The sequence below is a fragment of the Nymphaea colorata genome, chromosome 11, assembly GCF_008831285.2.
Source record: "Nymphaea colorata isolate Beijing-Zhang1983 chromosome 11, ASM883128v2, whole genome shotgun sequence".
Classification (NCBI taxonomy): Eukaryota; Viridiplantae; Streptophyta; class Magnoliopsida; order Nymphaeales; family Nymphaeaceae; genus Nymphaea; species Nymphaea colorata.
Window position 1 is genome coordinate 17,836,256 of NC_045148.1, and position 144,179 is coordinate 17,980,434.

General features: G+C 39.0%; 7 protein-coding genes and 3 long non-coding RNA genes across 20 annotated transcripts; 6 read left to right on the forward strand and 4 right to left on the reverse strand.

Moving 5' to 3' along the window:
• Positions 1-128: 128 nt before the first annotated feature.
• LOC116263619 (transcription factor PIF1-like) lies at positions 129-2,984 on the forward strand. The gene is made up of 5 exons (XM_031643353.1): positions 129-479; positions 555-647; positions 811-876; positions 2,339-2,404; positions 2,652-2,984. Exons 1-5 carry the CDS (start codon positions 129-131, stop codon positions 2,982-2,984), a joined length of 909 nt encoding a protein of 302 aa, XP_031499213.1.
• Positions 2,985-3,490: 506 nt separating this feature from the next.
• LOC126410557 (uncharacterized) lies at positions 3,491-5,961 on the reverse strand. The gene is made up of 2 exons (XR_007574774.1): positions 5,705-5,961; positions 3,491-5,584 (listed from the first exon to the last, which is right to left on the reverse strand). It is a non-coding gene; the product is annotated as an uncharacterized LOC126410557 (long non-coding RNA).
• Positions 5,962-12,026: 6,065 nt separating this feature from the next.
• LOC116263620 (transcription factor ALC-like) lies at positions 12,027-14,148 on the forward strand. The gene is made up of 4 exons (XM_031643355.1): positions 12,027-12,215; positions 12,506-12,571; positions 13,898-13,963; positions 14,035-14,148. Exons 1-4 carry the CDS (start codon positions 12,027-12,029, stop codon positions 14,146-14,148), a joined length of 435 nt encoding a protein of 144 aa, XP_031499215.1.
• Positions 14,149-14,522: 374 nt separating this feature from the next.
• On the forward strand, positions 14,523-24,152 carry LOC116264844 (uncharacterized). 2 transcript variants are annotated; one of them, XM_050080630.1, is made up of 2 exons: positions 14,523-14,883; positions 23,609-24,152. In XM_050080630.1, the coding sequence occupies exons 1-2, from the start codon at positions 14,558-14,560 to the stop codon at positions 23,724-23,726; spliced, it is 444 nt and encodes a 147-aa protein (XP_049936587.1). In that variant the 5' UTR covers positions 14,523-14,557; the 3' UTR covers positions 23,727-24,152. The 2 variants fall into 2 exon arrangements, with proteins under 2 accessions (XP_049936587.1, XP_031501126.1); XM_031645266.2 differs by lacking the exon at positions 23,609-24,152 and adding an exon at positions 20,072-20,389.
• Positions 24,153-26,634: 2,482 nt separating this feature from the next.
• LOC116264610 (reticulon-like protein B9) lies at positions 26,635-29,352 on the reverse strand. The gene is made up of 5 exons (XM_031644929.2): positions 29,184-29,352; positions 28,053-28,233; positions 27,561-27,702; positions 27,171-27,240; positions 26,635-27,017 (listed from the first exon to the last, which is right to left on the reverse strand). The coding sequence occupies exons 1-5, from the start codon at positions 29,293-29,295 to the stop codon at positions 26,845-26,847; spliced, it is 678 nt and encodes a 225-aa protein (XP_031500789.1). The 5' UTR covers positions 29,296-29,352; the 3' UTR covers positions 26,635-26,844.
• A 1,810-nt stretch (positions 29,353-31,162) lies between these two features.
• LOC126410550 (uncharacterized) lies at positions 31,163-32,378 on the forward strand. Its single transcript, XR_007574734.1, has 2 exons — positions 31,163-31,905; positions 31,994-32,378. It is a non-coding gene; the product is annotated as an uncharacterized LOC126410550 (long non-coding RNA).
• A 13,219-nt stretch (positions 32,379-45,597) lies between these two features.
• On the forward strand, positions 45,598-117,760 carry LOC116264446 (uncharacterized). Of its 9 annotated transcripts, none has more exons than XR_007574694.1 (3): positions 45,598-47,298; positions 49,707-51,453; positions 108,517-109,282. XR_007574694.1 is itself a non-coding variant. In XM_031644667.2 (2 exons), exon 2 carries the CDS (start codon positions 49,711-49,713, stop codon positions 50,851-50,853), a length of 1,143 nt encoding a protein of 380 aa, XP_031500527.1. In that variant the 5' UTR covers positions 45,598-47,298; positions 49,707-49,710; the 3' UTR covers positions 50,854-53,407. The 9 variants fall into 9 exon arrangements, 1 of the variants encoding a protein (XP_031500527.1); XR_007574693.1 differs by lacking the exon at positions 108,517-109,282 and adding an exon at positions 56,020-56,615; XR_007574692.1 differs by lacking the exon at positions 108,517-109,282 and adding an exon at positions 53,429-53,784.
• Positions 70,518-74,636, reverse strand: LOC116263622 (UDP-glucuronate:xylan alpha-glucuronosyltransferase 2-like). Its single transcript, XM_031643357.2, has 3 exons — positions 73,827-74,636; positions 71,676-72,228; positions 70,518-71,193 (listed from the first exon to the last, which is right to left on the reverse strand). Exons 1-3 carry the CDS (start codon positions 74,557-74,559, stop codon positions 70,767-70,769), a joined length of 1,713 nt encoding a protein of 570 aa, XP_031499217.2. The 5' UTR covers positions 74,560-74,636; the 3' UTR covers positions 70,518-70,766.
• On the reverse strand, positions 100,557-108,509 carry LOC116264198 (uncharacterized). Of its 2 annotated transcripts, none has more exons than XR_007574700.1 (2): positions 106,606-108,509; positions 100,557-102,759 (listed from the first exon to the last, which is right to left on the reverse strand). It is a non-coding gene; the product is annotated as an uncharacterized LOC116264198 (long non-coding RNA). The 2 variants fall into 2 exon arrangements; XR_004174804.2 differs by having other exon boundaries at positions 100,557-102,762.
• Positions 117,761-138,434: 20,674 nt separating the features above from the next.
• LOC116264486 (protein MODIFYING WALL LIGNIN-1-like) lies at positions 138,435-140,199 on the forward strand. The gene is made up of 3 exons (XM_031644753.2): positions 138,435-138,663; positions 139,008-139,213; positions 139,678-140,199. Exons 1-3 carry the CDS (start codon positions 138,562-138,564, stop codon positions 139,955-139,957), a joined length of 588 nt encoding a protein of 195 aa, XP_031500613.1. The 5' UTR covers positions 138,435-138,561; the 3' UTR covers positions 139,958-140,199.
• Positions 140,200-144,179: the final 3,980 nt, after the last annotated feature.

The following is a 144,179-nucleotide window of genomic DNA, read 5'->3' on the forward strand; positions in this document are numbered from 1 at the left end:
CTTGCGTCTTCTCTCTTCCAGCCATGAACTACCATGGCAGCAGCTGGGGTTCTCCAACTGGACGGAATGAGCCCATCCCAGAATGCCCACCGCCATCACCAAGGACAGTTCAGCGACGGTATCCTGCCATGGTCTTCCCCGGTCCAAAACAGTCTTTCTACCATGATGGTGAGCCCTCTTGCTCAAAAGCTACTCCTCGGTTTGGTACTGAAACGAAAACAGCACACCCTGTCGGCCAATCTACTGTATCTGCTCGCAGCCAGATGGTCTCGGAGGTGAATGATCGGTGTACTGAAGATCTATCATGCGAAAGCATCTCTAGCTTTGAGGACTGGGCAAATCTTACCGATTTGTCATGGTCACCAGTCAACAAGTATGACAGTATTGGCAGAACTAACTCTAGTTGCCCGACCAGATACGGTGAAGAAGATGGTTCGTTCAGCGGAAAACAAATCGAAAGTATGGAAACGAAGAGTCAGGTAAGCATTTTTTTCACAGTGTAGTTAATACATAAAATAACAGATAGGTGATAAAGAGTATGTTTCCGATCACAGGCGGCTGCTCATGAAAATCTGAGAGTTGCCAAGAAGCCCACTGATTCTAGGAAAGGTCATTGCACCTCAAACACTCGCTATGAGGTGGAGAGAGTAAGTATGTCAGACAGGACGAATATGTGAGGTCGTTTGATAATAAGTTTTTGACATGATAGTAAGCATGGAGCTCTATATCCCAACAAACTGCTGAAGTAATTGTAGCAACTATGAATGACAATTGTAGAAATCTGTTCACTGAGTTGTCCGCTGTCGGCAGAAACGAAGGCACAGGATCAGTGAGAAGGTTGCAGCTCTCCATGACCTCGTACCCAATGCAAGAAAGGTCAGTTACATATACACACCCATATGGAATCATGAACACAAACATGCATCCACTTCCTCTTCCACCCACCACTGGGTGATCAGTCTCCTTTAGCTAGAGTTTGTGGTCACTGCCTCTTTGAAAAACCACTTAACAGGCTTCATATTTAAGAATGTTTTTCAATTAGATCGGGAGAAAGTCACATAAAAAAAATTCAATCAGTTCATCCCTTCTAATGAACAGCTTGCAGACATGTTAACTAAAGCTCTACTGGAGCTAGGTTCACTTTACTTTGAGACAAGCTTTATCTCCATCCAATGGAGATTCGCTTGTGGGGACGTGTTAGGATAAGAGATCACAATAACATCTCCGACGATGTACTCGGCAAAAATGGTTACATGATAAAGAAAGAGTTAATCGAAGAGATACTCTTGCCAAATCCAAAGGTGAAAATCAGCTACCATATATGGAGGCAAGAATATCTATCCAAATGTAGTCCCACTTAATACATTGGAGAACCCACAACTCTCTAAACAATTAAGAGAAATTGCAGCATTTGTGGAACAAGCCAAAAAGGCTGAACCACGTTAAGACTGGTGTGCATAAAAAATATGGTTATTTTATATTATTATTTTGAAATATTTGATTGTTTGTGTGTACAAATGCCTCTAAAAAAATTGAAGTTATTGAATTAGTGCCCTTTCAACCAAATTTTTTGGCTCCGCCGATGCAATACACCCTTTTCAATTGAAACGAAGACATACCAATTTCTCTTCGCCCCATCTTAACTGGATCTTAAACAAATTTAGATGGAAACGATAAAAATGTATTGAACATACGAGCAAAACTTGGGTCAATCATAGAATTTGAAAGTCAGGATTATAATTGAAAATTGAAATTACGTCCAAAGGAGTAGGATTTTAAGCAAAAAATCTATATATATATATATATATAAGGGTTTAACGACAGGAAGTTGATACTTTAAATTTTTGTTAATTTTTTTTATACAAAATATGAATATTCATAAATGTCAATTTAATATGAAGCACGCTTTCACTAGAGTTGCTTTTATAAGAAATATTGATTCTTCTACTACCAAAAATTTAACGTCATACAACCATTAATTATTCAAAAATGATTAAAACTAATATATTTATCAAATCACACCTAACATCATATCTATAGAGTTAGATTACACAAAAGGGTATTCAATAGTAAATCTTAAGGTGTCTGGTATTTGTCATAAATTAAGTGGTCTGGATTAATATACCAATATATATATATCCCACTCTTTTCTGCCCCTCTCCACCTCCTTCTGCCTTTTGTGTTCTTCCCAGGATGCTAAAATTGGACCATCTGAATCACACACTCTGTTTCTTTCCCCTCTTTATCTTTCCTCCTCTCTTTTTTGTATTTGTATTTTTAACGGACGATGCTACAATTTTTTTTTTGTCAACATTGTTGAAAGCAATCAATTCTGCAGCGTGATATGGCCTCCATGCTGGATGACGCGGTTAAGTACATGAAATCACTGCAGCTGCAACTTCAAGTAAGCCACCTAATTACTTTAAATTTATAGGCTCAGGCTTAAGACTTCTGAATTGAAGGTGTGAAAAGTTCAATACTCGTGGATGCATACATTTGCTTTAACTTATGGGGATTCATGAACAGGACAGTCATACTACAAAAAAGAAAAACTTCAGCCATTTAGCAACATTTCATGGTCTCTCTCTCTCTCTCTCTCTCTCTCTCTCTGTCTCTTAACTTGCAAGTCTTTTCGTATCGATGAATATTAGGCCATGCAGAGGAGCCTAGAATGCAGCGCTTGGATTTCTGCAGGGTTCACCGTCCAAGGGTACCTCCGGCCTCACCTTCAGTCAACACCACCACGCCAATTAGGACCGATCCAAGCATTCAATTTTGGCGGTGGACCGGTGGATCCATTCCTTCCACAGCGCTACCCAATTACTAGTTCAACACCTGCGCATAGCCAGTCTTCATCATCATCACCTTTTCTAATGCTGCCCAATCCTTCACAGCCATATCATGTCACCAACAGCATAAACTATGCACCGCCTTCGCATCATCATCACCGAATGACGCAGACGCAATCCGGCCAGGTGCTTTAATTTGATTTGTTCAATCTTGTTTCCAGCTAATTTTATCTAGGCTAGCTCTTGATTTTCTGTAGTCCTCCGTGTGTTTTATATATCATACAAATCTACGGCGTCTACTTTTCCTAGCAAATATACTGTAGGTTATGGATCCTCAATTTTTTATTGAAATGGAAGAACTTTCGATGGGTTAGTTAAAAGGTGTGAATTCAGAAATTTCTGTTGTCATCCATAATTAATTGATAGTTATTCTAGTTGTCATGATCTCTAACTCTATAAGCATGTAGTACATTATCAGCAAAAAATGCGCTTCTCTGTGTCTGGCATCGGCAGATGAAATTTGGCGTTTCATCCTCATTCTCTCTAGTTGCCCAGGGTTCTCAGTAATGGTGGGTCTTACAAGCAGAGGACACTCCGACATGTCAAGGCTCCACAAGCCCCAAATCCTCATGAGAAGTGGGATTCATCCGCAGCCTATAGCATGTAAAGCAATCAAGGTGTTTATAATTAGACATGAACTCTGAGACTCATAAGCTTTTCCTGTATATTTCATATGCAGTAAAGGGACTTTATGACCAACATCAAGACTATCTCAACTCAATGTTTCAGTCGGGCCTCGCCAGCTTCAACTGTTTTTAAGCAGAAACAGAGCTGGGGGATCACCCCTATTCCATTGAAGCTAAAAGAATGAACAAATGAGTCTATATCGGCAGCACGGACAATCAGCCCACCCATCCCACTTGCCCAGAGAGCAAGGATACAACTTCTACAGAAAAGAAACCATTACAGGGAATGCTGTTCTGAATCCACCTAGAAAAACCAGAGACTACCTCAATGTGAGCAGGCAAATGATGGCCCGTTGCAATTTTCTGGAACCAAGATTTCCATGCCACACCCTTAGATTTCAAGAATATACAAGAACTTTCCTCAGCTATCTCATGAAGCACCCAAGTCAAGTGAACTGTTTCCGGAATGGCCCTGCTATGATTGTCCACCAAGAGTTTCCTCCCTTTCAACAAACCATCTTTAAAAAGAATCTTCTTTGCTTCTTTTTCATGAAGGCCAATTTGAATGATCCAGCCTGACAAATCCTTAACGAGCCAACAAGGAGTAAAAATAGTATTGCGCAGCCACACCTTAATTGATCACTCACCATCCAAAGGCCAATCTTGCTTTAATATCACTTCAACACAAGCATGCCAAACCTCTTTTTGCCTCTCTCGACTTCCTCCACACATTCTGATGTTTGGCCTAATTTCTAAAACACCATATTTTTCACATTACAATATTAAAAAAACCAGACCCCAACATTTCTTCCTCTCTTTGCCAAGCAAGGCTTTTGTTAAAATACCACACCAGCTCTGCACAAATGGCCCTAACCGGCTTCCGACCGATGCCAAACCATCCATCACATAAGCCCAGATATTAGCAGCAAAGGCCAGAGGGGCAATTCAACAGCACATGGTCTTGAGTTTCTACATGTTTTTTACGTTGGAAACAGATCGAGGCCAAGTTTAGGCCAAAACGCTTGTCTTCCGGAAGATTTTTGTTTAAGAAAGAGTGCCACCACAGGGCCCTCGGAGATCACAGTGAATACATCTGCTGCACCCCAACTTTCGTAAGAAGCCTCCAAAACCTACCAATATCGACTACCTAACAGCCAGGCCAGATTTTCTTCCTCCAATTGACTATTGTACTCTTCATCCGAATCCTCTCCCAAATTTGGATCCTGGATTTGATTGGAGAGTTGCTATTTTGCCAACACAAGGTTTCCTGACCCTGGGTCAGATTAACTCTACAACTTTCTCTGATAGGAGCAAAAACATTCCTTCTAGTTCTAGAGTCCCCATTATACTGCAGTACCGCACCTTCGCTAGCTTCACCTGTGGGCGGCAAGAAACTCAACCACAATCCACTGCGCAGGGCAAGGGCGCCTTCCCTCCATAACGCCTCTAAATCTTCTTTTCAAATAAACATTACACAGAGCAAGACCAAACAACCAACAAGTTGTTGGAAGATAAACCAGGTACAAGATCACACCAGAAAAAAGAAAAGAAATAGGAGAAGCCTAGTATTAGTGTAACAATAAATTCAGTTTAGAGGGGCTTTCCCTTCCCCCATAACAAACTCTTGAAAAGCCTGCATTGAAGAGGAGGAGGCCACGGCTTGGTTTGAGCCGGCTGTGAAAAAGCATGCAATTGAAATCACCAGCCAATATATGGGGGTGTGGAAAAGAGAGAAACACCATTGAGAGATCAGACCAAAGGGAGGGATCCCTATACGCGTAGACGGGGCTATGGACTGCAGTAAAGAACCCATCAGCCTGTTGGTTTATAACAGAAATTGGCATTCCTCCAATTACGATTGACGGTGCGGGGGTGAGAGAGAGAGAGAGAGAGAGAGAGACAGACAGACAGAGACAGAGAGGGATTGGACTCTTATGTTTGGATGATCCTTAATCTATGTAATCGTATCTGCCTATCTGGTGGGAGTCTGCCTAATTAACGCCATCTAGCTAATCAACCCAAACGGTAGAGACAGAGGGGGAGCGCTTACCTTTCATGACCAAGATCGCCCATTCACTTTAATAAACTCTTCTCTTGTTGCTTGTTCCCCTGCACGGAAAGTAATCAGCAAGAACAAGAGCAGGAATTAAAATTTGCATTTGTCTAGATGTATAGTTGCCCAGTCTGCAAAAGAACTTAAAGAAGTACTTGCAAAAACATAACACAAACGTTTGGGTGATTTCGCAAGTGACACCACATCATCTAGATCTTGGTTGGGAACCAGAGGTGAGATCATGGGAGGGACATAGGTGTGAAAATGGAAGCGCAGATAGAAGAGGAGGGTGAGTACTTGTAGCTGAAAATCTGGAAGAGATTGCCATCTTCAGTCCCATTTGTTTCTTCAATGAGAAACTGTTTTCTTTTTTTTTTTCCTTTTTGGGAGTCGAACGGGGTACAGGCATGAATAAGAAGTTAATAAAAAGAGATTCTGGTTCTTGGTCTGCATCTGGCAGAATGACTCTGATCATTGGTCTGTCTATGATGATGTTGATTTCAGCATCAGAATTCAACTAGTTTTAACTTTGAGCTAACTAAAGTCAGGTTCAAAATACCGTCACGCAGAAACCGACCACAGATCTTATCCTCTGACGCCTGCGCACCAGTTATAAAGAAAATGTGTGCCTTTTCTGTCATTCTAATCACCACCCACCTGTTCACTTGGTCTTATCGATCAAGGAAATGCCTACATGCAGCGTTGGTGCCAGCGCCTGATTGGAGGGCTCGGAAGGCATCACGAACGAAGAAGCAACTGCTTCCACGTTGAAGCTTATGGCAGAGGCATGAGTTCATCCGGTACTTGGCGTCTGTAATGGTGAGAATTCAAGAGCTGGGGAGCTTGAAGCCAGGGGCTGAGGCTGAGTAACTAGGAAAGGAATTTTGAATATTATTGGAGCTTCGAAGATGCAGGACTCTTCAATGCATTTTGTGTTTATGGGTATTTCAATGCATCAGGGATTGGCACTACAAAACTGCATATTTTTACTGACTTGTGTAACGCATTATCAACGTTACTGAATCCATAACATCCTTTTACAACATCACATATGCAACACTTTCTATTGCTAAAGCATGGGTAAGTGCTTTCAATGTCGCATAAATGTATCTGACATACATTCATTTGTCATCCATAACGCGGTGGTGGTATTTTAATAAAAGTCATCCGTAACGTCGTTTACAGGTTACAAAAAGGTCATTAGTATAACATGACGCCATGAAAGCATTGATGAATTTTTGCGTCGCACTTGCTAAAATGGAAACCGCCTTACCAAAGATTTTTCTTTATGTGTTTTCAACGTTACTAAATGTTGAAATTCTTGCAGCGCACATTGTTAAACTGCGAGGGACGTTTTCAGTTTGTTTAATTTAAGGCCATTTTTTGTTTTGTCTCAAATATCCTTGTTGGGAAATCGCTTTTTTTTCAGTAAGTTTGTTTTCTCTTGTATTAGACGTGAACTATGTTTAGATGATAAAATTATCTATCACTTTTTATTTTTATTTTTTATTTTCAATCATTCATTGTAATTAATTGATTCTTGATTAGATGACTAGTAACTTTTAAAAAACCATTTATTTTTCTATATCAACTAACTATTGTTTGAGACGCCTGTCAAATTTGTTTGTCTATTTCTTAATTAAAAATGAATGGGGTCTGTCCCTGCTCCGCCTCCAACTTCTCTACCTCTACCCAGCCCTATCGGTCTTTTGAAAGACTTAAACTCGAAAGCCGAAGAAAGAGCCCAGCCATTGCAAGCTCTCCTCCAAGCCATTCCTCTTGCGTATTCGGCGTCGGCAGAGGGAGGGAGGCCTGATTACCGAGCGTTAGAAGTCGACCCCAAAGAGAAGCTGTGGAGTGACCGAATTAAGACTTGATCCGAAACTTTCGACTTCTCAGATTCTCAACCCCTTGACATGTAAGCCATGTATTTTCAACTTTCGCCTTAGCCCTTCTATTTTCTGCCTCTTGGAGCGAACTCTGTTTTCTCCCTTTGTAGTTCTTACTCTTTCTCACTTTGTAGATGAACAAATAGCAGAAATATAAGTGTGTGCTCAGAACCAAACTGGTGCTTCTTTGACATCAATTTTGAGAAGTCTATGGCAGATGCAATGGAGGCAATAGCCGACTCCATTCCGCTTCGGTGTTTCTTTCAGTAGTTAGTGGAGATGCATTCTTCGCATTAGCCTTGTCTAACGAGATGTCATTCTATACAGGTTTTGCATTACGACCAAAACGTAGTGTTAGCAAGAAAGACTTCCACATATGAGCACTAAACAACGTGAACTTGGAAAAGATCAGAAAAATATGGGATGTATTAACTGCGCTCTCATGCCTGGACGGTTGAAACCTCCACCACTTTAGCAAAAGTGACATCCCAAACAGTACTGCAGTCTGTTTGAAGGTCTTTCTCCTTCTATTTGGTGTTAATGCAGTTAATTTAGAGGCACGAAACAGAAACAAAGGCAACAATTGAGTGAACTTGGAACTCTGGCTGACCTGCAACTATAAAGAAAATGCACATACAATGCTGAAATTCGAGAACTGTCGACATTTCACCCTTTACTGTAGAAAATTATGATTCATTGACCATCAAGAAGGAGTGAAGATGTCAAAGAAGCTATATCACATGGAGATGGCTGAAGATATGGAGATCAAAAAAGTTCCAACATAATTTCTGTTGGAGAATATGCAACAAGAGTTCAGAGCAACTTTTGATACAGCAAAACAAAAAGTAAGATGCAGAAAAAACACACTGGTGGGACTATTCAACCCATGAAAATTTGGCTTCGCTACGACACCATGAATATACTTTTATCCTATCCTAAACTAATAGAGATGAAATGAATGCATAACGAGTATCCAAGCGCGGTCAAGAAAGGAAATAACTCAGATATATCAAGAACGCAGGATGCCTTCAGTCTTCACGTCTGCATGGCATCAAAGAGGAATTTTCATTTTATTGTTTTTCCACTAAACCAGACAACAGACGCGATCCACAAGTTTAAAAACCCAAGAAAAATTACATCTAATGCATGTTTTATGCCGTATAAATTGGCTTCTTTAGGATCTAAAAACGAATCTTTTAATCTTTCTCTGTTTATAACATAGTCATAGAGAACAACTTTTTGCGGAAAAAACACATTAAGAACGTTCAGCCGAAAAAAGGAAAAAAAAAACCTTTTTTTTTAAAAAAAAGCCAAAACAAAAAAAATATGAAAAAAATCCCATAGTGCTTGTTTCTATTTTTCAATTTTTATTGTTGCTTATCTAATTGTTTTATGTTGTCTTATTAGCTTCTCATCTATTTTATTTTTTCTTAATTTTTAGGATTTTTAAAATTTTATAAAATTTTACGGTTTTCCCCCTTTCTCTAAAACCTGAAAATGATATTTTTGACTATCGTTTACAAGATAAATCTGTATATCATCAGGATATTCTCATAGCAGTTCACAAGAACCAAGAACATGTGGGGTGTGGGTGTGTGTGTGTGTGTATATATATATATATATATATATATATATAGAGAGAGAGAGAGAGAGCATATGAATACATGCCTATGTAAATTTATGGTCTCTGTACATGTACCTTCGCCAGTCGCAGAGCTTGCTGTTTGCTAATTATTGAGCATTTCTTTCATGTCACAATTCAAAACCACTTACTGGTATGCTGGATATTCCATATTGGACTAACGGAGTAGCGACTAATTGAAATCTGAGGAATTAATGCTAGGAGTGTTCAAGCAAAAGGATTTTCCAAACTTGGTTGCATGATTGCAACACTCTGAACAGCAGTCCTCTTTTCATAATAAAGAGTAAAAAATGGGCAAAGCGCCACAAAGATTCAGCAATTGTTCACAAAACTAACTGTTTCAAACGCTAATCTTATTAAGTACACAACATAACATACATGAAATTCTATCGACAGATTCTCTGCTTAGATTTATTAATGACGTGCAAATTTTTGTAACTTCAGATTCAATTCAGGCCTTCTTTTCAAAAATTGTCTTTAACAAAATGAAATATTAATTCCGAAGAGAAATATAATAGTAGCACAAATGCAGATGTTGATGGTGCCCAAAAATGGGTTTGAGGAAGTTGCCTTAAAAATAATTGAAGAACGATGAACCAAAAGGCGAGATGAAAGAGCAAGCAGATGATGTGATACCAAAGGCAGCTGGTTTGGAACCAAATACATCAGTAGAGGTAGTACTGGAAAATGGATTAGGTGTGGTCTGGCCAACCATAGATGTAGAATAGGGATTTCGAACGAGTGAAATGATTGTCCGAGCATTGGTTGGCTAGCAGGAACTTAGGCCCCCAGGAAATGATAAATTATGAAGTTCAAGCAATCAACCGTGCACAGACTATCTCGACATCGCCAAGTCAATGAGCCAAAATTCTCTTTTGATGATGGATGGATTGAGCTTTAGTCATCCTCCACATTAATCCAACTGTCGTTCTTCACTGCTGCTGCAGTTAAACTAACAGTGGTGACTGGAGGCTGCACATATTTGAGAATTGTCCTCAAATATTAAGCGCCTAAATTGTTCACCCTCAAAAGTTGAGTGGTGATTGTTGTTCTACCAAAAGTTAGGTAGTGATTTGAAGTTTTTCCTTATTACTTTGATGATTCTGAATCCTGAGGGACCAGAATCTCTGCTCTTCTTCTGCCAAATTGGTGCTCTTTCCGGTTGCTTGCTAATGTGTCTTGAACTACTTGGATAAGGCTTCAACTTTGAATCGCAGTGCTGAAACACCACGAACACTATAACCTCTGGTGGTCTCCAGCACAAGCAGGATCAGCCTCAGGTTCTCTTTATTCTCGGTGGGCTTTAGTACTGCCCAAAGTTACTACTCTGGCTACTTCGTTTCCTTGCGTGGACTACGGCTCTTCTGTTATAAAGGCAGCTTTCTTCATACGAAGGGACAGTTTCCTCGCCTGATCTTCCCATGCATCAATCTGCCTCGATTTATTCTCTTTCAGATTTGTTTTTTTCCTTGAGAAAGAGAAGCTGTGAAAACACAAAAGATGGACGGGTGCCCTTAATTCTTTTATCTTTTCCATTGTTTTTACACTCTCACTTCGTCAGTATATTACGTACACAGTATAAAATGAGGACAAGGAACTGCCATGCACTCTCTTCTGCAGGATGCATGACTAGTTGAACAGTTGGCCCTATATGACGTCTGTGCATTTTTGTTTGTTCCTCGCTTGCATCTTTAGCTGGTACTAGCATTAAGAACTCTCTGGAAACAAAAGCATAAAGGGGAAACAAAAGCATAAAGGAATCCCAGAGTGCTATGAAGCAGTAGGCCACCGACTTTGAATATAGGCTTCATTGCCTGAGTTTGGGCAGATATATTTGTCATCTTCTTCAGTACCCATCGAAGTACCGATCAAGCAGTGAAATTAGAAATATATCACTTCTTGGCGGACAACTTAGGCGTAGTCAGATCGTTAATGAAGTGACAAATAAATGATGCATGCAGTTGAACCATTCATCATCAAACTATATGAATGTTGGAGTTCTTATAGGTATCTCCTTGAGAATATAAATCTATGTATTTGATCTGCTCATATTAGAGCCGACATGAAAAGCACTTGTAATCCGGCGTTTGGGGGCATATCTGAAAAACAACAACGATGATAAGGAACCCAATTTCTATACGCCACGTTCTGCATATTTATGTTTGGCAAAATATATTTCCATGACAGCTCTAGCTATGCTTTTCTAATGTTAGATCCATTTCATAAGTTTATTATAGTTGGGATCCATCTGCAACGTATATATCTCCAACCATATCCCGAAGAATTTTCTTGCCAAATATTAATTTCTTCGACAACTTGGTATCAATTGACAATAAAAAGGCCATGAACTAAATACTGTCATAGTTTATTTTACATTTGAGAGAATATCAGGACACGTGACAGTCAAATGCTTGAAGGGGTTGTTTGGGAACAGTAATACTGTTTGATGTATCTACCCAAAAATTGGCACAGGACTACTTATCATGTCGTGGTAGCACAAAGATGCTGTAGGCGGTGATCGGACAAACTTAAGTATTTGTAGGGATCGCAGATAGATATATGAAGGCCTTGCCGAAAGTGCCATGCCAACTAAACTTTTTAATATTTGCTGGAGCTGTCCTAGATTTTGTGCCTGCAAGCCACGGAGCCATATAATGACATACTCCTCGCATCCTTCCAGTAGCTGGCACTGGTAATTAAACGGCCATACCAGCATTCTTGCGTCTCCTCTCTTCCAGCCATGAACTACCATGGCAGAAGCTGGGGTTCTCCAATTGGACGGAGTGAGCCGCCATCACCAAGGACAGTTAAACGATGGTATCATGCCATAGTTCTTCCCAGTCCAGAACAGGCTCTCCACCATGAGGGTAAGCCTTCTTGCTCAAAACCTTCTCCTTGGTTTGGCACCGAGGCGAAGCCAGCACACCCTACCGGCCAATCTACTGTATTGTATCTGCTCTCAACCAGATGGGCTCGGAGGTGAATGAAAGGGTCTATAGGTTTGAGGACTGGGCAAATCTCACCGATTTGTCATGGCCACTAGACGGCAAGTATGACAGTACCGGTGGAACTAACTCTAGTTGCCTGGCCAGATTCGGTGAAGAAGATGGTCCGTCCAGCGGAAAACAAATCGAAAGTATGGAAACGAAGAGTAAGGTAAGCACTTTTTTCACAGTGTAGTTAATGAATAAAAAGGTAGGTACGTGATAAAGCAGGTGCTTCCGATCACAGGCGGCTCCTCATGAAAATCTGAGAGTTGCCAAGAAGCCCACTGATTCTAGGAAAGGTCGTTGCACCTCAAACACTCGCTATGAGGTGGAGAGACTAAGTATTTCATACAGGACGAATATGTGATATAGTTTGTATATCTCAAACTGATTAAGTACATGAACGACCATGAATGACAATTGTAGTAATCTGTTCATTGAGTTGTCTGTTGTTGGTAGAATAGAAGGAACAGGATCAGTGAGAAGGTTGCGGTTCTCCATGACCTCATACCTAATGCAAGAAAGGTCAGTTAAACACAGACACGCACACAAGGAATCATGAACATGTACATGCATCCACTTCGTCTTCCACCCACCACTAGGTGATCAGTCTCTTTTAGCTAGATCAGTTTGTGGCCAGTTTCTGTCTGAATAATCATTAAGGAAACAAGAAACGTAGGGAAGGATGAACTATAAGAAGGTTCCCTTTCTTGCCATATACCTCAAATCAGTTTTCAGATTTAGGAATCCACAATACGCCCCCAAGTTTTGCTTATAGCTATCGAATGAGGGCCTGATAATGAAGGTTTGACATCTTAGAACGTGTGTAAACTTGTTATCATGCAATGTACCCTTTTAGGTTGGAAAGAAGAGATACCACTTTCTCTTCTCCCCATATTAACTGGATCTTAAATAAAATTTAGGAGCCAAGGGTAAAAGATGGGCTTCTACTGAATAGTTGCGAGCAAGATTTGGGTCAATCATGGTTTGTAATTCAGCGCTATTTTTCAAAATTACGTCCAAAGGAGTAGGATCTTAAACAAAAATTGTATACATATAAAAGGTCGACAGAAGGCAGATCCCTTAATTTTTTGTTAAATATGAATACTAATACGTTCATAAATAGCAACTTAGTATGAAACATGGATTAACTGAAGTTGCTTTTATAAGAAATATGATTCTTCTGCTGCCAAAAATTTAATGTCGTAAAAGCCATTAATTATTCAAAAAAATGGTTAGATTAATGCATATTTCTTGTCAAATCACATTTAAGATCATAACTACAGAGTTAGATTGCACAAACAATTACTTTCATGGTAGATTTTAAGGTGTGTGGTATTTTGTCACAAATTAAGTGGTCTTGGATTAATGCCCATTCATATATATATATATATATATATATATATATATATATATATATATATATATATATATATATATATATATAATAGGCGATATTCCAATCTATGAGTTGCATGATCTTATTTACATGTGTGTGCGTGTGAGAGAGAGGAAGAACAGTTTTTAACAAATCAAACAACTACTTTGTTTTTCTCTTTGGTTATGAAATGTTCAAGAGATGAGCATTTATAAGAACAGAGTTGTTAGGATTATATATATATACATATATATATGTGTGTGTGTGTGTGTGTGTGTGTGTGTTCCTCCCAGCCTTCTTGTGCTTTTTGTATTTGTACATTTCTCTGCCAATCTATGCTAAAATTGGACCAGCTGACTCTCTCTCTCTCCCCCATCTTTCTCTTTCCTCCTCTCTTTTTTGTATTTCGTACTTTTGTAGACGATTTGCTCCAATTTTGTGGTCAATACTGTTGAAAACATTCAATTCTGCAGCGTGATATGGCCTCCAAGCTGGATGATGCGGTTAAGTACATGAAATCACTGCAGCTGCAACTTCAAGTAAGCCACCTAATTATTTTAAATTACTCAAGACATCAGTTGTATTTTTAAATGTTCGTTTGAATATTCAGTTCGTTTTACTAGCATCAGTCACCATGCGAATATGTGATACGCCAATTAATTTTTCTTACGTTGCTCTTAGGCTTTCTATATTCTGTGGCGGTTTTCATGACAACCTTAATTGATATTAACACGTACAATTCCTTGACAAGATGGAATTAAATTATATTAACAGGCGTTGGAAGACTTTTGAACTACTTATTTCGTCATTTCCTTATCTTCTGGTTCCTTTTCTTTTTCCAACTAACAAATTCGAAATGATCTTTAGGTTCTTGGACTCTTAGATGTCTATATTTTTTTAATCCGTATGCTATTGCTTTACCATCCACCCCCTGAATTGAAGGTGTGAAGAGTTCAATACTCGTGGATGCATACATTTGCAAAAGCTTAATAGTTAGTAGGGATTCATGAACAAGCCATAGTCATACTACCCAAAAAAAAAGCCATTTAGTAACCTTTTCTTGGTCTCTCATTCTCTCTCTCTTTCAACTTGGTAACTTGTAGAAGTCCTTTCGTCTCCAAGAATATTAGGCTATGCGATTGCAGAGGAGCCTAGAATGCTGCGCTTGGATTTCGGCTGGGTTCACCGGTCAAGGGTACCTCTGGCGTTACCTTCAGTTACCGTCACCACTGGGCCAATTAGGAACGCTCCAGGCATTCAATTTTGGCGGTGGACCGGTGGATCCATTCCTTCCACAGCGCGACCCTATTTCTGCTTCAACACCTGCGCATGGCCAGACTTCATCACCATCACTTTTCCTAATGCTGCCCAATCCTTCACAGGCATATCATGTCCCCATCAGCTTAAGCTTTGCACCGTCCACGCATCATCACCAAATGACGAAAACGCAGGCGGCCAGGTACTTCAATTTGATTTGCTCAATCTTGTCTCCGGCCAATTTTATCTAGGCTAGCTCTTGGCTTTCTATAGTCCTCCGAGTGCTTATATATTGAACAAATCTACAGCGTTTGCCTTTCCTAGCAAATATACTGTAGGTAATGGATCCACAAACTTTTTAATCAAATGAAATGGAAAACTTTCAGAAATTTCATAAATTTCTGTTGCCATGCATATTTAGTTGATAGTTATTCCAATTGTCATTCATGATCTGGTTAGTCTGTAAGCGTGTAATACATTATCAGCAGAAATTTTGGCGTTTCATCCGCATTCTCTCCAGTTGTTCAGGGTTCTCACTAATGGCGGGCCAAGCAAGCTGAGGATACTCCGTCATGTCAAAGACTCCACAAGGCCCAAATCCTCATGAGAAGTGGGATTCATCCGCAGCCTATGGCATGTCAAGAAACATAGGACTTTATAGTTAGTCATGAAATCTACGACCCATAAGCTTTCCCTGTATATTTCATGAGCAATAAAGGACTTTATAATAAAGGGCCACCATCACGGCCACTCCTAACTTCATATTTCAGTCGGGCCTCGCCAGCTTCAACTGTTGGCAGCAAGTTGAGGAGTTCAAATCTTGGGAGATGAAACTCAGACCATAATCCACAGAGCAGGGCAAGGACGCTTCCCACCATAACGATTCTAAATCGTCTTTTCCAACCACGGTTATTGGAGATGACACTAAACTTAGAAGGGATGATACTAGCAACATATAGTTTGAGAAATACTAGCATGTCATTTTATTAATTAGCACTTATCTCTTTTAACTTTCTGGTAGGTACTTGTGTGATTTCACTAAAAGAAATGGTTTCTTAATTAGCTGAAAATTTAACCTTAAGTGGGAACTAATTTAAAGCACGTCAAGGAATGGCCAGAGTGAAGGTTCTTGCAGCTGAAGAAAGTTGGATTCAACTGGTAGAAGCCAAGTATTGAGACAACGGCTTGTCGACTTGCGGGTAGAATTGCAGAATGTCATGGACTTGGAAGGGAGTCTTGTGGGCGCGTGGGCGGAGGTGAGTCATTAAAAAGGAAGGGGGGTCTTAGTATACCTGGAACACTAAGCAACAGAAGTGTGAGGACTGGGAGGGGTTATCCAGGTGAGGTGGTAGAGTAAATGGTGAGGTCATATTGACACAGGGGTTTGTTGCAGTCATATATACTCGCCTTGGATCAGACATGTTATAAAATAGATGTCCCTGAGTGAGGAAGAAGACAAACTGGTGTGAGGAGAGTTATAGGTAGTGAAAATGAGGAAAGCGAGGCGATTCCGCATGTGAATATTGTTAATTTTGGGATATCGTTGGCTAGCAGGTGTGTTCTGCAAAGATCAAGAGGAATCTATTCCTCAGATGCAAGGTGGTGGTAAAGGTATTGAAATATCTGGCGAATATATGTAACGTCGGTCGGATTTCATGAGAATGAATGGAGGAGGCAATTGCTTGCGGCAGAGAAGAACCTTTAAAGAGGCTTGGGGAAGGAGAATATAGTAGATGGTTTTTACTTTTTACTATTTGGAATATTTGGAAGAGGATACTGCACTGCAGGTTCATGAGGAGTCAAGGATATGGAAGGATAAGGAGGTCATGAGCATTTGGGAAGATGTTTGGAATGTATATTGCAATGCCACATGGATGGAAAAAAGGAAGAATGATCAGATCCATGGCTATTATTTGGCAGAACAGATTGTATCATTCAGTCTGTGTGCATGATGTGTGCATTTATAGTGAAGTCGAGGAATCAAGGTGTTACATTTGCAGGTTAAGGTGCTCTGCAAACTTCACAGCCGGGATGTAGAGGAGTTCAATTGCTAAAATGGTCGGGAAACTGGCCCTGCAAAGTGTTGTATATGCATGGTATGAGGGTCTTTCAAGTGGAGAAGGAAATTGAACCAATGCATAAGGTCCCATTGCGGTGGTGGTATGGGAAGAAATGTTCTGCAAAATTGAAACTATAAGTTTCTGTTAAGGAACTATAACCCCGTGAGGAGTTGAGGATGTGGTGTAGGGGAACAGAGATTAACACACTGGTGTTTTGGGACTATGTTCCAACGGATAGGGACCCATATGCCTCTTCGGCGTTATGATATTTACAACAAGATTCGACCTAAGGGAGAGACAGATGGTTTGGTGAAAGCCCTGTGGAAGACAGGAGCTATTCTCCGGTTTGAATGGTCCAGTTATCTTGCTTTACTAGAAAGATTACTGACTTTGGACAGGCTTCAAAGGATGGGTGTGAAACTAGCCGATAGATGCCCTATTTGTCGAAGGGAACTGGAAGCTAATAGGCATGTGGCCCTTGGTTGTGAGGGTATAAGACCAATTTGGCATATGCGAGAGGCGAGACTTGACAAGAAAACTCGGTTTAAGTCTTCCATAGGGAAACCTGGGCGTGATGTAGGAAGTAGTGACTCAAATGGAAGCGGTTGGTGATGTGTTGGTTATTAGCTTTTCCCATGGCTATATGGTGTGCATGGAAACACCGTAATGCAATTTGTCATGATAATATAGGGGAAAATAATAGAAATCCTGGTGGGGATGCTAGAAATCCTGGTGGGCGTCTGTGGGGGTATTTGAAGAACTTGTTCTGTAATTCCTCATGGGAGTGAAGTAGTGAAGAGAGATTGGGCTTTGGATGCAGTTCTTGATTAGGCCAGACCCTTGGCCAAATTTGAGGGTGAGGAATTGGCGCATCTCTTCTGCTTGCACTCTCAGGAAGGGAATGCAAAGGCTGGCGGTGATCGTCCCTGGCAATGGGGATTGCTGTGTGTTTGCGACAGTATACTTACTGAAGATGGAGATGGGTTGGGAGACAGACGAGTTCTTAAATGACATGTTGAAAACCTTTTAGCTCTTAAACGCAAACATTCAAATGCTAGGCGCGTTTACTGAAACTGCAAATTTCTCCTTAAGCTTGTGCTAGTAAAAGTAGATAAAGTACAGCTAGAAAAAAGGAAAACTGCTGTGCGGTGAGAAGTCCCACTTATAAGCAGAAAAACTCTAAAATTATAGCAGCAGCTTGAGACTTCAGAGCATAGCACCACATTATAATGGAAACTGCTATGAGGTGAAGAAATCGCGATCCCGAGGATTGTTGAATTGAGCAGAACTGGATCACCGGTAAGTGATTTAAGTGTTATCCAGCAGACTGCTCTGTCACCTTGTTAATGTTTATATCCACATTGAACCCCCTTCAGGCTGCAACCCTGATCTGCGCATATGTCCTTCCTGAAACCCTGCTTTGTCCACAGCAAGCCAATGAGCAAATGACGTGGTTATATGAAGGCTGTTCAGTTTAGCCTGCCAAAAGCCAAAACAAAAGCGCTTCTAAGTTCTAGGCTGAGAGAGAGAGAGTGCGTGCCTGAGCCTCCCATGGTTTCCAAGAGTAACAACTTGTTGGTAGTGCACATAGAAAGACGAGTATGGAAGGACAAGCAGCCAGATTAGACTCCATGTTTGGATGATCCTTAATTTTGTTATCGTTTCTGGTGGGAGTCTGCCTAATAATCGCCATCTAGGTAATCACACACACACATATATATACATATATATATATATATATATAGAGAGAGAGAGAGGGAGAGAGGGAGAGCTTACCGATCGTCCGTTTAAACTCTTCTCTTGTTACCTGTTCCGCCTGCACAGAAAGTAATCAGCTAAGAGTAAGATCAACAGAAGAAGATCTTGGTAAATGCCAAAAAACATGAAAATGTGTTTTTTTATGTCTTTTTTGGCATTTTTTTCATTTTTGGAGTCGTTTCTGAAAAGACGGTTTTTCGGCTGACCTAGTATAAAACGGCTTTCTTTTTCTTTTCTTTTTTTTCCAAAAAACGGGTGAAGTATTTGCAAGAGATAACAGAAATGTTTGGGTGGTTTCGCAAGTGGCACCACATAATCTAGGTTTTGGTTGGGAACCAGAAATGAGATCATGAGAGGGAGATAGGTGTGAAAATGGAGACGTAGATTGAAGAAGATGGTGGAGAACTTCAGGAGGCTGTAGCTGGAAATCTGGAAGAGAGTGCAATCTCCTTTCCGATTGCCCCAACTAATTTCTACTCCTATCTTCCAATTCCGAAGGCCCAACCATGAAAAGCTTGCAACATCCCTCTTCTTCTTGGGTCAGCTCAGATAAAGAGAGCTTTTTCAGCCTCTTGCCACCTATTGGTTAGACTACTTGTGCCAAGTTTGAAGGCAATATTTGGTTAAAACAAAAGTATTTCCTGCCATTAGGTTTGGGATGGTTGAAGATTAATGGATAAACTTCAAAAACTTGTTCTCTTCAATGAGAGACTGTTTTTTGGGGTGAAACAGGATACAAACATGAATAAGAAGTTAATAAAAAAAACTCTGGTTCTTGCTCTGCATTAGGAAGAATGACTCCAACCATTGGCCTGTCTAAGATGACGTTTGATTTCAGCATCAGAATATATTTGTTCAACTAGTTTTGACTAACTGAAGTCAGGTTAATAATTGCACCACCCAGAAACCGACCATAAATCTTATCCTTCGACGCCTGCGCACCAGTTAAAGGACATTTGTGCCTTTTCTGTCATCGTAATCGCCATCCATCTGTTCACTTGGTCTTATCGATCAAGGAAATGCCTACCTGCAGCCTGGGTGCCAGAGTCTGATTGGAAGCCTCAGAAGGAATCACGAATGAAGGAGCAAGTGCTTCCACGTTGAAGTTCATCGCAGAGGCATGAGTTGATCCAGGAATCGGCATCTGTAATGGTGAGAATTCAAGAGCTGGAGCGCTTGAAACCAGGGGCTGAGGCTGAGTAGTTAGGAAAGGAATGCAGCAGTGGCAGCTCATATCATGCAGCCCATGTCCGAAACTACACATTCCTTCGTGGGCAGAGTGCCTGATACCAGACATATGATGAGGAAGCTGCCGAGCGTGTTCACCAGCATCAGGTGAAAACAACTGTGGAGTTTGAACTCTACGCCACTGTGACAGAATCTGCTCGAAAACGGAAACATAATTAAATTACTAAATTATTAACAGCACATATAGAATCCTGGATCAATTTAGAGACCAGGATGAAGGGGCTGTTTGGATTGTCTGCAGCTGCTTTATACTTTTGCATTTTATAGTTTGCTGTACTAGTGATTACCCGTCTAATCTTTTGGTTCTTTATCTTTGACCGACAGACTAAAGTGGATACAGAAATGGAAAGAACTAAAGCACAGCGTAGAAGGTAACAAGCTATGTAGCTGCTACTTCCAAGTTCCAACTGTTCCTTCACGTGGAAGAGTGTTTAGTCAGTAGTAAACAATTAGCTACTTAATTAACATGAGGTTTTCTTTGCATCTTTCAACCGAATCTACCAGATCCTTACAGTAATTTTCCTTGCCAAGGAAGGTTTGAATTGAGTGTGAATCTCAAAAAAGGGAAAGAGGCTTACTTGAGCCTGATGCTGTAGGGACTTTATATGCTCAATCACATCATCCAGCATAGAGACTTTATCACGCTGATGAAAGTGCAACAAACAAACTCATATAAGTACTCCAGAATCTAGATCAACATGTCAATAGAGAAATCTTGACAGGTTCAAACTTGATTTTACTTTTCCATAGTGAAGCCGCTCATTTTAATCTAAATCTGTCCGAGATTGCAAACTGAACAAAAGCTGAGCATGAAAGAGACTGCGACCAAGCCAATAAATTCAAGCGAATAAAAATGAAGAACAAGCTAGCAAGACCCATCCAGATATTAAGAAAACCTTCTGCTTTACATCTTCCTTTTGAAGGATTGAAACTTTCTGACCTGCCATAAGAACTCTTATCTTTTCATGGCATGATAAATTGAAGAGATGCTAGATTTTATGGTGGTTGATTACCTTTATCCTTATTGAAGATTTTCCGTACTTTAGCTGTTATTGAATTTTGTAATTCTCCTTCCTGCATTTTTGGTTTCTGGGAGCAGGTAAGTTATATATTCACAGTTTCTAAAACGAAGATAGCGTTATCTTTTGTTGTTTATATTAGCAAGACATGCATGCAACCTGATCTTTTAAAAGCCGTTTGGCACCAGAAACAAATTATGCTGTCTACTGAAACTGCCCCAAAAATTGATGCAGATTCATGGAACCCTGTAACATTGTGTTCCATGAATCTACCCCAATTTTTGGGGCAAAATCATGGTACAGTAGCAATCTGTTATGGGTGGGGCACCAGCAACAAAATGTTACTTTCATGGAAACATGCCAAAAAATTGAGGTAAATTCATGAAACCCTGTGTCATAGTGTTCCATGAATCTGCCCAACAATTTTGGGGCAGAATCATGGGATAGTAGCAATCTGTTATGGTGAGAAATGACTTTTTAACGCACTACTCTCAGAATACCAGATTTAAATATGTACGCCTCTGCTTCCAGGCTTGTACCAGGTCTTTGGCCGATTTCTGTCCAGGCCCGCTCTATTGGTGGTGGACTTCAATCTAGCAGAACAATGGGGGATAGTTCTAAATTTAATGCGGCCGTCTCATATTTCTAATGACTACACTCTAAAATTAATATGGTTACCTGTTCTTCATTATCCTGATCTAACTAGCAAGGAAATTAAAAAAAAAAAAAAAAAAAAAGTTGCACAAAGATGACCATTAAGACTTGCATGCAACCACAAGCCATGGCGGGCAAAGAGTGTTACGTAACGAGTTTCTACTAGGGCCCATTCATCTCACCTTGTGCGAACTTGGTACAAGATTGTGCAACGTCTTTATCCTCTCACTGATCCTCTCCCGCCGTTTCTATCAGACATCCACAAGCCATGGCAGGCAAAGCCATGAAAAGAAGTGATCAGAAAACTGGCAATTGATTTTTACATATAATACAGGTAAAGAGGCCCTCGATCACAAGGGGCACCCGTCTGGTCAGGTGGTGCCATGGAATTTATGGTTCCAAGAGAGAGTCTGGTCATACGGCAACCACAGACGGGCTCGACCAGCTTCCTAGTCCCTTGTGTAGTTCATTCTCGTAGAAAGAGTAAGTTGAGAATAATTAAAGACCTTTTTTGCTACTAAAACTACTCACCTTCTCTGTCAGATTGTGAACCTCAGTGGCCCTCTGCCGCTTCCTTGGGCCACCTGGTTTCCCATTCTCGGTGGAAAAATCTCCAGAGTCCTATAATTCAACGAACTTAATTTCGAAGCCAGAGAAGATTGAAATGACTTGGTCATTCTCTGCTTCTCTTTGAAAAAAACAAACGAATTATCTAATTGACAACTAAGTTTGCTTTTATACCTTGCTCTGTGAACCTTGGCCGCTTGAGCGCCCTGCCTTAGCATCACTACTCTCGGTTAAAGCCTGAAGACTATTGGCATCAGTTTGTGGCAGAGCAGGCAACGTGTAGAGGTGACTGACCTGTGACTGCACCCACTGAATGGGGAGTCCATCTAATGGCCCCTCTGCTAAGTCCATAGCAGAGAAGAGGAAAGCATGGGAGGGGTCTAAGAATGGGCCGTCGCCAACATAACTGGCACCGGCACTGCCTCGGCCTGCCAAACCCGTCTCATGTGCTGACACTGTGGGTGATGGAAAAAGCTGATCCGTGGAGTCTCCAGTAGCATTGCCACCATCAAATCCCCACATGGCTGCCAAATTGTTCATGCCAACAGAGGAGCGATGTTGGAGGAGAAAGAAATGCCAAGAGAGGAAGCAGATCGAATTGGGAACGTTCGATAAGAACATAGACAGCGCTGGTTAGCATGCATATACATATGTGTCAGTGTGTATAACAGAGCATTAGAGAGAGAGAGAGATCATACAGCATACTGTGGGTGCTTTTCACATTAAGATTGTAATTTTTATAAATCTATAATGCCTACTCACAAAAAAACGTATTTTTTAAAAAATACGATAAATAATATAGCCGCTTAAAACTTAAAAAGAAAACCTCTGTTTTTTTTAAGAAAAAAAAACATTAAAATGAAAACAATGGGAAAAAACCCTAGTTTTTTTCACATTTTTTTTACGTTTTTTCTTTTTTTTCACTTTTTTTTTACTGTCAAACTGTTTTTTCCATTTTCTAATTTTTATTGACAAATCCACTTATTTTTTAATGTTCGTAATATTAGTTTCTCATTTATTTTATTTTTTAAATTTTTTAAAAATTGAGTCATTTTTGTTTGAACTCACCACATTATACTAGAAAAAAAAAAAAAAAACTTTTTGTGACTATGATGTATAGTATAATTGTGATGTTCATTTTTCAAGAGTCAAAAATCAACACAAATCAAAATTTTCATCGTGAATTAGACTTTACGAGCATTTAAAGGTAAATGGTCGAACCTTCAAAGCTAATAAAATCCCATACACATTGAGAAAACATGGATTTTTATGTTCATTTCGGCACGAGATCACTCCTTTACCATTATTTTTGCACACACCTATTTGATTACTACTTATGCCTTAACTGGTGGCTAAGATCCATTTTGGCAGGTACGTTCAGTTATAAAGGACACATAAAAAACCAAAATGTAGATCGATTTTTTAATTCTATGGATAAGCAAGTGTGCTTCATGCCTCAGTTAAAAAAAAAAAAAAAAATAGAAGACCGAGGTGTTCATCAACTTATGAATGTTGAACTGAATCTCTTCAAACTTTGGCTCAAACATTACATTTAAGGAATTTTAGTTTGAATATTATAAACTTAAGTAATCCAGCTGACACATGCCGCCGCAACCTGCAGGGAGAAGGAATCCAGCCAACACTGTGACACATGCAAATATGGTCAAATCTTTAGAGACCGCCAGAATCCAGCAGCAGCTAAGGCGTCAGCTGGCGGCTGGTTAGTGATCGATGTATAAAGATTTTTAATTTTTAACCATCAGTCGAACAAAACACGGCATTGCTGGAGTCAAGTATACTTTCCACTGCTTAACAGTTTCCGAAGATTGGCGTGTGACGCAAACATAAGATAAAAGGGTGTTCAGATTTAGATCAGAAAAGGGAAGGGCGACGCGGTGTTGAGATCAAGAATGGCCCCATGCATAACGAAAGGCATGGAGACTGACAGGCGTTTGCCTGGCGGAGCGGCATCTCATCGGCTGACTTCGCCACCTATCAACCGGCCACTTCCAGCAAGTCATGTCATCGCATGAGGTTGATGCAACTTTCGCTAAAAAGAATCCAAAATTACATCAAGACAGACATCAGACTTAAGGCTGGTGACTCCACTCATCCTCACTCTCTGCTAATGCTCTTCTGTCTTTTGTTTTGAAATGGCGGGCGCATGATTTATGTTAATTTACCAGTGTGGGGCTCCTATATATAGCGATGGTTGTAGAATATTAATGGAGAACCAGACAATAAAGACCGATCGAACTCATAAGAGAGAGTAAAGAGTGGTGTTTGAATCAAAAGACGGCAAAGAATTGTTATTCTAGAGATCGTTTGGCAACCGTAATACATTGTTACTCATAAATGTTAAGAAAGGGTTTTGCAAAGCTATTCTGTTTTTTGGAGCCGATTCATGAGACGGTAAGAGGAGTATTGCGGTAGCCAGACAGCTCCTTAAAGTAACGGAACTTGAAAATAAAAGAAATTAGTTGGTTCTTTACATTATTCCCAATTAAAACATCTGTCTTTCATTTGAATTAGTTCGTATTCGATTTTAAATGTATGATGAAATTTGGCTGGGAACGAGGTGTGGACTTGTGTGGGCAACTGCCCACACGACCCAGATAATTCATTGTAGTTATATGCTAGTTCTTAAACATATTTTAACTTATTGCATATTTGTGGCCATTAAACTTAAATGTTTTTAACATTAGTACCCTACCCTTCCTCTACAGTGGATGATTTTGTGGCCGCGGTTATGCTCTTTCGTAATCTCATAAATTTGGTGACCTCAACGCGGGGTGTTGCCGGGTTTTTCTAGATCGGCCGCCGCTGCTCCAATTGGAGGCTCCTGAGCTGTGACGGAAGCAACCGCCGGAATTTTTGGTATTCCGTTGCAACTTTAGCTTTTTTGCACGCTGGTAGAACCGTAAGTCGGCAGCCTGCAATTAAACTGACCTCTTCACATTACCTCCAAAAGTTTTCTTCACTGAGAAGGCATCCCGCGCAACACAATTTCAGAAATTATTTTTCTTCTAAACAATTTTGCGAAAGCAAGGTGTTTATATATATATATATATATATATATATATATATATATATATATGAAATTTCTTTGAAAATAACTTATATTCCCCCTCCCTCCTGAAGCTTTTACGAAACATGGGGTCCCCCTTGAAAGTTTAGAGAAAATCTTATGGTCCGTACTAATTCTTCTGAAAAGTTTAAAGTAATTAAACGATAATTTAAAAAATAGCGAAAAAATTGTCAGTATTAAGCTGTAAACCCTTAACTCGTAGTATTTTGAATTTTTCAAAAGGCAAGTTGTTAACGGCTCTTTGTAACTGGGAAAGGTCAAATAGCTCTAAAGCTTTACCTCACAAACTTTCGAGTTCTTCTTGACAAAAAGAAAGCAAGATCTACTCTTATGGAACTCTGTATCATTTTCTATTTTTCTTCTCATTCCACGTGCGCCTCCACTTTACCATGATAATATTTTATATGTTTTACGTACATTTTGGCAGGCAAATTCTTATTTTAAGCCTGTAACATATATTGCTATTTTTGCTGCATTAAGTTAGTTCATATATATATATATATATACAAAGTAAACTATGACTCTAAAATATCTTCGTTCGTCAAATGGACAGCTGATCAAAACCATTTGATTTAAAGATTGAACAGATCCAACCTGTTCATATTTCTTTATTTTTTTTTAATTTTTTTCACTTCTCTCTCTCTCCCCCACCCATCCCTCCCTCTCTTTCCCAACTCTTCCATCCCACCCACCCCCCTATCCTCTACAATGGCGGCCGCTGACACCATTCCCCGAATCCAACGGGCCCGCCGGTGTCGGGGAATGGCACCGGCATCTGCCTCTCCTATCTCCAACTTCCTCCCATATTTGAATGGAAGGTGGAAGATCTTCGCCGCTGGTGCCCGGCGCCTCGCCGGCTGGTTGGCGGAGCCTCAGGTAGGCCTGCCGGGCAGTGGCAGCGAAGATAGGTGGAGTTCCACCCATTTTTCGTTAAAACGAAAGAGAGGAAAAAAAACTTGGGAAAGAGAAAGAGGCTGCCGCCGGCGCCATTCCCCTATGTCTGCAGCCTCACCGGGCCTTGTCCATCCCTGTGAGTCCGGTGGGGCAGCGGGCATCGGGGATGGTGCCGGCGGCAGCCCCCCAAGATGCTGGTGGAAGGGAGTGAGCAAAGGAGGAATGACGACCAAACTAAAAATAAAAAATAAAAAAACAGACAGCTTAGGAGCCGTTGATCCGATTCTGATCAACTGTCTATTTGATAAAGATGTATTAGAGTCATGGTTCATTTCCATATAAAGCTAAATACTTTGGCATCTTCCATCGAGGGGATCAAGGTCTCGCTTTACAGCATATGTGACCTCCATTCAAGGTAACTAAGATAAATTGCTAAAGAAGTTGGCACATCGGATTCCTGCTTCCTTCATTTCGATAGAGAAGTAAATATATTCAAATCTCTCTTTCGGGGTGACCGGAGATCTCACCACCGACAAATACCCAGTCGGAGCCGGTGTGCTGTAGGCCAACCAGTGCTCTTTTCCCAAACGATATATATATATATATATATATATATATATGTATATATATATATATATATATACAGAGAGAGAGAGAGAGAGAGAGAGAGAGAGAGAGAGATTCATTTTACTCCTTCATTAAAAAAATATTGCAGTCCAAATTTCAATTTGATAACCAGCATGTCCTTGCTTTAATGGCACAAAGGAATCAACTTATCCAAGGTATTGCTGCCATCAATTTTATTGAAGATTGGTGGTATCAGAATGGTGAAGCGGGCAGAGCACATGGCACTTCACAATCACAACAGATGTGACCTACTTCTTGTGTTTCTTCTCTTTTACTGGCCCTCTTGGAATTTTGTTGAGAACCCTTGAATCAAATCTTTTATACAATTTCTTCACTTGGCGGTTTCCTTTGTGTGCTAAGCCGTCTACTTCCGCTTGGTAGTGCTCGTAGAATACTGGCAGACTGTGAAGACAGAGAAAACCTAGAAATTTGGCGCAAAAGAAGAATGTGAATCTCATAGCAATGCTTTCATCAAAAGAAATCAAACCTAGAATTTTGGCGCAAAAGAAGAATGTGAATCTCATAGCAAGGCTTTCATCAAAATAAATCAAAAGATTTTGGTCAATATACTTACAGACATATATGAGGCTCATTGAATCAGAGGAGGTCCCTAATATCGATAAAATCCAAAGAGAAACCATAGTCTGCATTGGTGTAAAGAAGATGAATGAACAATAAGGAACTTAGCAAATGCATTGAATCATTTTGGTCACCGGAATTCTACAAAGGCCTAGTTAAGCTGTCTCTCCTGTTACTTTTCTGGGCGTGTGAGAGGACAGCCCTGAAATTTTCTTCATCACTTCATTCGGAATAACTCATTAAATGGAGTCCTTAGTATATCAAACTTCAGTTATATATGGCCGAGAAAATTATTCTCAATTGAAGTTAGGAGGGCCTGACAAGCTTATTCTAATAAGATCTTGAACTTATTGTCCCCAAAATTTTACTAAATGCATTCGCTTACCGCAAAGAATAATCTCAAGTTCTTTCCAGAGCCGATATCGTGTAACTTTGAAATGAACCGAGTAAGTTTCTTATGGAATGCTAGAGCAGCTTCCTTGAAGGCCTGCTCTGAAAGAATTACTTCTGGTACCTTTGGAGGATCTCTGCAGCAAAATGGATGTCCGTTAGCTGTTTACCTGAATATGATCAGTAGTGAACATAAAATATCCTCTAATCTTGGCAAAATTAACTAGAGCCAATCCAGTCATGAAGTGCTCCAGAAAGTTGACCGGCCTACTAATTGGCTAGCTGCCCATACAACTTAATTTGCATGAAAAATACTACTAAGTTGGTTGATAAAATTCAGAAGAATTCTTTTAAATGTTCAGAAGATACGACTGTAATTCCATAATTTGTAAATCTGCATCTTGATCAAAGAGACGCTTCTCACGGACAATCTCAACCGATCAGTTTAATTTTACACAGTAAAACCATAAAAAGCATAGGAACTCACCTGTCGAAAAGAGCAGCTAGAACCGACCAAAGGAAGAGAATGCCCAAAACAAGCATGGCAAGATGACACAGGAGGGTCAGGAAGTTGTATTCCATCACCTCAAAGATTGACCATATTGCAGTTCCTGCAGCCAAGACCCCAGCAGATATTCTTTTGTCCTTCCACAACAGCACATCAGCAACTGCAAAAAAGCTTATTTTCTTCTCATAACTTGATTACATAATATTTTATATAGTTCCAAGGCCAGGATGAATCCCCAAGAAAAAGGCAGTATCTAATCTATCTATATATTAAATATAGTCCAGATTTAGGTCAGTGAAGAGGCCGCGCTCGGGCTTGACCGACAGGCATCACCTAGTCTATCAAAATGAGCATGTAGCCTAAGCAGATCTAGTCGCAGACTCGGTGAGATGTGTTTAGGCAGGGATAGCAATCAGAGCTAATACCCATCTCAGATTTCAGATGAAAGCTCGTCACTGCATCCAATCACAAACATTAGTCGATCATCTGACCTGAACTAGGCTCATGTTCATTCTTATCCAGAGCTACAAAGTTGGAATTATCCAAGAGAACAGTGACATGTTAGTGCTGCTGCAGCGAGCGCTTAACCTCGCTCTCCTTTTCTGAAGAGCCATTCAATTGCTCTATTCTTCTGAACTTCACTTGAAAGCAACGAATGACTTGAGACAATCAGCAGCCCACTTTGAGTATACAGGAAGAGATAAGTCACCACATTGAATGGCTGGATTGGCCTAAGCAAGGGATATTGGCTTCTTTGGATTTGAGAAACAGAGGCTAGAGGAACCTTCTGAAAACATGACTTCCAGAAACCTTTTTTCAGGGACGAACGAAAATCAACAACCAATTTTCGTAAATGTTGAAAGGAAACTTGCAAGTGTTGCCACCTTCCTGATTGCCAATTAAAACCTTGAATCCCACCAAGTAATAAACTTTCAACACCATGTGAAGCACACGGTGCTCAACAGGAGGCATGTATTTTATGAGTGTCAAGGGTCGATTATCGCATTTATTTGACTCAAGTTGCATTTCTTTTTTATGAACATTCAGCTTGGAGATATGAAAACAAAGCAAAACATCTGAAAATGCTCAATCGTAGACATAAATATATACCTTTGCCACCGCCGAAAAGTTCATGGAGAGATCGTCGCTTGCCGGCATGCTTAGCCAGAGATGGCGCGTCATCATCGGAATCGGAAGATGAAGCATAAAACCGTGGAGGCATCTCTTTCTCTCCCTCTCTTTTCTTTCGATCTCTTCTATCGGCTTAATGACGAGATTAACTGTTGAAGGGAGAAAGGGACAAGCATGCTTTTATAATGTGAATGATTTCAAACTTGAACACTAAGAAAGCAAAAATCAGGATGTCTAAGGAATAGAGAAAGGTATAGCTTTTCCTTGCTCCACAATCCGACGGGCTTTCTTCATTCCGTCCGATCCAAGTTATTGTGCGCCTTAAATATTGCATAACCTTTTCTACATGCGAAACTAAACCCAGTTTGGAAGACAGTGACCTTATCAGCACGGTGCTTTCTTTTGTGCATCTGCTGTGCCACGTGAACTGGTGGAAATAAGAGATTCTTCTTGCGTTTTTCAAAAATGAATCAAATGGCTAATCAGAAAGTGGTGTTGTAAGGATGTATATCTGCATTAATTTTCAATTTCGTGGCTCTTCGTCAGGAACTTTGCCCCAGTCTTAGTTTAAGAGGCCATAGTAGATGCATCCTACTCGTGAATATGTTTTGAGAACTGCATGGAGTTGTTTGGAACTTTAGAGGTTCCTCATATTCTCATATTCAAAGCTTTGAAAAAAAAATAAAATAAAATAAAAGACATCAACTGTGCTTTGTGAAGAAGGGAAAAAAAACTGCTTTGTGAAGAAGGAAAAAAAAAACTTGATATTGTATTACTAGATCCTCTAACATCCTTAATTACCCTCTCAGCCTTGCTTTTCAATCATAATATATATATATATATATAATGTCTTTAATTTGGTATTGAAGATTGCGAGAAATTTTCAAATGTTTATAAAAGGGGTTATCAATGATATGATTGTCTTGGTTCTTAGCATTTTTGGGGTTGGAGCCGAAACTACTAGGGGGCATGTTGGAATCCGCTAAAGGCCCCAAACCCAAGAGTGGGTCGAGTTGTTATAGTGGTATCAAAGCAGTTTCAACACTCGCATCTAGGGTCTTACACCCACGGACGCGTGTTTCTTAAAGAGGGTAGATTGTAACGGCTTAAGTATTTAGTCCCGTATTAAAGATTGCGATGAATCTTCAAGGGGTTATCACTTATCAATGAGATGATTGTCCTAATTCCTAACTTTTTCGAAGTTTGAATCAAAATTACTAGGAGTCGGGTTGGAATCCGCTAAACCAGGAGCCCGAACCCAAGAATGGGTCGGGTTGTTATATATATATATATTTTCAGAAAGATTTCAGTTCTTATATATATATATATAAAGAAAACATATACCAACCAGACCCTTGTATACAAAACTTTATGAAAATCAATTGGGTCGTTGATTCTAAGCAAATCAAATGGTAGGGTTTAAATTGAAAAGATGAAACAGAGTTTTTTAAAGATCAAAATACCCCTAAAATGATAAGTATTGTTATTTAATGAAAATGATTTGTTTTTTTTTTTTCTCCCTCTCTCTCTCCCCTCATTTGAGGAGCATATGGTTTCTTAAAAAAACAGCTTTCATATTTTTAACTTAATCTCACTATTTAATTTGTTTAGAATCGGTGGGTTAAATGATTTCTATTAAATTTGTATGTAATGGTTTAGTAGCCATTTGTTTTCCCCCTCAAAACAAATGGCTACTAACACCAAATTTAATAGAAATCATCTAATATGTGCTTGTGATTAAAAACACAACCCTCCATGAGAGGCCGGAGGATTTTGTTTTAGTTCAAACCCTAATTAAAAATAAATCTATAAATCTTTCTTAAATTCTTAGTCGAATTTGAAATTATCCAAAAGGTTGACAACTAGGCGGCTTAGCTGGTGAAACATTTGAGTATGCCCATCAAATAACTGTGTCGTGACAAACTCTGAGGCTCTGTTTTCTGTTAGGGGGCGTTTGTTGCGCCGGAAAAGAACTGTTCATTGAGAAAAATAATTCAAAAATTTGAAATTTTTTCAACGTATCAAACATGGAAAAAAATTTTCGACCGTTAAAGTCGATTTCCGAACATTTTTTCCGTGAAAAAATTTCCGTCCGTCTGGAGAGACGGAAATTTTTTCCGGAATTTTATTTTTGCCCGTTAGGGCACGCACGCGAGCGCGTCTTCGTCTTCCTCCTGCACCGTCGTCGTCTTCCTCTCCTCACGCCGAGCTTCCTCTTGCACAGCCTTCTCACACAGCGTCTAGCAGAGAAAGAAAAAGGGAGAACGAAGGGGAAAGAGGAAGAAGGGAAGAAAGGGGAAAGAGGAAGAACAAAGGGGAAAGAGCATCGTCCGTCGCCCAGCACCTCACGCCCAGCACCGTCGTCGTCTTCCTCTCCTCACGCCCAGCATCGTCTTTCGCCCTCTCACTCGCCTCTCCCTCCTGCCGCAAGCCCGCAGCCCGCAGCTGCCTCCTGCCTCTTTCGCCCTCTCACTCTCCTGCTCCCTCATCCTCTCTCTCGTCCTCTGTTCTTGATATCTGGTTGATGGGCATCTGTTTTTCCCTTTGATCGTGACTCTCCGTGAGTTATTTTGAGTGTCTCGGAAGCTTTTGATTTTGTTTGGTGCTCTTGATTTTGTTTGGTGCTCTTTGCTCTGGATTTCCTGAGAGTCGATTCCGTGGGTTTCTTCCGTCTGTTCAATCGGTTTCTTGTTCTAACTTGGTAAAAAGCGGTGTTCCTTAATTTGCCTCTGCAAGACAACTTGTTTGGAAAATCAACCTTGCTTTTTTCTTTCATTCTTGTTCTGCAGGACCGATACTGTTGGTCTGTCTTCTGGAGTTCTGAGTGATGGTTGCTGGCTGAAGCCACCATTTCTACTGCTGCCACCGTTTCTACTGCTGCTGTTGGTGAATCGGATGCGTGGAGTTTACTTGTGTTTATCGTTCGGATGTTAAGTTTCTTGTAAAGAATTTAGTAATCCATATGAGCAGTTCAAGAATAAGTTCTTCGACATCAGTTTGTTGAAGTGGCTTTCTCTTTATTAGTTTCCTGATTGGTTAGTTTCGTCGTATTCATCAAGCTCTTGTGCAATAATAAATTTCAGGGGTGGATAAAATTGTCAACCCCCAACAGCCTTCCTATGAAATTTGGTGCTTGCAAATTTTGTGCAATATCAAAGGAACAACAGTTGAACAGGTCACAGTCTCAGAAGTCCAAAACGTTTCTTTTCTCTCCCCATTTCATTAACCTTGTTAGCAAAGCTTAGCATTCGGAATTTTCATTTTATCACTTCTTTCTGCAACCAGAATACGGATTATGAGATGCCTGTTATTTGCGATTCAACCAGAATGGAATGAAAATTTGACGCTTTTAGTTTCTGATCCCATTTTGCTGGTCAAGATTGTACAATCTCTTCTTTCCCAGCTACTTATTTCTTGTTTTGCATGGAAAATATGCTCGTTAATTGCCTGATAATTTTTTTGGTAAAATGCTATATTTTTTGAAATATAATTCTTTTTCATCAAACATAGAAATATATTTCTAGAAATATATTTCTCAGTCATCACACACACATTAAAATTGGAATCGGAAAGACTTTTTCCATTCATTTTTTCCAGAAAATATATTTCCAATTCCACATTTCCAGGCCATCAAACGGCCCCTTAATGAATGGGCATTGCCTCGTTCAATTCGTCTCCCGACAATCTCGTTTGCGTCTTGCTCTTTCTCACTGTATCGCCACAAGATCTCGCTCGCTGTAGATAACCTGCAGAAGCAAGCAGAAAATGTTCTGAGTTCGAACTTCGAAGGGGTTTGTGCGGCAAACAGAGGAAAACCGGCCAATTTGCCATTAGTCCCCGCCCTTCCAGGGTTATGGAGTGGAGAGGCAACTAGAGTACGTTTAAATAATGAGAGTTGATCGAGGAGAAGCTCCAGTTTTCGCTTTTGTTCGCACTCGACACTGTCAGAGGCGATTTATTTCCTCACTAGGGCTAGCCGAAGGCGGTGGATGCGGTTCTAAATGAGGGTACATATTTGTGTTTTTCGGTTCTGAATGAGTTGAAGCAGTTCAACGTGGATGTACATTTGTGTCCAAGTACTGTAAATTCTTGTATACTCCTCTTGTTCTGTTTTACCAGCTTATCTTTGATCCCCATGTATTCAGATGATGTATCTTTTGGTTGTTCTGTTTTATGCTTGACCGGAATCTTTGAAACCGACGTCTTCCGTTGTATAATTGATGTTGTTGGTATCCTTGTCTGCAGATTGTCTATCGTTTCGTTCTTCTCTTTTATGTTTGAAGCTGTCTCTTTGCTACGCACATCATATCGTGTAGTTTTCCTATAGCTTGGCCGGATATTAGATATTGTTGCCCTCGAGTTCTTAGAAATGGAACTCGGTGAACCTGTGCAGGGTGTGTAGATTCTGCACTTTGTCCGTTACAAAGAGATAAAGGAGGCGATCCACCATATTTGAGAAGGGGATATCTACAGATTTGACCATTTCCTCAATCAGCACAGATTTGGCTGTTTCCTCATTTCAGCTCCATCTTCTTCATTATTGTTGAAATCAATCCCAAGATTTTAGTAACTCTTTGAAATCAATCCCAAGATTTTAGTCCCAAGATTTTAGTAACTCTCTCATAAAGGTGTTTCCATCTAAAGATGGTTCATGAATTCCTAGTGTAAAAGCATGAGAATTCCTAGTGTACAAGCCGAACCACGTAACATGCTCCCTTCCTATTCGCATCCTCTGTTTCCTCATTTTATGCTTTCTAACATGGTATCAGAGCAGGGCTTACCTAAGCTCCTGAATGATTCGTGAGGATCGTCAGAGATAGAGGTTGCCGCTGGAATACAGGAAGCATCAGCGAGAAAAGTTATACCCTTCTTCCTCCTGCGGCGGTACAGGCGACGCACGGGGCAGAGGAAAACAGGTTGTAAAATTCCTGTTTTTCTTTCCTGTTTTTCCCTTTCTATTTGTGTGAATGCTATCGGCAGAAAAGAACCGCTTGTTTCACGGTTGAATCTTGGAATTTTTGGAGACCCAAGAAGGAGCAGTCAGTTTTTTGAAGTGTCGCCGACCTAGTCCTGGTTCATCACCGAACTGCCGCTGGGCGTGAGCAGTTCTGGGTTCAAGGTCGTCCCCCTCGCCCCTTTCTTTGCCCTCTCGCCGGCTCCCTCAGGCCACTGGTACACCAAAGAAGAGACCCTGCTCCAGCAGTCTCTGCCGCTCTCTTGCTGCCACCCCCTTCCGTCCACCGGCATCGCGCTGCCTTGACGTAGAAGGTGCCGGCATGTTAAAAGTGCCGCCGCTGCTGTCCAAAGCGAAGACCATCTGTTCCTTTACCATGGCAGATTCTACCATGGCCAATACTCCCAAAAAGAGGGAACGATCATCACCTCCATTCTCCTCAACGACACCAACTATCTTAGCTGGGCCAAAGCTGCTTGTCTTTTCTTGAGTGGACGATCCAAAGTGGGATATATCAGTGGACAAATCACACCTTCAGCGTGAACAATCCTAACTATGAGGATTGGAAATATGAAAACGATATGGTAATGGCTTGGCTTATGAATTTCATGGAACCTCACATATCCAGTTTATTTCTGTATAAAGAAACAACGAAGGAAATATGGGATACTTTGAAGGAGATATACAACGAGCAAAACAATCTTGCCCGTGTGTACCAACTTTAACTTGATATTGCCAATCTCACCAAAGACGGTAAGCAGACCGGTCTTTATTTAAACAAGCTCCACAGCTTGTATGATGAGCTTGCACAATACCGACCAGCCACTGCCGATGCCAACGTCTATAAAAAAAGATTCGAGGAAGACAAAATATTTAAAGTTCTTGCTGGCCTTGGACCTGAATATGAGAATCTTCGAGCCAAATTCTCATGATTAATCCTTTACCAAGCTTTAATTAAGTTTGTCAAGCAATTCAAAGAAAAGACACTAGAAAAAAAGTCATGAACCCGATATCCAAATCAGAGTTACATGAAGCTGGTCTAGAAAAGATAGCGTGCATAGCTCGGTCTGAACAAAATTCATGGAAACTCAATTCAAAAAATCAAAGCGGTGGGAACAATCTCCAACGGAATCTTAGTAAACTCAAATGTACTTATTGCAAAAAAACCGGACATCTTCATGAAAGATGTTGGGAGCTCATCGACAGACCCGTAAGAGACAAACCGGCTACCCTTCTCAAGCTGATCTTGCTCATTTTGTTACAAAAGGTGATTTAGAGAAAATTTTCCAACAATTCTCTAAAACAAATCTAGTATCTACTCATCCAGTCGGCAATACCAATGAAGGTAACAACCTTGCTCTCTGCACTCATTCTAGTAATTCTATATGGGTTGTTGATACGGGTGCAACTGATCACATGACGAATGATGCATCAAGGTTAACTGCGATTGATTGCATAAACAAAAAGCATGTATTTACAGCCGACGGATCACATATTGCTGTTGATGGAACTGGAAAAATTTCATTCTTTGAAAACAAATCGTCTTCTATCTTTTATGTTCCAAATCTCTCCACTAGTTTGATGTCAGTTAGTAAGTTGACAAAGACTTATAATTGTTTGGTCATTTTTTCTCCCAAGAATGTGATATTTCAGGATCTGGAAACGAAGAAGGAGATTGGTAGAGGACGAGAACAAAACGGGTTGTATGTGATAGAAACTCCCGGAGCTAGCTTTCTCATACATACTAATATGGAAAAGAAGAGGCAAGAATATCAAATGTGGCATGCACGACTTGGGCATATTTCAGACAAAAGCTTGAAGATGTGTGTTCCTAATATCACCACTAACGAACACTCTTGTGATGCTTTCGAATATTCAAAGTCTAATAGACTGCCGTTTCAATCATCTACTGAACGATCCACAAACTTTTTTGATTTAGTACACTCTGACATGTGGGGGCCAGCTCCTGTGGAATCCTATACGGGATACAAGTACTATGTGTCTTTCATTGAAGATAAATCTCGCATGTCATAGATATTTTTTTTTAGAAATAAAAGTGAAGTTTTTAAGACCTTTCAAGACTATTACAATTTTGTTTACACTCAGTATGGTGCAAAAATTAAGAAGTTTCGATCTAATAACAAGGGGGAATATGTGAATCAACAGTTTGAGGAATTCATGAATAAAAAGGGGATTCAACCACAACTTACATGTTCTGGTACTCCCCAACAAAACGGGGTGTCAGAAAGGAAAAATAGACAGCTCCTTACTACCGCTCGCGCTCTCATGATTCACATGAATGTACCTCAAATGTTTTGGGCAGAAGCAATTGGTACTGCCTGTTATCTTGCCAATAGAGTTCCAAGTTCTAGCATTGAAAATCAAGTTCCTCTTGAAGTTTTACTTCAAAGATCGATTTTTATTAAGCATTTAAGAATTTTTGGGTGCAAATGTTTTGTGCATATACAAGAAAAATTTTGAAACAAACTTGAGAAACGAACCTTGAAATGTGTTTTTCTTGGATATTCTAACAAGAAGAAAGGTTATAGATGTTTTGAACCAAGATCAAGAAAGTTTTTTGTGACTCGGGATATGAAATTTTTTGAAAGTGAACCTTTCTATGAGGCACCGAGTCAGGGGGAGACTCACATGCAAGATCAAGGTACCACTCCTACTGCTCCTTCTGCTCCCACTTCCTCTATTGCATCCACTGATCCTGCTGCTTCCTTTCTTCTTCCTCCCACTTCCTCTATTGCATCCACCGATCCTGCTACTTCCTTTCCTCTTCCCCTTGTTGATATTTTTCAAGCTCCTCAGAACCAAAACCAGCAATCTAGTGAACCTACCATCTTAGAAAATCCAAACCAAGATAGCAACTCTTAGCCACTGGTGCTCACACAAAGCCAAACTCTTGAACCAATACTTAGATGATCAACTCGTCCCTCTAGACCACCACCAAAACTAAAAGAGTTCTATACCTATCTATCAACCCAACACGTTCATTCCATAGACAACTACACTACTTTTGATACCTTATCCAAACCGTACCAGTCCTATATTCTCAATACCTACTCCCATCATGAACCAAAAAACTATGAGGAAGCAAGCACAAATCAAAATTGGCAGGTTGCTATGCAAGAATAGTTGTCTGCATTAAAGAAGAACAAAACTTGGGAGTTTGTGCCATTGCCCGAAGGGAAGAGAGTTGTCGGATGTAAGTGGGTATACAAGATAAAATTTCATAGTGATTGTTCTATAGAACGATACAAAGCTCATCTTGTTGCTAAGGGTTTTACTCAAACCGAAGGAGTAGACTACAATGAGACCTTCGCTCTTGTTGCTTAGATGAATATAGTAACGATTCTCCTATCAGTAGCATCAATCAAGCGGTGGAAACTAAAACAACTTGATGTCAAAAATGTATTTTTTCATGGAGAGCTCAATGAAGAAGTTTACGTGCAAGTTCCTCAAGGCATGCAACATGAGAAAGGATATGTGTGCAAACTAAAAAAGACCCTTTATGGCCTTAAGCAGTCCGCCCGAGCTTGGTTTTCACGCCTAAGTGAAGCATTGGTTAAAATTGGGTCTAAGCGTAGCAGTGCTGATTATACAATGTTTGTCGCTATTCAATCTTCAAAAGTAACCATTTGGCTTGTTTATGTAGATGATATCATATTGACAGGTGATGACAGAGATTTCATGGCCCAAGTCAAAACTTATCTAAATCAGCAATTTGAAATCAAAGATCTCGGGATCCTACGATACTTCTTGGGTATAGAAGTGGCGCATTCCGAAAATGGAGCCTTTATATGCCAAAGGAAATACACTCTCGACCTCTTGAAGGAAACCGGTTGCCTGGGTGCCAAGGTTGCAGACACGCCCCTTGAAATGAACTGCAAATTGAAAAAAGAAGAAGGGGAAGACATCGAAAACATTCAAAGTTTTCAAAAGTTGGTTGGAAAGCTCATATACCTAACCGTCACTCAACCAGATATCACCTATGTTGTCAATCTGGTAAGTCAGTTTATGCACAATCCGAGGTCAAGACATGTCGAAGCTGTTCGCAGGATCTTGAGATATTTAAAAGGAACTCCAGGGCAAGTAATCTTGATGAAACGAGATCAGAAAATAGATGTAACTGGATATTATGATGCTAACTGGACAGGGGATCCAAACAACCGAAAGTCTACATCAGGATATTGTACGTTTGTTGGAGGAAACTTGGTAACTTGGAAAAGCAAAAAACAGTCAGTTGTGGCTCGATTGAGCGCAGAGGCTGAATACAGGGCCATGGCTTCATGTACATGTGAGTTGATATGGATAAAAGCATTGCTCAAAGATATGAAGATTGAAATGAGGGAGTTTATGAAGCCTATGTGCGACAACATGGTAGCAATCTATATTAGAGCTAATCCTGTTTTTCATGAACGCACTAAGCACATCGAAGTTGATTGTCACTTTATTAGAGAAAAGATATCGAACTATTAACACACCACACGTCAGAAGCGAATTTCAACTTGCAGATATCTTTACAAAATCTCTTGGAAGGGATCGCCATATATATATCATGCGCAAGTTGGGGCAGATCGACATCTGCTCCCCAACTTGAGGGGGAGATTGTCCGTTACAAAGAGATAAGGAGGCGATCCACCATATTTGGGAAGGAGATATCTACAGATTTGGCCGTTTCCTCAATCAGCCCAAATTTGGGCGTTTCCTCATTTCAGCTCCATCTTCTCCATGATTGTTGAAATCAATCCCAAGATTTTCATAACTCCCTCATAAAGGTGTTTCCATCTAAAGATGGTTGTAACTCTATATAAATCGTGAATTCCTAGTGTAAAAGCATGAGAAATAATATGAAGAAGAACGCCCCTTTTCTCTCGTGGATGTAGGCTACAAGCCGAACCACGTAACATGCTGCCTTGCTCTGCTCCCTTCCGATTCGCATCCTTTGTTTCCTCATTTTATGCTTTCTAACACACTTCTGGTGTTTCATCACATGTGCTCTGCTTATTCAACGGAAAGTTGATTGTTGTGGAACTTTCCTTTTTTGCAGATTTAGTTTCTTCCTCTCCAGAAGTTTAATTTGGTGGTTCACCCGAAAGGCATGGAATGGGTTTGATTTTTTTAATTTTTAGATACAGATGTTCGGTCGCTATTCTGCTTAGCTTTCCATCAGGATACCTTCTTGATGAATGTTGAATTTTTGTCATTTGGTGGTTGAAGCCATGGATGGTGCTTGAGTTTCAAATCTTGAAATAATAGATGGCACTGAAATGTTGAAGTAGTTTCTGTTGCGTGGTTATTAAGAAGAGATTTCATTGCAATTCTGCTCCCACTAGCATCTCGTTCAAAAGTATAGATACATGTGCCTACGTCGCTGAGCTTCAGAAATTATTTGAGGAAATCTTACCTCGGACAGATTGTCGCTAGACACGTTCTTTGTCTCATTAATTTTTTGTGGAGTATGCTAACAAACCTCGCAAAAAAAAAAAACTATTTTCTCTTTAAGATTTCTACTGCATATGAAAGCATACCCAGAGTTGTAGGAGCTCAAAATGTTGCATTAATAACATATCTGCACTGTCTTCTAAACAGCTTCCTTGGTGGAGCATGAAAGGTCGTCTCAGTCATTCTGAAACTAATGTTAAACGTCTGTTTCGTTGATGAGAACTAAAGTTTCATTTACTTTCTCTAGCGTAATTTCCACTAGTTTGGAATTGTCCTACCGAAATTCCATTCAATGCCAACTTATCCAGGTTATGATGGAAAGTCGCACAAATTGAGGAATAGCAAATGTGAACCTGCTCATTCTCAAGGTTTCAGGATAGAAAACCTTCCTTGTTAACCAAACAATTGTAACCTTTTATCTTGCAAAATGATCTTCGTGTATGTCTGGGAGCTATAAAGACTTGGTTTCTTGCTTTACCACTCAAATAGTTGAACAGATGGACAACTTAAATTTCATTTTTTGTTTCTTTCATTTCCTAATCATATGCGGGTTTCTGATTTTTGTAAGCATCATGAAGAAATTTACTTCAATTATTTTACTCGAAATTTCCAACTGTTTGAACTGCAACAGGAGTATGTTCAGAGTCGTAATATCATTGTGGAGTATACTATGTACCCGTACAAGTTGTGTGATAGGAAACTAGGTGTTGTTCAATTTTGTCAGCTGTATCTTGGGCAAACACAGTGGAAAATTGAATCAGGAAGCATGGTACTTGGAGCTAAAATTAAGAAGGAATAGAAGACCACAAAAGCAGATGAGCAGGTTTTCAAGAACTCCAATGCAGAGAAAGGGAAAATCTAGTGAGAAGCTTCATATCCTTCCGTGAGATAAGCTTCTGATTAAAAGTGGTTTTCTTCTTGGCAAGCAAGCTTTGAGTATTGCTTTGTATTGTGTAAGGTGCAGTATTGCAACAAATAGGATCTGAAATGTATATGTGTGTGTGCGAACACAATGCCCAAACCTTGTTCTCTTAAGTACGTATAGTACGATTGCCTGCCCCATGTTCATGTACTTGTATCCACATCCATAAACAATAATATCCGTTGCTTCTTATATTTTCAGACTGTAGATAATTTTGCTTTCCCTTTCTTTGTACTTTTACATCCTTCTTATCCTTGAATTTCCAAATTGAGTCCCCTTGGTCTCTTCACCAGGTTTAATTCAGCATTTGCAGTATTGACTTTATTGAGTTTGTGTCCAAGGATGACATAAAAGAAAGCGGTTTCAGAGTGAAATCCTTCATTCCCTCTTGTTCCAAGTTTTGGAGTGGGTCTGAATATAGACATCGCTGGCAAGGAGCACTTGTTAAAGTGAAGAACACCAAAATGTCCATTTCTGATTGAAAAGACTAAAAGAAACTAGCATTTGTCCAATTGCACAAAGTAGTTGCCCTTCTTGAGGGTTAACTGGAGGGTGGTGTCAAGGGTGCATGACTGATTGTGCCAATCCAATCACTGCCAAAGAAAACAGTTGTTAATGAGAAGGTGGCCAACATGCGCATTTCTGATTGAAGAGACAAAAGGAAGCGAGTGACTGTCCAAATTCACAAAGTAGGCACTTTTCTTGACTAATTAAAGTATTATGGTGTTGCGAAAGGTAAATTTGCAGGACACACTCATTCGGTGGCTATGGCCACGAATTGGTGTCTGTTAGCTCTACTATTCTACCACACAAGTTCCTTTCTTGCTATTTCCTTTCCCATTGTCCTTCTAGTCTTGCAGGAAATGGGGTTCAAGCTTCACAGCTATGGTGTGATGGTATGTTCCTTCTTCTTGCTTCTGCCTCTTGGCAACATGATCCCTGCTTCATCTCTGTCTTGCAGCATCAGATCACTAAGCCCATGTCAGGGCGCATACTGTGGTGCATCTCCCACCTCAGAGTGCTGCAGAGCCCTCATTTCTCAAATATCTTGCTTTTGCTACTATGCGAGAAAAACCTGCTTATGCATTAGTCATCTACCCCAGGACCGGCCGAAGGATTGCAAGGGCCTGCAGGCTTACTTACCCTAGATACTAATTCGTGGCTCTTACTGAAATGCGAAGTAGTAAGGACATGTATATGTATAAAACCAAGCTTCAATCCTCATGGTTTTTGCTGATAATGTGTGCAAGAACACTACACTTTTGACTTTGGTATGGCTTTCTTAGCTACTCGCGATTGGCCATGATGTAAGTTTCAGCAATCATTTATTTATTTTCGATTGAATGATGGATGAAAACCAGAAACTTTTTTCTAATGTAGGGAAGCTGGATTTAGCCAGGGCCTACAATTGTCTGCCAAGAGTTAATATAGCAGGATTAATTATGCCAATCACTGCTATGTAATGATTAAAGAGGAGCACCGATTTCTATTTGAAAATATCAAAGCAAGCACTTGTCCAAATGCACACAGCACCCACCTGTCCACCTTTCCTGACAAGATAACAATTATTTTACTTTACCAAATATGAAATTTGCACATCGCACGTGGCACATACGGGGTATAGTATTACACCGATGGCGTGTATATATATATATATATATATAGATAGATATAGATATATGGTGTTGAACATGCTTACCATTCTTTTGTGCTTTATAAATCATCAGTGACATCAAACGCATCAAACAAAAAAAAAAGTCAGTGGTGGCCATAGTTGATATTGTTCAAGTGGGCACCATTAATGTTTGACATATCAGACCTGTTTAGTTGGGCTTGCTGTTAGATCCTAACAACTGAATGATGTTGATATATTAAATCCTAACGACTCATTGAGGGGACAATTGAGTTGGTTCTCTCTTATTTCTCATTAAATGTTACATTTGACATGTTGTTTTAGTTGCAAAAAAACTTACATATAACTTTTGGACATCTATCCTCTCAATTATCCCATTTTACGGAACCGAAATCTTTTTGTGCTAGGAAAGATAAGGTTCATTTTTACTCTTGTTCTTTTCCTGGAACTCTTTTGAGTTTTGAGGCCTTTTTTCAAATACATTATAAAGACCAACATTTGCAGAATTACATTGTATTTCCCACCACATGAACTCTTAATCTGCAAAAAGATTGTCCGTAGTATCTAATGTTTGTAAAAATTCAGTTGGTAAACAAAATTGGCACAACTGCCAATTTGGTGAATTAGTTGGTTCACTGATTTCTATCGTAGATCGACCAAAAGCACGAAACATCACCCTTAAGAAAATGGAAAATATATAAAAATTAATTAAAAATAAAATGCATAAAATATTTTAATAAATAACTTAAAATTGAGACATGGCACTAATTTCGGCCGTAAACGGACAACATTTGATATTCAAATTTGAAATCATATCGCACTGCCAACTACCTTATTTGCAAGCCCAGGCGTTCATTTCCAAGACGGCTGAGCCCAACTTTGGAAATGAAGGTTTTGGAATGCCCACCTACCATTGGAAATGAATGTCTGTAACTCTCTAAATGGGTTCCCGGGAAACTGATGGCTTGATGAAGCCGAGAGCTACTTTCCCACTACTAGACAAATGTGGCTCGCTCTTCTCTTTCACCTAAGCCACACCTGTAAAACCTCAAAAAGCAAGTAAATAACCACGCAATGAATGATAGACCTGGGAGACGAACTCGCGCTTCACGCATCGCCGTCTTATTTATGAACAATGACCGTCCCGTCAGATCAAGGGAATTGGTTCATGAACGTAGCAGTTACTGTCGAAGTCGGACGCTGCCATCCATCCTATTCAAACTTAGCATTAATGGTGAATGGCGTTTTGTGGCTGTGCTCTGAATTCAGTACCAAGTGGCTTTCAATCTGATGGGTGAATGCCACTTTCCGGCAAACAGGTGGTAAAAATAATTTAACCAAAGAGTTGCACCTTGTCTTCAGCGTTTACTGTTGGATTTCCTCCGCCTAAAATCAGCTTACAGTAAAATCTTGAAAGCTGGGGAGAGTTTCAAGGTGGGTGTGCCATCACGGGTAAATTGTCATGTCCATGTCCAGGAGGGGGAGGGAGAAGAAGAGGGAAACCGTGCCACTTGAAATTCGAGAAAGTTACTCCACTTTCTGCAGAGAGAGATCTCTGAATCTTCACCACAGTCTGTTTTGTCAAATAAAAGGCTGATTAATGCAGCACAACAGTTCTCTGTTGTACGTGGACAAGAGAGAGAATATCAAGAAAGAGCTAAGTGCCACATAGAGGATCCGCATATCTTGACAGTCGACGAGTGAAAGTGCGCTCTTTCCTTCAAAATGATTCCATAATAGAACTGTACGAAGTATCATTGAAAGAAAATACGTATGATTGTTGAGATTTCAATAGATATGGTACCGTATGGTTAGTTTACGGAAGGATGAAACAGTTAAAATTATTTTTTAACTGTTCTTCGATGAGGCCATCACCATCACCATCGCTTGGTGTGACCTCACCATTTGCGCTGCTTGTTACAGTACAGTAACTACAGAGAAGCGAGCCATACGTGGTCCATGATGGATGGCGATGGCGAACCCACTTGGCAAAGGCTGAAAAGAACTGCTTTTTAACATGTTGCCACCGACTGCTAAAGGTGAGAGGTCCACTAAAAGGGCTTTTTGATTATCCTGGATCTTAAAGCTCATATTAAAATTGTCATTAATGGTCAATAAATTACAAATTCGAGAACTGTTGAGTTAGAATTTTTATTATGTTTCAAATTGAATCAGACATCTAAAATCACAGGAGCGGGGTATCTGCTTCGAAATTCAAAGTTTAATCTATGATGAAATTCTTGCATCTTTCAAGTAAAAGTTTCATGTCCTTATTAAAAATGAAAGATCTAAAATCCTGAAATCTGAGAATCCAGAGCCTAAATTCCTAAGATAACAAAAATGCAAGTATAAAAGGTCTGAAATTGTACACTTACAGTAGGCACATCTACGAGTTAACTAACTAAATGGTACCCAGCTAGAAAATTCATGACATGGGTTCTTTCCAGTACTTAACTTTTTTACTCTCTTAAATTAGGAAGAAAGAAAGAATTTTAGAGGTTGATCGCCTGAAATGACAAAAACTATTTTCTTATCGTCGTGCAGGATCTAGTTTTAAAATAATGCTCACATTTAAGTTGAAAACAAAACTAGTTTGAAGAAAGAAAATAATAGCTGTCTGTTTTATATATATCTTTATTTATATAAACGCCAAAAATTTCACGCCATTATTAATCAAAATGACTGAATGATACGTGCAAAACAACTCGTATAAAACACTTTCTCAGCAAGAAAGTGACAACCAACTCTGGGCTGCAACCGCAAATTTTCCTTCCTGAGCCAGCAGTCATCTTGACCGTCAAGATCAAACAAGCAAGGTGAGGAGTAAACTCGTACATTGCCCTAACGACGACTAACACGTTAGCAGCGGAACTGGATCAAAATGCGCCTATTTTACCACTTTCTACCCTTTTCTTTTACCTCTTCTTTTTATCAAGTAAATGTAGAAATTTTTTTACCTGACAGATCACTTTCTTCAACTCGAGCTCTATTTCCAAGACTTGGAGCTCTGCCTTTCTCTCTCTCCCCTGCTCTTCCTTGTGGTAGCCTATAAATGGTAGTGACACCCTCCTTGTAACACACATTCTCATACATCAGAATCTCTTTCAGGTTTCTTTTCTAACTTGAAATGGGAAAGTTCAAGTTCTGCAGTCTTCTGCTTTCTATCCTCATGGTGATGCTTCTTGCCAGGGCACTGCCATCCTCTGCAGCAACTTGCGATCCCAAGCAGCTGAGCGTATGTCTGGGCGCAATACAAGGTTCAGGACCGCCTAGTGGTGTCTGCTGTTCTGCCCTTAGTGCCCAAAAGTCCTGCTTCTGCAAATATGCCAAGGACCCTTCTCTCAAGGGCATGATCATGTCTCCTGCTTCCAAGAAGATTGCAAATTACTGCAATGTCCCATTCCCTAGTAAATGTTGAACCGAGATATGACAGCCTTCATCTGCTCTCTCTCCCTGTCTGTCTGTCTCTCTCTTGGTATGAGTGTAGTAGGATATGTTGCATGCTAGTTTGAGAGTATAATGTGTGTGGTGCTTCTAGGGAGTAAAGGGCATGAGATACAACTTTGTATTAGTCCATTTACTTGAGCTTTTTGAATATTTATCCCAGTGATCTTTATATTGCAGTAGTACACTGAAGCTCCATGCTTTGAAGAATATGCACTCCCATTTCATTCTTCTATCGCAAGAACACCATCCCAAGTAACATCATGGCATAAAGCTATTTTTTTTTTTTTACCAATATTCCAACATTTAAACGAAAGATGTCTTTTTGCTCTCGGTCACATTCACTTGGTTGCTTACCAAGCAACGTATTCTTTGAAGTATTACAAGCACCTTTGTCCAAGATTGAGTGTATGGCCTAGCTCTAACCTCCTGGCTATGGTGTCCCCCTAAAAATATTCAAGTTGAAACTTGAAAAAGTGCCAATTCTTGAAGACAATGAACAATTTTCATATGAACAATTTACCACGAAAGAACAAGAGCGCTTCATAATTAGATTTGAGAAGTACTGGAAATATATATGATTCGTCGACTTCCTGAATATGAGAAGTGTGTAGAAGTTTTCAAGACCAAAGTGAATGAAAGTTTTTGATCAACTGTGGAGGTTTTAAAGGAGGTTTCAGGTACTATTTGTACATTGAGGTTCCCTCTGAACTATGGTCTCTCATTTTCTGAATGAACGCTGTGACAGAGCAATGAAAGCAAATTTGGAATATGAGCTCATATCTTCTCATCTTTCCATGTAAAGTTACAAACGCATGAGTCTCGATGGGATTAGCAAAACACAAAGGATTAAATTCAGTTGTTCCCAATGCAGCCAAATGACTGCGGTCCAGTCCATATTTTTTGGTCTAGTTTTAAATTGAGATTGGCTCATAAACTGTTAAAAGTTAAAAAAAACAAAAAACAAAAAAAAAACCTCGAGACGAACTCTGTCTTGAAGGGCGTGACGCAATTGCGGGAAGAGTCCACTGTTTTATAATGGAGCTGGAGCCTTATGGTCTTTAACACATCATTTCCTGATTCAACCACGACCGTCTCTTAGACGTTAAACTGTAACAGGGCAGTAGTGATTCAGGTACCGTCTGGGATGCTAGACTGACCAAGTTTTGACGAACTCAACCGAGCTTTTCTCACTCTCTTGGGCAAGGTGTCAGGTTCATTCTCACACCCACATCTTAGTGGGACAGAGCAAGTCCTTAACCAGTGTTCCTAATCAAAAGATTAGGAATGACAAAAGTGGCAGAAAGCAGCAGCATTGCCATGTGAAAATTTTATAGAGGTACATAGGTGCAGCTGTAAGACCCACGATTTTTATTAAGTTTCCTTAAACGTTTGGAACGTTAATTTGATGAGGAATCATCAAATGGAAGATTAAATGATTTATAATGAACATCTCAACTGTCAAGTTTATCATAAATGAGATGTTTTTGGGAAAAGATAAGGATAATGATGTAACTGCAAAGGAGAAATCATCGTTTTACTGTAGCATTAGCGTGCAACATTAGAAAGAGAGAGAGAGAACGGGTGAGAAACGTTTATTGCTCTCTTGTTGGAACGGAGGCTCGTGGCTGCGGGAAGAGAACCAGAAGCAAGGGTTGTTGCTGGAAGTTGCTACAGAGTTTCAAAGGTATGGGATTTTCAGTTATGAATGGTTCATGTAGCTTGTATCTTCTGATGATTTCCGGTGGATAGCGATTTATATGCATATTATACTAGTCGATCTGCGCATGCTATACCAATGTTCTTCGTTTCTAGCTACCTTTGATTTCCTATAGATAGAGCATGCTAAATACTGAATTGAATTGAAAAAAAAAAACAGAGCATGCTTATCTGATATAAAAACACACACACAAAAAAAAAAGGGGTACGGTCTTTACTGAGGGGTTTCGACTGAAACCCCCGTTCAGTCATCCCCTCCCGTGAAGAACGAGGCCTCGATTTCCTTTTTCTTCTGCCACGGACGCCGACAGCAGGGGCGTTTTCTTCAATCTTCTTGTTGCTGGAGAGCTCCAAGAGAAGGGAACACCGTGATGGTTGTAACAGAAGCGGTTTGGGGGAAAACAGTAACCCTCCCGTCGTTCCTCCTTCCCTGCCGGTTCCTCCACACGTCGCAAGGCAGAGATGAAAAACGGTAGCAGCAGAGGAGGCAGCGGCGGCTAAGAGGGTCGGACGGTCGATTGGAAGCAGCGCACGAAGAACCCTAGCGTCAGGGCAGGGGAGGAAGACAATCTCCTCCTCTCTGGTTCGTTCCCCTTTGAGGACGACGAAAGCTTCACCGTCGAGCGAACCATGCGAGGAAGGAGCCTTGGCGCGAGACAGAGAGATCTCTCTCTGGTTTTGGTCATGGAAGCAAGGTGGAGACTCCACCACCGGACGAACACGAAGACGAGGAAGAGGCGCTCGTGAGGAGAGAGAAAACGCAGGCGTGAAATGAAGAAAAACGAGCGTGGGCCAAATTTATATCAATGATCAAAAATTTCAAAGCGGGTCCACCTTATTATCAAAATTTGCGAAAAAAACTGTTATAACTTTTAAGCGTTCATGCCGCAACGTTTTTGCTGAAAACCTCTTCAAAAAGAGGCTTGGGAAAGTGATTTTCAGCAAAAACCATGCATTTAATAAGAAATCACGTTTTGGTACCCCCTGAATTCTTAACAATTACAAAAAGGGGGTTTTATAAATTAAAAACGACATGATATGCTATATTACTTTTTGATGCTCTTTGTGGTGTTTAAAATTTCAGAAATATGGTTCTGAAATTAACTTTGGAACCATTAGAGGAGGAAAGTCACGTTTGAGAATTTAAATACAAATTTTATTGTTTCAAATAAGGATTATAATATTGCTAATAGAGGTTTCTAGATGCAATGAGTTTTGCTCGATTGCTATTCAGTTAAGATTTAAAATAGCTGAATTATTCTGTTTGGAAAACCGAGCCTGAGGGCGGACGGTTTCTGTGAGAGGTACTAGACGATGTCTAGCATTGGTAAACTCTCACTTTTGAAATTCGAAGGCGAAACGTGGACTTTGTGCAATGGTTATGCGAGTGCGAGCTTTCTGTTTTGCCCAGTGATCGGTTTCGTCCCGGGAAGTAGTGGTGCGTCTGAGCTCACAGTTGACGCACGCTCCTTTGGCTGTACTGGAGGGCCCACAGGGTATTGGGCGGCACAAGGGCCCGGGATTCTGTTCTGTTTCTGTTTGGGAGCGAGACTCCTGGTCTCTCCACCCGGGTTCCTAGAGAGACCATGCTGCTGCAGCGGCGATCTGGGATATCTCAGGAGGCTTCACTTCAGGTGCCCTCGATCCGTTGGATCGCCTGGTGAAGAGATGTTCTGTTCTGCCCGTGAGTGCCCACGGGGATTTCTGTTGCTCGGCACGATGACCTTGACATTGTCAGAGGACCACGGTTGGAAGCCTACGAAATTTTGGGAGGTTGTGCACACCTCGTTTTGTTGTTGAACATGTGACGTTACTCTAATATGTGTTAAGATTTGAAGATATTTGTTTTACAAAAACCAGATATTATTTTGATGGGCCATGTTCCACACATGGCTGGATTTTCTCATACTCAGAGGAATTCTGACCCTTCTTTCTATCTACAGGTAGTCCTTGATAGATTTTGGCTTTGGAGCGACGACCTCAGTCTTGTGATGGACGGGCATTGGCATTCTGGGCACTGCGTCGGTTTTGGGGATTTGTGGTTATTTTTGTTTGGGTCCAGTATTTTATTATTGAAATAAAACAATGTCTTCTGTTCTGGTCATGACTCAATATTGCTTCCGCTATTATATAAATGAAAGAAAATTTTTGGTGTCAAAAATTGGGTCGTGACAACTTTGGTATCAGAGCACAGTGTCTAGAGTCAATGTCCAATGCCAAGGTCGATCACAAGCAGAGGAAAGGTCATCCAAGCCTGTTACGAATGTATTTTTGATTTAGTGTGAATATTGAGTTTTAAAATTTTAGAGTAGCTTTAACGAATTGTTTTACTTACGAATACAATAGTTATATTTTGTGTTCCTCCGTGTGGTGTAGTTCAATGGCACGTACTAGAGGAGGAAATGCTAGAGGCAGAGGCAGAGGCAGAGGACCTCGCAGCACTAGGAGTCGAAATGTGGAGACTCGTTCTGCCAGAACTGGGACACCTGTTGGAAATAATCAACAACAACAAGCGTTCATCATGAACACATTGCATATGATGACGGGAGTGATGCAGGGTCTGGTGCAGAATGCTTCTACAGGAGGAACTAGTACAAACACAAACGGAACGACAATTGGTGAGGCAAGGGGAGTAACTCACCAACAGTTTATGAGTTTGCATCCTCCGAAGTTTTATGGGAAAGGCATTGCGGACGATGCCGAAGAATGGATAAAGGAAACAGAGGAGATCTTTACCACCCTGGAAGTGCCTGACAACAAGAAGGTTCGGTATGGAACCTTTATGCTAAAAGGAGATGCTAAGGAATGGTGGCAGACGCAACGTGAGGTGAAGTTCGCAAATCACGAAGCGACCTGGGGAGAATTCAAGGAAGCCTTCACACATGCCTACATTCCAACCTTCACACGGGAGAAACGCATGCAAGAATTCCTGGACCTTCAACAAGGGAGTCTGAGTCTGCACGAATACATCGTCAAATTCAGACATTTGGAAAAATGTTGCCCCTATGTGTATACTGCTGATGCGGACCGAGCAAATAAGTTCGTCAGAGGACTTAAAGACGGGTTGCAGAACCAAGTAATTAGTAGTCGTCCGAGAGATCTAGACGACGCTATCGACATGGCCACACGTCTTGAGGAGGGCTGGAACAGGATGCAAGGGACAAACAAGAGGAGTGAATTTATGCGATCCAAGTCGAGGCCAGACATGCGCAGCGACATGGTGAACCAAGGAGATAGATTCAAGAGACAGAGGCCATCAACATCCAGGCAGGACGATGAATGTCCCACATGTCATCGCCAACACCCGGGCAAACCATGTTACAGAGAGGTCGGGGCATGTCTCTATTGTGGAAGGCGAGGACATTTTATTCGTGAGTGCCCGAAGAAGAAAGAGGCAGAACAGGGGCGAGGTGTAGCCAACCAACCAGCGGAGAAGAAGGTACCTGGGAGAGTTTACGCAACCACGGTTGAAGATTTGAGATCCACTGATGTGAATGAAGGTGATAGACTACGAATAAGTTGAGTTGCAAGAAGACATGACAACAAAAGAACAACCACTGCAGATAATGGATCGAAAGGAACATGTGTTGCCAAATAAGACCATCTCATTAGTTCAAATAGAATGACAACATCATAGAATAAAAAAAATGTACGTGGGAGTTAGAAGAGGACATGAGAAAAAAAAATGTACGTGGGAGTTAGAAGAGGACATGAGAAAGAGTTATCCCCAATTGTTTCAAAAAAGTATGCTCAAATTTCGAGGACGAAATTTCTTTTTAGGGGGGAAGGATGTAAGACCCACGATTTTTATTAAGTTTCCTTAAACGTTTGGAACGTTAATTTGATGAGGAATCATCAAATGGAAGATTAAATGATTTATAATGAACATCTCAACTGTCAAGTTTATCATAAATGAGATGTTTTTGGGAAAAGATAAGGATAATGATGTAACTGCAAAGGAGAAATCATCGTTTTACTGTAGCATTAGCGTGCAACATTAGAAAGAGAGAGAGAGAACGGGTGAGAAACGTTTATTGCTCTCTTGTTGGAACGGAGGCTCGTGGCTGCGGGAAGAGAACCAGAAGCAAGGGTTGTTGCTGGAAGTTGCTACAGAGTTTCAAAGGTATGGGATTTTCAGTTATGAATGGTTCATGTAGCTTGTATCTTCTGATGATTTCCGGTGGATAGCGATTTATATGCATATTATACTAGTCGATCTACGCATGCTATACCAATGTTCTTCGTTTCTAGCTACCTTTGATTTCCTATAGATAGAGCATGCTAAATACTGAATTGAATTGAAAAAAAAAAACAGAGCATGCTTATCTGATATAAAAACACACACACAAAAAAAAAAGGGGTACGGTCTTTACTGAGGGGTTTCGACTGAAACCCCCGTTCAGTCATCCCCTCCCGTGAAGAACGAGGCCTCGATTTCCTTTTTCTTCTGCCACGGACGCCGACAGCAGGGGCGTTTTCTTCAATCTTCTTGTTGCTGGAGAGCTCCAAGAGAAGGGAACACCGTGATGGTTGTAACAGAAGCGGTTTGGGGGAAAACAGTAACCCTCCCGTCGTTCCTCCTTCCCTGCCGGTTCCTCCACACGTCGCAAGGCAGAGATGAAAAACGGTAGCAGCAGAGGAGGCAGCGGCGGCTAAGAGGGTCGGACGGTCGATTGGAAGCAGCGCACGAAGAACCCTAGCGTCAGGGCAGGGGAGGAAGACAATCTCCTCCTCTCTGGTTCGTTCCCCTTTGAGGACGACGAAAGCTTCACCGTCGAGCGAACCATGCGAGGAAGGAGCCTTGGCGCGAGACAGAGAGATCTCTCTCTGGTTTTGGTCATGGAAGCAAGGTGGAGACTCCACCACCGGACGAACACGAAGACGAGGAAGAGGCGCTCGTGAGGAGAGAGAAAACGCAGGCGTGAAATGAAGAAAAACGAGCGTGGGCCAAATTTATATCAATGATCAAAAATTTCAAAGCGGGTCCACCTTATTATCAAAATTTGCGAAAAAAACTGTTATAACTTTTAAGCGTTCATGCCGCAACGTTTTTGCTGAAAACCTCTTCAAAAAGAGGCTTGGGAAAGTGATTTTCAGCAAAAACCATGCATTTAATAAGAAATCACGTTTTGGTACCCCCTGAATTCTTAACAATTACAAAAAGGGGGTTTTATAAATTAAAAACGACATGATATGCTATATTACTTTTTGATGCTCTTTGTGGTGTTTAAAATTTCAGAAATATGGTTCTGAAATTAACTTTGGAACCATTAGAGGAGGAAAGTCACGTTTGAGAATTTAAATACAAATTTTATTGTTTCAAATAAGGATTATAATATTGCTAATAGAGGTTTCTAGATGCAATGAGTTTTGCTCGATTGCTATTCAGTTAAGATTTAAAATAGCTGAATTATTCTGTTTGGAAAACCGAGCCTGAGGGCGGACGGTTTCTGTGAGAGGTACTAGACGATGTCTAGCATTGGTAAACTCTCACTTTTGAAATTCGAAGGCGAAACGTGGACTTTGTGCAATGGTTATGCGAGTGCGAGCTTTCTGTTTTGCCCAGTGATCGGTTTCGTCCCGGGAGGTAGTGGTGCGTCTGAGCTCACAGTTGACGCACGCTCCTTTGGCTGTACTGGAGGGCCCACAGGGTATTGGGCGGCACAAGGGCCCGGGATTCTGTTCTGTTTCTGTTTGGGAGCGAGACTCCTGGTCTCTCCACCCGGGTTCCTAGAGAGACCATGCTGCTGCAGCGGCGATCTGGGATATCTCAGGAGGCTTCACTTCAGGTGCCCTCGATCCGTTGGATCGCCTGGTGAAGAGATGTTCTGTTCTGCCCGTGAGTGCCCACGGGGATTTCTGTTGCTCGGCACGATGACCTTGACATTGTCAGAGGACCATGGTTGGAAGCCTACGAAATTTTGGGAGGTTGTGCACACCTCGTTTTGTTGTTGAACATGTGACGTTACTCTAATATGTGTTAAGATTTGAAGATATTTGTTTTACAAAAACCAGATATTATTTTGATGGGCCATGTTCCACACATGGCTGGATTTTCTCATACTCAGAGGAATTCTGACCCTTCTTTCTTTCTACAGGTAGTCCTTGATAGATTTTGGCTTTGGAGCGACGACCTCAGTCTTGTGATGGACGGGCATTGGCATTCTGGGCACTGCGTCGGTTTTGGGGATTTGTGGTTATTTTTGTTTGGGTCCAGTATTTTATTATTGAAATAAAACAATGTCTTCTGTTCTGGTCATGACTCAATATTGCTTCCGCTATTATATAAATGAAAGAAAATTTTTGGTGTCAAAAATTGGGTCGTGACAGCAGCTGAGTAAAAAATGAAATGTGACAGATCCTCTTCACATATCACCAGCTTATTTGGTATCTTCTGCTCGGAGTTGCCAGTGTCAGCTAGCAGAGTAACTCTTTTTACTCCAGGGTTGAAACACCAGGCATCTCATTCTTTCCTGTATATGTACCACGACCTTGCTTAGGCTTTAATGGTTACATCTTGCGTCATGTTCTCCGTTTTCAACCTATTCCCATTTGAATAGCAGAGCTTCTTCTCTGATTCAGTATCATTGAGAATGAAGACTGAGGCAGTGGCCGAGTCTCAGTCAGCGAGACAAACTAACTCTTGTGCCTGGAAGTTGATGATGCTCCTAAAGGTCATCTAGGCCTTCTTGTTTCACAGTTCTTGTAGCAGTCCTAGTAGCGTGCAATTTATGAAATAAGTAAAGCTACTTTTTCTGTATGATGATGCATAAAATTTGTTGCACTAAGATAGTCCAAAAGCTAAGATGGCTGAATTTCGTGAACCTTAGGTTTCCTTGCAATAATAAACAGTTAAATCACGTTCCTGATGTTCAAGGGGTGTTCACCTCGGAGTCTTGCACTCTTGAGGTGCGACAATTAGGTAGGGCACGCTAAGACAGGAAACTAAAGGTCAAGTATCCTAATCGGTCTGGTTTCTCTGGTTACTGGAAAAAATGGCGGCAAATGACTCTGTGACTTGTGGTGACAAACAAAAAGCCTTCGGACGCAGAGAGTAGATATTAACGCAATTTTGTTTATTTAATTAGTAAGAAAGGAGTGCGTTTTCGTAATTCAGTGGCTCGCTATCATCATTAAAGCATCTTGCAAGTTATGAAAAGCCAATATTGTGCCATCACGATGCAGAGAATGTCATCCATTAGATTCCAACAGCATTAATAACGCACATGGGAGCATCATAACCCCATGAAAAGACGAAGATCACATGTTGCGAGCGTCTGGAGGACGAAACCTTAAAGGTGTAGAGGGCCCCGCTCGTCTCTCAGAGAACCTTCGGGAGAAGGAGCCTTGGAACATGATTACCTTGAAGCAATGGTCTTGGAGTTTGGAGTTGTTTGTGGAAGCATAGCCAAGCTTGTTATCGTATACGTAGCTTTGGCAGAGCCAGAAATTGTTGGGTAAGGGATGTTGGTGTTTCAAAAGGCCACTTGTATATAAATAAATAAAAATTGATAAGATACTCGAAGCCCACATGTAGCTCCCACTGATTGGTAGCTTGTTATGTTATGGCGTAGCTTTGTTGATTTGGTCATCTACCATGATATTGGCCTTGGCCTCTGTCATGGTGATGTTCTATTGTTGTTCTTCTAGTAGGGACTTGGCTGAGCAGGAGTTCCCTTCATCATGAAAACCAACATCTTCAAGGAATTGTATTCTACTGGTAAACCATGAATGAAGGATGTGCAAAACTAGGCCCCCTTTTGAAAATAATCAAGAGGGAACAACAAGTTGGTGAGCAATGAGCCAATCTTTTTTTATTATATTCATGCAGTTTTATTACTAACTGTAACCGCTCTTCTCAAGTGGATCTGGATCCTGCCCGTCATGGGTGGATCCGGGACCGAAGATCAAAATGGGTTACTCAAGACCGAGGGTGAGCACTGAGCAGCACACGTGTTCTTTAGAGCATTCCACACTCAGTTCATATTGACAAGTTTCCTTAAGCAGGATAAATGATCCGACTCAAGACGATGTGATGACGTTTCATCCACGAGATGTACTCTAGATTAAGCATATTCTGATCTCCAATGCTCAGAAAAGTTGTTGGACATGGTTTTGAGCGGTCATAAAGCCATGAAAATCATAAAAGAATATGAGGAGGAAATTGGGATCCCTTCAAGAGATGGTTTTCAATGGGAGTTCAGTCGACAAGCAATATTGAAGACTAGCAGGAGAAGGGAGAAAAGGAAGTCTTGGGGATTAATTTATCTCTATGTTTTGAGAGTTGTTGGATAATTGAGGGAGATGAACCAGTTTTTGCCATAAAAAAACCATTGACCTTGGTCTACCGACCATTGATTTCAATGTGTCGATGGGTAGCAGAAAACAAGAAATAACAGTTAGGGTCCCCAGGTTATATACACACCTTCTACAGCTCCAGTACCATGTTAAAATACAAGAGAGACACAATTTTAGTGTGGTCTATCATAATCATGCCTACATCCGCTTTAGTCTCACGTGCTCAGAGTCTGTTCTCTGAGTTTTCCTTTTTTAAGTAACATTCCTTTACAATCTTGTATTTTGGCAAGAAATCTATTATGTTTCAATCTTGCTGTTCTGTTCCTATGCAGTTACATTGTACATGAGGCATTGTCTACATTTGCTTGCTTTTTGCATGGACTTTTTGCAGTGTGCTGCTGATCCTTTAAGAGGATCTGCTGTTTTGTGGAAGGAAGGTAAGAAGGTTGCCGACGGAAGAGTTCAGTTGGCTGAGCCAAAGTTTCCGTGAGACGAATGTTATGTGAATTCATTGAGAGGGTTTCTGATTCGGATATTAGAATTTCTGTGAAGTCTCACAATGGGCGAGATGGAAGATGTGATTGCAATCGATTTTAGGGAGAATTCCTGATGGCCACGCAGAGGAACGCGTTGATAGCAGCAAGTTTTTTAATGAATGGTTATCAGCGACAGACTTCCTGTCGTCTGGAGTTGCGGTTGTGTTGGTTCCTAAAGCAGATTACTTGTTACTGCTGTTGAATTTGTTTATGGGGGCTCTTGCCTGCTCCATTTCATCGACAAGAAGCACGAATTCATCCTTATTTGCTTGCCTTTTTGTTGTTAATGATGAAAGTTAATGTAAAAAAATAAAAAACGTGTGCATGTCTTTACGAAAAAGCTAGGTTCAACTTTTGGGTTCCCCAAAAGTTCCTTGTGGGATGACAAGTGCCCCTTTCACCTTGCACACCAAGAGTCATGTCATTTATTTTTCAGTTTTTTGTTTTTACATGTACATATATGGCCCTTTGGGTTGGCCAAACCTGAGTGAGGAAAACTTTCAATGAAAGTGTGTTCAAAGATTTCTTGTTGTGTGCTTAATTTTTGCTGATTCCACTATGGTGATTCCACTATGGCCATAATAAATCAATTGTTGTATATATACATGTAAAACCATTTTTAATGGCATGTTGGTCATTTTTATGCTCCAAAATCCATAATTATCACCATTTTTATGTTCAAAGATTTTTTTACATGTATATATATGGCCATAGTGGAATCACTAAGTTTATTTTTTACACTCAATTCTGTGAGAAATTTTTGTTCATTATAGCTAATGGCATGACCACTTCGAATATTTTTCAATCGCTCATACATGTATTTAATGGTGATAATTATGGATTTTGAAACATAAAAATGAAGACTTTCTTTTTGTCACAAGATCTTTAGGATCTAGTTGAGAATGACTATATAGAAAGTGCATAGAGCTCCAAACAAGGAGAAAAGACGATTGAATTAAGAGAGCAATAGAAGAAAGATTCAAAAGCCTTATTTGTTATTCAACAAACTGTAAGTGAGACTATCTTTCCTTGAATTGTTGGTGCTAATAGTTCAAATGAAGCTTGGACTATTCTTAAACAAGAATATCATAGTGATAAGAAGGTAATAACAATGAAACTCCAAACTCTCCGTAAAGAGTTTGAGACATTGTTTATGAAAAACAATGAATATGTCCAAGAATTTTTTTTCAAGAGCTTTCACAATTATAAATGAGATGAAAACCTTTGGAGAGGTTGTTAGTAATCAGAAAATTGTAGAAAAAATATTAAGGAGCTTACCGTTCAAATTTGATCATGTGGTTATGGCTATAAAAGAGTCTAAGGATTTGACTGCATATTCTGCTAATGAATTATTGGGTTCTTTTTTAGCCCATGAACAAAGAATGAATATGTCAACTGAGAAAAGTGTAGAACAAGCATTCCAAGCCTAAGTCAAGTTGGATGACTTTAGCAAAGAGAGAAAGGGAGCAGTTGTATGAAAGAATGCATGTCGCGAGCGAGTTAGAGGTAACTACCGAGGATGTGGATGAGGAAGATTTAAGGCAGGAAGAAACAAGTAAGAAGGAGGTACTATTGGGATAAAGCAAAACAACAAGCTAATGTAGTGAAAGAGAAAATAAAAGATGGTAACTTGTTTTTCACTCATACAGAGTCAAAAGAAAATATTGATCATGTATGATCTTTAGATAGTGGGTACAGTAATCATATGATAGAAAAGAGAAACTTGTTTCGTAACATTGATGAATCAGTGAAGCAACAAGTTTGACTTGAAGACAACAAAAATGTGCAAATTAATGGTAAAGGCACAATTGAGATACCAATTAAATGTGGTACTAAAAGGTTAATACATGATGGTTACTATATAGTTGGATTAGCCTATAACTTGCTAAGTATTATACAGTTAGTACAAAAAGGATATTTGATTCCATTTCATGATGATGATGTATATGAAATCAAAAAGAAATTTTCTAACATGCCACCTATAGTAGTGCACATGACAAAGAATAAAATATTTCCAATCGAGCTTTCACACTTTGATGCATATGCCTTAGTTGTAGACATTTATAAAGTGTCTAAGTTATGACACTTAAGATATGGACACTTGCATTACAATGGACTGAAGTTATTGGGGCAGAAAAAATTAGTTGTTGATTTACTTCGTCTTATCAATAATGAAAATATTTGTGAAGCATGTGTGTGTGGAAAACAACATCGTCTTCCATTTCCAGTTAGAAAAGCATAGAGAGCAAAAGCTTCTTTAGAATTAATGCATGCTGACATTCGTAGACCAACAAGAACTCCATATCTGAATAATAGTAGATATTTTCTACTATTTACTGATGATTTTTCTTGCATGAGTTGGGTGTTTTTTCTTGTTGAAAAATCTGAAGCCTTTGAAAAATTCAAGGAAAAGTATTTGCAGAAAAAAAATGTGGGCGACCTATAAAAATATTTCTTACTAATAGTGGGGGAGACTTTCTGTCAAATTATTTTGATAATTTTTGTAAATTACATGATATACATAGATAGTTAACGATAATAAAAACTCCCCAGCAAAATGGAGTTGTTGAAAGAAAAACCGTACAGTGGTAGAAATGGCTCGTAGCATGTTGAGTGAGAAGCATCTTTTAAATGAGTTTTTGGCTGAAGCAGTAGCTACAACAATGTATCTTCTCAACATATCACCAACCAAAACAGTCTGCAATATGACTCTATATGAAGCATGGTGGGAGAAAAAACCTGATGTAAATAATTTAAAAGTTTTTGGATGCATTGCCTACTCTTTGGTTGATTCTAGTAGTCGAGACAAAATGGACAAGAAGAGTGATAAATGTATTTTTGTGGGTTATAGTAATAACTCATAAGGTTATAAACTATACAATACAGTAGCAAAGTCTTTAATCATTCGACATGATATAATTTTTTTGAAGAATGGATCATGAGAGTGAAGAATAAGAGAAGATCAACATATTTCATTTGTTGAATAAACTTCTCACTCACATGCATCATCATCAAATGCTACTCATTCAGAAGAGACCAATTCAGATAATGAAGAAGATGTCGAAATAATTACAGATGGATCTTCTCCACCAAGAAAGGTACGATCTCTCCGTGACATATATGTTTCTTGTTCATTTGCTTTTATGATAGCTGAACCATCATGTAATGAGGAAGCATGTGGTAAAAAAGACAGAGAAAAAGCAATGCAAGAAGAGATCAATACAATTAAGAAAAATGACACATGGCAGCTGGTATATTTGCTACAAGGAAATGAACCTATAAGTGTGAAATGGGTTTACAAATTGAAGTATAATGTCGATGGAGATGTGCAAAAATATATGGCCAGACTAGTCGTCAGAGGTTATGTATAAAAATATGACATTGATTATTTTTACAAATTTTTCTCTTGTTGCTCGTTTTGAGACTATTAGACTAGTATTGGCACTAGCAGCTCATTTAAAATGAAAGGTATTTCAATTTGATGCCAAGTACGCTTTTTTGAATGGTGCTTTAGAAGAAGATGTATACGTACATCAACCACAGGGCTTTGTCATAAGTGGATAAAAGAAGAAAGTGTATAAGTTGAAGAAGACCCTTTATGGTCTCAAGCAAGCACCAAGAGCATGGTATGGGAGGCTTGACACATATTTTCACATAAATAGGTTTCGACGTTGTGAGAGTGAACCCACATTATACTTGAAAAATGAAGGTATTGATATGCTTGTGGTATGTGTTTATGTATATGACATTATCTACATGAGATCAAGTGATGTGCTTATTCAAAAATTCAAGGACAGTATGATAAGTGAGTTCGAAATGTCAGATTTGGATTTATTGCATTTCTTTCTTGATCTTCAAGTTGTTCAAACAAATAATAGCATTTTTATCTCTCAAGAAAAATATGCATTAAACCTACTTAAGAGGTATAAAATATTAGATTGCAAGTCGTGTTCTACTCCAATGAACGCAGGTGAAAAATTGACTGTGTGATGGGACTGCTAAAGCCAATGAAACAATGTTTAGAGGTCTAGTTGGTGGCTTGTTATATTTGACTCATACACGACCAAATATTTTATTTGCTGTCAGCTTGGTATCTAGGTTCATGCACAATTCATCATTACACCATCTGGAAGTAGCAAAACGTGTTCTACGTTACATCCGTGAAACTACTGAATATGGAATTTGGTATAAATCAGATGTTTGTTTTAACTTACTTGGTTATACTAATAGTGATTGGGCAGGAGCTGTAGATAATCGAAGGAGCACAAATGGCTATGTTTTACACTTGGATCAGGTGTTATATCATTGTGTTCAAAGAAGCAAAGTACGATGGCATTATCATCTTCAGAAGCGGAGTATATTGCTGCATCTACAGCTACTTGTCAGGCAATTTGGATGCGTCAAGTTTTAGAAGATCTTGGTCAAAGTCAAACTGGAGGAACACCAATCCATTGTGACAAGTCAACTATAGGAATGACAAGAAATCCGATTTACCATAGGCGAACAAAACATATTGAACTTCGTCATCATTTCATTCATGAGATTGTTGGTAAAGGTCAAATCGTGTGTTGAAATATTGTTCAACCAATGTGCAAGTTGCGGATGAGTTTACTAAGGCACTTTCATACACAAAATTTGTGAAATTTCGGTCTCACCTTGGTGTTTCAAACTTTGCATTAAGGGGGAGTGATGAAAGTTAATACAAAAAAATTAAAAACGTGTGCATGTCTTTATGAAGAAGGTAAAGGGTTCAACTTTTGGGTTTCCCAAAAGTTCCATCGTCATGACAAGTGCCCCTTCACCTTGCTTATTTTAAGTTTCAATTTTTTGTTTTTAATGCATATGTCAATAATGGCCATAGTGGAATCACCAAGGGTCATGTTAATTATGGCTATAGTGGAATCACCAAGAGTCATGTCATTTATTTTTCAGTTTTTTTTACATGTATATATATAGCCCTTTGGGTTTGCCAAACGTGAGTGAGGAAGGCTTAAGTGTGTTCAAAGATTTCTTGTTGTGTGCTTAATCCTTGCTGTCTTGTGTCATGCATTGTGACCACTTGAAGGAACAAGTGGTGAATTAGTTGTTGTGTTGCTCTTGTGCTATATTCGTGTCATTTACAGGAGCACAAGAAGAAGACGTGCAGGCATGTCATTCATTTAGCTTACAATTAACTATCGGAGGAGCACCGCTGGCATAGTATGGCGTATTTGATCCTTATCGACAGCTTTTCTTTTCAGAAACCTCTCTTTGATGTAGAAACATAAAACACCAGCTTGTGCGATATCGTAAAGGTCTTTTCACACGTCGCCTTCTTATTTTGATGCTCCGTTCTGGGAATTTATTGCATTGAAAGTTACATATAGCTGTGCTGGTGCAGGTTAAAACTGACTCTTTCTCCTTACCAAATTACCATGGTTTTGGCTATAAATTGTGGCTGGACCTCTGCCTCGCCACGCTCCCATCCTTGCATTGACACTTCCTTTACTTTCCTTGAGTATCAGTGAGGATGGCCGGCGCTAATGTTCTCATCTGCTCCTTCATGATGGTACTACTTTTCGCCAATGTTATGCCTCGCGCATACGGAGATTGCAATGTTGTAGAACTCAGTCCCTGTGCAGGTGCATATGAAGGTGGACCACCAACCTCCGAATGCTGCAGCGTGCTCAAAACTCAGAAGTCCTGCTACTGTGTTTATGCACGTGATCCTACCTATGGACCGATCATCTACTCCGCCACTGGCAAAAGGATTGCCAATGCATGCGGCATTGCTTTCCCCAGTTGCTGATCTGCATGAAGTCGATGATGAGCAGGGGAACCAATAAGGCTCGAGTTTTGTTGCCAGGAAGAGAATGCCCCTGTGTCTTAGTATCAGCTTTGTTTGCTAGCTTCTCTTGTAGCAGTATTTATTGCTTCAATAAATAAAATTAGTTCGTCTCTATGTAATCTGTAATGACATTGGTGGCCTGCTCAGTGAGAGGAAGCTTAAGCCTGAGACGCTAGAATTTCATGAATGTTAAAGGTTACGGAACCACATGAAAACTACATTATTAACACAAAAGGAAAAGGGTTCGATGCCTCATCTGAATCCATAAAATAAAACCGGAAAACTGTGTTTCCTTAGTTCCTAGCAAGTTATTCACAGTGTTTCTGATTGAATGCCCAAACTGTAAAGCTGATCACGTTTTGGAGAATTTGACTAATAGGGGGAATACTTTAAAGAATCAAGGAATTTCCCATTGTTGCCGTATCACGGAATTGAACAACTAATTCTTCCAACTTCTTGTTACTGCAGACGCATACTCCAGAAATTTTCAGGGATGTCTTTTCTCCTGGGCTTCTGCCTTGAGCTACTTAAGCTTTGGACCTACTTGCGAGTGGAAAAGCATTAAGTGAACCAGTTCTCTGTCCTTGTCGCGAAGAAGATGATTCTATTTTCCAATAATCCATGGCCAGAACTGGTTTTCATTTATAACGCTTACGTTGTGTGTAAGTGGAGACCATTTTACTCCATTCTGATGCACCTTTCATTTACCTCTTGCCTTCTGCCTTCTATTGTGGAGATAAATGCTGAAGTACTCACTAAGAAACTCATTTTCATTGCTAAGGTTTGAGGAGTTTGTGTGGAAATATTGTGTCTTGTGTAACGAAATTGGCCCTATGCTATTCAATGGCTCGAACATCACTCTTGAGAAAGTGTGAACGTGACACTTCATACGCGACGATTTGGGAGCAGTCCTATTGACAGCCAACTACTTGTCACCTAGGTTTCTCACGCTTCTAAGCACCCAACATAAGATGTGGTTCTCTTGGACTTTCACCGATTATCTTGAGAAGTCCTGCTTTCTGTGGTCTGTTCTTTCAGTTGGTCTGTTCGCATTGCTACCGTTGCATCACATATGTCATTAATGCTCGAGTTTCTACTTAGACTTCTGATGTTTTCGGGAATAATATGAACATGAAGCTCATGAATTGTGGTCCATATTTAACTTCTCAAACTTTCCTGCACCTAGAGAGAAAGCAGGATGTACCTGCTCTTGGACTTTGGCAGCCAGAGGGCAACTCTCTCATAAATGAATCCTGCCATGGTATCTCATGTGATGGCGACCATAGATTCGTCCTGAAAAGAAAGTATACAGCTTCCATGTGCGTGCATACGTGCCCGAGAGGCAAGATCGGATCTGAAGGTTTGCTGAACATGTGAAGACAATCTGCAAGATATGGAACCTACAACAATCTTCTAACTTGAATGTATCTTCAAAGAACAGAACACCTTTTCTTGTTCATATTCTGGGTCAATTTGAAGGAGAGAGCATGATCGGAGCCCCAGGTAGAGCGGCAAGGAAGCTCTTACTTCTACTGCTTCCCCGACTTCAGGAAGGACAGCAATAGCTTCAACTAATGCGGAAAGAAAACCACGTTCATAAATTGTGATTGAATCATGAATTTTGGAGGTCGTAAATAACAGTAAGAAAAGACCCAAAAAAATATCAATACTAATTGTTTTCACAAGTCGGAAGATGATATACCCGCTATAGTTTTATGTGATTTTTCATGAGAAACACACATTACACAATGCATGCTGAGAACCTGTTTCTCATATTTCAAAACTATTCTTAGATGTGAAAGTAATCAGCTGAATAAGCAAATGAATCTCTTCTTTCGTTACTTCATTTTACCTGACTGGAATTTTCATCTGCCTTTTCATAAATGTGTTCTTTTGACTCTGGCAGAGAAACATAAAAGTGCCCTCAAGCATAGGGCACCTTGAGATACAAGGACGGCAAGGTGACACATGACCGTGATCCGTTAAAGTGAAGAAATTTATTTCATTAAAGGAAGCCGCCATGTGACAAGCTAGTGATTCTTGACATTTGTGTCAAGCTTCCTTTTCGAGTCTTGGTTTGATGCGCCTGGTTGTTGTTGGCTTTTCCACGTAAACTAGTTGTTCTGTCTCACAAGTGGGCAATTGAGTTCATTCTACAGTTATCTAATCAAGTGTGGCGAGAAATGGGTCTCCAATGCCATTTGTTATTTGTTCAGAAAACTCATTTAGCTGCTTGTTGCAATTTTCACTTATGATTGATTGATCTTATTATACAGATGGAGCTGGTTTTTGCTTAACTAGACCAATAAGTACCATGTCCAGAAAGCTCATTTCTATAATACAAACTTATGTTACTGTTCTATCTAACTTGGAATCCAACGTTTAACAGCCCGTTATACGTTAGAGCCTTTTCCTACTGTTCTATCTAACTTGGAAAATTTAGAAGAATGATGGTTTGCTTATCTAGTGAATCATATGGACCAAATGTATGTTTCTTTGCTGAAGTATAATTATATCGCTACGAGGTACAGTTTAAGAAAAACGTTTGGTTATCCAGCGGATTCACAAGATAACTAGGAGAGTGACTTGTATTATATTTGTTGGTGAAAGATGCGCTCGATTTGGACAATGGTTCTTGTTGTCATGAGATCTCAGAATCTTTGGCAGATCCATCCCTTTGAAAATAGTAGGGGATGTGAAAATGGTAGGGAATGTACTTGTGAGAATGGGCTTATAAATATAAGACATGGCTTAGATGCCGTCCACGTTCCGCGACTTGGTACGCAAGATTTCTATGGTTTAAAATTTTGATTTTTTATATTTCCAAGTACATTTTTTCAACAACTAAGTAGAAGGATCCGATTCGTTCAATTCAATCCATGCATCGATAGAAGAAAGGCAGTCTAAGATAGTTCCTCCGACCATTTCTTTGGAGGAAATGAAATCAAGGACCTCCATCCAGCAGGTTGCGAGTTATGGAGAATTCAATGCAACTGAACTTAGACACCAAAGTGGCTTCACTAGTGAAGATTTACCTCGAGAGGCAATAAATATTATTTCCATCCGGTTCATTGATATTCTTGAGTCATAGTCACAAAAGGCATGTTCTTTAAAAAAAAAAAAGATAAATAAAATACCAATTTAAAATAAAAAAAACGCCGTTTTTTTTAAAAGTTAAAATAAAAAAACTTGAAAGAACGTGTTTTTTTGCTTTTTTTTTCACGCTTTTTGTGTTTTATCTTTTTTCATTTTGTTCAATTGTTCACGTTTTTCAATGCCAAGCTTTTTTGCATGTTCTAATTTTTATTTGTTGTGGGTCTATTTATTTGTTTATGTTTGTATTATATTTCTTACTTATTTTATTTTTTTATTTTTAAAATTTTTTAAAAAGTTACCGTTATTATTATCATTTTTTCTTTTCTTTTTTCAAACTCGCCCTATTATAATAGAGAAAAACAATGGAAAAAAAGTCTTTTGTTACTACGCTTTTGACACTGGAAATTGCTAATTGCATGGGACATAAGTTGCAGGTCTTTACAATTTACATCCTTAGTGTAGTGTGACAACGAGCAACACCGACAAACGACAAACTGTGAAAGAAGCAGCGTAACTCCATTTTTAACTATGGAGGGGCAACAAGATTCCTTCCTCAAGAAGGGAAGGAAAAGAGTCCATGAGGGTGGAAGGCTCATGCGCGCAGCTTTATCGGAGGAGAATGTTGTTTGTTTAGCAAGAGAAGGTGGAAGTGAGATTTATCGAAGGAGAATATGGGTTTGGTTGATGGCAAGCAAGGGAAGGTGGAGACGAGGTATTAGTGCCACGATTTCCTCTTCTTTTCTTTAATTATTGAAAACGTTAATATGGGAAGAAGTTATAAACAGTAAATTAAATGATTGATAATAATAGCTGAAACTGTCAGCTATATCATTAAGGGGGAGGTTATGAAAAGATGGGTTGCCAAGTATAGACCTGACTGGAAGAAATAACCGAAATTATTCAAGGAAACTAGAGCTGATTGAGGGCAGCTGAGAAGCCTTCCTCAGAAATCTCATATGGGGGTGGTGCTGGCCATATATTGGCCTTATTTGACCCCATATTGCAACATTTTAGATTCCTAATTGCTGCATCCATAGAGGTTACGGTTCCAGCAACTAGAAATTAGGGAAAAACGAGAGCTAACCCATGTTTTCCTGTGTTTTGGGGTAAAGATCAAGAGCAAAGAGGTACTGGTTCACGTGCTTTTCGTCCGCGTCTTGGAGGATCAAAGGAGCAAAGGGACAACGGGTCGAAACGAGGGACTGCACAGTTGGAGTGACAGTCCTGCAAGCCTCGGCTACAGCCTAAAGCAATAAGGTATGAGAATATTCTGTTATGAGTGTAGCATGTAGCCCATGTATCTTTGTTACTTGGATATATATATATATATATATATATAGTAGTAGTAGATCTATGTGTTTACGTGCCTAAATATGAATTGATCTATGAAGTGTCAGGCTGGAGACAATTCCTAGCCCTACGACCATGCTATCTATCCACAAGATTTATAGTAAAGGAAAATCCAAGGAGACCACGTGCGTGCATGAACACTTGCAGTTACTGACATAAATCATTTAGTTTTCCCCTATGATAAATGAAAATTGTAGTGAGGTAAGGAGACGTATCTAAGGCAGCAAGCCTAGGAATGAACTTAAAGTTCTTTTCCTTATTTAAGAACCAGCGGCTTCTGGTGACCGGCACTGTCATCTCCGGTGTCGAAAAATGTCGAGTAAGGGCTCGTTGGATTCGGCTGCTTCTGAAGATTCTTCCTATAAAATTTCATAATTTTTGTAGCAGCCCATGAAAATATATTGATTTTTGAATGACTGCCTGTCACTGGAGTGCTTTCTGCGATGAAAGATCTGAAACTACGTCGGATTCCGACGACCGGTGCTGTCAGCTTCGGTGTCGGAAAATGTCGAGTAAGGCTCGTTGGATTCGTCTACTTTTGAAGATTACTCCTGTAACATTTCATAATTTTTGGATAAGCGGTTAAGGAGATAAGAATTTTTGAGCGACCGCCTGTCGCTGGAATGCTTCTCTGTGAAACCAGAAACTGAACCAGATTCTGGCGACCGACCCTGTCAACTCCAGTGTCGGAAAATATCTAGTAAGGGATCGTTGGATTCGTTTGATTCTGAAGATTCTGCCTGTAAAATTTCATAATTTTTGGAGCAGCCGATGGAAAGATATAAATTTTTGAGTGACTGCCTGTCGCTGGAGTGCTTTCTGCGACGGTTGAAGAACCAGCGGCAGAACAATTGTCTTTTGTGCCTACCCTCATTAAATTCAGCTGGTGGGCAGGTTTGGGGATTTGATTGTAAGTCCCTTGGGGTCCCTCCGACCAAATTTCAGAGAATTTCGAGCTGTGGGTGAAGTTTGGTGAATTTTACAAGAGTGGCTACCCAACATTGAGAATCCTAAATTTAGGACGGTTGATGGCAGACATAAGAATGGTGGAGATTAACGAATGTATATTGTATATATATATAGAACGACACACATATTGAGAGTGGAGCCCAAGGTTGGTTTTAATGAGAATTACTAAACTTTTTCTATTAACGGTAAACTCCATATTTGAATGCATAGATGAAACATGACCTATGTTTTATGCAAGCTTACTGCAGTCGCACACTTCTCCGTCTGCACTGGATGGCCCATAGGGTATTGGGCGATACAAGGGCCCGAGATTTTATTATGCTTTTGGTTGGAGAGCGAGGCGTCTCCTAATCCCTCAACCCGGGTGCCTAAAGGGGCTGGCCTACCAATTCGGGTAACACCGGTGGTTGGAGCCTACTGCTGCAGCAGCGATCTGTGATATTTCAAGAAACTTCACTTCAGGTTACCTTTGATCAGTTGGATCACCTGGTGAAGATATGTTTTGTGCTACCTATGAATTGTGCCTACTGGTTTTCTGTTGTTTACTCGGCACGATGACCATGACCATTATTATGATAGATCACCGTTATAATTCTATGAATATTTGGAGGTTATGTACACATCGTTTATCATCAGACAAAACTCTAAGGTGCATTATGGATTGATGACTTATGGTTGTTGGCCATAGAGTCGTCTTATGAATTTGTTTGACATGCTTATATACTTACTTTGTCGGACCATGTTTCACTCATGGTTGGATATTTTTATACTCAGAGGAATTCTGACCCTTTTTCTATCTCTATAAGGAGTTCTTGAGTGATCGTGGCTACAAGATTGATGTCCTTAGACTTTGTGATGGACTGACATTAGCAATCTGGACACTGCATCGAGTTTGAGATTTGTGGATACTTTAGTTGTATGGTTTAAATGTTTTATGTGGAGTCAAAGAGAGTGTCTCATATGTTAGATGTTTGATTGGCGTTTGATTTGTTTTTCGTTTTGGTCATTGCTCAAGTTTGTTTGGAGTAAAACTCATGTTGCTTTCGCTATTATTTAATAAAAAAAAATTGGTGTCAAAACTTGGGCGGTGACAATTATCAACAAAATGGAACCCTTATGGGGTCTGAGCAAAGAGAAATGAGAGAACAGGGTGGCAGAATGTACAGGAGTAGTTCTAGATGTGAGAGAAGGGGCATGGGCGAAGACAAAAAGGGAAGAGAATAGCTAGGAAAAAAGGTCGAGAAGAGAAACGGGCAATGGGGATTGAAATCTAGTTTAGGCCAGGCAAACGGAGGAGACAGGGAGATGACTGGGGAAGGGGGGAGGCATCAGAGAGATCAAAGAAAAGGGTAAGGGCAACTAAAGCCCCCAAGAGTTCGGCCATCAAGCACAAAGCAGTCACTAGAGATCGAAGATGAGTAGTGGGCAGCAACCCCACTCTTGATGCAGGAAGAAGGAACTATGACTAAAAGTTGGAGGGGCAATGACGCAGCAAGTAATGGAGGGCTGAAGGAACAGACCATCTTAGCCGATCATTGCACTATTGCAGTATACATTTTCCTTTAGACATTAGCTTATTGAAGCTTGTCACAGTCACTTAATCCATTAATGCTTAAGCAAAACTAGGAAAAGCTACCTAAACATGACAGTTTGGTACAAGAACCAAGTCCTCTATCTTGCAAGAAAACAACAGAATGTGAGAGAGGCAAATAAACGCAGCAAATGAAGAAAGAGCTTCTTGCTACTTCAAAAGACAAGAGTACACATTGATGAAACAGAGCAACCAGGTAGGTCAAATTCGAGATAAAAACAAAGGAAGAGAAGAGGTGAATGTAGAAATAGAAAGGGGGAAAAAGAGCTCCACTACAGCTCTTGATTTTCTTCTTATTTAAAGTTTGAGCAATTGAACTGTTTTATGTGATTGGTTAGGAGACAATACTACAATTAGAATAAAATATTCTACAACTTCCTCGAACGCTTCAAGTAACAAATTACTTCTATACACTTCTTCAAGAATGTGTAATGGTGAAGGAAGAACAAGGTGAAGAGACAACCATTGCAGCCTACGTCTGTTGTGAATATCTTGACTTTTCCCGAAAAAGTGAGACACATGTTGCTGCAATATTGATCACCGATAGTGGATCCTGCATGGCAACTTATTGAACTGCTCTTAGGGAAACATGATCGAGAGAGAATTGGAAAAGATTTGCCCCAGGTAAATTGTTTGGCGAAAATATAACCAAGTTAAGCATACCCGTTGATAATTTGCACTGAGTTCTTGACTTAGGATGAGAACAAACTTTTAGGCAATTTCTTTGTTCATTTTGTTGTTAGAAGAAAGAGAAAAGTCTATCTTATCATCTATTCAAATACTGCCAATCTGTTGCTCGCAAGTAAATCTGTTTGCCAAAAAAAGACACTTGGGAAAGATGTAAATTCATAAGTATGGAGATGGTTTTATTCACTTAATGCAGTTATTCCACGTAGCTTTGCTCCTTCTAGTTGGCAATTAGAACTTGAGGGATAGGAATGAAAGTGTTTTAACTTATGCCCATATCAATCAACCGCACTTCGAAAACAATTCTCAGTAATATTCGTAACCGTGTATAATATCCTATCCAATTAAATGCTGCAATGTTGGATTCACCATGAACATATGATTGGAATAGGAATGTCGATTTGTTTATTACAGAATGGTCATATGCACAAAGAAAATGGGATTGATGATTACTCATCTTAGCTCTCATTTTATCTTTCTTGTCAGTCATATTGCGTTCCTTATGTACGCGTCATCTTGAAAAGTAAAATTCCCTGTGCATGTGATAATTCTCTCACAAACAGAACTGTTTTTCAGTTTCGAAAGCAGTTTAATGTTTATGTGTATCCGAAAGCACAAGTTACGTGGCTCACAATCTAGCTGGTTGGTGAGATCTCATGTAGGCTCGTATTTGGCAAGAGGATTCAACTTTGGTTTCTTCTCTCAAAAATTTGAATGAACAAAACAATCCACTATTGGAAGCATAAAAAGTATCTCTTTTGAATAAATCTGTATGAAGGACCAGATCTGAACTTCATCGAGAAGCACCAGTAAAAATTCAGATGTGCCTCCTTGACTACACAGAATATACACCAATTGCACTTGGCTGAAGAACTAGTGAGAGTCCACGGTAGTAAATCCATGGCTGCCCATCTAGCAGAAATGTCATGCCCCACTCGTCCAAGCCCCCTTTGTGTCAATCAGCATCTTTACTATTAATGTGAAACTCAAAGAACAAAAAGGAAAATTTTATGGACATTGTCATGACCAGCCATATGATCAGCTTGCAGAAGGCACCAAGTGGTTACATACTCCAGAAGCAGTCAGGGTTGCCGGGTATCTTTGATGGCCCTTAGCCAATGCTGATCAGGGTAGCCAATCGTCTGTGCCTCCTCGATCTCCCTCTGAAGCCCAACCTTCCGGCGCTCAGAGAGCAAGCAGAACGGCTGCAAACTCATGGGGATGAGGAGGTCGTACAGCTTCCACCACCTCGCATGGGCCACATCGTTGGCAAACAACCTCTGGTTCTCCACATTCCAGTTGCAGTCATAGTCCCTATAGCACTGCCATGGTTTTATTCCCAAGTAGTGCAGCCCGTACAGCTCCGGCGGTTCAGATCCCATGATCCTTGTGTTGTTGGCCACCCGTACCGGAGATCCAAAGATCTTGAGCATGTTCACTCTCTTTGGCAGCCTGTGCCACCATGTGAAGACTTCGTTCAAGAACCCTTGGTCGCCGCCATTGGAAGACCTGATCGCAGTTAGCAAAATGTGAAATTTCAAAGACAGAAGAAGCCTGACTAAGGTTTTCTTTTCCATGAAAGTGCAAATCATGCCACTCGATTGGTTTATGATTAAAATAGAGAGTCTCCGCCTCTTCCTCACCATGTATCCCAACAGAGTCTAAATTAAGATGGATGGCCATGAATGCCCTAGTAGATTCATAATTCAAGAATTAGAAATCTATTGCATTTTCCCTAAATGTTAATTTTCATGGTCCAAATGTTTTTGTATCAAAAAGCCAAGCAAATAATTAAAAAAAAATCTTGCTATATATTCGCTAATAGTTTTCTGCCATGTGAGAGACTTAGAGACCATGGAGATTGTTCGCTTCGATAGTTGGCTCTTTCCACTTCAAACTCTTTAAGTCTAATCCTTGAGCCAGTTGTGAGACAGACCTCTTATTGTCTATTACAAAAACCAATTATCGTAAGCAGAGATGTTGCTTCTTACCTTACTACAGGGATCAGCTCCATCAGGATCTTGAAGGTGCACTGCGATGGCTCGATCACCATGAAACCAGAATTGAAGATGCTGCGGGAGTTCGCGGCCGCAGAGAGCTGGGGGAAGCCAAAGAATCTATCAATGTTCTTGAGGACGATGAGGTCGGAATCGAGGTATATGATCTTGTGGTAGCCGGTGATCTGCCAGAGGCGGAGCTTGGTGTAGTTCCACTCATTGTAAGCACCCTTCTTGGCCTTGGGGTTCCTTATTCTCTCGATCTCTTGAATCTTCCAACCAGCCTCCATGAGAGCCATCTTCCGTCTGTGGTAGGCGCCGTCCTTGTCACCGTTGATGTGGAGGAGAAGGACAAGATCCCTTGTTGTGCCGGTGTGGATTAAGCTGCGAGCCAAGGCGATCGCGCCGCAGACGTAGGAGTCTGATGAGTGTATGACTGTGGCGTAGGCCTCACGAGTGGGAGAAAGGGAAGAACTGGTATTCTGTATCTTCTTTTCTTGGTGCAGGTAGTCTAGCTTGGAAAAGTCATAGTCTACTATCTCTCTCCCTGAGCATCATGATCAGAAGTTTTACAAAATATAGCTCCTTATTGATAGTTCAATTTTCAAAGTCAATATACTAATTGTCTAAGAAGATAGTAGGAATTAAATTTGTCCGACTATATTTATTTAGAAGTTGGACTTCTATCTATTTTATCCTTGTACATAACTAAAAACTTAGCTAGCCACACAAATGGGTTCACTTGGATATCTAAACGTGATTGCAGAAGGATCCAAAAATCTGGATTATCCAAGATTTTTGTAAAATTTCAAAGGTTGTAAAATTTCATGCATACAATCAAGAAACTAATTGAGAAACATTTCTAGATTCTGAAAAATGATGACCATTACATCAATAGGGCAGAAAATTGAGAAATTTTATTTTCTGAATCGTAATTTGTGCAAGGCATTTGCAATTAACACTGCCCTCGAAGCTTGTTAGGTGAATGCAGAGGAATGACTACGCAGTCTTCTTGCTTATTATCAATCCTCCTTGCTTGTTTGTACACGAAAAATGATTTTCTCCACTTCTCTTGAGTTACAAGCCAGTAGCTCTCTATCTCCCTCTAGATCTCTCTCTGCAGGCTCAAACTCTATTCTCGTGCTTGATTAGAGCAATGATGGTTTCCATACAACAAAGGCAGAACAGATGACTTGGAGAGGGGAGGGAATGGTCTCATTTGTCTCAGGTACCTTGGATTTATTGTAGTGCCTGAGGGTGTGATCATGGTTTTTTCTTCTACCATAAGGAAAGGCTTCCATCATAAGCAAAACATGGGGGGACTCTGGGCAGAGTTAAATCGACAAAATGAACAGTTGATGAGCAAAGAACAAAACAAAGAGTAAGTTTAGGACCCTCTAAATGAATATTGTGGAACCCTTTTCACACATAAAGAGAACATATTTGAATCCCTATTCAACAAACACTCCCTTAGCATTTCAGAGGCTAGTCGAGTCCAACCATATTTGAAACACATGATAGTTCTCCATAAGACAATGTGTTTGGCCAAGTACTTCATTTCTGATGTGATTGATCAATAAGGGGTTTTTTTTCAGCCAGGACATCTCTAAGTGTCTCATTAGAACAAATTCATGAATACTTACAGAGTGTCCCTACGGCCAAACAACCTTTAATGTACTTGAAGTATCCGAGTCCGACCCATTTGAGACCTAAGTAGACATAGAATAACAGTAAAAGGAGCCTGGGTTGCTAGAATAGCTAGCAAAGTCAATTTCTATAAGAAATTTTTGGGTTGCAGCAATAGCTAAGGCAGTCAATTTCTAGACAATTTCTATAAGGAATTTTTAAGTCCCCAACATTAATCATCCAAGCACTATATTGATGCATAAATCGGTACTTAATATCTCATTTTGATAAAGAACATAGCCGCATGTTGACTTTCATTTGAAAGTACTATTTATCGGACAGGAGAGAGACATCAGTCAAAACAATCGGAACCCTCAACCCAAGTCAACACCCTTTAATAAATACTGTTACCATAGCACCCTCTAGAATCAAACCAAGAATAATACACGCCAAAGGGCTCAACCGGTTACGCTATTCTCATCAGAGAGTGAGAAAGAGTTGAAATGTTGTGTAGCTTACCTTGGGCTTTCTTCTTCAACAATGGCAACACCAATCTGCAGGAGCCAACCGGCAAGGCCAGCTTCTCTCTCAGTTTCTGCACGTCCGGCCGGAACACCCACGCATCTCCCCATCGGTTCACCAAGTCTTCGCACCTAAAGAGTTCCACCATCGGCCGGCAAGCGCTCAGTAAGACCACCAACACTCCCTGGGGGCTATAAGAAGCCAGCTTCGCCACCACCAGATGCACCTGCAACCTGAACACGTCCCTCTTCCATCTCTCTGATTTATGCCCACACGGCAGTCTGGCCACCACCATTCCGTACCCACCACCGTCGCCATCTTCCTCTTCCGGCATCTGAATTTCTGGACATTCCGGCGTGCTGACCTCCTCGTCCTCGTCTACCCAAGCTGGGAAGAGGTGCTCCCATGTGATGTTGGGATCGACCCTTTTGAACTGTATTTCTTCCACATAATCCAGCTCGTCCCAATTCCTTAACCGGTCAGATTCCAAGTTCACCAGACCAATCTTTTTATTCTTCATCGTCTCCATTGCAGCCACTACTGCTGCATGTGTTGCGGTAGCATTTGTCTTTAAGAACGGCGAGTCGATGCAGTCATGGTGGACGGCGTCCCATCTGCCGGATTCCTGCCCCGAGAAAATGCCATACTTGAGGAGTAGAAACGTTAGAGACACGGTGAGAAGGATGAGTGCCACGGACATCAATTTGATCTGCATGAACAAAGAAGCCATAGAGTAGTAGATCACCAAGATCGAAGAGATGATAGGTGTCAAGGACTGACGTAACAAACGAGAGTATGGCTAATGCAAAAAAATGATGGGCAGTGGAGAGAAACTCCTTGAAAGAGAGATCGAGACTTCACCTAAGTAGATTGTTCACTCGAAACTGGTTGAAGATTCAAAGCAGAAAATAAATCAAGCCTAGTTAATGCACCATTACTTTTTTCACCTTTTTTAGAAGCCAGTGATTCGGTTGGCTAAAATGTTTTTTGTAGCATTGGGTTCTGTTTAGATTCGAATGGGAGAATTTAAAGTGATGAAGTACCAAATCTTTCGATTGGGGCTATCTGATTCGGACGCATACGGTGGTTGGGTTTTTGTCATTTTCGGCTGTAAGGTACATGGATTTGATCCGGCACTTATTTGATCCGAATATGAACCGCTTGCAACGGTCGGGCTAGCTAGGGTAACATGGTTGGCAATGGCTTGGTGTACATGACCCGACCCTGGCATTGTGTAGAATCTAATACGATATATATAGGTTGGTTAGTAAACAAATAGGCCCAGTTTGAATTGTCCTTAATTTTAGCAGTGAATATAGGATATTTGATCGGATATTTATGTACATGTGAATCCGATCAGATTTCATTTCTTAAATCGGAACCTGATCCGATTTTTCAATTGGATATTAAAATTTTTCATATCCGACTTTTTCAGCATGGCTAGATCAAATGTTCGATCCAATCAGATATATTGACATCCATAATAACATAGTGACAATGCAGATCCGTCATTTCAGCTGGAGCCTTTACTAGTTTTGTGGCTTTACCACGTCCAAGCTGAATCTGATTTTATATGTATCTAGTGGATCTGAATCCGATTCATCTGTACTCTTACTTTCCAGGCTGATCTGGAGCTCCAAACTGGACAATTGCATTGCGTGTTTGGTCCCGAACACTGAGCATGTATGGTCCCGTACTCAGCGCTTCTGGCCTCAACACCAAATCGTGTGAGGTGTTATGTCAGAATGCATGCAGGTGCGGGTGCGGATGCACGGTACACCTCAAAAAATTATGGTGCGACGGTGCGGTGAGGATATTTATTATTATTATTAATTGATTATTATAATATATTAATAATATCAAATTTGATTAAAAAAACTAAATCAATAAGGTGCGGGTTGGGTGTGAATCTGGGTCGCACCACCACCCGCGTGACATAAGTGAGGAGTCCACGTATCGCAGCCCACGACCTTCTCGTTAGGACTCCACATAACAATCGCAGGCCAACATTATTATATTGTATCGACGGCGCATCACGTTATTAAGTCTTCGTGGCCAAGGCAAGTTATGGTGAAGGCAAGCAGTTCTGCGAAACTCAAGTTGTATTTTTTTTCTTATTGTGGAATTATCAAATTGTATATAGGTAGTCATCCGCCTATGAACTAATTAATTAACGAGGAGGTCAAAAAGATCTTTTACTCCTCTTTTCTTCACCGAATTGGAGATCCAACCAAGATTGGTATCTTTTTAATAGCCCCAAAATGTTATCGGTGAAGGTCAGTGGTGGAGTCAGAAATTTTTTTCTGAAGGACACTCATTCACAAGTTTTTATACCTAAAAGGGCACTTACATATATAACAAAGTAAATATTAAATAATCTTCATGTAAAAATGAAAGAAAATTGAAAAGCACCGACCTATATGTGGCTCCACCACTGGTGAAGATTGTTTCACGTCAATTTACTCTGCAACAGACATAAGTTTAGACATAAGTTTCCCCCAGAGAAAATTTACCAGATTTTCCAAGTAGTTGAGATAAGTTCATTAACCAATATTGGTACTGCTATCTTTAGATTGTAGAGGAAAGTTTGTGCTTTGGCATTTCCTTCTGAAGGAACTCAAAATTAATCAGAAACAGAATTAAACATAAAGTTGCAGATGATGAAGGTTGGCTTATCAGATAAAAGAAGCAAAATAATAATAATGGTACATGAAACAGAGTAACAGCAGATTGAAAACAGAGAACCACGGCAAAATTTCTGTGTGTTCTGATTCTGAAACAGAGCAGAATAACTATAAAGTGATATGAGACTAGTAGAGCTACCAGTTTAAAGTGTCGATCGCATCGTAAATTGAACTGTTCTAATTTTTTAATAGTCAAAAGTTTTGTGGTTATATGAGATTAGTTGAGGTATCCGCTTAAATTATCATCAGAATCTCAGACCGAAGAGTGAAGCCATCAAAATTGGTTAAGTCCCTGCATACAACTGTAAGTATGGAGAGTGAGCAACTTTTGACAGCTAAAAAGCAGCTAGTCGAGAGTTTGTGTGCTGTCAATGGAATAATAGCCTAAGGAAGGAGAAAGAATTGAAGTTCTTCCTTGTGTGGTAGGAACTCTAGAGATGAAACAGAGCAGCAAGGTCGACTCTGATGTCGGGCAACCACCATTGTGATCAATAAAGGAAGAGTATAAAACTGCATCTGCCAAGGGAGGCTGCCAATTTGTAATCCAGCAGCAAAAGGAAAAGAAAGCCTCAAAAAATGTGACTCCTTACCTTGTCGTTCTGCACATGTGACAAAGTACTGCAGCAGATACGATTGAGATTGTATTGGAAAAATTTAAGCACAGTTTATATTATTGTTAAACAAGATCTCAGTATCTATTACAGGAAGCTTCAGAGGTCGAACGAGTAGTGGAGGCAGGTGTGGACCGATGTGCCACACCAGCTTACTTAAACTCTTGATTATAAATTGACACATCCCTGATTTTTATTTATTTATATGCAAGTGTCCCTTAAAGTTTAAAACTTAGACAACTAATGCCCCCTGCCAAGAATTCTCCGGCTCCAACACTGGGTCGACGGTGGACTTTCGGCATCCCATGGTCAATTGATCCAGTTTTGGTCTGTTAGTGCTAATAATGTTTTTCATGGATCTTCAAGTTCTAGCTTGTTCAGTTCTTATCATGAGTATTGATGACACCGGGATGTTTCCCTTGCTTCGGAGCATGAGCTTAACCTGCAACTTCATATTCTACAATTCTAAGTCTAACAGTAAACAAAATTATTTCACCAAAAGAAATATTATGTAAGCTTTGAAGTTTCTCTGATATTTGCACTTCTAATCAGTTTATATTTTCCCAGACTGGAAATACCTAATGATAGATTCCAGATTTGAGATAGCAATCTTTCAGTTTTATGGTTTATAATAATGGCGGCTGGAGTAACACAGAAGCTGAAAAGAGAAGGATCGAAAGTATCAAGAAAAGGGTTTAAGTTGAAGCAACTCAATCTTTTATCTGCTTCTGCAACTTATCTGGGCTGAAATTTTCTTCATGTGATTGGAGTCTATCAATTGGCAATCTTCCAGTAAGTAAATTGATCATTAGGTTGTGTATGAACTTGTATTTTACATACCCAATCTGTATTGAGTCTGCTTCTACTGTTCTCAGAAAAAATACAGTACTATAATTTTCACTGGTCCTCGCCTCATACAGCACGAGTCAACACCAATAAAGAAAATGCTTTGAAATACAGGCCTTTGGTGATAGACTGCGGTCATGGTCAACCACTAACTGGGGCCACATTATTTATACTACTAACTACCATAGGCTTTTGTCAGGCTTTAGCCGTCAAGCAGAAACCTAATTAGCACAATTGCTTAGTCATAGAAGTGCACCTTTTAGTTTGGACTCTGGACCGCAAAAGAACTAGGAGCAATTGCATCAAGCCTTAAATCAATGATCTAAAATTCTTACAGCATGATGGACTATGTCAGTCACTTTCTAAATAGACCAATTCTTAAAGAAAAGGAACGCCGACGTGCCCACTTCTGATTGAAAAGACAACAGGAAACAAGCACTTAAGTAAATGGACAAAGTAGCCATCATTCTTGACTAACAGCAGCACTTGTTACGCTGATCACTACCAAAGGAACCAATTGCTAAAAGGAAGCAACACCAACATGCGCATTTCTTCTTGAAAAGACTAATGAAAGCTATAAGCACTCGTCCTAGTGCTCGAACAGGTCACCCTTCTTGACCAGTTGAAGTAATGAAGTGTTGCCAAACGTGAAACTGTAGAGCACACTCATTGCATGCCTACGGCCACAAATTGGTGCCTATAAATTGTGGGCAAGTTCTACTCCTTAGCACGCACAATTTCTTTCTTCTACTTCATTTTCTACTGCTGCTCTAGTATTGCAGGAAATGGGGTTCAAGCTTGACGGCTATGCTCCGATGAGATGCTCCTTTGTCATGGTTCTGCTTCTTGGCGGCATGCTGCGAGCTTCATCTCAGACTTGCAGCATGAGTGCATTGAGCCCGTGTAAGGGTGCATACGAAGGTGGGTCGCCCACCGAAGAGTGCTGCAATACCCTCACTTCTCTGGCACCTTGCTTTTGCTACTTCGCGAGGAAGCCTTTTTATGCATTAGTCATCTACTCCAGGACCGGCCGAAGAATTGCGAGTGCCTGCGGGCTTACTTACCCTAGATGCTGACAAAGAAAATGATAAGGCCTTTAGACTCGATACATACATAATATATATATATATATATATATATATATATATATATATATATATATATATATATTGCCAAGAAAATAATGATACCTGTGATGCTCAGGTGCTGTCCACTATCCTGTTCTTGTTGTAGTAAAATTTCCTGCTTAGTTCAATATATGTAGAAGCAAGCACATATAAATCCTCAGGAAGCTAGCTTCTGTTGGTTCTGAATGCGAGAAAAGCAAACTTTGGTATGGTTTTCTTGTCTACTCATGGATAGGCATGATGGTGACTTCAACAATAATTTCTGAATTTTCAATTTGAATGGTGCATGGAATGCAGAACATGTTCTTAGCTACGAGGCAATCTGGATTTAGCCAGGCCCTACAAATATATGCCAAGTGATGCTTAATTCCTTCGTAGTAAAACTAGTCTCCGCCTCCTGCAACTTAATAAAGGATCCTCTGTCCAATCTCTTAACTAATATAGGGGCATCCACTACTTGAGTCAATGCATGGTGGGACACCAGATCAGGGTTGTGTTCTAGTACAAGAAAGCGGTATAAGCCAATAAGGTAATATTTTCCTCTTAGCTAGATGAATAGAACAAATTAAACTCTTGTTGGTATCTGGGGAGGCTCTTCCTGCTTAGTTACAGGAGCATTTAGCTCCAAAATCATTTCGTTCAAGGTGGCCGGCGATAGATCTTTGTCAGACTTGTTGCCATATCAAGAAGGCCTGAAATTTATGGATCTAAAAAAGAAAAAAGAATGAAAGTATATAGAACCTTTCCAAGGAAACCCAAAAGCCCCCTTTGAAATACATAATTCTTTTGGTTTCACACTGGACGCAGGGTCCTTTCCCCTAGCTTAGAGGTATTTGGTTTAGCCAAAATGAGAATAGAGCTTCGGAATCTGAGCGCATCAACCGTCTCCGTTATCTTTACTAGACCTCAGATTAATTTTGAAGAATGGAAACTCGAACCTGATTCTTTTGTAAGTCCGTGAAGATAAGTAATCAATTACACACTCAATTTCTTGGACCTTGTTGTGCATTCTTACTTGTCTATTTAAAACTTACAAAGTATCTCAAAAGGTTCTGCATCTCTGTCTGATTTCTAATTTACAAGGCCACGTAAGAAACAACACTTGATTTGCTTAGTTACATCTTAGTGTAAAATTTGGAAAACCAACGGCCATGACTAATATTCTAACCTCAAAGCGTGATATTTTTTTAATCAAAAGGGATAAGTTTATATATGTCTCCTTTCATAGCAGAAGGCTATGATGAACATGATTTGAAGTGTTAAATTTGTGAAAAAGGTACAGATTCCACACACACACATATCTATATATATATATGCACATCAATCCTAAAGCCGGTGAATCAAATTTTAATTTGCAGCGTGATTGTTTATACCAACCACTGCTAAACCAGTACAATTATTAAAGAGGAGCACCAACATACCAATTTCATAACTAAAAAAATACTAAAGCAGGCACTTGCCCAATGCCCAAAGTATTCAGCTTTCTTAACTTGTTAAAATAATAATTGTGGTACCAAAGATCAAACGTGGATGTCACGCAAACAGGTACGATGCCAATAAAGTGTGGGCAACCTCTAGTATGCTTCTTCATTCCTCACTTTTATCCGACTCAGTATTACAGGAAATGGCGTTGAAGGTTGATGGTTGTGCTCTTTCAGCATGCTCCATCCTGGTTCTGCTTCTTGGCATTGTGTTGCCTGCTTCATCTCAGTCTTGCAGCATCAATGCGCTGCGACCATGCATGGGTGCATACCTGGGTGGGTCTCCCACCCCAGCTTGTTGCAGTAGCATCGTCTCTCAAGCACCCTGCTTCTGCACTTATGCAAGAAATCCCAACTATGCAGTAGTCATCTACTCCAGCACTGGCAGACGGATTGCGAGTTCTTGCGGACTCCGCTATCCTAAATGCTGATCACTGCTTGTTCCCTTTACTGCAAAACACCGAATCATTTAATAAGGCCCTATATGTAGGGCCATGAGGCATGTGATCCTCGGGTGCTTTCTGCTGTTCATGTTTCTGTCTGCTTTGACGTCCGTCTTTTGTTGTTCTACTACTGTCTACTGTAAATTTCTCTTTGTCCATTATAGTTGAAACTTAAAAAATTCTCAATATATGAGTGCTGAAGATGATTAATGGATGACCTTTTCATTTCCGTCCCTCTTTAAAGGCAAGTTGGTCGATGATTACTAGTTGTTCTTACATTTGGAAGAATGTGTTTTGTACAATACTGTTCAGTAATATGCATCACGGGCATAAGAAATTGCAGCAGGAGAAACCTTCCAAAAGACATGCTTCCTAAGATTCAGAGAATTTCTCGCAACGTGCTCAGTTACTGGAACCTGAGATCTAGACCAGTTAATCCCTTATCTTCAGTGCATTTTCTTTTTCTACATCGACTTTCATTTCCAAATCATGGGGCCATCATCATACCAACACTAATCCACTATCTGGCAAAACAGTGCACTAAATCCTAAAAGGTTGAACATTAATTTAGAATTTTTGGGTAGCAGAAGCACTAAGATTGTCATCATTTAGCCGATGTCATTTTCCACCCTTGCTTTATTCTTTTCTAAGTGATATTTTGCCACCCACCTGTATATTTCCCTTAATTTTCTGTACACCGATCTTCTGATATTATACATTGATTTTACGATTTCTGTTCAATGCAGATGTTCATTCACAATTGGATTAAAGACGTGACATCTTTCTGTTGCTAAATACATACATACACACTCATATATGTATAATTGAAATCACTCTTTCCTCTCAGCCAATCGCTTTTCTTTGGAAGAAAACCCCCCGGCTCCTGTATATCTGGTCACACCATTTGTTTGTGCCAACAGAAAACCTCAAGTTGTTTGCATATTATTTTTAGTTAAATTAGGATATGGGGTTAGATATGTCACTGATAATTTCCTCCAAAAATGACCTGATCCAAGATGCTTCAACAACAATTTGGGCACATTCATAATAAATCGCAATCGTTGGTCAGGTTCCAGGAAATTCTATCACTAGACTTTTTAACTATATGAACTAACATGAATCCCTCTACGTGGTCTGATTAACTGCAATGGAGCACAAGTCTAGGTTTTCAAAACAGGTGCAAACTTAAGACATTAGGGATGAGAAGATTGAATTTCCTTCTCTTTGTCATTGATCTGGGTAAGATCTCATGAACCCTCCTTGTTTCATGTATGCAGTATGCTTAAATGAGCTGGCCGTTTTAGGAACACAGCAAATTTTCTGGACATGTCGAACTGAGGGGAATTACGAGCTAACATAGATTTGGTTTCCGGCCAAATCTAGAAACTAGCTAGCTAGCGGATGAAAGGTCCTGATCAGAACATCTCATGGCCACCGTGTGCCAGACTGCTGAAATTCAATTAATGTTTTTCTAGCGCCGGGGCTGAGGGCAATACTGAAGACTGATCCTACCAAAATCTAATCTATGATATATTATCTAGCTAAGCAGACTGGTGTAAGCCAGTCTCGACTGGTCCAAAAGGCTTCCAAAATACCAAATTGTTCAGTGACTCTTTTTTCACTGGGGAAAACCTCTTGAATCCTGTTTTCCTGATAAAAACATGTTTTGTTTAGGACCTGAAAATGGCAATGATTTCGAATTTTAAAATTCTGCAGGCCCTTATAGGTATTTTAGTTAAATTCCCAAATAGATTGTGAAAAAAAAGAAAAAGAAAAAATATCACAAAGTTAAACGGGTCCATACCAGTTCCGATTTTTGGGGGCACCAATCTCAAGTCAAGGCTACTGGATTTGCACCAATGTAAACCATGAATTTCATCCATAATAAAGGTATATGATAGGTTAGCTCTGTCTCAAACTCTGTTCTTCTATTCTACTCCATTCATATTCATTGGTAATGGACGTTGATATTTAAAATATGTTTCCACCTCTCACGGTGGAAACATTTTTCAGGAAAAAAAAATTCTATTTCGGTTTTAACGGTAACAAAAAAAATTCCGCATTTGATAAACCGGAAATATTTTGAAATTTTGAAATTTTTTTCCTACGCTACAGTAGATTTCTCGCCCATCAAACGGGCCCTTAAAGAAATGTTTTAGTATTAGGTGGCTGTCCATGAATCGAACCGGTCATACATGCACGCTAATACATCTTCCTAGGAATGTCAATGGATTGGATTTAAATTAGATAAACTCTTAACTATACCCACTTTTTTTTTATTTTTACATATTAGGATACTCCTCCATATTCACATATGAAGTGGTCATATGTCATGAGATTTCATGATTGCCTGTGTTGTATTTTCAATAATTTGTTTAGCAGTTGGCATGTCGAATGATATACAGCAAATTGGTTGTTGATTCGTAGCAAATTGACAATTTCATTTCCTGACTTGCTTCTACTTATAAATCTATCCCTCACATTCGCACTCGAAGAGAACAACATCTTTTTCTTGTCTGAATCACGATCAATCATTTACAAGATCAAGCAGATTGAAAAATTGTTCTACCTTATTCACAAAGCACTGACACGCCATAATCTTAAAGCTCGTCTCTTTCTTTAATATCTTTTCCAAGGGCAGATATATCGTTTCCTTAAGAAAACATAATTAGCAAATTTAACCTAAAGAAACCGAATCCGAACATTTAAGGAGAAAGCAGGGAAATTTTTGCCAGTAGCAATGCAGCAAGACTTTCCCAACAGAAAACATTATTAAGGAAGTTGAGGAATCCTAATCACCCATTGCTTGCACTGGAAGACCTTGGTTACTTGTTACTTTATTTCGCATTTTAAGCTTTTCTAAAGAATGCAGGTTTGATAACTTGTCAAATCATGTTCTTATAAGAAACATATATCATTTGATGTGATCCAATTCTGTCCCATTCACAATAAGACTACCCAAAACTTGCAGCATCCAAATGGAAGCAAGTTCCTAATTCAATTTTAAAAAGCGATTTGGTTGGCACCCCAAATTAGCTTGTCCACAAGAAAGTTTAGTTTTGTATTAAAGAAGTTTGGAAATCTAAGGACATAAGCTAAACAATTAGATGTCATGGTTCATAGGTTTTTGAAGCATGTATTAAAGTTGGCAGGGAGCAGGTTGAGATATGCCACATTATGAGACCCGGCTTCATATAAAAGTAGGTTGTGTTGTGTGCTTTTTTTTTTTTTTTTTTGATGAACGGGTGCCAATCAATTATTAATAAAGAATAACAAATACAAAGAATGAAAAAAAAGAAAAAGACTGTACAACAAGTCCTCACTACACCCTCACTACCTCTGATCAACATGTCTATGTCATTGAATGCAGGACCGAAGCTAGAAATTTTTCATGAAAGAGGCCGAAATTAAAGTTTCTAAATTTTAACTAGGAACAAAATATTATTTTTCAAAATTTTTACATAGAACAAGTAAAATTTTCTAAAACTTATATGTAACTTTTTTAAAAAAAAAAATTGAGGTGGGGCCATGGCCCATGCTCGCCCTACTTTGATTCCGCCCCTGATTGAATGAGAGGTGATCATTGCAAACTGAAATATGAACAGATATATGCATCCCCAAAGAATAACAACCAGAACTAGTCTCAAGCTATAGTTCAACCAGTTCTTCCATCGAATATCATTAGATCTAACTGTAATGCTCGACACACCTGAAGGAAGAACCTCCAGAAGGCAGCTAAACAATTGATATCAGAATTATGTTCAACACTCATACGTGAGGCTACATGTTTCCCTTAAGTAAAGTGAATTTTAACATAAGTAGGAGCCCAAGCTCAATGTAGGAGTAGAACGGGTTGTTATGTGTATGATATGTTATGTCATGATAAGATAATGAATATTCTTCCCATTCACCTTGTCGTCTCATACAAGAAACCTATTATTAAATTAAGACCATACCAATATTGAAAGCCACGATCAAAGGTGTACTACAAGTGGACAAAGAAATGAAGTCACTTGTTCGAACCACGTAGGGCATTTTGCATATATTGAAAGTCATGCCATTCTCTCCTTGACCATAAATTTTGAAGATTAATATATCCCTGTTATTGGAATTAGATGTAGAGGCAAAAGCCAGATTTCAATCTGAATTGGCTTTAAAAGATCCAAAATTGGGAATTTTTTTTTTTCTCTTCTGCAAGTCTCAATTAGTCTTGATACGGGGAGAACTTTTGCTTGTGTTGCCTACTTGGACTCTAACCCTGTTCGTTTACTGAACCGAAAGAGTTGTCAAAGTAATCGAACTTGTCGAGAATTGATTTCAAATTGAACTATTAAAGCTTTGATTCTCAAAATACCTTATAACGGCATAAATATATAAACTGTCAGCCGGGTTGATTCAAAATGAATTGTTAGTGATTCCGGTTCTTCCATATTTCATACCGCTGAAAATAAACAAATATTTTAGCCCTCCGGTCTGATTGACTACTTGGAAATACACATTTAGGAACAAACTTAAATCAATTTTAAGAACACCCAGATGTCACATTTGCTTACTCTTGTTCAAGTGTATACAGCAACTCTATTTTACTCTCACCACCAAAAGCCGGCCTAGAGTGGTGGCTTTAGCTCTATTATTGGGTGGTAGAATGAAATACACTTCTTGCTCACCCAATAACTCAATTTTACGTTCATGCATCCTGTGAGTCGGGTCTATTTACGTCATCATCAATGGCGACGGCTGACGTTGAAATTATTGAAGCTCTCAAAGTAGTTCCCAATAGGGCTGAATGCCCAAAAATGAAAACGTTAAGAGGAAATGAAAGTGAGGCAACCAAATCCAACACTAGTCGACAATACGCAGAGTCTCGGCCGCATCGTTAGTCTACGAGATTATCTCTATTGCAGAGTTAATTCCAGAGAGAGTTTCAGACATGTGAGGTAGGACGGATATCTCAAGCTGATTTCTCGTGGTTGTGTTATAGTAAAATGCAGTGAGCTCGATCGTTTAAAGAAAGTTGAACCATGACAGGTAGGGGTGGAAACAGGATTTTTTTCAGGGACAAGCCAAACAGTCCAACGAATTAGGGGTTGGGTTTTGTAGGTTGGATCTGGGTAGGACCAAACTGAACTCAAATCCAAACAATACATGAACCCAACAAAAAATTTTCAAATTTTTCAATGTATTTTTTTTCTTTCAATTTGTTGGGGTGGGGCCATGCCCTAGGCGCCCCCCCCCTCCCTCCGTCCGTGATGACAGGGTATGTCACAAATTTAACACGAAAAAGAAGAATTTATCCCAATTGTGCAAGTGTGAGGAGAGTCGTCTCCAGTATTAAAGGGACGCGGGGTGCCACTATCCCAAGTTGGCATGGCAAAGAAGCCTCCTACATTCTGATCCAAGAGGTAGGTGATGAGACATGAAATCTGGTATATGTCCCTTTCCACAACTGTATCGGCAAGACACCCAAGTTGAAAGGTGATTCTGGGTTACTCAGATTCCAGACCAGCTTTGAACTTCGAAAATAAGGAGAAGTGGTTGAGGTTTTACCTATCTGGCCAATGTGAATTTGTAATTTATAATTTTTATTTATAAATTAGTTTAAAATATTCTTACATTATATAATTGAAAAACAAGGTTGTATGAGCAGATATGTTGCAATATATGCATCTGGCTGAGATGTAGTAAAATTTCCGAAAGTTTTCATTTGGCATCGGTATTTATTTTAGAAATTATATAGCGGCCCCTCCTTACGGACAATCCTACATCCGCCTCTGCGCCCTAAACTAATATTGTCAAAATTGAATGCAAAAGTCACAAGTTCATTTCTAATGAGCACGACTACTTGCACAGCTCAAACTAAGGATGAGCCAGTTATACATACCTGAGGGGTACCACCTCTGCCTTTAAATCTGCTGAATCCGAATTAGAGAAGAAAAATTGTTTATGGACGAGATCAAAATAGAGTTCATGTATTTTAAGTAAAAAAAAAATCAAATAATAGCAAAAGAATTAGGAAATAAAAAGAAGTATTAGAAAGAGAGAGAAAATATGCCGCATGTGAGTTACTATTTGACAATTAAAAAGGTTTGATTTTATTTAAACCTAACAATTATATAATATTTATATGTGTGAATGCGTGTGCAAACATGAAAAACCATGAGAACCATCATGAAGTGTATATCTTAGGGGCCTTTGGATAACACTCTCAACTACTTCTTATGAAAACCAAGATTTCTCATGAGTTTTTAAAAACAGTTTCTTTGTTTTAGTGATTCGCCTCAAGTCTAGTTTTTGTTAACGACATAAGAAGGATTAGGTTTTTCAGTTTCTTAAAAAACTGGTCATTTTGTCCCAACTGGGTTTTCCTCAAACCCAGTTTTGATAACAGCTTCGTTTGAGCCGAAACCTAGTTTGGGGTATCATCTAAGTGTTTCTTAAAGGTAAGGAAACCGGATGCAAATGCTTGCAATATCGAATTAATTTTCCCAAAATGGTAGAAAAAAAAGAAGAAAATTGACCAGATAAATATGATTTATAGGAGAAAATAAAGCTTTTGATTGATGCGCAAGACCGAATGATTGTATCAGTCCATGTATGCAGGTCTTGCAACTAATATGCCCCTTTGAGCGGCAAAGAACCGTCTTCATTTTTTTTGTCGTGTGCATGTCATTATCTCATACTCATTATCTCATACCTGTGTTATTATATCAAAACTTTATCGTTATCACATACTCTGTCATTATCTTATGACTTATGTTGTTATCTCGTACCTTTATCAGTATTTCATACTATCTCTTGTCATTCTCTCAAACGCTATGAGTATGAGATAATGACAGGGGTATAAGATAATAGGTATGAGATAACGACAATATTAAGAATGTTCACTATGCATGTGTAATGTTAAGACATTGAAACAAATACGCATATTGATAATAGGTCCTCCTCCAATACATGCTCGTTATGTACATAAGATGATGTACAATTGCAATTGCTTAAGGCATGTACATATCTCCCCAACCACCCCATGGGATGATATTCTTTACAATCTTCTTCATTCATCATCAATGCTTCCACCAAACTTCATTGACTACAATAAAGCACCCTGAGCCAGCACTTGGTGCCCGTCTTAAGTAGCGGCAGTAAATGGGTCACTTGACTCACGTGGGTGAGTAGGTGCCCTTAAAACTGACCTTAATATGCATTTATGCGATGATGTTGGCGTACTAGTAACTATTCTTCTTCCGTCGCATGACTGACTACGATCAAGGAAACGTAATTGGTAGAAATTAAAAGGAAGGGAACAAAGGGAAATGGCTCTCCAGCGTTTCATGAAGCAATCTTTCATCTTGTGTTCTTTTCAACGTCCCATCAGCCATCAACATGTCATTAGGAACCACGATTTTGTTAAGGACTGGCCAAATAGTTCAACCTTCAACCTCAAATTTGAGTTGAGTAGAGTCCACCTAAATAAAAAAAATACATTGCACAACTAAATTTTTTTATTTTTCTAATGTAATTTTTTTTCCAGCTAGTTCGGGCCGGCCATGGCCTAGGCGGGGCCACCCCTCCCTCCGCCCCTATGGATAAGATAAGAGGGATTTAAGCGGCCTCTCTTTAATGATGATGCCTGGTATCACCCTATGGCTAAGATCACTGTAGATCTCAGATCTCCGGTTTTTGAGGTTTGAAACATTTTCAAATCAGACTTCAACTCCTTCTTTTTGATAAAGAAATCTGCCATGCACTGATGAACTGAGCTGGGGTCTGGGAAACAAATGTAGTATTTGAAGTTTTTGTTTGCTTATGAATAGGGGCGGAGCCAGAAAATTCTCGTTGAGGAGCACCAAATATAAAATGTTAAATTTTAAGGGGTACCAACATGTAAGTGAACAAAATTACACAAAAAATATTAATTACAATTTAAAAAAAAAATAGAATGTATGTGGGCAATTGCCCACACTTGGCCCACACGCCTTTCTACCCCTGCTTTATAAGAGAATATCATTCGTTCCAACTCTTCTGAGATCTAAGGCTGGTTTGAACTCTACACTTGGTGGGACTGGGTTTTTAAACAAACAGTGAATTTCAAATCCACTTCCACGAGCAAAAACTCACGAATCTGAAGCCCAATTGACGGAGTTGGGAGCGGTCTTAGTAGTTCAAATCTTCAGATATGAGATTCTCAGTGACGTCAAGTCACCTTGATTTTAAGTTCCGGACGCAAACAAGCATAACCGTAATAAAGTGGACCTTATGTGAGCTCTTGGCAATGCAACTCCCATAAGTAATTCAAGCCCTGTTCTGCCTTGTTGTTTGGTTCTTAACCAGTTTTGGGATTGCATGTTCGAAGTTCTCTTTGAACTAGACCTTGGGAGTACATATTTGGGATGTTGTTAGATAGGAAAATATATCCTGGAAATGTTTTACCTGATTAACTTATTTCTATAATGAGGGTAAAAATGTTCACTTATATATTATAGTTGAAACGGGTCCTTGAGGTGAGTTGCGATAAAAAAAAAACATAGGCTTCCGGCAGGAACTTTGTTCCTCGTTTGATTGAGATAAAGTTATCTCACTTATCTTCAGGCATGTTTTAATGGTGGAAGGGAATGTAGCTTCCTCTAATATTATTTTGTCCATGCCACATTCCACACACTAGACCCCACCCCAAAGACGCCATTATGTCCATTAATAGATTTTTCTTTCTTTTCTTGAGGTATTTCTGAAAGCAAACCATAAAAGTTTATATATCTTTTTTTGGTCATTTTTTTAAGTCTAGTGTAGCTCTCGTGCACATGGACAGGCTGTATACGTGTAGATCTAGAAAAAGGAGAGAGTGACAAGTTATCCAAATTACAGAAACATTTTTCCCCTCTAATGGTCGTCGAAGAGAATATTGTTCTAATAGAAAAATGACACCATAATCATTTTTGAATTATTTGGCTAAAAAATACTCATAATATATTTATCAAGAGTGAAACAATAAGAAAAATGTGTCTAGCATTTTCACCATCGAGTATTAGTTCATACTTTTTTTTATTGTTTTTCTCTCAACATTTCATGTGATTCAGATGAATGTCCTTGTTTAAATGGCTGGGTGATATTTAAATGGCTCCAAGACTCTAGATATCAACAGTCATTATTCATTCCTTACATAAATAAAAAGGTTAAAAATAGCGAAGTAATAAATTGTAATGGTAAAAACAAAACATGGCAGGTAATAGTTACGCTCGCATAAATAAATATAAACGAATACATCAGGAAAAGGCAAACTCAAAAATGAAAAATTTCCCTCACATAAACGAAATTCCAATGAAACTAAAATCTGCTAGCCGTTCATTCCGGTGGGATACGCTTTGGTCATGCGAATCATCACTTTCATCGGGACTGTTTCAATGCAATTATTGATGCAGTGGCGGTGAGATCTTCTTTTATAAATGCATTTCTGAATATTTTTAATGTACAAGGAATATTATAAGTAGTAATTAACTAATACCCAAAAATAAACATGTCGTGTCAATTGGCATTTACCTCCTCAAGCGCCATGTTTGGCACCAAGAATAAATGATTCCTTACTTTCAAAAATTATCGTCCACCATTTATCGTTTCTGCAGAAATAACGTGTAAGTCTTCATCCTTGGGATGATGTTCTAAGCCTAGCGGTAAATGCAATTAAATTGGCTAACCAATGCAATCAATCTCAGCGGAAGAGGGAGGAAGGCTGCCTATGGCTTGCCCCCACCCCAATTAACAGAATAAAAAAAATAAAAAATTTTAGTTGAGTAATATATTTTTGAATTCTGATTTAGTTTGGTCCTACCCGAATAAATTGAGTCATTTGACCCACTATTAAAAAAAAATAGTATCTTCGCCCTTGAATCAATCTTTGCTACCCATATGCCTATGACCCTCATTGATGCCTATAAATTGCTGGGGAAGCTACCATTCTTTCTCATTCTTTCTTGCTTTCCTTTTCCTCAGCTCCATCACCATGGAAATGAAGCTGAAATCCACTGCCATCATCTGCTCCTTCCTCATGGTCCTGCTTCTTGGCAACGTGTTGCCATCCGCTGCTCAGTGTGGCAACCTCCAGATACTCGTCAACTGTGATGATGCTTACCGGGGCGCACCCCCGACTCAGGCTTGCTGCAGTGCCCTCTATTCTCTACTTCCATGTTTCTGCTACTACGCAAGGAACCCTCAGTTTTCACAGGTCATATATGGCCCCATTGGCCAAAGGATTTCTAAAGGCTGCCGCATCCCATATCCTCGTTGCTAGGTAGGAGAAGTTGCCACAGGCGCAGCTAGTGCCACAAATAAGGCCTTTGTGATATCCACCATGGACAGCTAGATGTTGTTTACTCTTATTGTCCTTGTGTTTGGTTTGTGCTCTTTGTTGTTGTCTTTCTACTGGCTTTTGTGCCGATTGTGTACTTCCATTGTTTTTGTGAGTATCGTGCCACAGTCTAGTTTTTCTTCTTACAAAAACAGTGTGCCCTTGTTAATGATCTCATTTCATGCTTTCATGTTGCATGATGAGTAGTTTTCTTACAATAAAAGAAAAAGGTTGTTCGTAGAACTTAAAGTTCTCTACAGAATTGAAATACCAAAAACAGAGTTGGTCCTTTGTTATACGCCTTTTTGAAACACGCAATGTACTCCTAGTATCGTTGGTTATGGCTTTATAACCCTTTAGTGCGAGAAGTTTCTCGACTTCTTGTTCGCATCTTCAAAAATATTTGGTTTTTAGAGTGCTCCAAAAAAATGAGGGTTTATTTTAAAAGAGAGAGAAAAGGATTCGCTCGTCAGTACGAAGATGGACCGTTCCTGACGCCTTTACCGGTGCTAACCAACCCAAGAGTTATGTTTATATTTGATGCATTTCATTTTTTCTTAAACATTTTTTTTATTCTAAATATGGTGTGGTGTTTGATAAAATATTGAAAAATTGATATTTCAAAATTTTGAGAAAGTTTTGAAGAATGAGTATAAAACATTTTGATTTGAAAAATTTTGAAATGGAAAGTATTTACAAATATTGTTCGGAAACATTTGAAGATCACCTTTTGAAGTCATTTTTGTATTCCCTTAAGACTTCAATTAAGTTTGAAATTTTGCTCTAATTTGGTTACTACCTAGTTAGAGCTCCTTGCTTACGTTCTTTTAGAGATGTTTTTGTGATCATTTGTGATGTTAAGTAAATATGAATGTATGCATTGGTCCTATATGGTTAGAGGAAAATCATTCATTGCTACTATGACATTCATTTAAAAACATTTCTACAACCACATACATCTAAATTTTTCATGTTATAATTATCATAAATATTTTTATGACGAAAAAAAAGTTTTTGAAAATAGATTGGGGTTATAAACCATCAAGCATGATTTCAATATTTGGTCATTACTTGAGTTTTGGTCTTAGTGAAGTTGGCAAATAAGAAATTAAACCTTAAATCTTGAAAAAAAATATTCAAAAAAATGGAAAAGATGAAAGACTTTCATAGAGAGAAAATGAGATCACAAAATAGAAAATATTTGTAGAAAGAAAGAAAGATATGTATACATATACATACTTATATGTATATATCTACATATATATACATACATGAAAGTTTTATGAAAAGCGAATATTTAATCGAATGAAGAGTGAGAAGAAAATTTTAGAAAAGAGAGAAAGAGAGATTTTAGAGAAAAAGAAACTCTAAAGAGAAAAAGAGAGAGATATATATAAGTATATATATTCATATATATGTATATGAAAATTTGTGAAAGTAAAAAGAGAAAGACAAAAGGAGATAGTCATGTGCACATATACATATATAACATGTATATATGTTTATGTATTCATGAGAGTTAAAATCAAAGAAATGATTTGAAAATATCCGACTTCAATTTTTATGTAGGTCGGGGAGAAACTTGGGCTCTAGCAAGAGCCTAAGCTAAGTCTCTATTACTGCATTAAAGGGGGTTCTTACTTTCGAAAATCTTTTAGAAAATATGATTCTAAATACTTTTGTATGTACACATAAAAAACATTATTAGCTTGTTGGCTACAAGAGAATATATTTCTTTCACGGTTGTGTATAGAAGAAAATCAAACATACATGAAATAAAGAGCAACGTAGAAAACATTTATTGGGATCCATAATCGGGTGATTAAGAAAGAAACTAAACATAAGAATGACATGAAAAATGCATATCAACATGTACAAATTTGTGAGAGGTTTTTTTGGGTTGGACAAGTCTCAACCTCAAAAATCAACATAAGAATGAAGAAATGCCAAACAAACATTCAATCTTACCGTGCATTTGCTCATTAATTAAATAAAATTAATACATCATGCATAAGCATCATCTCAAACATAAATGACGAGTAAAGCAATGTAATAAGCATATTCTTGGAAATGAATAAGGGGATGTAATTTATTTTGCCTTGCTTATACTTCCAGTACAATCAAGATGTAGCTCTCGCTTTCAGATTGAAAATAATTTGAGTTTTCTTACATGGCCATGGGGAGGTGGCAATGGAAAATGAAAATGGAATAAGGATTACATACCTCTAAAATCTTCTCATGCTCTATTGAAGAATTTGAACTTGAAGAAGAACAACAAGAAAAGAAGAGAGAAATGAAAAACAAGAGTCAAATCTTCAAGTAAAAAATTATATGAAATTCCCCAAATGGTTAGCCTATGCGAAGAGGGAAGATTGTGGGTGTATTAATAGAAGATTTTGGAACCAAAATTCAAATTTTTATTTTTATTAATTTAACAAGATTTTTGTGAATTTTAAGTATTTTGGAATGATTTTTTATTTTTGTTAAAATAAATTTTGACTAAGTGGGATTGGCCACTAGCCCTTTAAACCCTTCTTTGGGGTGTGGGCAGAGCTAACGCCCACCCAGCCAGGCCAAGACCGCCCTCCAAGGGGCGATTATTCATCAAAATAGGAGGTCTCGGTGCACCAGGCGTTGTTTGCACTGTGCGAGTGCGGGAGCGCGTCACACGGCACTCACGAGCACGCCGGCGTGTGCTCCTTTTTAAAGAAAAACAAGATAAAACAAAATCAAATCAAATGCATAAATAATAAATAAATAAAGATTGTTCATATAAGAAGCTTAAAACAATTTTTTATTTAAAATGTGAAAAAAAATGATTTTTGTTGCAAATGGGCAGCCCGCTCCTCGTTTTAAATCCGGATTGAGTTCGATTTGTCGTTGATGCATTCTAGTGAGTGGTTTAAGCTTCAAAAACATATTTTTGGTGCGAGGACGAAACATAAAACAATATGAAGGTATGTGCACACGCTCACAACGCTCATAGCACCAGACTTTGTTGGTTGAAACTCAATTTTGGATCTCAACTTGGGTTTTGGATCGAATTTAGATTCTTGAATTTGAATATTATGTTTGAACTTGAGTTTGAATTTGAATTTTGTGTTTGGAATCAGACAAAGGTTTAGAAGTTCATTTTGGATTGAATAGTTGCGAATTTATTTTGGGTTTAGGATTGTGCTTAAAGCCCAAGAATTAAATACAGATGAAATAATTGAGATTTGAGTGAAAATGAAATACACCTTTTTTAAAAAAAAAAAAATTGCTGTGATTACACTTTCATTGTGCTGTGGAAGTATAAAGTATTCTCACGGTTTCCACATAGAGTGACAACCATTAATGCGAGACGTTGTTGGCCTCTCACTGTGCCTCCGTAGTTGAGAACCTGACAGATGAGAAGGGAGAGTTAAAAGATACAGTAAAAAGTTTTTTACTTTATCAGATCCAAGAATCTGCAATCTTCTCAGTGCGTCCGGACATAAGCACTTCAATGGAATTATGTATTTCGATCTGTACGAGCTCAACTCATGAATATTAAAAACAGAAAAAAAAATATGTTATTTGCCATTTTGTATGCTCTTCCTTTATTTTCATGAACTTAAAAATATATATTGCCCTGTATGTTGCTGGCAGAAAGATACGAAACCAGCAATGTTCAATGTGGTGCTAAAAATTGGCCAATTAAGTTATTTTGCTCCATGGTCCATTCAGTAGCCACATTTCTTTTAATGAATACGATGACGGAGTACCGACTAGAGTTTGAAACCGTTCAGCCGGATCTAAAGAAGAAATTGTGGCCGTCAGTAACCAGATTTGGATGTTGTATGTGGCTTATATTAAATAACTAAGAAGCACTAAATATAAAATGTTAAATTTTAAGGGGTACCAACATGTAAGTGAAAAAAATTACTCAAAAATATTAATTACAAATTTAAAAAATATATAGATTGTATGTGGGCAATTGCCCACACGTGGGCCACACCCCTCTTTACCCCTGCTTTATAAGAGAATATCATTAGTTCCAATTGTTCTGAGATCTAAGGCCGGTTTGAACTCTCTACACTTGGAGGGACTCGGTTTTTAAACAAACAGTGAATTTCAAATCCACTTTCACGAGCAAAAACTAACGAATCTGAAGCCCAATTGAGGGAGTTGGAAGCGGTCTTAGTAGTTCAAATCTTCAGATATGAGATTCTCAGTGACGTCAAGTCACCTTGATTCTAAGTTCCGGACGCAAACAAGCATAACCTTAATAAAGTGGACCTTATGTGAGCTCTTGGCAATGCAATTCAAGCCCTGTTTCTGCCTTGTTGTTTGGTTCTTAACCAGTTTTGGGATTGCATGTTCGAAGTTGTCTTTGAACTAGGCCTTGGGAGTACATATTTGGGATGTTGTTAGAAAGGAAAATATATCCCAGAAATGTTTTATCTGATTAACTTATCTCTATTATGAGGGTAAAAATGATCACTTATATATGACAGTTGAAACAGGTCCTTGAGCTGAGTTGCGATAACAGAACATAGGCTTCCGGCATGAAATTTGTTCCTCGTTTGATTGAGATAAAGTTATCTAACTTATCTTCAGGCATGTTTTAATGGTGGAAGGGAATGTAGCTTTCTCTAATATTATTTTGTCCATGCTACATTCCACGCACTGGACCCCATCCCAAGGACGCCATTATGTCCATTATATTTTATTATAATTTTTCAACACTGAAACTAGGCTTATATATATATATATATGCATTTTTTTAATAGGGTCTTTGACGATACAAATTTATTTATATAAAAAAACGAGACGTAGATGGCTGATTTCAGGTAAAGGCTTGGATTGCATTGGAAAAAATAAGTTTTACTAGAAAAAACATAAAAAGTAATTTAAAAAAAAAAAAGACATTAGTAAAAGGCAGACCCAAACATGAAAAATTTCCCTAATATAAACGAAATTCCAATGAAACTAAAATCTGCTATCCATTCATTTTGGTGAGATAGACGTATGAGCATCAATACCATTTGGTCATGCGAATCATCACTTTCATCGGGAATGTTTCAATGCAATTATTGATGTTGTGGCGGTGAGCTCTTCTTTTATAAATGCAATTTTGGCAGATGCCCAACCTACCGTTGGTTCCCTATGTGACTAATTACAAGGATTTTCTAGAAAACCTTCCATGGCAGCACTGCATTTGCAGAACCCCTTGACAGGGCAGAAATCGCCAACCAGAAAACCCATGCTCTGCATTCCACATATAGATATGGCATTTCTGAGTATATTCAAGGAATATTATAAGTAATAGTTAGCTAATAGCCAAACAAATATTTTACAAACATAAACATGTCGTGTCAACTGGCATTTACCTCCTCAAGCACCATGTTTGGCACCAAGAATAAATGGTTCCTTACTTTAAAAAATTACTGTCCTCCATTTATGGTTTCTGCAGATGCTTATGCGGCAGGAGAAATATTTCCACCGGTTTTGCCATTTTTATCAGCCTTCATTTAACTCAGGCCAATGAAATCCAGAGGTAGTCGGTGAGTTCTTTTCTTGTTTTGTGTTTGTTCTTTTGGGACGAGACGCGTTCTTCAGTACAGAGCCTGCCTCATAAATGAAACTTGCGGTCCTACAGCCGACGCAAGACGCAAAGACCTAAGCCGAGCAGTAAATGCCATTCAATTGGACCAACCTCTAACCAATGCAATCAATCTCCTGCTACCCATATGCCTCTGGCCCCCGTTGATGCCTATAAATTGCCGGGGAAGCTGCCTTAGTTTCTCATTCTGCTCTCCCCATTCCTTCTTCCTTCCTGTAGTAAGCAGTTTCCTTTCCTTCGGCTCCATCACCATGGAAATGAAGCTGAAATCTACTGCCATCATCTGCTCCTTCCTCATGGTCCTGCTTCTTGGCAACGTGTTGCCATCCGCTGCTCAGTGTGGAAACCTCCAGATACTCGCCCCCTGCTACGGTGCTTACCAGGGCGCACCCCCGACTCAGGCTTGCTGCAGTGCCCTCTATTCTCTACGCCCATGTTTCTGCTACTACGCAAGGAACCCTCAGTTTTCACAGATCATATATGGTCCCGTTGGCCAAAGGGTTTCTAACGGCTGCCGCATCTCATATCCTCGTTGCTAAGTAGGAAAAGTTGGCACATGCGCAGCTAGTCCCACAAATAAGGCCTTAGTGATATCCGCCATGGACATCTAGATCTTGTTTACTCTATCGTCCTTGTGTTTGGTTTGTGCTTCTTGCTGTTGTCTTTCTGCTGGCTTTAGTGCCGATTGTGTACTTCGGTTCTTTTGCTGAGTATAGTGTGATTCACGGTCGAGTTTTGCTTCTTACAAGAAACAGCGCGCCCTTGTTAATGATCTGATTTCATGCTGCATGATGAGTAGTTTTCTGCATTTATTACAATAAAAAAAAGGATCTTCATAGAACTTTAAGTTCTCTACAGAATTGAAATACCAAAAATGCAAAAAGAGAGTTGGTCCTTTGTTATTGGCCTTGAGACACGCAATGAACTCCTAGTATAAACGATACGCGTAAGGTTATGAGCTTACTGTTAGATTTCGACTTTCAAGCTTATATTTCACACAGGTTGTTAAAGAAAACCCTTTAACGTGAGAAGTTTCTCGTCTTCCATGGTGCTGTGTATTCTCCCTGTTTCCACACAGTGAAAACCATTAATGCGAGACGTCTTTGGCCTCTCACTGTGCCTCTGTCGTTCAGAATCTGACAGATGAGAAGGGCGAGTTAAAAGATACAGTAAAAAGTCTTTTACTTTGTCACCACCCTCAGGGATCCAAGAATCTGCAATCTTCTAAGTGCGTCCGCACACAAGACTTCAATGGAATTATGTATCTTGATCTGTACGAGCTCAACTCATGAATATTAAAAAACAGAACTTTTGTATGCCCTTCCTTTATTTTCATGAACTTAAAAATATATATTGTCCTGTATGTTGCAGGCAGAAAGATAAGAAACCAGCAATGTTCAATATGGTGCTAAAAATTGGCCAATTAAGTTATTTTGCACCATGGTCCATCATTCAGTGGCTACAGTTTTAATGAGTACGATGTCGGAGTACCGACTAGAGTTTGAAACCGTTCAGCCGGATGTAACGAAGAAATTCTGGCCGAATCACTAACCAGATTTGGATGTTGTATGTGGTTTTATGACTGAGTCTGAATTTAAGTCGACATCCGACTGAAATCCAATAAACGTTTGACTCTCTGACATATTAATGTGGGTCTGAAGTTGGTCAGATTTAAATTTAGTTGGAAAAATGTGGTTCAAAACTAAGTCCAAATTTGAGTCTGATTGTGAAGAGACTATTAAGTGGACGCCGACGTTTTCTTTGTGCCACCATCAGCAGAAAAATTGCACTCTGCTGCAAAACGACGTCGCATTCAGCTGCGCCTCTTGCTTTGCTTTTTACGCCATTAATGAAACGTCTGGTATTTAGCACTTCCCATTGAAACTTTTATTTTGGTTTCTGGGAAACAAAATCCTAAAGCGTATGCAATCTTATTGTTTGATCGACAACTGGAGCCATAAGAGCATAGGATTCTAAAGTGAGGGAGGGATGAAAAGATGCAAATTAAGTGGTTTCGCAGGGTTTTCAGAGCCCAGACAGCACTATTTTCACACCTGGGATTGAAATTTTTATTTTGGTTTGGGTAACACAATTTTAAAATCTATCAAATCTTCTTTCTTTTGAACAACGACCGGTGAGGTGCACACCAATGTAGAGTTCTAAACTGAGAGATGGAAAGAAATAAATCAAGTGGTTGTTCAAATCAGGAATCGGAGAGGATGGAACTACAGGGATCTTACGATTAGTTTGGCTATCCCTTGTGCGATTCTCTCACAGCTCTTGCATTTGTACCGCTCCAGCATGTTATGCTTAGTTACTGTTCTAATTAAATTACCCTTTTTCACTAGGAAAATGAAAAAGCAAACTAAGAACACAGAAATCTTAGGGGGACATGACATTGATTGCACTGGCGAGAACAGAACTGAATGCACAGTTAGAATTTGATAAGACATTTATAATTAGATGGATATGAGGCATGGTTCCCATTCTTACCACGAATTATAATTCATGGTAGATGAGAACTTAAAAAGTTAAAATGGATAGCCGTCAGAGCAACTCTCCAATTCATCTGCTTGGCAATATTCAGGCCATGATTCAGGGACTTGAGAATTTCAATTTCGATAAACGCAAATGTCCAGACACAAACTTGGAAAGGTGTTGAGCTACGAATTATTACTGCTTCAAACTGCCTTACAGGCCTATTCAATGCTTCCGAGTAATGCCAACCGACATCTGATGCCTACCCACTGATGCTCTGTGTCGGTCGGCTACAGAGAAATAAACACGGCCGACGACGGCCACGAATTAGTCATTCGGCAAAAGGCTTATCCAAGTCCCACTAAAGACTTTCTTGCATCCATCGTCTCTGTCAAAGCAGTTACCTCACGGTAAACACTATACTTGGTAAAGATGGCAATTGTAATATTCCCTTATATATATATAGAAACTGTAGCATTTACTCTATGGACTTTCATATCTTTTAACTGCGAAGTCTGGTAATTAATTTATGCACCTAGCAAATCATTCAGATACCGCTTCAATCTCTTGTAAATGCTTTACCTTCTACATCAACGTACTGTCAGTAAAAGCAGTTGCAGAGGCTTCAAATTATCAGAAGCGTCGGAGCTCATGAACCTACCGACAGTAAATGCATCTGATGTTCCGATCTAACGTGCTCATATTCTCAAAACACTGAAGACCAGATGCACCCTGCATTGGCTCTAGATTCTTGAACACATTGAAAGCTAGATTGAGCGTGGTCCAAGGAACGGTGACATGTTTACTGCATCTGGATTTCAGGGAGCACATGCAATGACCACCACTCATTAGTTGAGTCCACCAAGAGAGTGTCCCCAGATCATATTGGCCGAGGGCTAAAATCAAGTGGCTCATAAACATGGAAGAATTCAATTCATGTTTGGCTAGTTGACGTTTTGTAATACGTCGCATCCTGTTTAAGCATGGGAAACGACAGATGACATGATTCGAAAGGGAAGGTTGTCACGATCACACGAAGAACCAAATATGGAGTTCTCAACGCTGGCCATTTTGCGTTTCTCTTAAAATGGTTTTGGGTAGAGAGTATTGGAAAGAAAAATCAGCCAGTGCAGATAGAATCAAGAAAATCTTTCCTGAATATCAGCAAGAAAAATCAACAAGTTAAATTACAAGAAAGAAATAATAATCTTTGCTTTTATTGTTGTAAATCAACAATTGTGATTTCCCAATCCCAAGATCTTTAGTACATCCATGCAAAATACCCTCTCTTCCTGCTTTTCATCTTCCTCCTTCTTTTCTCTTCTCCTCCTTTTCTCTTCTCACGCTTGTCTTCTGCCACCAGAACTTGCTGTGATTCTGGTTGCCTTTTTCTGTCCACATCTTTTGGTGCCCTCTGTCCTCTGTCCTGAGATTTCATGGCCTTCTGGAGGAAGAGATGAGCGCGAAAGAGCTGTTCCGCCCGCTCGAGCTCTGCCCGCGTGTTTCCGCTCGAGCGACGCCCACTCTGCCCGCGTGGTCGGTGGTTCCTTCCGCTCGAGCGACGCCCGCTCTTCCGCTCATCTGCCCGCGTGGTTCCTTCCGCTCGAGCGACGCCCGCTCTTCCGCTCGTGGTTTCTTCCGCTCGAGCGACGCCCGCATTTGAAAGCCACTCGAGCTCCGTCCGCTCGAGCAATGCCCGCGGGAGCTCCAGGCTCAGCGCCTCCAGCTTCTCTCACCGCCTCTTCAACGAGGTGGGATACTCGTCGGTCATTCTGCCTCTTCAACAAGGAGGGAATCACCGTCGCCCGCTCTGTCTTACCGTTTCGCCTCTCTCTGCACACTCTCTGTCTTAGTCTCATTCAGAGAGAGGACGCCCTAGTACCCAACGGGAAACGGAGCTCGCCGGATTATCAGAGAGTTGAGCAGCACCGTTGGTCGAGGTTGTAAGACCCACGAATTTTATTAAGTTTTCTTTAATATTTGAAACGTTAATTTGGGAAGGAATCAATAAACGTTAATTTGGGGAGGAATCAAAAGAAAGATCAAATGATTCTTAATGATTTTTCAAAAAACGTCAAGTTTATCATAAAGGAGATAATTATGGAAAAGATAAGGATGAAGTTGTAACTGCCAAAGTAGAGGATGATTGATTTCCTTGTGAGAGATTGAAAAATTTGTCATCTCTTATTGCTGCAGCCCTCAATCTGAGACTCCAACGACAAGAGAAAGAAAGAAAGGAATCTCTTATTGCTGCAGCCCTCAATCGGAGACTCCAACGACAAGAGAAAGAAAGAAAGGAAGAGAGAGAGAGAGGGACGTCCTCATCTTTGCCCCCTTTCTAGTTGAAGATTGAAGTGGTTGGTTGTTGAAGTCATTTCAGAATTAAAAAAGGTATGGGGATGTTCAGGGATAATGTAGCCTTCTATTTTCTGTTGGATGTTTGGGGAATAGATACACTTATCCGCATGTCTTAATGGTAGATCTATGTGTTCTTACTCCCAAAATAAGAATCGATTTGTGAAGTGTCGCATGCTCTTAGTTTTGTCTATTATTGATTTACATCCATGCGCATATGCAAGCATGAAACATAACTACATGTGTGCAAAAACGTACATACATATACAATAATAATGAAAACAAAAAGGGGGTGATTAGAGAAATACCATCAGGTTCGGCCATATTTCCGAACACCCAGGTTAGATGAAAAACCCCTGTTCTGTCATCCTCTCCCGTGAGAATCGAAGTCGTAGACTTCCCTGTTTCTGTCACGGGCACCGACAGCAGCATCCGCCCTTTTCTTCAATCTTCCTGTTTGCTGGAGAACTCTGGGAGAAAGGAATACAGGGAGATTTGCAGCGGAGGCGATTTGGGGGAAAACAGTAACCCTCCCGTCGTCCCTCCTTCCCTGCCTGTTCCTTCTTGTCGAAACGAGTGTGGGGACAAAACTCGAAGGTCGTCATCCTCATGAGTGTGGCGCTGCAACCTGAGAACAGAGAAACCAGCGGCTGCGGTAGCTGTGGTCCCTTCCTTTTTCCTTGCTGTTCACGGAGGAAGGCCAGAGAGGAAAACAAATCCTTCTCTGGTTTAAGAGACGGGGGATACCGTGGAAGTGCCACCATCGGTCGGACGGTGGGCGGCGGCGCGGTAGACCCAAGCGCAGGGAGCCCTGCTCTCTCTTTCCCTCTTTGATTTCGTTCTCTTGAAGACATGAGGAGGCAGCGGCAGAAGCTGTCAGACGGCCGGTGGCGCAGCGACGTGGAAACCCAACGCCGGAATCTCGCAGCAGGAGAAGAGTTTCTCTTCGGTTTTGGGTTGAGAACGAACGGTGGAATCCCCACTGCTGGTCGAGCGAGAAGAAGACGGAGGAGCAGCTCGTGAGGAGAGAGAAAACGCAGGCGTGAAATGAAGAAAAACGAGCGTGGACCGATTTTATATCAAAGATGAAAAATTTCAAAGTGGGTCCACCTTATTATCAAAATTTTCGAAGAAGCTGTTATAACATTTAAGCGTTCATGCCGCAACGTTTTTGCTGAAAACCTCTTCAAAAAGAGGCTTGGGAAAGTGATTTTCAGCAAAAACCATGCATTTAATAAGAAATCACGTTTTGGTACCCTCTGAATTCTTAAAAATTACAAAAAGGGGGTTTTATAAATTAAGAACGAAAAGTTATGTGTTATTACTTTTTGATGCTCTTTGTGGTGTTTAAAATTTCAGAAATATGGTTCTGAAAGTAACTTTGGAACCATTAGGGGAGGAAAGTCACGTTTTGAGAATTTAAATATAAATTTTATTGTTTCAAATAAGGATTATAATATTGCTAATCGAGGTTTCTAGATGCGATGAGTTTTGCTCTATTACTATTAAATCAAGATTTAAAATAGCTGAATTATTCTGTTTGAGAAACCGAGCCTGAGGGCGGGTGGTTTCTGTGAGAGGTACTAGACGATGTCTAGCATTGGTAAACCCTCACTTTTGAAAATTCGAAGGCGAAACGTGGACTTTGTGCAATGGTTTATGCGAGTGCGAGCTTTCTGTTTTGCCCAGTGATCGGTTTCGTCCCGGGAGGTAGTGGTGCGTCTGAGCTCACTGTTGATGCACGCTCCTCTGACTGTACTGGAGGGCCCACAGGGTATTGGGCGGCACAAGGGCCCGGGATTCTGTTCTGTTTTTGTTTGGGAGCGAGACTCCTGGTCTCTCCACCCGGGTTCCTAGAGAGACCATGCTGCTGCAACGGCGATCTGAGATATCTCAGGAGGCTTCACTTCAGGTGCCCTCGATCCGTTGGATCGCCTGGTGAAGAGATGTTCTGTTCTGCCCGTGAGTGCCCACGGGGATTTTTGTTGCTCGGCACGATGACCTTGACATTGTCAGAGGACCACGGTTGGAAGCCTACGAAATTTTGGGGAGGTTGTGCACACCTCGTTTTGTTGCTGAATATGTGACGTTACTCTAATATGTGTTAAGATTTGAAGATATTTGTTTTACAAAAATCAAATATTATTTTGGGCCATGTTCCATTCATGGCTGGATTTTCTCATACTCAGAGGAATTCTGACCCTTCTTTCTATCTACAGGTAGTCCTTGATAGATTTTGGCTTTGGAGTGACGACCTCAGTCTTGTGATGGACGGGCATTGGCATTCTGAACACTGCGTCGGTTTTGAGGATTTGTGGTTATTTTTATTTGGGTCCAAGTATTTTATTATTGAAATAAAACAATGTCTTGTGTTCTGGTCATGACTCAATATTGCTTCCGCTATCATAAAAAATGAAAGAAAATTTTTGGTGTCAAAAATTGGGTCGTGACAACTTTGGTATCAGAGCCCAGTGTCTAGAGTCCATGTCCAATGCCAATGTCGATCACAAGCAGAAGAAGGTCATTCGAGCAAATTAAAGAAGGGTGTTTTTGATTTATTGTGAATATTGAGTTTCGAAGTTTTATATTTGTCCTAAATGATTGTGTTTTTACTGTAGCTTTTATGGGTCTCATGAATCGGATATTTCATGAGTACTAGGATCGATTCGTCATAGTAATTATCGATGATGTGCTAGTGTACTTGGAGTGTTAAGCATCACATGCAGTACATCTCGAGCATGTGTTGAAAATTTTGAGACAAGACTAACTGTATGCCAAGTACTCCAAGTGAGAGTTTTGGCTAGACAAAATAAATTTCTTGGGACACATCATCTCTAAGGAGGGAGTGTCAGTTGATCTGGCCAAGGTAGAAGTTGTTCAACAATGAAATGTGCCAACCAATGTGACCAAAATAATAAGTTTTCTTGGTTTGGCATGTTATTACAGGAAGTTCATTAAGAATTTCTCGAGAATTGCAACCCCAATAACAAAAATGCTTTAGAAGAGAGTGAAATTTACGTGGACAGATGATGTCAGAAGAGTTTCCAGATGTTGAAAGATAGTTTGACAAGTGCTCCAATTCTAACACTACCAAAAGGGAGAAAAGAGATTGTGGTATATATTGATGCTTCAGGAACAGGTTATGGAGCCGTGCTTATGCAAGGAGATAAAGTCATAGCATATGCCTCTAGACAACTAAAACAACACGAGAAGAACTATCCAACACATGATTTGGAATTAGGAGCAGTGGTATTTGCATTAAAAATATGGAAACATTATCTCTATGGTGTAGAATTTGAAGTATTTTCTAACCACAAATCTCTCGAATATTTGTTCTCGCAGAAGGAATTGGACGTAAGATAGAGAAGATGGTTGGAATATCTTAAAGATTATGACTTTGAGATAAAGTATAATCCAGGAAAGGTCAATGTGGTAGATGATGCACTCAGTAGAAAGGTGCCTGCTAAAGCTGCTGGATTGTTAATGCAGACATGAAATTTGGTGAAAGACTTTGAGCAATTGCATCCATTACGAGATGATAATGGAACAGTGAAGTGTGCTGGAATTAGACGAGATAGGTTTCTTGAAGAAATCATTGAGAAACAAAAACAGAGCCCTGAATATGCAAAGTTAATACTTGAGTGTCACAAGGAGGAAGAAACTCTTTATTCTGAAGATGACGATGGATCTATATGGTTCAATGGTGGATTGTGGGTTCCGAATGATCATGAGGTGAAAAACAAACTGCTAGAAGAGGCTCACAAAACAAGATACACCATACATCCAGGACGCCCAAGATATATTTGTCCATTCGAGATTCTGAAAAAAAGTTGGAGAGGTTGCATACCGAATTGCACCTCCACCGCAGTATAGTCATGTTCATCAAGTATTTCACGTGTCGATGTTAAGAAAGTATGTACATGATCCTTCGCATGTGATAGACTATGAAGAAGTTGATTTGCAAGAGGACATGACAACCGAGGAAAGGTCACTTCGGATCATAGACCGAAAGGAGCATGTGTTGCGGAAGAAGATCATCTCACTAGTTCAAGTGGAATGGCAACATCATGGAATCAATGAATGTACATGGGAGCCAGAACAAGACATGAGAAAGAGCTATTCCCAGTTGTTTCAATAAGATATGCTCAAATTTCGAGGACGAAATTTCTTTTTAGGGGAGAAGGATGTAAGACCCACGAATTTTATTAAGTTTCCTTTAATATTTGAAACGTTAATTTGGGGAGGAATCAAAAGAAAGATCAAATGATTCTTAATGATTTTTCAGAAAACGTCAAGTTTATCATAAAGGAGATAATTATGGAAAAGATAAGGATGAAGTTGTAACTGCCAAAGGTAGAGGGTGATTGATTTCCTTGTGAGAGATTGAAAAATTTGTCATCTCTTATTGCTGCAGCCCTCAATCGGAGACTCCAACGACAAGAGAAAGAAAGAAAGGAAGAGAGAGAGAGAGGGACGTCCTCATCTTTGCCCCCTTTCTAGTTGAAGATTGAAGTGGTTGGTTGTTGAAGTCATTTCAGAATTAAAAAAGGTATGGGGATGTTCAGCTTTGAATGGATAATGTAGCCTTCTATTTTCTGTTGGATGTTTGGGGAATAGATACACTTATACGCATGTCTTAATGGTAGATCTATGTGTTGTTACTCCCAAAATAAAATCGATTTGTGAAGTGTCGCATGCTCTTAGTTTTGTCTATTATTGATTTACATCCATGCGCATATGCAAGCATGAAACGTAACTACATGTGTGCAAAAACGTACATACATATACAATAATAATGAAAACGAAAAGGGGGTGATTAGAGAAATACCATCAGGTTCGGCCATATTTCCGAACACACAGGTTAGATGAAAAACCCCTGTTCTGTCATCCTCTCCCGTGAGAATCGAAGTCGTAGACTTCCCTGTTTCTGTCACGGGCACCGACAGCAGCGTCCGCCCTTTTCTTCAATCTTCCTGTTTGCTGGAGAACTCTGGGAGAAAGGAATACAGGGAGATTTGCAGCGGAGGCGATTTGGGGGAAAACAGTAACCCTCCCGTCGTCCCTCCTTCCCTGCCTGTTCCTTCTTGTCGAAACGAGTGTGGGGACAAAACTCGAAGGTCGTCGTCCTCATGAGTGTGGCGCTGCAACCTGAGAACAGAGAAAGCAGTGGCTGCGGTAGCTGTGGTCCCTTCCTTTTTCCTTGCTGTTCACGGAGGAAGGCCAGAGAGGAAAACAAATCCTTCTCTGGTTTAAGAGACGGGGGATACCGTGGAAGTGCCACCATCGGTCGGACGGTGGGCGGCGGCGCGGTAGACCCAAGCGCAGGGAGCCCTGCTCTCTCTTTCCCTCTTTGATTTCGTTCTCTTGAAGACAGGAGGAGGCAGCGGCAGAAGCTGTCAGACGGCCGGTGGCGCAGCGACGTGGAAACCCAACGCCGGAATCTCGCAGCAGGAGAAGAGTTTCTCTTCGGTTTTGGGTTGAGAACGAACGGTGGAATCCCCACTGCTGGTCGAGCGAGAAGAAGACGGAGGAGCAGCTCGTGAGGAGAGAGAAAACGCAGGCGTGAAATGAAGAAAAACGAGCGTGGACCGATTTTATATCAAAGATGAAAAATTTCAAAGTGGGTCCACCTTATTATCAAAATTTTCGAAGAAGCTGTTATAACATTTAAGCGTTCATGCCGCAACGTTTTTGCTGAAAACCTCTTCAAAAAGAGGCTTGGGAAAGTGATTTTCAGCAAAAACCATGCATTTAATAAGAAATCACGTTTTGGTACCCTCTGAATTCTTAAAAATTACAAAAAGGGGGTTTTATAAATTAAGAACGAAAAGTTATGTGTTATTACTTTTTGATGCTCTTTGTGGTGTTTAAAATTTCAGAAATATGGTTCTGAAAGTAACTTTGGAACCATTAGGGGAGGAAAGTCACGTTTTGAGAATTTAAATATAAATTTTATTGTTTCAAATAAGGATTATAATATTGCTAATCGAGGTTTCTAGATGCGATGAGTTTTGCTTTATTACTATTAAATCAAGATTTAAAATAGCTGAATTATTATGTTTGAGAAACCGAGCCTGAGGGCGGGTGGTTTCTGTGAGAGGTACTAGACGATGTCTAGCATTGGTAAACCCTCACTTTTGAAAATTCGAAGGCGAAACGTGGACTTTGTGCAATGGTTTATGGGAGTGCGAGCTTTCTGTTTTGCCCAGTGATCGGTTTCGTCCCGGGAGGTAGTGGTGCGTCTGAGCTCACTGTTGACGCACGCTCCTCTGGCTGTACTGGAGGGCCCACAGGGTATTGGGCGGCACAAGGGCCCGGGATTCTGTTCTGTTTTTGTTTGGGAGCGAGACTCCTGGTCTCTCCACCCGGGTTCCTAGAGAGACCATGCTGCTGCAACGGCGATCTGGGATATCTCAGGAGGCTTCACTTCAGGTGCCCTCGATCCGTTGGATCGCCTGGTGAAGAGATGTTCTGTTCTGCCCGTGAGTGCCCACGGGGATTTTTGTTGCTCGGCACGATGACCTTGACATTGTCAGAGGACCACGGTTGGAAGCCTACGAAATTTTGGGGAGGTTGTGCACACCTCGTTTTGTTGCTGAATATGTGACGTTACTCTAATATGTGTTAAGATTTGAAGATATTTGTTTTACAAAAATCAAATATTATTTTGGGCCATGTTCCATTCATGGCTGGATTTTCTCATACTCAGAGGAATTCTGACCCTTCTTTCTATCTACAGGTAGTCCTTGATAGATTTTGGCTTTGGAGCGACGACCTCAGTCTTGTGATGGACGGGCATTGGCATTCTGGACACTGCGTCGGTTTTGGAGATTTGTGGTTTATTTTATTTGGGTCCAAGTATTTTATTATTGAAATAAAACAATGTCTTGTGTTCTGGTCATGACTCAATATTGCTACCGCTATCATAAAAAATGAAAGAAAATTTTTGGTGTCAAAAATTGGGTCGTGACAGAGGTCGTCCTCCTCGATCCCATTCAGTAGCCGGAGGCATTGGTCGAGGTCGTCCTCCTCGACTTTGTCCTCAACTCCTCACTCTCCGCAAAGAACCAGGTCCCAGACGTCTCCAAGGTTGCCCGTGCGCTTGAGAATCTTACCGGCGCTCTGTTCCAGCACCCTGTTCAAGTACGCCTCTGTTTTTCTCGGCGCCTCTTACTCTCCAGCAGCCTCTGCCTCCTTCACGCCGTTAGGAGGAGGTCGTCCATCGAAGGAGGGTTTCACCCGCCATTCCTCCTCCATCGAACAAGTGCCGGCGCTTTCAAAGTGCCGGCAATATCTGAGGCAAAGTACTGCTCTGTCACAACTTGTCGAGGTCGAGGAACACATTAGTCAGTTGAGGGTCAGATAAACCAACTCTTTTCCTTATGTACTTCTGACCTCACCCCCTGTCAGAGCATGTGTAGTTTATAACTAGGAACTAGACTAGTAAGTCTCATGGAGTCTGTTCCAGAGACTAATAGCAGCCATATATCTTCAGCTTCGTCAGAAGTAGATGAACTATCTGTAAGTATGATCCTTCCAGTAATTGAATAAAGTGTTAGTTTTCCTTACGAGCATGTGTTAATATTTTGATTTTCAAGCATGTGTAGAGTAGTTTTATTTTCTGTCACTGGCATCATTTGAATTTACCTAAGTTTGCCTATATGATTAGTTGGCAAAAGAGGAAGCCTGAATGTGTTACCCAAGAGGGAAAGACCCCAGACGAGTACCCACAAAGGCAGAGGCCGATCGGGGAAAGTGAGATGGTCATGTCACGAGGGAAACACATAAGGGCAAGTCTTGAGCCAAGTACATCATATAGAGAGCAAAGGTTATTTCAATTTCTGCAGCGGATAGATTATAGGACACAAAACACATACTTGAGAATGGAAATATTTGCACTCCTCGGACAGGAAATGTTTTCCTTTAGCACATTCGGAACACTTAAAGTAAATTTCCAGTCAATCCTTCAATCACTACCATGAATCTGTGCTAAAGGAAAAGAGTTATGCGAGGTACAATTTTTCCATGATTTGTGAAGTGTTTTTCTGTCCCAGGAGTGCAAACATTTCCATTCTCAAGTATGTGTTTTGTGTCCTATAATCTATCCGCTGCAGAAATTGAAATAACCTTTGTTCTCTATATGATGTACTTGGCTCAAGACTTGCCCTTATGTGTTTCCCTCGTGACATGACCATCTCATTTTCCCCGATCGGCCTCTGCCTTTGTGGGTACTCGTCTGGGGTCTTTCCCTCTTGGGTAACACATTCAGGCTTCCTCTTTTGCCAACTAATCATATAGGCAAACTTAGGTAAATTCAAATGATGCCAGTGACAGAAAATAAAACTACTCTACACATGCTTGAAAATCAAAATATTAACACATGCTCGTAAGGAAAACTAACACTTTATTCAATTACTGGAATGACCATACTTACAGATAGTTCATCAACTTCTGATGAAGCTGAAGATATATGGCTGCTATTAGTCTCTGGAACAGACTCCATGAGAGTTACTAGTCTAGTTCCTAGTTATAAACTACACAGGCTCTGATACCAAACAGGGGGTGAGGTCAGAAGTACATAAGGAAAAGGAAAAGAAGAATTCAGAGAGAGAGAACTGCCAATGCCCTTCCTCACTGATCCTTGTTTGCTTCTTATAGAAATGGCCTTCAGATTCTTTGGCGGAGATCTGAGGTTTAGAATTGCTGAGGCCGAATCTTGATGGACGGCTTTTGTTGAAGAATACGATGGTTTCTCTTTATGTCTATTCATCCTTTATTCTGTCATCCACTTGTTTTTCTTCCTCTAGTCCCATTATCTTTTTCTTTCTTTAGTCCCATCATCTTTTGCTCATTTTGTCTTCTTCATCTTTTGCTTTTCTTCTTTTAGTCCCATCATCTTTTGCTTGTTTCGTCTCCATCCTCTTTTGCTTTATTCTGATTCTTTTGGTGCGATTGTGCTAGTTCTTTTTGTTGGAATATATTCCCAATCAATCACAGCTTTTCCATTTTCATGGTAGTGATTGAAGGATTGACTGGAAATTTACTTTAAAGATTTACCTCGCACAACTCTTTTCCTTTAGCACATTCGGAACACTTATGTTCTGGATATTTCTGCATAAACTGGCAATATTCTCTTAGATTCTTGGCTCCCATTAATGGTCCCTTGATTGCTCTGGTCTGAGATGGTTTATCTGGTATAATTAAAGTCTCTAACCATCTTAGTATCTCTTCTTTACTTCCTTCTTTAGTCTTCAATGATAGGGAGTAGATAATATGGCTGTTCCTTGCTTCGTACATCCATACATTTGGCTCTTGGTATTGATGCAGAAGTTCTTCGAATATTACTTGCAAATCCCTGGGTCGTTTCTTGGAAAAGAAGTCTCTCATTTCTGGTAGTAATATTTCTTCTTGTTGTTGAACTTCTGGATTCACCATTTCTTTGGTTAGTCCTATCTTGATGGCATAAATAGCTGGTATTATTCGTTCTTCGAATATTTCTGCCTGGGCAGCGTATATTCTTAGAAAAATAAGTGGGGCTTTTGTTATCTCTAGATAACGTTTAGCTGCTTTACATAACTCTGGAATCTCTTCTAGTTCTTTCGCATTGCTGGTATATACAGTATGGAGTAATCCATAACTATGTACCATTTTTACCAAGTTTGGGTCTGTATTGGGATAAGCTATGATCTTGTTTACTCCTGGGTATGGGATAGTAGTATAACCTTTACCTGGTACTGTATTCTTTTCTCTTGGGTTTTTATTTAGGATGTCACACACTTTCTTTAGATTTCTAAGGTAGTTATTAACTATTATAGACTGGCTTTCAGTTTTTTCTTTTTGTATAGTTTCCAAATAGGTTTGGGTTTGAGGAGGTGTGAATAGACTGGTTCTTACTGGTATTATCGTTTTTTGAAATTTTTGGTTTAGGTTGGTATTTTTGAATCTTGGCTTGAAAGTGATATTTATGTCTTCTTGTTCTGTTGTTTCTATTATTTTTGGTTCAGAAATTTTTGGTTTGATTATTTCTGGGATTTTTAGCAATGGCTCTATTTGGGTTTTCCACTTTAAGAGTTCATTTATTTGGTTTTGTAGTATTGCTAATTGGGTTTGCTGTTCTTCTAGCTCCATTCTGATTAGCTGCACAAATAAACAATCGGTGTTATTGAGAGACTTGGCTTTTACGCCGCAACTCAATCTGTGTGTGTTCTGTGATGGTTAGCTTTATCACTTTCGGAAAGTGATCATCCATCAACGGATTTGTTTTGTCTTTACCAGGAGCCGTTTGCTCTGGACTAGCCATATTCTTTTCCACTTGTAGTGGTTGATTGGTGAATATGATTACCAATGTGTGTGTGTTGTGCTAATTAGTTCTTGTATTTAGCCTCTCTTATTCGTCTGGCTTGTTACTTTACATTTCTGGACAAATAATCTGTATAGCAATTTTCATTAGTCCTGATTACTTCAATTTCAAAATCAAATAACTTGATATTGTTTACCAGTCTCCTTATTTCTTTTTTAACAATTGAATTTTCTATTTTAGCATTTAACCAATACTTTACCTGTGTGTTATCTGGTCTAACTTTAAATTTTGTATAGACTACATATATTTCAAAATGTAATAGTGCATAGTATAATCCTAGCAATTCTTTTCGATTTATCTCCCATTTTATTTCATTATCTTTGAAGCTTCGTGAGTGATATCTACAATGATATTCTTTTCCATCATCTAGATATTTATATTTTAGTACTGATCCATAACTAGATTCTGAAGCATCTGTTTCAATGATCCATATAAATGGTTTTTGTTCATTTGGAAATTCTAATTTAGGTAGTTTTGTACAAATGGTTTTTATTTGGTTTATATTTTGTTTATCTTCTTCAGTCCAGTAATATTCTCTATCTTTCTTTAATTTTTCTTGTAAAATTTTGCAATGTTTAGCTAAATGAGGAATATATTCTCTGACTTGGTTTACTAATCCTAGAAAAGACTGTAATTTTTTCTTGGTGTCTAATTCTTCTGTTTGTGCTATTTTTTGGATAATATGTGTTTGCATTTTTATTCCAGCCTTATCTATTTCTATACCTAGAAAATCTATTTGTTTTTTACTAATAACTGCTTTATTTTTGCTTATTGCTACTCCTGCTTTGGTTGCATAGTCTATGAATTCATTTAATAAATTATAATGGTCTTCTTGGGTATGGCTGAATAATAATATATCATCTATATAAATCACACAATTTCTTAATCCTTTAAATTGTTGATCCATAAAATTTTGAAATCTTCTTGGCGCATTTTTATATCCAAATGGTAATACGTTCCATTCATAGAATCCATTAGGTACGGTGAATGCTGTTAATTTTTTACTTTCTTCATCAAGTTTTAGGTGGTAAAATCCACTTTTACAATCGAATTTGCTAAAATACTGATATCCTGATATTTGTTTTAATTTTAATATTTTATTTGGGATAGGATAATTATATGTTTTTACTTTAGCATTTAAATTCCTGTAGTCTATGACCATCCTAGTTTTTCTTCTTTTTTGTTCGCTATGTTTATTAACAATAAACGCTGGACTACTATGTTTTGAGTTTGATTTCTGAATATAATTACCTTTTAGTAGTTCATTTATGTGTAGATCAAATTCTTTAAGGTCATCTGGTATATACTTTAATGGTGGTTGGGTTATTATACTGTCCTCTTTTATTAGTTCTATTTTTACTGTTGTTTTGTGTTTTTCCCAATATTGTAATGGGTTTTCAGAATATAGTTTGTTCAGTCTTTGTTCTATGTTTTCTAGCTCATTTATTTCATATACATTTATTGTTATGGTATTTATTTTTTCTCGTGTTAATTTTTGTGTTATTTTACTGTCTCCTTTGATCCATACCGTTTGCTTTCGTTCGTTATTTTTTACTATGAGGGCATTTATTTTTTCTCCACAAGGTGTTGTTAATACCAAATGTTTGTCAGTTATGTTTATTGGTAGGTAACTATTTAGGAATGGTCTTCCTAATATAATGTCTTTGCTATGTAATTCAAACGCATATATTCTGTTAATTTTTATTACTTTCTTCCAGATTTGGATATTAACATTTTCTGCTTTAGAATTTATTATGGCTTTGGCTCCGTTAAATCCCCTAACTTCTAATGGATTTTCTAATTTTTCCCATGCATTGTCTGGTAAGCAGTTCTTTTTACATAGATTTATTTGAGCTCCTGTGTCTATGTAGGCAGTGTAGTATCGATTATTATATCCTCTTGGTATGACTTTAATTAGTATGTATATAAATTTATTCTTATTGATGTTCATTCTTCTTCACTTGTTTCTTCATCACTATAAGTTCTCCTTCCAAAGGCTTGGTAAGAGGTATGTGCTATTCTTTTGTCTTTCTCATTCCAATAATTCATAAATTTCCATTCTGCTACCACTCTACCCCTTAAATATGTAAAGAATTGGCTTCTATAATCTTTAAACTTTCTTCTTATTACTCTTTTTCCTAATTTTCTTATAAATCTAAGCACATATATATATATATCCGGAATAGTTTTCCTAGTCTGTTTCGCACAAAATTCTTAGTTTGATTATTATAGACCCTTACACTTGTAGTTGAAAACATTCTGATTCTTCGTATGATATTTCTGACATTGTTTCATCTGATTTCATATTTCTTATTTCTTTCAACCATCTTTCATGTACTTTATGTATTAATTTATCAATAAATTGTTTTACTATAATCATCTTTTTCAACCAAAGAATCCATTTGTTTCGCGTAATTACTATTTGTCTTCGATCTTTCCAATTTATCAGAGTTATATATGTCAAACCTTTTCCTAGTTTTATCATCCTTCCATTCTATTCATTATATTTCGCCACATTATGTCGTCGTCGTAATCATCATAATATGAATTCCCGTAGTCTGTTAAATCACTGTCATATTCACTTTCTGTGTACGCTAATTCTAATGCTAATCTTTTCTCTTCTATCTCATCTCTAATATTATTTATGAATTTATATACCATTATATATAGTTTAAATATTTTTATAAGTTTTTCTTTTCTGAGTCTTTTTTCTTCTAATACTTTGTCTAATACATTTTTCGTATCTTGTTCAAATTTTCTTTTACTTATTTGGCTAATCATCTAAGTTTCTGGGAATTATTATACGTTTTCCTAAATGTTCAAGTTCTAGTACATTTTTCTCTATTTTAAAATTTTCATATTTATTTAACCATTTATTCCCTAGTATTATTCCTGTTAATGTATCATTTCTATGTGCTTGTACTTCAAATTCTATTTCAAACATATAGTCTGCTATTTTGATTTCTTTGCTAACTATTCCCATGCTTTTAATAATGTTTTCTTGTATATCCTTGTACTTATGTTCGCTTGGTAATACAATGTCATTGTTTATCATGTCTGGTATGATGTAGTTATCTTCTGATCCCGTATCTATCAGTATTTTCTTGATCATATTGTCTATGTTTCCTTTTATGTGGAATTGTCTTTGGTAGCTTGTTTCTCCTGTTGAGCTAATGCTTAATCTTTGTTTTATTATTTGTAATTCGTTTTGTCCATCTTCCAAATAGTAACGTTCGTCATCATTTATTACTGTTATTAGTTGTTTAAATGGGTTATCAATCTGTATTGTGTCGTTCGTTTTTCGTTTGGCAGACATCTTGTGCTTATTTGTTACTACATACATATTTTTACCTTTGATAGTCATTACCTTACATCCTTTTTCAAGTTTAATTCCTGATAGTTTCCAGTATAACACTAAGCTTCTATCTATGTGTTTGTCTGTTAGGCTCATTGTATAGTTTGGTTTTACTATAAATTTAAGTTTTTTGTATATTAAGTTTCCTCTAACTTTTGCTATTATTGCTTTTTCAGCTGGGTATATTATCCTATCATCTGATAAATAGAGTTCTAAAGGTGTATTTATTCTTTCCTTAAAACATGCTTTCACTAGTATTTCTATTCCTCCGTAGTACACATATTTCATAGGATTTTTTACTTTTAATTGCTTTAGTTCCTCCTGGATACCTTGTTTACTTATTAGTGGTACTCTAGTCGTTCCTTCTGATATCCCTGCATGTTCTATGTCTATTACGTTTTCTCTTTGGTTTATTATATAATATTCTTCTGTATTTTTCTTGAGCATGGATTTTATCACTGGTATTTTTCTTATTAGCGGGAAATCAAACAGTTTCTCTGTGCTAATATCTAGTTCTTGCTTTTCTATTTGTTTAAAGATTTTTTCATCAAATATGACTCTCTGGATAGTGTAGTCTTCTGTTAATTCTTCTTGATATCTTATGTCTTGTGGCCTTTCTATTTTATCACTCATCTGGATCACTCTCCGTTTCATATATTGTTTCATCTTTCGAAATATCTGTTTCACTAAGGTCTTCGATATTTATATAATCGTCTTCTATTATATTTATTAGTTTTTCTTTCATTTTTTGTCTGCAGTTTTTCGCTATATGTCCAATTTTCCCACAATTGTAGCATTTACAACTTTTAGGGTTTTTTGGATATTTATTTTTATTCTTTATATAATATCTTCTTTTTGGATACTTATTCTTATATTTCTTGTATTTTTTATAATAGTGTTTAAGTTTTTTGTATTTTTTATGTCGTTTTGTTTTATAATATGGTTTACACCCTAACTGTGGTGTTATGTGTTCTTCACAACATTTATAAGGCGATTGTATAATGAGTTTTAGTTTTTTCGATTTTACATGTTCTTCACACATTGTTTTGAACCATGTTCTTAAGAATTCTATTTTAGATCCTAAAGTATCTTCTTTAGGTTTATTTTCCTGAAAGGTTTTTATTACTTGTCCATAAATTACTGGTGGTAATTTTGAGAAAAACAGGTATATCTAGATTTTTCCTCAGTGGTTATGCTTGATTGGTAATAATATTTACTAAATAATTGTATATATTCTTCTAGATAGCACATATCACATATCGTTAAGTTTAAAATATTTTGTCGTGCGGTTACTTTTATTTGATCTTCATATATTTTTTTGATGTTCGAATGTGAGAATTCTGCTTTAATTGATCCTAGGTATTTTTCTAATATATCTAAAGGGTTTGTTGTCGTTGTTCCCTGGTTATCAGTCTCTGCTCATAAAGATTCTTTTGAAGAATTTGGTAGTTGGTCAAACCATAAGTATATGTTTCCTACAAACGAATTTTCAATATACGCTGGTACACTCTTTAATTCTATTTTGCTCTCTGTGATGTGTTTACTCATTTCTACCTTCCATATTTGTAGTAACATTAATATATTATTAGTGTCATCTAGGTTTAGTATTCCTTGTTTCCATGCTCTTTCTTCTATCCTATTTTTTAGTCTGGATTTCCATATTCTTTCCCATCGTTCATTTTTACTGTAGTCATCATAATGCCTATTCCTACTTGGGTTTCCTTTGTGTGTTCTTGGTCTTGATGGGTATTCTTCCTTAATCTTAATCTCTTCTTTAGGTGTTGTGTTCATGTTTATTTCCATGTCTGTAATTGGTTCTTCGTTTATTAATTCAGTATACGTTATACTGGGTTCATAATTTTCTGTTTCTCTTTCAGTATCAGTTTCTGTTTTTTGAAGACTGTTGATTTCTAACATATTAATTTCTTCTTCGTTTATCCTATCCAGTTTTTCATTTATTTGTTCAAACTTTTGGTCAATATTTTCGATAAGTTTTTCAAGCAAGCTTATTATTTTATCCATTTTGTCTTCCAGATACGCTGGGCAACCTTGTACCGACTGTGATGTATCGGCATGGCAACCTTCATATTGTCGTATCTTTTCTTTTTTTGCCTATTTTCATTATTTAGTCTTTTTATCCTTTCTAATATTGTTTCTGTATTCATTTCTTCCTCATCCAATATTAGATACATGTCATTTGGGATTAACTCTAAGAATTTTCTATCTAAGTTTGTTTCAACTATCCTATATTTTTGTCCAAATATAAATGTTCTCTTCGAGCTTGTTTTGTATTCTAATTTATTCATATGAATGACTCTGTTATTACTCTTCCTATTACTAAATCTCGGTTGTACATGGCTGTCAGGTATTTTATTTCTCTTTTAACTATCTGGTCTGAAATATACAGCTTTTCTGGTTCCCTTTCTATATTCTGAAGTTCTGGTTTTTTCTGATTTATATTTCTTATAATGTCATTTAGTTGTTTACTGATCCTTTTTTGGTTTTCTAAAACTAGTTCCAAGTCTTGTACAATTTTTTCAAATTCAGTTTTTTCCATGATTTGTGAAGTGTTTTCCCGTCCGAGGAGTGCAAACATTTCCATTCTCAAGTATGTGTTTTGTGTCCTATAATCTATCCGCTGCAGAAATTGAAATAACCTTTGTTCTCTATATGATGTACTTGGCTCAAGACTTGCCCTTATGTGTTTCCCTCATGACATGACCATCTCACTTTCCTCGATCGGCCTCTGCCTTTGTGGGTACTCGTCTGGGGTCTTTCCCTCTTGGGTAACACATTCAGGCTTCCTCTTTTGCCAACTAATCATATAGGCAAACTTAGGTAAATTCAAATGATGTCAGTGACAGAAAATAAAACTACTCTACACATGCTTGAAAATCAAAATATTAACACATGCTCGCAAGGAAAACTAATACTTTATTCAATTACTGGAATGACCATACTTACAGATAGTTCATCAACTTCTGACGAAGCTGAAGATATATGGCTGCTATTAGTCTCTGGAACAGACTCCATGAGACTTACTAGTCTAGCTCCTAGTTATAAACTACACAGGCTCTGATACCAAACAGGGGAAAGGAAATCGTGTTGTGATACTCATTTTCCTTGGGTTATTGATAATGGAGCCTCAGACCACATGACACCTTATTTCCATTTACTGTTTAATAACATAATTTTACCACAAAATCGTGTGATCAATCTACCAAATGAACATCAAACACTAGTCTCTATTACTGGAACATTTTATCTTTCAACTAATATTCAACTTACAAATTTCCTATATATTCCTGATTTTAAATACAATTTACTATCAGTTCCAAAGCTTACGAAGACTATTAATTGTATTGCTATCTTTTTCTCAACCTGTTGTGTTTTCCAAGACCCTTTGTCGAGGAAGCTGATTGGAATAGGCAATTTAAGCGATGGACTTTACCATCTTCTTCTTTCATCTACTTCACATTCTTTGTTTGCTTCCCATGGTAATAAGACAACTCATATATGGCATATGAGACTTGGACATCCTTCATTCAATAAGACTGTTTTATTGAATAAAAACATTTTTATCTCCAAGCATGATTCTCCTTGTGATGCGTGTCTTAGAGCTAAGTTCACTCGTTCGTCATTTCCCACTAGTCCTAGTAGAGCAAGTGAACCTTTCAACTTGATTCATTGTGATATTTGGGGGGGGATATGCCACACCATTACATACGGGAGCAGATTATTTCCTCGCCATAGTAGATGATTTTACACGATCTACTTGGGTTTTCTTGATGAGGTTCAAATCTGAAACATTTTCTTGTTTAACTCGTTTTTGTGTCATAGTGTTTACTCAATTCAATACCCATGTGAAATGTGTTCGGAGTGACAATGGTGCTGAATTTACAGCTCATAATATGCAAGCATATTTTCCTGAGCATGGCATAGAACATCAAACCTCATGTGTTGGAACTCCTCAACAAAATGGACGTGTTGAGAGGAAGTATCGTCATCTACTAGAAGTGGCACAAGCACTTAGGTTTCAAGCAAATCTCCTGGTTACTTTTTGGGGTGAATGTATTTTGAAAGCAACCTTTTTAATTAATAGAATGTCATCAACTCTTTTAAATGGCACGTCTCCGTTTGAACTTCTTTTTCATAAAAAACTCAATTATGAAGATTTGCGTGTTTTTGGATGTTTGTGTTATGCCAAAAATTTAAACTCATTGCATAAGTTTTCATCACATGCACACAAATGTGCTTTTGTTGGTTATCCTCACAATAAAAAAGGGTATCGTGTATATGATTTGGATACCAAACAAATTTTTACAAGCAGAGATATATATTTTTTTGAGGATAATTTTTCATTTCTAAACGAAAAATATCATACAAATGATTTGAACAATGTTGTTTTGCCTCACCCTCAAGAAGATTACCTTGGAGAGAAATATATGTCATCGTGTGAGAATGGTGTTCCAACAAATTCCTCTCCGCTATCGCCCATTCAACCTCACGATTCTATCAACAATGACCAAAATCTGTCAGTCTCTTATGTTTCAGATCATTGACCTATGTCAGATGATCCACCTCCTCCAGACTCACTTGCTCTACGCAGATCTAGTCGTACTCGTCATTCACCATCCCATCTTCAAGACTATGTGTGTTCCAATGTGATGGTTATAAGTTCACCGCCTAAGGAATCTACTTCAACTAAGCAATCCTCAGGTACACGTTATCTCATACACAGTTATTTACCTGTTCACAAATTTTCTAAATCTCATTCTGCTTTTTTAACCTCTATCATGAGTGATGTTGAACCTAGCTCGTATGTGGAAGCGGTTAAGTATCAACATTGGCGAAGTGATATGGCAGATGAGATTCAGGCTCTTGAACAAAATAATACATGGTCTATTACTACTTTGCCTCCAAACAAACATCCAATTGGCTATCGTTGGATTTATAAGATAAAACGGCAATCAAATGGAAGTATTGAACGCTACAAAGCCAGACTTGTTGCTAAAGGGTACACTCAACTAGAGGGCCTTGATTATCATGAGACATTTTCTCCGGTTGCAAAATTAACAACCATGCACACACTTCTTGCTCTTGCTTCTATTCAAGGATGGCACTTATACCAAATGGATGTGAGTAATGCATTTATACATGGAGAATTACATGAGGAAATATACATGACCATTCCACCAAGCCTTCTGCGTGAGGGGGAGTATTCAAGTAATAAAGTGTGTCGCCTTCATAAGTCTTTGTATGGACTCAAGCAAGCACCACGTAACTAGTTTTACAAGCTGCTTAAGGGCGCTGGTTTCATTTAATCATCAGCTGACAACACTCTTTTTACTCGGAAATATGAAAAACAATTTATTGTTATTCTTGTCTATGTTGATGATCTTATCATTGCAGGAAATGATGACCCAAGAATTGCTTCAGTTAAGCAATATTTACATTCGAAATTTTATATTAAGGACTTGGGAATACTTAAGTATTTTCTTGACATAGAAGTTGCAAGAACGCCATCGGGAATATTTATAAGTCAAAGAAAATATATCATGGATATTTTGAATGATGTAGGATTGATGGGAGCCAAGCCAATGGACTTTTCAATGTAGCAAAAATTGTGATTAACTCCAAATGATGGTATTCCATTGAAAGATTCAGCTAAATATAGGAGGTTAGTCGGACGTTTGATTTATTTAACAATTACTTGTCCAAACATAATGTATTTAGTCCAAGTTCTCAGTCAATTCATGCAATTGTTACGAACTACACACTATGAAGCAGCACTTAGAGTATTGAAGTATTTGAAGGCTTCACCAGCAAAAGGAATATTTTTATCATCATCAAGTGAAAAACAATTGAGGGCTTACTGTGACTCAGATTGGGTGAGCTGTCCTACCACTCGTAAATCAGTTAGTGGATATATTGTGTTCTTGGGGAATAGTCCTATCTCTTGGAAGTCAAAGAAGCAGTCTACTATTGCCAGAACTTCTGCCGAAGCAAAATACCGAGCAATGGCTTTGACAACTTGTGAAGTTGTTTGGTTAAAAGTCTTATTGAATGACTTGGGGTGGAGTCATGATAAACCAGTCAATTTATATTGCGACAATCAAGCAGCATTGCATATTTCAGCAAATCCAATTTTTCATGAAAGAACGAAACAGATAGAACTAGATTGTCACTTTGTAAGAGAAAAAATTCAGCAAGGAATAATTCGGGCTCATCATGTATCATCGTGTTTGCAACTAGCTGATATTTTCACTAAACCATTGGGGAGAGACGTTTTTCAAACTTTAAGAACCAAGTTGGGTGTTTCAGATTTGCACACACCAACTTGAGGGGGAGTATTGGAAAGAAAAATCAGCAAGGCTGATTTTTAGGAAAGATAGAATCAAGAAAATCTTTCCTGAATATCAAAGAGGAAAATCAACAAATTAAATTTCAGGAAAAAAATAATAATCTTTCCTTTTATTGTTGTAAATCACAGGATTGTGATCTCCCAATCCCAAGATCTTTGGGATCTATACATACCTGTAAATTTGTATAAATACCCCATCATATATGAAATGAAGCATCTCTTGCTGCTTCTTCATCTTCCTCCTTCTTTTCTCTTCTCACGCTTGTCTTCACAGAGAGTTCAGACGTAGTAGGGGGACCGGTGAATGCATTTAAGCAGCAGCAGGTGGGGTTCTTCAGAAAGAGTGGCAGAAGGTGTCACCGATAGCGGTCCCCGTGGTTCAACAAGAATTTTCACTTTGGTATGAGGTGAAACTTCAACTCTAGATCAACCCAGCATGCAAGTAAAATTCGTTCTTCTTCTTCTTTGCTTCCTCCCTCTTCCTGTTTCTTCTATTTCTAGTCGAAGTCCCCTGTTTTCCTGATTGATTTCTCCTCTTTTCCTTTCCTTCTCCTGATTGATTTAGGGCATTAACCTGTCCCGTCTGTTCTCAATTTGTTCAGAATCTATAGTAGGCAGATCTGTGATGAAACAAGCTTTATCTTATGTTAAGATTCAAATGGTTATGCTCTGAACAAGTTTATGATGAACATGTTTGAGTTCGTTTCCGTTTTATGCCATACTGTACTTTGTGATGAAACAAGTCCTTTTGTGTCCATTTCTGTTTAAAGCCATACATTTTATGACTAAACATTCTTATGAGTTTAATCTTTGGCTTGAACTTATCTTGTTCTCACGTCTCACCTTTATGTTTCATTGAACGCAAGCAGTTTTTAAGTTTTTTCATTTTAAACTCATGTGCCCATTTCATGAAGAACAAAACAGCGACACGTTGTTCATCCCATCAAGCACAAAATAATTTAATCACAGCAAGGAAACTTTTTTCTGGACAATATTGTTGTTGTTTTTCAAGTGAGTATCCACAGTCACCTTCTTGAGTCCTTGAAAGTTAGTTAAGAGAACGAGCGGAAGAATTAGTTCTCCAACGGCACATGGCAGTCTGATTATCTCCACAACGTATCTTCGATTACGATTACTTCAAAACATGCTTGGCGGCCAAGCTGTTTGAGATAAGCCACCCACCGAAATCTCAGACAAATTTCACCTTCAAGCGGACACAGCATTAAATGGGGCCTTTCATAAGCTTAGAAGTGTTTGAGGAAGATTCTCTTCTTGCATTCGACGAGCAAAATACTTTAGGAGGAAAATTAAGGACGAAGTTCCAAGCTCTTAATTTTTCTTTCTTCGAAATATTCCTTTTAATTAAAAGAATAAACGAGCGCATTTTTTCAAGAAAGTCTCTTGTGTTCGCTGTACGGGTGTGGGGAACATATATGAGATTAACTTCACCCTTCCCGCACACCTGTTGGAACCATTTTCCAAGATATCAAATGTCTCGAAAGAAAAATGCTTTACAAGTTTCGGGTGGGCAGGGGAGACAAAGCTCCTATTACCACTTGCACCTCAAGTTGCTTTCAATGTTTTGAGGTGTCCCCCTATTGTGTTTCAACTTACATAATTAATATGGCCCTTCCTTTTTTCAACACGAGCAGTTGATGTCCCTGACATTTGAAATGGACACTGGCCGCCTACTTGTCCCCACCTCAACCACCTCAGGCCAATTGCACAAACCTCCTTCAAACACAAAACATTTTGCAAGTTGAAGGAAATCTTCATACTATACCCAGAGGATGTTGCAAGTTTAAGGTCACAAACTATTGATGTGTGAGCCATGTCACCTTTGTTAAAGAAACATAGGGGATGTTCGGATCAGTCGAAACCTAGTTTTGCCCCAAAACACTATTTTAAAAATATTTAGTGACATTAAACCTTGGTTTTTTGGCAAAACCTCGTTTTCATAAAGGGCCTCAAAAACTATGTCACCAGAATGCGGGGTGCGGGTGTGAGTGCGAGTGCGGATGCTGGTGCCAGTGCGATACATTTCAAAAAATTACGGTGTGGCGGTGCGGTGAGGGTATTCTTTATTAGTATTAATTTATTATTATAATATATTAATAATATCAAATTTGATAAAAAAACTAAAAAAAAATGAAATCAATAGGGTGCAGGTTGAGTGCGAATCTGGGTCGCACCAGCACTCGCGTCGCGTCGACGCGGGTGTGTCACCAGGGTTGCCGTACCCTGGTGACATAGCTCAAAACCTGCCTCTCCCCCTTAGGTTTTTCAAACAAACTAATTTTTGCATCGCGTCACGTCGACGCGGGTGTGTCACTAGGATTGCCGCACCCTGGTGACATAGCTCAAAAACCTGCCTCTCCCCCTTAGGTTTTTCAGACAAACTAATCTTTGCATCTAAACCAAGTTTTTCACTTTGTCATCTAAACATCCAAACTAAGTTTACAAAAAACTGGTATTTTAATTAAGTTTTTAGAACAATTGGTTTTGACAAAACCAAGATTTTGGTGGCTGTCAAGTGTCATCCAAACACTCTTGTAATTTTTCCTTTCTCATTTTTGGCCTCAAGGAGAGTTTTTCAATTTTTGCTTTTTTTTTTTAGACAGGAGCATTTTGTTATTTCAAACATTAGTCTTGTTAGGAGCCAAAAACACATGACTAGTTTTATGTTACTATACTCTAGTGAAATAAAAGTAATAAACCTTTTTTGGAGGCCCTCCCTTTTGGGAATTCCGAAAATGCTCAATGTTCATGAAATTACTTTCATAGGCCATACTTTTATTTTTCGCTAGGAACATTTAATGCAATATTGTCGTTTTTTGTCACAAGAATTGGAAGACCTTCGAATATGTACATAACAAGTGGAGTTGTGATTTAGTTGAACGTCTTCAACTTGACACATTAAATAAAAATCACTTATAAAATGAATTTTTTTTACACCTTGGTTTTGTTCCAATGGGTGTTGGTGCACAGGTTTGGGCCAGTCATTGGTTCGAATGGCATCGGTATTCATACCCTTTTTGTACAGATGAGAAGGAAGTAATGCACTAGTTGACATGGGTGTAGCGCGGGCTCTAACCCAAGGGCTTGGCTCTCTATCGGACATGAAGATTTGAAGCTCTGGCAAATTTTCTTTACCCATCAAAGACAACCTGAATTGAAATGGGTTGGAAAAAAAAGAAACTTTTCTACCATATTTTAGGAACTTTTTCTGGGTAAAAAGTTCATGAATCTTTTTTCTTTTTTTTTATTTTTATTTTTTTTGGTGGGCATCAAAGGCCCCCTAAAGATAAACCAAATTCATTCTGTAGGAAGATTATCAAACATTCGAACTAAGCACATGCAATATTTTCAAGCATTCGGGACATTCGTCGCTAATATCAAATTTTGATGGTTTGAATAATGATTTTTTACAGACATAAAACGCCGTTCAGAGGTTCAACCTATCAAACTAACAGAGTAATATATTTAGACTTAAAGGCTTGATTTAACAGGAAGCCACTTTAAATTCATGGGTTGGCAAACTATGGATTTAAGAGCCTTCTTATGATTCAAGTTCATGTATTTCAAGTTAAATGCGAAGGGACCTGACTCAGATTCATATATTTACAGATGCAAAATTTACAAATCCATAATTCAATCCGTTTGTCTTTGTAAAGCAACTTAATTCAAGTTGCATTTTCTTGACAATTAGGGAACCCATCTTGGTGGGTAGTTGGGCAATCGATTCAGGTTTCAGCGCTACCCTTCCAAGAAGGGATGTTCAGCTCTGGCATTAAACTCTTGACCTCTTTTTTCCAGTATAAATTCCTTGTGTTGAACCCATGTGACTTACTGTGCCCCAGTTCCACTTTTAACTGTGAGGAACGTGGTGAGTCATTATGAGATGGACCGCTTAGCTCTTTCATATGAGTTCAGATCGGAAAACATGAACTGTCCATTTATTGATTGGTTTTCTGTTCATCGACCAGCTGGTCTTTCAAGCTATTACAGATTCGTTGAAGATGAATATGGTGAACCCACAAGGGGGTGTTTGTCTACTTCAAATATTGGATCCTTAGATCTAACATATCATGTTTTTCCTGATGTGGCAAAAGATCCACGCCAAAATTTACGGTTCAACGAACTAAGGACCTAACATTGACACTTGAGATCCTCATTTTCCTCTAGTCTAAAATCAAAGGGAAGAGTGTCCAATCTTAGATTTACGGATAGCAAATCCTAAGGATCTGAGATCAGAAGTAACCAAACGCTTCCATATTGTTGGAGAAGGACCTTCCATAGTTGAGGCTACAAAGTGACTGGCATGCTTTCATCTGTAAAACCTGCTGCAGAAACTCACTTCAAACTGGTTCTCAGATTTCTCTCAAATTAGTGACCCGATTAGTGCTTCTTGCACTGTCTAAGTAGCTGCAATTCCTACCCAAATGCCCAAAGCTTGTTGAACTGAAATTGCTTCCTCTTTACATGTTTGATGCAACGCAGGGAGAAGTTTCAACTTGTTTTACAAATTATATGCACTAAGATTCACTAGATGCAAGCTATGATCACCATACTAACTCTTCCTACAATTGAATTGATTACCTTTTCCTTTTCAAAAGGAAAGAGTAAGGTAAAAAATATGGGGACAAGCAGAAGCAAATGTGCCTCCTCTAATTTCAACTTCAATTCTTCCCTGGATTTCGAAAGTCCAGCACTGACACCACATAGCAGTCTGTTTATGCTAAAACCCCAAAACTAAAAGCATATTGTCACAAGATAGGCTTGCAAGCAGATGGCCAATTTCAGTTGGTGGCAAAATCAATCATTGGGAAGGTATTTCTGGATCATGGACAGGCCTAAATGCTTGATCTTACCTTGAGTTGCAATTCCTGTCACATTTGAACTTGCTCCTTGATATAAACCTTGTCAGATGAAACTGATTCTCCTGTAATGAAATGGCAAACGTATTGATAAAAATATGAGGGAAAGAATAAAGATAATAGATTGGCATATAGGCAGTGGCGGAGCCACAGCCCACAAGATTCCATGATTTTACAAATTGGTATCTTCAACAATTTTCTCCTATATGTGCCCTTAAGAGTCTAAAATTGTTCCAATTAGTGCCCTTCATCCGAGAATTTCTGGCTCTGCCACTGCACATACATGAGCGCTCTTTCAAACGAGAGAAAATCATTATCCTATAAGGACATCATGGAAAGCAGAAAGAAATGTAGCGTTAGTATCAATGCATTTTCATCTACTTAAAAGGTCCGGTATGTGGCATAATTGTGTATACTGCCCCCATCCCTACGAGTACTTCTTACTGTTTCCATTTGCCATTTTGATCCCCATGGCAATACCTGAAACATTAAATGGGTACGGGTATTATACGGCGAAGAAAAAAACGGGTATAATACGGCAAAGTTATATATCTCGGAAATAAAACGGGAAAAAGACGGCAAATTTTTAAAAAATAAATAAAAAATCCTGATAATTATATAAAAAAAAGTAAATGAGAAATTAAAAAAAAAACAGAGAAATTGACTAGATAAGCAACAAATTAAAATTAGATAATGAAAACTAACAGTCTAACAAATGCATAAGCATAACTAACAAATGCATAACTAACAAAATGACTAGATAAGCAACATGCATTGATGCATACGGCAACAAGAAAAATGCAGGGGAAATAACTTAAAGTCTTAAAAAGAGAAAAAAACAAACCAAAACAGCTAAATCAAACATGGAAAGAGAACCTGCCACCGTTCGAATGAAAAAGAGACTTCAACCGAATGAAAACGAGATGGAGACAAAGGAAGTCGAATCTCGAATGCCCTCCTCTTCAGCCGGATGAAAACGAGAAGAAGACGATCAGACCAGACCAAACCAGCCGAATGCCCTGCTCTTTAGAGTTCAGATTCTTCAGAATAATCTCGAACGCCTCTCTGTCTCGAACGGTCGAAGAGAAGACTCACGAAGAACGACGAAAGAAGCACTCAGAACGTCGAAGACTCACGAAAAAAACTCGTCGATTTCACGTTTTTAACCCTAAGCCCTCTTTTGCTATGTGAAAATACTCTTTTGCCACTAAAAGGTCGAACAAGTTTGAAAAAAAACAAATGTTTTAAACAATATTACAACTGTGCCATTTTCATTCTTGGGCCATTAAAGGAAAACGCGAGATGCGTTTTATACGCGTTTTTTAAAATTTGCCGTTTTTTTTAAAAAGACGTGTTTTATTCCCGTTTTTTTCGGCTGAAGCGTTTTTAGCGTATAATACGCGTTGTCTGTATATTAATATTAATTGAACTGCATTCTTCCCATTCCTCTATTTTCAATATGGATTTGTTGTGATCTGACCATAGCGATATAGCTCGCAGTGCATGTCTGTCAGAACTCTCTCCAAGCCTTACGCATATAAGGATCCCAGCCCTTCTGCTGAACTGCCAACACTCTTGAGTACTTCCGATTGAGGTATGCTCTTCGCTCACCAGTTTAAACAACGTTTCCTGCATTGATTGAATAAGTTACGTAGTTCGTGGAACTTTGCTCACCAGCTTCCTCCAGATGCCTGCCATGATGGTCCATGTAAGGGGTAAACTCTGGTAATCTTCTCCCTGTTGCTCGCACAGATGCAGCAGGGCATCACAGTAGTTCCCCGGTGCTGACACTTGATGATCATCAGGTTAACCCTAAGACTTCTCAAATGCTAAGGCTTTGGAGTAACAGGAAAGTGTTGATCATATAAGAATTTTATGAAGCCATTTGCTCTTAAACCCATTTTGATTTATTGGTCAAACACCAATAGAAGGCCCGCAACGTTATAGCATGATACTGGTTCTTCCTCCATCCTCTTCTTCTCTCTCTGTTTATCTGTGCTCCCTCTCTACCTCCCATCCCATCCAGTTTTTCTAAGCTCCCAACCCACTTAGAAGGAAGCAACTCTAAATATTTTGTTTTCTCTTAAATTATTAATGATGATGTTGAGCTCACTGACAGGAGCCCATACGAAACGAAACATATAATAATATTATATACAACAATAAAGATGATACATGATTTAACGCTCGTCAGTGCCAGCTAACAAACTTAACCTAACCTAAAACGTACTGATAGCAGTAATGGAAATGAAGTGATATACAATAACAAAAATGATGCATGATTAACACTCGTCAATGCCAGCTACTAGCTCAAATTAACTTGCAAAAATACTGAAGGCAGTCTCTCTCTCTCTCTCTCTCTCTCTCTCTCTCTTTCTCTTTGTGTGTGTGTGTGTGTGTTCCTGCATAATTCATTTGGATATGTTCCTATCTTCTAGATTCATAATGTGCACCTGCGCAACTAATAGTACCTGTAATTCGGCATGATCATAATCATTTGGATCACAAAACTGTTCATAGGTTTCCAGATTGTGCATTGTTTTTGGGATTTATTGCCAAAATCTTGCAAAATTCATTTATTTGGTATTAAGGAAATTTTCGGAAGGAATTATATAAGTCAAATGTAATTTGGATTAGTAAAGCAATACAGCGCTTTTTTGAAGGACAATCAGTTCCGAAAAGGTGGCCTTTAAATTGGAGAAGTGTGCAAGAGAACTAGCCCTTTAGATCGTAAACTGTAACTATGGATTGACTTTGGAATATTCTTCTAATGGTGGCCACCATGCTGACTTGTATGCCGCTTTAAGTGGCAATTCTTGTGCTCTATTTTCTCCCCTTCAATGATACCCACCTCTTTTTTCTTGCTCCATAGGTAGGGGTGCACAACGAGTCGAGTTACTCGAACTCGACTCGTTTAACTCGACTCGTAAGTGTAAACGAGCTGCTTCATTAGTTAAACGAGTCGAGCTCGAGTTCACGAGTCAACTCGTTTAACTAATCGAGTCGAGCTCGAGTTCACTTTGCGAACTCGTTAAAGCTCGACTCAGCTCGATTAACATACCGGTTTTAAAAAAACCGGTTCAACTGTCTCACTTCACTAGTCACGACTCACTTCTTCTCAAGCGGGAACGGGAAAGGGTTTTTTTTCGTTCTAGGGTTTGTTTCGTTCTCCCTCTCTCTCTCCGACTCTGACTCTCCCTCTCTGGCCTCTCGCCTCGGTGTCTCCGACTTCTCCTTCTCCGCCTGTGCTCCCACCCTGCTTCACTGCTTCATTGTGCTTCTTCTCCGCCTGTGCTCTGCGCTCCTGCTGCCCTGCGTCAGTGTGCTCTCCGCCTCTCCGCTTCTCCAGTGAGTCAGTGATATCCAACTCAAGGCAGCGCATCCTGCGCCGAAGGTCGCCTCTCTCTCTCTCTCTCTCTCTGTTTCTGTCTCTCTCTCTTTCTTGGTTGCTCTATGACTCGTAATGTCTAAACCCGTGTTTGATGGGCCATTCTCTCCTTCTTTGGTGTTCTGTAGCTGCTTCGGAGACCTGTCACCGTTCTGGTGACCTGCTGGCTGCTGCTTTGATCAACATTCTTTCAGGTACCTTCCTTCGAGCCCCTACCTATCTCTCTCTTTCTCACACACACAGTAACACAAGTGCATATTATATTACATGCGTATTCTTACTCGTTTTTTTTTCTTTTCTTCTTCCTTTCTCTACTTCTTCCTCCTGTTCTTTCCTTCTTTTACTGATTTATATACTGTTGTGTTGTTTATATCTTCTAGTGTATTGTTTGTGCTGTTTATATCTTCTAGTGTTTTCTTCAAAACTGAAACATTAGTTTGCTCTCAATGCTTGTTTCTTGTCAAAAACTGAGCATATTGCCCAGATCAGGGGGGCATTGGGTTTTATTCTCAATGTACTAGGGCTTCTTTCTGGAGATGCTACAAGCCTGCAAGTCTGCAACCACTGTGTCTAATGCCTGTAAATTTTGATTGTCCTGCTTCCATCTTTTAATCCTCTATTAAGTTGTTTTACTCTTTTGAAACATCAGGTTTATCTCTTGGGAACTGAGATTACATCTATGCATAAGTGAACATGGAAAGCACTTGTATATTTGACTAATAAGAGAGACTCGTTCAAGGCCTTTTTGATAGGAAAATCTGCTTAAACTTTGGGCTTTTACTTTTCAGAGAGGAATTCTCTCCTGCATTATTACTGTTCAAGTAAACTTGGGTGTCATGCCCCAAGATTAATGTGAACAAATTAGATACTAATCTTTTTAGTGCTAGGACCTGGGAGTTTGATTTTCCCAATATGTTTAGATGTGCAGACCTAATGACAAATATTATACTGAATCAATGGTCAGCATCTTTCTGCTGGTTTTTCATTCCTCATGTTCCCTATTCAATTGATTCTTTCAAAATGAATGGTGTCTATTAGTTTAACTAGCAGGCTAGGCTTTTGTCTCTGAACCTGGGACTTCATGGTTACTTGGCCCTGTCTTGATTACTTTCTACTTATTATTGTGTAATGATCCATAAAACACTGTTGTGCATAATGTGAAAAGATGGTGCTCTGTTTTGGTAAGCTATAAATGTTATTTATTTTGCCTTTTTGTCCAAATCTCATTGCATCAGTCATTACTAGGTTCTTTCAGTTTCTGTCGCATGGATGCATCTAAATATATGCCTGTCACACTATTTCAGTTTCAGTTTATGTCTTATGCTTTCAGATAACATACCATTTGCTTCCATGCTGCATGATTGTGATCATGTGAGCAAAATAGAATGAGATTCTTGTCTACCCACCTCAAATATCTCATTATCATGATTGAACAATCTTCTTGTCTGATTAGACGTAACTGGTAATATGCTTGTTGATGAGTAGTTTCTTTTCATGTTCAAATAGGAGAATAGCTTGAGCAGGAGGGAAAATTACTAGTTTGAAGAATGACAAATTTAAGAAGTTCGAGCATTAATAAGGGCAAACAAGTATGTGATTCGAGACCGAGTTCAGATGATGTCCCAATCAGAGTACATTCCTCTAATGAAACTCCTATAGATTCGCAAGACCCTAACTATGAAGGGGTTTCAATAGATGCTCATAAAGTACGTATAAGTGGTGCAAAAAGGTCAAGGTCAAAGACTTCTACAATATGGAATGATTTTGACGAGGTTGTTATAAATGGTATCAAAAAAAGAAAATGTAAGTACTGCAGTGCACCATTTTCGATAAGTGGAGGAGGCTCTATATCATCAATGAGAAGACACAAATGTTTGACACGTTTTGCTAACAAAAAGCAAACGACTTTAAGTTTTAAATCTGGGAATACTTCAGATGTCACGAAGAAGCTTATGGAAATGGGTTCCAACATTGATGCTCAAGCAATAAGAGAGATAATTGCAAAACTAGTGGCAACCGGAGAACATGTTTTTTCCATAATGGATAATTGTTGGTTTAGGTTCATTCTTAGGCTTGGTTTTCCTAATTGGGTGCCAGTTTCAAGAACGACAATTAAGAGAGATGTCATGAAATTATATGAAGATGAAAAGAAGAAATTGTTTCTTGTCTTCAAGGGTGTTGAGAAGATTGCTTTGACTACAGATATGTGGACATCAAACCAACAACTTGGATATATGGCATTAACAGCACATTTCATTGATAAAGATTGGAAGATGCAACAACGTATCATCAACTTTACCGAAGTTGAGCCACCTCATACTGGGTTAGTTTTAGCAAATGTAATTGCTAAGCATCTTGCAGAATGAGAGATTAAAAAGAAAATAATATCTATTACAGTTGACAACGCTTCATCAAATGATGTTCTTGTCAGAAAATTAAAAGAAAACATGGAAAAGAGCGGCATCAACTTGTATCATGGAGGTAAATTTTTTCATGTGCAATGTTGTGCACATATTTTGAATATAATGGTACAAGATGGGTTGAGTGCTATTAAAGATGAAATCATTAGCATTAGAGAGGCAGTTAAATATATCAAAGTGTCACCTTCAAGACTCCATGGTTTTGCAGCTGCAGCTAGAGAGTTGGATCTTTCAACGTCAAAGAAGTTAGTGTTAGATGTACCAACTCGATGGAATTCAACATATTTTATGTTGGAAAGAGCTCTTTTATATAAAGATGTTTTTGCAAGATATAGTATAGAAGACCCAAGTTTGGTATGGTTGCTTGGACCTGAGGATTGGGAAAAAATTACAGTAATATGCGATTTTCTTCAACTTTTTTATTCAGTATCGACCCTATTTTCTGGGTCATCTTATGCAACAGCAAACTTATATTTTCTTGAAATTTGGAGAGTTCAAGCAATATTGCAGGAAAAAGTTGAAAATGAAGGTGGGTTTATGAAGGCAATGGCAGTGAAAATAAAGGAGAAATTTGATAAATATTGAAAATCCTGTAACTTGATAATGATTATTGCATCCATATTAGATCCACGCGTGAAACTCACATTATCAGAATTTGTCTTTTCAAGAATTTACCAATCAAGAGAAGAAAGGGAAGAACAAATGCAAATGGTAAAACAATCTTTACAAGATATATATCAAAGTTAGATTCAAAGAAATGAAGTGGATGTCAATATTTCTACTGCATCAACTAATTCCTCTAGTATTCAAAGTCGAGAGAGTCGAGACACCCCACAATGTGGAATAAATCTATTTTTTAACTTGTTAGGTAAAGCTGAGAATGTTACTTTTCAGGTCACCAAATCTGAGATAGACACATATTTGGAGGACGGATTGATTAAGCATGATAATAATGGTGATGCTTTTTCTTTCAATATTTTGCAATGGTGGAAGGATAAGGAATCTAAGTATTGAATTCTTTCATAAATGGCACGTGATTTGTTGTCAATTCCAATAACTTTTGTTGCTTTAGAAAAAGCTTTCAGTACAGGAGGTCGAATTGTTAATGATAGTCGTAGTTCATTGGTGCCAAAAACAGTTGAAGCTTTGGTTTGTTTGGGTAATTGGGTAAAGAATGATGGTGATCCAATGCATGAAGTTGTAACACAAGTAAGTATATTTTGAATAAATTGTATTCATTAAATATTTTGTGAATCATTTGTTAATTGACTATATGTATTTCTTTCAGGTTGAGGATGAATCAAGTGAATATATATCATTAGAATGATTCAAGTTGCCTCTTGGTAATGCTTTTTTTTTGTTGTTTTCTTTTCTTCTTCTTTTTTATCTAATGTGATTCTAGTGTCTGTTTCAGTTGCCTCTTGTAGTTTTTCTTGATCTTTTTCTCTGTACTGGTTTTATTCATTTGCTTATTTTTCTAGTGTCTGTTTCAGATGGAAAACTTCTTGATGGTGGAGTTAAGCTATTAAAGAAAGTTCGTAGTGGTGTGAGTTATTATTGTTGCATCAACTTGTATCATGGAGGTAAAGCTGAGAATGTTACTTTTCAGATAGACACATATTTGGAGGACGGATTGATTAAGCATGATAATAATGGTGATGCTTTTTCATTCAATATTTTGCAATGGTGGAAAGATAAGGAATCTAAGTATCGAATTCTTTCACAAATGGCACGTGATTTGTTGTCAATTTCAATAACTTCTGTTGCTTCAAAAAAAGTTTTCAGTACAGGAGGTCGAATTGTTAATGATAGTCGTAGTTCATTGGTGCCAAAAACAGTTGAAGCTTTGGTTTGTTTGGGTAATTGGGTAAAGAATGGTGGTGATCTAATGCATGAAGTTGTAACACAAGTAAGTATATTTTGAATAAATTGTATTCATTAAATATTTTGTGAATCATTTGTTAATTGACTTTAGGATGAATCAAGTGAATATATATCATTAGAATGATTCAAGTTGCCTCTTGGTAATGCTTTTTTTTGTTGTTGTTTTGTTTTCTTCTTTTTCTTGATCTAATGTGATTCTAGTGTCTGTTTCAGTTGCCTCTTGTAGTTTTTCTTGATCTTTTTCTGTGTACTGGTTTTATTCATTTGCTTATTTTTCTAGTGTCTGTTTCAGATGGAAAACTTCTTGATGGCGGAGTTAAGCTATTAAAGAAAGTTCGCAGTGGTGTGAGTTATTATTGTTGCATTCTTTCTTGTTGAAAGCTCAGAAAGCTTTAACTCTTGAACCATCTTTCATATCCTGCTAGATGAGAATCTCTAATTCTGCAGATCATTCCTGCTATTATTAGGTTTCCAGCAATTCCAGTATTAGTTTTCTACTTTAAGACGGCAACTTGTCAACATGTTGGTGGGATTTAGTGTTTTAAGTTCCTCTTGGATTGACTTCTAATGCAAAATTCATCAGCCAAAATAATCAGTAAGCAATTTTTCTTTTTCTCCTGCAGGTACGGAGTTTCTCTCGTTTCTTAAGGGCTGAACAAACATGTTAATAGCAGGAAGATTATGTCATGGAAGATTTTGTGCTACCTTTGTATCAGCCGACTAGCCATTGGCTAGTTCCAACAACGAGCTGCTTTCATCTTACTTAATGTTTGTAAGTTCTATGACATGGGTGCCTTTGTTTGGTGCCCTTCTTCAATGTAATTTTGTTTCCTTGAAGTGTGAGAATTCTAGTTTTGGATTGGTTGTCCAAAATTACTGTTTTGCACTTGTTAAGGCAGTCGGCCTGTTGATTTTATGATCTGTTGGGCCTGATTTACAGGGTTTGTAATGTACCCCAGGTCCCCAACTAGCATTTATCACGATGCTCCATGAAATGAATGTTTCAGCTATGTAGTAACTGGTAACAACACTTGGATGTTTTAGGCGTTTCATGTATTGTTCCATTTTTGTCTCATACTCCTTGTGCTTTTTTTGAATCTCATTGCACGATTTGGTAAGTTGGCATAATTGCTGATTTCATGTATTATGACCTTCTAATCTGATTACCTTTTCAATAAAGGATTGTCAATATCAATAATAAGCTTTTTAATCTTAGGAGAGTATTTTGTTTTGGTTACAAGTTAAGCAATTACAGGATGTGGAGTCACCTGATGTGATTGTTCAATCTTGCAATCTGGTGCTTGAATGCAATCTTGGTGTTGGTGGGCTTTTAAAAGTGCACCTTTTTATTGGTTTATGCAATAATTTGAATGTTTTCATCTATCTTTGCTATGAGCTTTGTATTAACTGTAATTACAGCGAGATATCTTTGTTCTACTTCCGACATTTTTTTGTCTTGGTCTCTGTCATTATTTTTTTCGTCCATTCGCTGTGGCTGCCTACCATTAAAAAGAAACTATTCTTGAAAAACTACTGAAATGAGTAATATTAATCGAGCTCACGAATTCGAGCCTTATCGAGCTTCACGTATTCGAGCCGTAGTCGAGCTCGAGCTCAACAAGTTAGGATGCAAGTAAACGAGCTTAATCGAGCTTAATCGAGCCGAGCTCGACCATTGATTATCGAGTCGAGTTTGAGCCAGGATAGTCGAGCTATAATCGAGTTCGAGTCGAGTCGAGCTCGTGTCTTATTTAGTCGAGCCGAGTTCGAGCTGACCGAGCTCGAGCTCGACTCGGCTCGTGTTCAGCCCTATCCATAGGAAGGAGAACAGGCAATGAACTGCACGGAAATCATTACTTTGGCGTATATGACTCCACTTTGGAGGGGAGATTTAGTAGAGAATAACGGGAAGAAGAATGGTTCATTTCGGGTGGGGTGAGGCGTCGAACAAGGTTGCCTGCCTTCACCTTTACTGTTCAACACTGCAGCGGAAGGTCTGGTAGTCCAAGTGCGCAGGGCTGACAATTGTCACTTCATCTCCTGGCTTTGTATGGTTTCTCGGGCCACTTTAGTATACCCATCTTATTCGGTGAGGCGACGTTCGAGCCACGCTTCTGCTCGGCGTTCTAAAGATCTTCTCATCTTCATTTCGAGTGCAAGAGCTCCACCATGTATTTGTATTTAATACTGACCATCAGCTGAATGCCTCCCTTTGCAAATGCTCCGATACATCCTTCATGTTCGGCAGGAGCGGAGCCAAGTGGCTCGCAGGGGCTTCGAGCCTGCTAAAAAATAAAAAAATAAAAAAATGATGTTTTATCTTGTCAAAATTTAAAAACTTTAATTCAGCCCTTTTAATAATGAAAAATTTTCAACTTTACACCTAATCTTCAGCATCAAAGATTCTAAATACGCCATACCCAAAACATATTTCAACAAGGTTCAGTTTACTCTTTGTCGTTTGTCGCTTTTGGATCACTGTTTTTCGGTGAACAAGAGATTAACAACATGCTCTTTGAAGAAGGATGCTCATTCAAAACTCTCTCCTTCCCTCTGCCTTTGGAGTTATGGGTTGAAGCGGTGTACTCTTCAACTTAAGTACCACATTTCAGTACCTTATGACATGCATGTTGTACAATACCCATAGGTCTCGAACTAGAGATCACGTCTCTAGCCTAATTAGCTAGCCTCCCTTAAAAAAGTAATTTTATGGAAGATTAATGTCTATTTAAGCTTGGTTTTCAATCAAATTTTGAAACTTAATTTGTCTGTTGGGATGCTACAAATGAAATCACATTTTATGCGAAAACTTGGGAGATCAGTTTATACACTTCCTCTTCAAAACACTGTTTTGTCAAAAATGGGTTATTGTCAAACGCAATTTCCGCCAGCCACACAAACACCGTATCAGGTGTCATCCAAATACTTGTATAAAATACATCTATAAGGTGTCATCCAAATACATCCCTAACCTTTTTGTTGGCTGATTCAGTTTTGAATCAATTTTTGGCACTCTTCAATCCGGGCCTTTTGTCGCCTTCCCCACATTTGAGTCTGAGCGTTCAAAAACAGATTTTGTAGGCCTAAAAAATTACATAACAGAATCTAGACAAGAACCGTAAGGAAAGTCTAACCACAGGCGGATCCAAGCGAATCTAGCCAATCAATTGAAGGGGCCAACATGAGTACTTGCCAGCTAATGCAAACTCCCTGGCAAATTATTAGAAGGTTTAATATTATCTAGGCTCCTTATCTACGTAATGTCTAGATAATGCAAAACTACATGGTGTTTGCCAAGTTAACGATGTCCTGGAACCATATCTCAGCTAATAGCTGATGATCAGCTTACGTTAAATATTATGAGGGATGAAACTCTTACAAAAATGTTATCAGACTGGCCTTAAGATCACCAAGGGAATAAGAAACCTTGGTCTTTCGCTGGGAGAGAGATTTTCTTGGGTTTGTGACACGGGAAAACTGCACGAGTCTGATATTTTGTCGTTCGGCTGCATAAAACTACATGGCTGCTAAAATCTTGTCAATGAAAAAGTAATTGTAAACAGCTACAAGATTGGGATAAATACTTATAATAATAAAGAAAATTAGATCTGTTACAGCAAAATTAAATGCATTAGAGGTCGAATACTCGAATTGAATTAACTAAAAATTGACTAAATCTTGAAACCAGATGATGGTCCACGAGAACATTTGATGCAGTCAGGATGGTTTCCATTAGAACGAGAGAGCAATAAGCGAAGGAAGGTCCCTGTCAGACCTAACTTCGGGACATAGCAAAGGTACTAAGGCCAAGGGAGGGGGTGTTGGAATCATCACAGTATCCGAGGAAGAGATCCAGAGTTTTAGACAGCAAATGTCTTTGAGAAGAAAGTGGAGAAAGATTTATGTAATTTCCATGACCCACCAATGATGTGAGGAAAAAAAGAAGAACAGGTGATGGCTCCGCCGTACGAATGCTTCGTCGACAAGTGATTCAATAAAAAAAAAGGAAAAACAAGACAAAGTCCCCGCTCTCACGCTGAGCAGAAAACATATTTCGAAAAAAAGAGAAAAGAATAAAACAAGGAGAAAGAGGAAAGTGGAAAACAGAGGAAGGAAGAGCTCAAGCAGATCGGACAATGGCGGTAAAGAGCCCCTCCTCTGCAGTGCTAGCCCTGATCTCCATCCTCCATCTGGTGGCGTTCATCCTTATCATTGCAGCAGAGAGGAGAAGAAGTGTAGTATGTGCCTCTCTCTCTCTCTCTCTCTCTCTCTCTCTCTCTCTCTCTCGACACACACACGCACACACAGAGAGAAAGAGCACAGGGTACTGATAAAATCAGAACCCAGATCTTTGTTTTCTCTATTTTGGCCATAGGAAATATTTGTATCTGTTTATGTTAGCGGATCTGTCCAAAATCTCTGGGTACCCATTTTCTCTCTCTAAACTTGTTGATGTTCTGTGCTGCTAAAGTAAGTGCGGTATTTGCACATAATAGAAGGACACTGGTCAGATCTTCATCATTCATCTTGTGCATCCCAGTGATTTCTATTTTCGTTTTTCTCCATGTGGTGATTTCAACAGGGGAAGGTAGTGCCTGATGAGTACGATGAGCAAACATACTGCTTATACAGCTCGGATGTGGCGACTGCGTACGCCATTGCTGCCCTCTTCCTCGTCTCGATCAGCCAAGCCATTGTGATGGGCATAACCAGATGCCTTTGCTGTGGGAGGGGGCACTCCCCAGAACCTCGTCGGACATCCTCTGTCATCTACTTCATTTTCTCCTGGTACTGTCTTCGGCTCTGTATTTCCCGTCAGAATCTCGCTGCTACTTACTGAATGCCCCATTTGAACACTATAACTGCTGTTTGAACACCGTCGCTGTTATTCTGAACTTATAGGAAATTGTTGTTTTTCTTGCTGCTATAGGACATTATCAGCAACAATAACAAGAGTAGCACTTAAACCGTTTGATAATAACGATATAAGGGCAATACTTGAAGATCAACAAGTTGGAACTTTATGACTATTTTTGCCATAAAAGAACTATTTTTTATAAACCAAATACACGATTCTGAACCAAATCAATACCAAAATGGGGTGCTAAAGTAAAGAAATTCATCAATTTCGGCAAGCATATATGAAATTACTACACACGACTGAGTATATTGTCCTCTTTTTCATGAGAAATTGCTATTGTTAACATTAGTAGGGTTTAGTGATCAGTTGGTGGGGGTGGGGGTGGTTGCAGGGTGAACTTCGCAGTGTTGGCGTCATGCCTGGTGGCCGGAGCAGCTCGCAATGCGTACCATACCAAGTACAGGGGCACCTTCGGCGCAGGCGACTTCTCCTGTGAAACCCTCAGGAAGGGCGTATTCATCGCCGCCGCGGTGCTCACCGCAGTCAACTCCCTCTGGGCCGTCTTCTACTACCGGAGCTACCTCCGATCAGAGCCGGCACTCGGTTGGAAGCCGTACCGAAGTGAGACTGATGCCGGCGCCGTCGGAATGAGCAGCTACGCCCCGGCTTGAACGGGCCTTGCTGCCTGTGATACTACCCTTTGTGACTCTTCAGTTTTGGCTGCAGTCGAAGAATCTGCTAATGTCTTATGTTTACTTTTCTTCTCGATTTTTTCTTTTCTTGGGTGTGATTCTATATGATGTGGGGTGAGTTTCTGGTTGTTTGTGTCCTAAGCCTCAGGACATTGTAGTGGTAAAAATTGCAGAGATATTTAGGCTTTAAAAAGTGAGAAAATTTTGTTTTCCTTTTCCCATTTGGTAGATTGTTTCAACCAAATTGTCAATCTAGATTCAGGTATGGTTCTTTTAATGGTTTCGTTTTTACACGGAAACAACATCTGAGCACTGAGACATAATCGTGTTCTAATACTCTTTAGAATTTGAACTGCTTTCATGGCAGAAGAAGGTCTACCCAATGTACAGAATGATTTAGCCGACACAGGCGTTGCCTCTTTTTGATTTAGTGGTGCATATCGGCCGGCACGAGAAAATATTGATTCCAATAAACAGCTGGAAGGTAAAGAACCGATCTGCGAGTGATTTGGTGGGTGGAAATGACAAAAAAACTAATGAAAAGATATGCAAAGGTCCCACTTGCTCGGTTGCCCTCTTTTGTCACTGTCCTTAAGAGATGTTAATGCTTTGGACATAATCTGCGACTCCATTTGAATTTGAATTTGAACTTCTGCAGTCAAATTTAATAAAAAAATTGCATCCGATTAATAAAGGAATCGAATTTGGAACAGGAATTTTTTTATGCTGAATTTGATGCATATATATTTTTATAATAGACATCTGAATCCGACCACATGTAAAAATTCAAACTACCAAAGATCATTCGTTGTTTGTTGAAATTATTAAAATGAATATGAAAGGTCCATAAGCTTTCAACTCCTGCAGATACGGCAGCGAGGAGTGCGTTCAGGATTTTTTTATTTTCAACTTTTCGGGGACTATGATAAATCTTATCCTGCCCATTTTGATCGATGGATCGTGTTTGCTTATAGACATTCAACAATGGGCAGGATGAGAAAAGGAATAAGACCTAGGCTCATGTAAACTGCCGAGCCACATGCGGGATGCTGTGGGCAGTTGCCCACACCATCTCCACCAAATATATTTAGTTTTATGTTATTACTTTGAAAAGCATTGAAAATTTTGAATTGGTGCACCTTTCGACCCAAATTTCTGGCTCCACCAGCACTCATGTACAGCCTTGGATTATGATGTGGCTCAGGAGTTTGTTTTCATTAGCATCACTAGAAGGATATCATGCCAGTATGATTAGATGGAAAAATAAAATGACACCAATATGCAATAAACGAATTTATGTGGGTCAGTGTGGGGGACTACCTTCACAAGTCCACATGTGGCTATGCCGGTGACTGTGAGACCTCAATAGATTGTAAGAGGGGAGTGTGAAGAGCGTCGAGTTGAAAACCATAGATTAAGTCTGATCTCAATTATTCTATTGCTTGAGATTTTTCATAATGTTATCATAAGACTTGACAATGGGAGAAACTGTGTCAGACACCAATTATGTGCCTACTCATTGAGAATTATAATTCAAAGTCCAGACTCAAACCTTGCGCTTTCATATTTTCTATGCATTACCCGCTTGATATCCCCTACAATTTGCTCTGCAGTAAATCTGTTTTACCACCTAATCAAGTTCACTGACAACAGGATGAGAGTACAGTTAGAATTTTAATGTTTTGAATTTCTTTTATTCGAATTTACCCTCTCGTACTCGTGGTTCTATATTATTGTTTTCTGAGACCTACAAGAGTGGTAACAATATACTCAAGTAATGAGGAAGACATACAAGTCTGTAGGTTTCTTAAGTTTCTGTTTTTGAGTACTAGACGCATTAATCAGCACATTGGAATCTCAAGGAAAATCTAAGAGACAGGCTCAGCTTCTTGAAGGAGCTATTTCAAGATCATTAAATTTCTTTAGATGTAAGTGGATAGAACATACACAACTACTTTATGGAATATTTCCTGTCAGTGGTGACAACTCTATTTGTCACCCTTCTGATGATTGGAAGTCAAGAAGAGAGCATTCAGTAAGAAAAGATGCAGAAAGAGTTTTTTGGGTCATCAAGAATCTAGTTGTTTGTTATCCTCTCTCATCGATTTATGCTTGTTATCGGCTGCAATGTTAATTTCCACTTCTCCCCTTTCTATCAGCAATGAAAATGTTATCTATCATATATACATAAAGACAATAGAGGCATTATCAAGGGACTCAAGAAGGAAACTCCATCCAGCCATGACGATGGAAACAGGAATGAAGAAATCAGAGGATTCGCAAAGGAAACTCCAGCCAGCCATAATGATGGAAATAGTAACGATTGTAATTGTTACAATACCAAGAAGGAAACATCATCTGGCCAACCGTAGGAAGACAGTTATACAGAGACAATGGCTGGCCAAGACAGATCCAATATTTCAAAAGATGAAGATGCAGTTGACAAACAGAGAAGCACAGCAACTAAACAGGGCAATAATAAACAGGGAAACAATGACTATAAATTGGATATTGTTTCCTCCTGTAAAGATCAATGTAAATCCTGTAAATCAGGAAATGATGATGTCTGTAATTCCATTATAAATAGAAGAATGATCCAGGCTTATCGACACTAAGAACCATAGCTACCTCTGTGAACGTAGGTGTGAGTTTACACCGAACCAAGTTAAAATTAGGCATTCCTTTCTTGAATCTCTGCTTTTCTTTATTACAAGAACAGAAAGTATACCCAAAGTATATGCAATTCTTTCATGGAAACTTTTTATGTTTTAAATGGCTGAGGTTCCCATCTCCCAAAATAAGAAGCTGAAGGTTGTAATCTCTAGCAAATTGTCCATCTGCATATGATAAAGAAGGGCAGATTTAGTTTCTGGAAATGAATGCACAGAAATCCAAAGAGAAGACTGCACGTTTAATCAATCATCTCTTGCTTCTTCCACTTTCCTTCCTCATCGATTTGCACTGATCTTTTTGCCCTTTGCCATTATCCTTTTCACCATACCACTCCATTTATTTGTTTTCTCTCCGGAAGTTTTTAATTCTTTGTTATAATAATTTTACAAAAATAACAAGAAGTTATATACCAACCAAGTAAGAAAGCACCCGACTGACAGCATTCTGAAGGTGTTTTGTGGAGCCATAGAGGATGTTTGGCAAGAGGAATACTTTGTTAGTGTTCTATGTATATGTTTCCAAAATTTGGGCACATTCGTAAAACACTTGTGAAGCTATTTAATGAAACTACCTCAATTATTAAATAGATACATGGCATGCTAACAAAATGTTCCTCTTACCAAACAGCCGCTTAGATTTTATGTCCCTCGAATCTGCTGCTAATCTGGTTGGTACTGTGAAAAGCCGTTCCAATGTCATCCACTTATTTGGTCATTTGCATTTGTGATTGTGAAACTGGTGATCTACATTCGTTGACATGTGTCATTTCAGGTTGGCTATAATGTCATTCATATCACAGTTGTTGGATTTTTGGATTCAGATCTAAGCCATCTCACTATGATGGACAGGATCCAGACCCACTCAAATTTGGGGAACGATTACAGATTAGTGATGGGTGGTTGAAGCCGTCACCAAAATCTATGTTCAAAAGGTTATGTATTTGCTATGAACTAGTTTGCTCTGAAGCTAGCTTTTTGAGGTCAGACTACTACTAAGACTTTTTACTTCTTTTCCGTTTTTTTTTCTTAGCAAAGGCGAGGAGGGGCATTATACTTAAATCCTGAACCATTGCTAGGGTAGAGATGAAAGCTCTACTTAAATTCATGTTAAAGAATATTTTAATCAAATGGTCATTATATTAGTACATTTATAATTGCTAATTTCGTAACAAAAATGTCTTATTTGAAGTTCTTAATTTTCATGAAGTATCGATTTTTCTAGCCACTACCAAAATCTTAGTGTTTTAAGAGTTTCTCCCTTTATAAGGGCAGAAACCTCCACCTTTTCCTCCGTCCCCAAGGTATAACTTCTACTCTCAGTGCTTTATTCTTTCTTTTACTGCACAGTAAGTTGATGCCTTGGGAAATTGAAACAGAAACTGGCCTTCTACTAGTGGGCACCAGCCCCTTGAAGATCCTCCTATTATAAATAAAATAACACAATGAAACCAAAACCATAGACTTGCTTAAAATATATTTCTTGCTTCTTATCAAGTGACTCTTAAATTCATAAGTACAAGTTATTGTTT

Excerpts from the sequence above, each read along its gene's own strand:
- LOC116263619 (XM_031643353.1), top strand. The coding sequence starts at position 129 with ATGGTCTTCCCCGGTCCAAAACAGTCTTTCTACCATGATGGTGAGCCC. Across the intron at positions 877-2,338 it reads TCGTACCCAATGCAAGAAAG|CGTGATATGGCCTCCATGCT; the intron begins GTCAGTTACATA and ends TCAATTCTGCAG. Across the intron at positions 2,405-2,651 it reads CACTGCAGCTGCAACTTCAA|GCCATGCAGAGGAGCCTAGA; the intron begins GTAAGCCACCTA and ends GATGAATATTAG.
- LOC116263620 (XM_031643355.1), top strand. The coding sequence starts at position 12,027 with ATGGGCTCGGAGGTGAATGAAAGGGTCTATAGGTTTGAGGACTGGGCA. Across the intron at positions 12,572-13,897 it reads TCATACCTAATGCAAGAAAG|CGTGATATGGCCTCCAAGCT; the intron begins GTCAGTTAAACA and ends TCAATTCTGCAG. Across the intron at positions 13,964-14,034 it reads CACTGCAGCTGCAACTTCAA|TTCGTTTTACTAGCATCAGT; the intron begins GTAAGCCACCTA and ends TTGAATATTCAG.
- LOC116264844 (XM_050080630.1), top strand. The coding sequence starts at position 14,558 with ATGCGATTGCAGAGGAGCCTAGAATGCTGCGCTTGGATTTCGGCTGGG. Across the intron at positions 14,884-23,608 it reads ACGAAAACGCAGGCGGCCAG|GGAGAAGGAATCCAGCCAAC; the intron begins GTACTTCAATTT and ends CGCAACCTGCAG.
- LOC116264610 (XM_031644929.2), bottom strand. The coding sequence starts at position 29,295 with ATGCCTCCACGGTTTTATGCTTCATCTTCCGATTCCGATGATGACGCG. Across the intron at positions 27,703-28,052 it reads CTAGCTGCTCTTTTCGACAG|AGATCCTCCAAAGGTACCAG; the intron begins GTGAGTTCCTAT and ends ATTTTGCTGCAG. Across the intron at positions 27,018-27,170 it reads AATGAGCCTCATATATGTCT|GTTTTCTCTGTCTTCACAGT; the intron begins GTAAGTATATTG and ends CCAAATTTCTAG.
- LOC116264446 (XM_031644667.2), top strand. The coding sequence starts at position 49,711 with ATGGCACGTACTAGAGGAGGAAATGCTAGAGGCAGAGGCAGAGGCAGA.
- LOC116263622 (XM_031643357.2), bottom strand. The coding sequence starts at position 74,559 with ATGGCTTCTTTGTTCATGCAGATCAAATTGATGTCCGTGGCACTCATC. Across the intron at positions 72,229-73,826 it reads GTTGAAGAAGAAAGCCCAAG|GGAGAGAGATAGTAGACTAT; the intron begins GTAAGCTACACA and ends CATGATGCTCAG. Across the intron at positions 71,194-71,675 it reads GAGCTGATCCCTGTAGTAAG|GTCTTCCAATGGCGGCGACC; the intron begins GTAAGAAGCAAC and ends AACTGCGATCAG.
- LOC116264486 (XM_031644753.2), top strand. The coding sequence starts at position 138,562 with ATGGCGGTAAAGAGCCCCTCCTCTGCAGTGCTAGCCCTGATCTCCATC. Across the intron at positions 138,664-139,007 it reads CAGAGAGGAGAAGAAGTGTA|GGGAAGGTAGTGCCTGATGA; the intron begins GTATGTGCCTCT and ends TGATTTCAACAG. Across the intron at positions 139,214-139,677 it reads ATCTACTTCATTTTCTCCTG|GGTGAACTTCGCAGTGTTGG; the intron begins GTACTGTCTTCG and ends GGGTGGTTGCAG.